The sequence below is a fragment of the Zingiber officinale genome, chromosome 8B (genome assembly GCF_018446385.1).
Source record: "Zingiber officinale cultivar Zhangliang chromosome 8B, Zo_v1.1, whole genome shotgun sequence".
Classification (NCBI taxonomy): Eukaryota; Viridiplantae; Streptophyta; class Magnoliopsida; order Zingiberales; family Zingiberaceae; genus Zingiber; species Zingiber officinale.
In genome coordinates, this window is record NC_056001.1 from 35,274,059 (window position 1) to 35,418,237 (window position 144,179).

Below are 144,179 nucleotides of genomic sequence, written 5' to 3' on the forward strand. Positions count from 1 at the left end.
CTGGTGAGAGACTTCCTTAGTCAGAATCTGTCTTTCACAACCATAACCTCGGCTACAATGATCATCCATGGATCTAAGGCTCTGATACCAATTAACGCAGGGGAAGAAACTCCGAGTGCGATGTTTGAATTAGAGGTTTGCAAAGAAAGACATAGGAAGATAATTCGTAAACAAAGAATAGCCACCTCTAGGTTTAAACGGAAATAATTTGCTTATTTAAATCAAACCAAACATCAACCACCATAACCATAAAATACCAATAATAATAATAATAATTTGTGGATTAGGGAGGTTGGAAAATCTCTAACTCAATTCAATTCAAGGTGGGTTGTAGGTTAGACGGATTAATCCACGGGTCCATCAAAATTTTTAAAAAATAATAAAAAAAGTTTCATATCTACAATATTTTAGTTCGGAAATGTTTCATCAATCAAATAAATCAAAAATAAATATTTTAAATATAAATGGACACAAACAAGTACTCATATTTGATAAAAACAAATACTATTTTTATTTCAAATTTATAAAAAAAATAAATCATAAATTGATATAAAATTTGGATTACATATGTTTCTCAACCCGCGGACCAACCCAAGCTGGTCGCGGGTCGACCCGCGCTGGTTGCGGGCCTAGGCGGGTCAGGCCATGACAAGTTTGGGTTGATAAAATTTCAACTTAATTTATTTAAATTGTTTAGCCGGGAGGATCAATCCGACAGATCTAACCTAAATAGACGATTATAAGTGCAATGATAAGATGCTTCGGGATCTATTTAGAACAGCTGGTCAATCTTCAATTGGGATATGCATGATTTGGAGTAAGGCTATGTCGAGGGATTCAGTCTGAAGTATCCTATTTAGAGTATAAGCAATTCAAAGGTCAATTGATGCAGTAGCACAAGTGCTTCCTGTACTCGGTGGATGGATTAGGAACAGGGCCACTCATGTCAAGAATAGTTTGATCAGTATTATATAAAAAATAATAATCATCTATATTATGGTAGGTAGATGATTATCCTTCTTAATTTACATATCCTTGATGATGATATAATGGTAAGATATTTGATAGATTAATTAATATTTATACTTCAATTCTTAACTAGGATATAGTACAGGGTATTTATTTCTACTGAGATAAAATTTAGGGCATTAGCTATTAGACAAAAAGCTGTATGTACTTCTGGTTTTATCAGATCGGTGAGAATTTTTATTTTCTAAATTTAATCGGTTTCAAACGTGAGATAGCTTACATTATAAAAAACCTCATAGGATATAATTTTTTTTTTATTAATGGACAGACTACTTACAACAATGCGTGTCACATTCATTGGCTTGGATCGCCTGTTTGCTGTTGCAGGCCCTCCGTCCGATCATGCCTTACCTCCCACGTCGCTAGCACCTCACGAGACGAGGCGCGCTGCTTTCACCACGCACCCTACGCTCACCTCAAGACGGTCATCCTTACCATCGTCCCCTGGCCGCGCAACATCGCAACATCCACAGGACAGCTGTGCCAAGTGTCACCACCGAGGTGACCTTACCCGCAGCTGCAGATCTACTTCTGATTTTTAGATGACATTAAAATCTAGTGAATTTTTTTTTCTTTAAAAAGGAAAATAAATAAATAGTTAAATAGACAAACATGGATCATCACCTTCCCATCATCCATCCTATTTTTTGCTTTCCTTTCCCTTTCCGTGTTGCTCACTCTGCTTTTCCCCCACACGCCCGCACCGAGAGTGGAGGAGGTGGAGTGTGAGGGTCGAGCTGAGAGAAATGGCTGGAGGCGAAGCCCCCTGGCCGCCGCTTCTTTGTCGGCATTTGCTTAGGCTTCGACTTTTGTCGCTCTTCCTCACGATTTCTTTGCCCTTCTCCACGGCGGTTAACATCACCGCCGTGCTCTCGGCCTACACCGACCTCGCCGACTTCAACCGCCTCCTTGTCTCTACGTCCATCCCCGTTGAGCTCTCCGGCCGATCCTCTCTCACCATCCTCGCCGTCCCTAACGCTTACCTCCTCCGCTCCGCTGCCGTCCGCTCCGCCGCCGCCGCCGACATAGCTGATGTGCTGCGCTACCACGTCCTCCTCGAGTACCTCTCTTGGTCTGACCTCGGCCGCATCTCCTCCGGCGGTAAGCTCGTCACTACCCTCTATCAGACCACGGGTCGCGCCGCGGGCAACCTCGGAGCCGTGAACCTCACGAGAAGCGACGGCGGCGGCGGCGCCGTCATTGCGCGCTCTCCCTCGCCTTTCTCCTCCTCCAACGCGACCGTCCTCGCCCTCGTCGGCACGCTGCCTTACAACGTGTCTGTCTTCGCCGTGGACGCGCTGCTGCTCCCGTCCGGCTTCGACCTCGCTGCCTCCGAGACGCGGCCTCCGGTCGGCGTGAACATCACGCGCGTCCTCGTCGACGGGCATGATTTCAATGTGGCGGCGTCGATGCTGGAGGCGTCGGGCGTCGCGGCGGAGTTCGAGGCCGACGAGCACGGTGCCGGGATCACCATCTTTGTCCCGACCGATGAAGCCTTCGCGGATCTGCCCGCCACGGAGCGGCTGCAGTCGTTGCCGGCGGACCGCAAGGCAGTGGTTCTCCGCTTCCACGTGCTCCATTCCTACTACCCCCTTGGCTCGCTGGAGTCCATCGTCAACCCGGTGCAGCCCACCCTGGCGACCGAGAATACCGGCGCCGGCCGATTCACCCTCAACATCACTCGCGTCAACGGATCGGTGGCGATCGACACCGGAATGGTCCAGGCGTCCATCACCCGCACGGTGTTCGACCAAAATCCCGTGGCCATCTTCGCAGTTTCCAAGGTGCTGCTCCCCAGGGAGATCTTCGCCGGAGAGGCGGCCGCTGGCGCGTCGCAGCTGCATTCCGCCGCCGCGCCTCCTCTGGATCCGATTGCGCTACCACCACAGGGAGCGGATGCGGTCGATTCACCGCCAGCGAGGCTGTCATCACCGCCGGGCGCCAAAGAGGAGGTAGCAGCGGCAGGGGCAGTGGCATTCGGCGGAAGGGTGTTACCCGTCCTGTGCTCTACGGCTTCGCTTTATCTAATGCTGCCACTGGTATGAGATCTGCCGCCTCTTCTTCTGTGTTTTCGATCTCTATCCTCCTCTCTGTGTTGGGGATTCATTCGGGATGGTAATTCATATACAAAGGTTGAAATTTTAGCTGCAAAGCAGCCATTTTTTCCCCCTCTTCTTGCTTCTTCTGGGCGATTCATCAATTCAGCTATGTCTAAATAATCTGATCAAAGTGCAAGAAGAACAAAAATTAGCAAAATCTGTTTCGATTAGATTGTTCTCGCTTAGCCGGAAAACAGTTAACTCGCTCTGTTCCGCTCCCTCGTTCCATTCAGCGAGGGAAAGGAAACAGAAAAAAACACATTATTATTATGTTGCGGCGCTTCGAAAGGGGGCGCTTCGAAAGGGGAAGCATTCTCTTTCGGCCGTCATTCACGGCGGAGGTGATCGGATGACGGGCCGCGGAAAGGTACAGATCTTGGCTAGCAGGCGGCGTAAGCTGACCGGGAGAGGTGACGGGACCGCGAGAATGGAGTGGAGAAGGAGCTGGCGGCGATGGGACAAGGCGCAGCTGTACGGGGTCCACTTTCGTGGAATTAGATTTATTCACATCCGTCTATGTCGCCGTGACGTCACGCTCCCTAGGCTTAGCTGGGTTCGACTAGACTGCTTCTTTTCTCTGGGTCGGGACCACAGTTTGGTTCCATTCCCCCTCTCCTATTTTCCGTAAGGAATTCAGTTAACAGTGTTAGTTGATTCGTGGGGTTTGTTTCCTACTTGTGCGTTACTTAACCAATATGATTGACGATGCTTTTGAGAGGGATGGAGTCCTCTGTTTCGAAATATTTTTGTTCCTGTATCTTTTTGTCGATTGATTGAGTTAAGAATGTTTTATATATTATGAGGATATCATATATGTTTTAAAAATATCATTATCATCAAATCGATAAAAAAAAAATATAAGGATAAAATTATTTCAGAACAGAAGATCCGAATTATGGAGTTGGTTAGTATGCCATAGCTATGGCGATGAATTAATTATTTGCTTTTTATATGACCGCATCCTAATGGGGATCTCAATGTGTGTATTTTTTGTATGCTTTTTTGTTTGTTTTTGATTTACTTGTTTATTTCTCTTTTTATTTTTAAATTTTTTTGATAGCTTAGACACCACGCCAGGCAAGTTGCATACCAATGCTTCGTCTTTTGTAATAATTCTATTAATATTTACAGTTGCATGTTGGTTATTATTGTGGTGATAGGGAGGGATTCCATGGTATTGTCATGGTGAGGTTAACGAAGGTCAGAGTTAAGGTGGTCAATATTTCACTATAATTCGTCAATTAGATAAATAGTTCCAACGATCGAGATACGAAGAGGTCCGATCCGACGATCTCATTAGCTTAGCTACTAGCTAAAGCACCTAACGCTTAATATAGGAATGAACGTTAAGTGTTTAAAGAAGCAGGCCGAGCAACTATCCCGCTCGACCTCACATCAATATTCAAAACAGCGAAATAGAGATATGGTCGAGCATCCATACAACGCTTAGGTCGAGCGGCTGTCTCGCTCGACCTAGCAACATGTGACGCTACAAAGGACTCCCAGCCAAGCGGCAGAAGCAGACCGAGTAGCTATCCCGTTTGACTTCACATCAATATTCAGAATAGTAGAATAGGGATATGGTCGAGCAACCATATAACGCTCAGGTCGAGCGGCTGTCTCACTCGACCCAGCAATGGGCGACGATACAAAGGGCTCTCAGTCGAGCGGTTATCCCGCTCGACCCAGTAAAGACATTGCTAGTTGGATATTATCTTTTTGGGAGCATGCGCCACTGACAGGTGACATGGTCGGCGGCTGATTCAGACAGAAGATCGTACGGCAGAAGTTTTCACTGTCACTTCAGAGATGCTCGGCTCGTTAAGGTATTGTGTCAGGGATATTTTATTGATATATCTTTTCAGCGAAAGCTTTGAGAAGTGTGCACACCTCAATAAGTGTGCACATGCGCTATAGAAGCCCTATATAAAGGGGGGTCAAGCTTCAACGGAGGTATGCGATAATCTACTGTTGCTACTACTGTTCGTTAATTACTTTGCTTTGCTTCCACACATCGTCGGTAACTGACTTGAGCGTCGGAGAGTCAACATCGGGGACCCTTTTCCTGGTTCGACACTGACGTAGTTGTGGTTGCAGGGTCGCATAGAGTCAACACACGATCAATCGGAGCGCCACATCTCAGCTTCTGTCACCTCGACTATCGGACATGATCATATTTGGCGCCTTCTGTGGGAACACAACCTGTATCCGAGCCGAGAAGATGAAAGACGCTGGACTACTTCACACAGTAACACTCATTCAAGAAGAGCTCGACCTGCTTGTGCAAGCTCGAGCGCAAAAAATAGTTGAGCAGTAACAACAGAAGGCGCTAGCCGATCGACAAACGTAGTAAGCAACGCCCGCAGCAGGAGGCTGAGCAGCACAGGAGGACTGCCCGGAGCAACTCTCCATCTGGGAGCAGAATAGGTTGCCAATCGGCACGCATGGAGAGGCGCCACCTGTGCCTATACCTTTTCATTGGACACTATTCCAAACACCCTCGGAGATAGTCCAATCCAACCAGAGAGGGGATCTTTTTCAGATGAAGCGCCCGTTCGGGACGCACGGAAAGACAATGCGCCTCGAGGCAACGCATCTCCTGAGCGGATCAATCGCCAGTTCTCCCAAGACATATTGTGAGATCCTCTCCCTAGGCACTACACCCTACTGGCGATCGGGTCCTACAACAGGTCGATCGATCCAGATGATCATCTGGATAGGTTCGATAATGAAGTAACACTCCACCAGTACACGGATGGAGTAAAATGCCGAGTCTTCCTCATCACATTCTTCGAATCGGCGCAGCGTTGGTTCAGAAGGCTGCCAGATGGATCAATACGAAGCTTTAAAGACTTCCAAACGGTCTTCTTACACCATTTCGCGAGCAGCAGACGTTATCAAAAGACAAGCGTAAGCCTATTTTCCTTAAAGCAAGGACCGAGAGAAACTCTACGAGCCTATATTCAACGCTTCAATCAGGTGACTATGGATATCCTTTGAGTTTCATCCGAAATTATGATGAATGCATTCACTCAAGGGTTCGTCGAGGGGGATTTCTTCCGATCGCTCATAAGGAAGCTGCCTAGGGATTATGATCACATGCTCAAAAAGGTCAATGAGTACATCAACATGGAAGAAGCCCAAGCGACCAGAAGGAAGGAGACGCTAGTCGAGCCCTTGACGCCGACCGAACGCTGACTGATGAACAACCACTAGCTTCCCAGGGGGCCAAGAGCCGAAGAAAGGCGGCCACATGAGACAAGGACGCATGCCATGCAGCATGTCGCTTCCGACCGGCCAAAAGCATCAAAGGGTAAGGTATGAACACTTATGTTTTGCTCTTTCCACCGGTCCGTGTCGCAAAGCACACGCGACTGTCGAGGATTGACGCTTTTCGTCAGTCGATCGGCTCAACGAAGCTACCGCCATCGATCCCCCTCTCCCGATCGGCGACGCAGGCATCAATCCGTTGGGCAACGAGATGCTGGAAGATCGCCCGAGCGACAACACCAATGAAGAGAGCACGCTGAGCTAGCCCGGGGCTTGGACGACTGAAGCAGGCCCTCCTCTCGGGAGGAAGATAATCGAAGCAATGCCGTCCGGGGACAAATAAACATTATCGCTGGTGGTTCGACTAGCGATGACTCCAATCGAGCTCGGAAGTCGTACGCGTGACGACTGGAGTTCCATGCAATACGATGCAGCCGGGAGAAGACGAACGAGCCCGAGAACAGCTTCGGACCCCAGGACTTGGAGGGAGTCAAGATCCCTCACGACGACGCCTTGATCATTCAAGCACTGATCACTAATTATACCATTCACTGTATCTTTGTTGACACAGGAAGCTCGGTGAACATAATTTTCAAGAAGGTGTTCGACCAGCTGCAGATCGACCGGGGCGAGCTGCTACCAATGACGACCCCATTGTATGAGTTCACTGGCAACGAGGTTTTGCCAATCGGGCAAACCAAGTTGGCCATATCGCTCGGAGAGGAGCCGCTTAGGAGGACCAGAACCACGAGCTTCATTGTGGTAGACGCCCCCTCAGCCTACAATATCATCCTGGGCTGATCGACCCTCAATGAGTTTCGAACAGTAGTCTCTACCTACTGCCAAAAGATCAAGTTCCCGGTAGATGACCCGGTAGGAGAGGTCAAGGGCGATTAACTAGCTGCTCGGCGTTGCTACGTCGAGGTGGTTAAAATCGAAGCTAGGTTCGTCCAGAAGACGCCACGGCTAGAAGTAAATACTGTTACTGAAAAACCTCCTGCTCTAGTCTATGATGTGAAAGAGGAAGTCCAAATCCATCCTCGCCGAGCGGAGGTGACTACTTTCATAGATGCGGATCTGGGAGCCGAGCAGAAGGTGGAGTTGATCGCTTGCCATCAACAAAATCATGATGTGTTTGCGTGGTCAATACACAAGCTTCCAGGGATCTCTCCAAGCATCGCGCAACACAATCTTCATGTTCGACCTTTACGCTCGGCCGGTGAAGCAAAGAAAAAGAGACTTCAGCGCTGAACAGAACCTGATCATCCGGGCAGAAATAGAAAAGCTGCTAGAGGTCGGCCATATACAGGAAGTTCAGTTCCCAAGCTGGCTTGCCAACGTTGTCCTCATCTCCAAATCGGACAACAAGTGGCGAGTCTGCATCGACTTCCGTGACCTGAACAAAACATGTCCGAAAGACTTTTACCCGTTACCTTGGATCGATCAGATGGTGGACTCTACTGTGGTATGTGAGCTGATCTGCATGTTAGATGCATACCAGGGTTATCATTAGGTGCCGCTCGCCCGCGAAGATCAAGAAAATGTCAGCTTCATTACGACCGACGATACGTACTGCTACAACGTCATACCGTTCGGACTCAAGAATGCTGGAGTCACTTATCAAAGATTGATGAATAAAGTGTTCCGACGGCAGATCGACCGTAACATGGAGGTATACGTAGATGATATCCTGATAAAATCCCTCCAAGCGGCTGACCTATGTGCGGATATTGAGAAGATCTGTTGGACACTTAGGACTTATAGGATAAAGTTGAACCCAAGCAAGTGTCTATTCGGCGCAAAGAGTGGGCACTTCCTCGGCTACATCGTAATCGAGTGGGGCATCGAGGCGAACCCAGTCAAAGTAAAAGCGTTGCAAGACATTTCCCTGCCCCGCAACCTGAAGGAAGCTCAGTGATTGACCAATCGGATCACAACGCTATCCAGATTCATCTCCAAGTCATCCGATCGGAGCTTGCCATTCTTTAAAATACTGCGCCGGGCAACAAAATTTCAATTGGACTAGGAGTGCGACAAGGCATTCGAAGAACTCAAAGAATACCTTAACTTCTTGTCTATCCTAGCCAAGCCATGTGTTGGCGAGCCGCTCCGGATCTACTTGTCATCTATGGAGCATGCGGTCGGTTCGACATTAGTTAGGCAGAGCGGCGAGGAACAACCAGTGTACTTTTTAAGCCACATATTAAAAGATGCTGAGTCTCGCTACACTGGTCTTGAGAAGCTGGCTTATGCTTTGGTGCTCGTCGCTCGGAGGCTCCGCCCGTACTTCCTCGCTCACTCCATAATTGTGATGACCAACAGTCCCTTGGGGAGAGTACTTCTTAATCCCGATGCGTCCGGACGGCTGATCAAATAGACAATGGAGTTTAGCGAGTTCAACATCTAGTATCAATCCCGATCTGCCATCAAAGCACAGTCCTTAGCGGATTTCGTCACCGAGGTACAAAGCCCAGAGCCAGAGGTCGTTTGGAGGATATATGTGGATGATTCGTCCACTCGACAGGGGAGCGACATCGACATACTACTCATCTCCCCGCAAGAAGATCGAATGCAGTTGGTCGTTCAGCTAGACTACAGGGCCACCAACAACGAGGCTAAGTACCAGACGATAATAGTCGACTTACAAGCCGCTTGGAACGTCGGAGCAGTCAAAGTCTTGATCCATTCGGATTCTCAGTTGGTCGCTCAGTAGCTGTCCGGAGCGTTCGCGATAAGTAATATCCGACTCAAGCTCTACGCAGAGGCCTTTGAGAAACTGAAGTCCAACTTTCAAGATGTCGTCTTACAGAAGATCCCCCGATCGAAAAATCAGGCTGCGGATGAATTGATCAAGTTAGCTAGCTCGTTTATGCCGATCGTCATAGACCAGCGGATCGAGCAAGTATCACTGGTGTCCCACATCGACCGTATGGAGGGAATTACCTTTCCAAATGACTGGAGGATGAGCTTAACAGAATTCTTACGTTCGGGAAGTATGCCCATTGATCTGGAGGATGCTCGCCTGATAAAGAAGAGAGTCAGTCGGTTCACCCTGATCAGTGACCAACTCTATAAGAAGACCTTCGCCCGACCCCTACTCATATGCGTCGGACCAGAAGACATCAATTACATCCTGAAGGAGGTGTAGGACCGTTGGGTCGGCTGGAAGGGGGGTTGTTGGATATTCCTATAAAAAACAAACGAAACAACTCTTCCTCGAACTCTTTAAGCTAACACTTGTATATATAAAGTAAGACGATAAATTAAAAGCATAAAGAAAAAGCGAGGCACAAGGATTTACTTGGTTACAACTGATGTGGTTGTTAATCCAAGGAAGATTAAACTCACTAAAAACTCTTTCAGGCGGAGAAGCCTTGTACAACGTTGAAGCGCAGAAAACAGAAGCTCAACTCTAGACTAAAGCTTACAAGCGTTGGAATTACAATTCAGAGTTCGTTGAAAAGCTTCTGGACCAAGGCTATATTTATAGCCTTGGTCGGGGTGCCTGGAAGGGGTTCCGGGCGCCCTGGGGGATAAAACTTTATCCCCAATGTTCAGATCGCGTTTGACGCGATCTGGTCAACAAGTCTGGTCCGGGCGCCCCGGAGCCTAAAGTCAACCGATGTTGACTTTTTCATCCGGGGACCATTGCTCCGGTTCAGTTCGCCTCGGTCCGTGTCTTCTACTCCGGATCCGTTCGCTTGGGTGATCTCTGCCATCCGGAAAAGGGCTCACCCGAACCCAACTTCCGGTCTTCTCGAGCGGGCTTCCCTCTGGCTTCTCGTCCCTCGGAATCGCCGCGTGTTTCCTTCTCGTCCGTCGGCGTACTCATCTGCAGTCTTCGTCCCTCGAACGCACTGTGTGCCGTCCTTCTCGCTAGCTGTGTCTCTTGCTCCCCGAGTAATCTTCCGCTCCGGCTTTCGTCCCTTGGAACCATCGCACGCTTCCTTCTCGTCCGCCGATATACTCTTCCGCAGCACCTCGTCCCTCGGACTGCCGTCCTTCTCGCTAGTTGCGTCTTCCGCTCGACTACCTGTGCTCCTAAGCTCCTGCACATAGAGCCGTCAATTTGGGTTGGGCCCGTCGGGTTGGCCTGTCCCGCCAAACAATTTAAGCGGGTTGGGTTGAAATTTTATCAACCCAAGTCCGCCGTGGGCCGACTCGTCTAGGCTCGCGACCCGCGCGGGTCGGCCCGCTCGGGCTTGGGTTGGCCCGCGGGTTGAAAAACACATATAAGATAAGTTTTAGGCTAATTTATTATCTTTCTTTGTTATAATTTCGAAATAAAAATAGTACTTTTCATCCAACATAAGTACTCATTTGTGTTCATTTATATTTAAAATACATGTTTATGTATACATTTAATTGTAGAAAACTTTTTCGAAATAAAATGTTGAAGATATGAAATATTTTTAAATTTTTTTAAAAATTTTTGATGGGCCCGCGGGTTGGCCCGCCAAACCCGCAACCCTCCTTAGAAGGGGTTGGGTTGGAAATTTTCCAACCTGCCAAGTTGGCGGGTTGGCCCACCCTGTCCCGTCAAATGTTAGCCCGCCATGGGCCGACCCGGCCCGCCACGGGTTGGCCCGTCTGACAGCTCTACCTGCACACTTAGACACAAGGTTAGAAATATACAGGACCTAACTTAACTTGTTGATCACACCAAAACAACTTTGGAGTTCCAACAATCTCCCCCTTTTTGATGTGATCAACCCAAGTTAAGGTAGGGTAAAAAATAGACATAGAATAAAACAATTTATTACAATAACATGCAATAGGAGGTACACCAAGTCGCTTGCGGGGGTCACCCGGGCGGCCGCGCGTTAGCCCGGAAAATACTTCTGGCTGGATACTTCTGACCGACCCTCTAGGAGGGCACCGCTTGGATGGTGGCCACCTGCTTATCTTGCCAGAAATACCACAACATGCCGTATCGACCGATTGAGAAAATGAAAACGTCCATGGTATCGTGCCTGTTCGACCAATAGGGCATGGATATCGTGAGACTTTTCCCTATGACAATCGGTCAGTGGAAGTTCTTGCTCATCACGGTGGACTACTTCTCCAAATGGGTCGAAGCCGAGCCCCTAGCCAAGATAATTGAGCAGATGATCATGAAGTTCGTATAACAGAACATCATCTGCCGGTTCGGCATCCCTCGCCGACTCATCTCAGATAATGAAAGACAATTCACCGGTCAGAGGTTCAGGGAGTGGTGCGAAAGATATGGTATCCAGCAGGCCTTCACTTCCGTGGCCTATCTGTAGAGCAACGGGCAAGCAGAAGTCACCAATTGGGAAATCCTCCGAGTCTTGCGCGCTCGACTCGACCATATGGTAGGCAACTGGATCGATGAGCTCTCGAGCGTGATGTGGGCCCTCCACACGACGCCAAAGGAGGGGACCGGTCTGACCCCATTCCACCTGGTGTATGACGATGAAGCGGTTGTCCCCGTCGAGGTCGGATTAGAGTCTGATCGGGTGTAGCATTATGATGAAGGCAACGTCAAGCGGAGGTTTTTGGAGCTAAACTTGGTGGATGAAGCGCGCGCCAGAGCAACCGTTCGGCTAATGACGTATCGACAGCGGATGAGGCAAACCTACAATGGAAGGGTGATCTCGAGGTCCTTCCAGGTCAACGACTTCATTTGGAAGAAAGTCAAGTCAGTCGGGGACGTCACCAACCTCGAAGCTCCATGGGCAGGCCTTTCAAGGTCGTGGAAAAGCTACGCTCAGGTGCTTATTATCTGGAGGACGAGACGGGGAGACGGCTCAAACGACCATGGAGCACAAACCATCTGTAACCCTATTGGGTCGGATGAGAGGTACGCAAGTGTAGAAGTGTATTTATACATTTTTGTACGCCCTCTCTAAATGTATGGTCAAAATAAAAGATTTCTAAGTTACATGTCGAACGACACATCAAATCGTCGAGCGGCGACGCTAAACGCGTGCCCCCACCAACGGTCGAGCAATGACCTTAAACTCGGGTCCACATCAAACCATTGAGCGGTGATGTTAAACACGTGTCTCCATCAACGGTCGAACGACGACTTTAAACCCCCTGCTATATCAAATCGTCAAGCGGCGACGTTAAATGTGTGTCCCCACCAACGGTCGAGCGCCAATCTTAAACTCGGGTCCACATCAAACCGTTAAGCGGCGACGTTAACGCGTGTCTCCATCAACGGTCGAACAGCGACCTTAAACCCCCGGCTACATCAAATTGTCGAGCGATGATGTTAAATGCGTGTCCCAACCAATGGTCGAGTGGCGACCTTAAACTCGGGTTCACATCAAATCGTCGAGTGGCGACGTTAAATGCGTGTCTCTACCAACGGTTGAGCGGCGGTAAGCTTTATAATTAAAGGTGTCCGAGCGGAGGTAAGCTTGCTTTAGCGCTTCAAACCGGCTCGGCTCGGCCTCTTGGTATGTCTTCAAAGCTGCTCAGGAAGCTGTCAGTTCATCCTCAACAACCATTAGCTTTCCCCAGAGAGAGGCTTCACCAGAAAATCCTCGGCCTCCTTCAACTTTTAAGAGAGAGATCGGGCCTCCTGATTCTTCAGTTCTAAGTCGGCGATGGCTCAGTTCTTCCTCGCAGTAGCCGACTCGATCTTCTTGTCGAAGGTGCTGACTTGCTTATTAAGTCGCTCCAGCATCGCCTCCTAGCCATCGGTTTTCTCCCGCTCGGCCTCAAGGAGCTTGGTGGCCTTCTCCAGGTCGGCCTTCAGCTTATTGACGTTGACGGTCGATGACCCTTGGGAAGAGGATGGGCCGCTTGAGACTTGGAGTTTCCTGAACTCATCCTCCCGAAATGTGAGCCTGTGGAACATGGCCAGGCTCTCCACCCAGTACTGCGGACAAGCGGAAAAAGGTTAGAGCCGAATGGGGGTAAACCTCGAATTTATGATTCGAATATTTACCCCGGTGGCCATTTGAGTGTGATTATTGGCAAGCGCGCTCGGAGGCATCACTGCTGCACGGGCTCTTGCTTCCTCCCACACCTCGACGAGCGGACCCTTGATGAGGATCTGATGTTCGGGGGTCCTGGACCGGGCGATCGACTCGCTGTAGTCCTCCGTTGGCAGATAGAGGATCACGATAATTGACCGCCTACCGCTCGGGGCAAAGTGAGCCGATGGCGCCAGACCGGAGGCACGGGATGCAGTCGTTGGACGAATGCCAGACCTTAGAATCCTCGGTGGTTGTGTGGGGGCGGCAAGAAAGCGACGGGTGATGCGGTGACAGTGCCCTGCGGCAGCTCAATGAGGGAGGGCGTTCGGTCGGATGACACTGCATCAATTTCTGGAATTGGTGCTAGGTCGAAGTCTCAACCCGCTCGGCGACCCCCATGGCAGAGGTAACAGAGCAGGATGGAGTGTCTGCTCGACACCTCTTGTGCTTAATGAGGGGTTCGCCGGATGAACCGGAGCCCTCAGTTTGAGTGGGGTGGTGTGGCTCAAGTGGAGCAAGCGGTCGACTAACCTCTTCCACGCTGGTCGTCTGGCTAGTTGCCCCCTGCTCGCCACGATGGGGGTTGCCCCATCCTCGCCTTACAGGTCTTCTTGTGAGTCGACCGGAGGGAGGTCACGGCTCGCTAGTTTCTCAACGATCGCCACGTTGATTTCGGCATCCTTGAGCTTGGTCGGGCCGGATAGACGAGCTCGCAACATGATTTCGGATGCAAAAAAGTAAGAAAAAATAGTTATAATCAAATAGAACAAGTAGAGTAGCTCTATTACCTAGGCTAGCTAGGAGTTTGACTCGGATCAGACTCAGGTCAAAAATATATAATACACCCTCTAGCAGCAACTTGTGAATATGATATTTCTGATCAACTAGCATGGAAGCGGCATAGAAGTAGTTCGAGCGGCTCTTGTATTTCTTCAGATCGGGTTGAGGTGGTAGGCCGACCTGCCAGCGGGTTTGGAAGCTCGGCCGTTCAGGGAGACGTATAAAAAAAAGTATTCCTTCCAATGTTTATTGGAAGTCAGCATTTTGTCAAAAAACACCAGCCTGATCCGAGATTGAAACAAATAGGTCCCTAGTTCGGACTGTTTGGGGTAATAGAAGTAGTGGAAAGCCCGAGGAGTCAGAGGGATGCCATGTAGCCGAAACAACACAATGATGTCGATCAGAAGGCGAAAGGAATTCGGCACAAATTGCGGAAGGGGAACACGGAAATAATTATAGACTTCAACGATGAAGGGTGGATAGGGAAGCGGAGACCGACCACAAATTAGTCCCTGAACAGACAGATGATGCTAGTCGGCAGTTCATTTGGCTGATCGGATGAGGAAGCCAAAATGATCTCGTGATCAGGGGGAATCTCAAAAATATTTTTGAGGCTCTCAGCGTCGCCCGCATCGAACCTGATCTCCATGGCAGTGTACCAGAGTCCAAGAGAGGAGTTTGACGGCTGAGAAGAGCTGGCCATTGCAAAAGAAAGCAGAAACGACGGAAGAAATGCGATTGAAAAGTATAAAAAGACAACGGGAGGGTCATCGGGAATGAAGAGAAAGGTTGAAAATCGATGATGAGCAAGATAGGGAGGAAAGCTTACGGGGAAGGAGAAGGAAGTTGTCGGAGAAGGAGCACCGGAGGTCACCGGAGGATCGCACAGACACAAGTCGACGACAGCTCTCGAGGAAGACCCAATCGTAGAGAGTAAGCCGGCGCTGCGGAGTTTATAAACTTCGATCTTGGCTGATGGGGACCGTCCAATCTAGGGTGCGGAAATCAAGATGCAGATCCGATCGTAGAATTTAAACCATCAGGCGTCACATCAATGCATGTTGCTTCGAGCGTGCGACGGCAGCGACGGCGACACGTGGCGTGCCCCCATAGGTTAGCATTTAATGGGTATCATTAACTAGCATGGGGGCAAGCTCGACCTTAATGGAGGGGATTTGCACGAATTTCAAGATATTTGGGTGACATAACCCGAGCCCTCGCTCGCCCAAGACAGCCATAGGAAAAAATTCTACAAGGATAAACCTTTATCCTTCGGATCGGATCAGGGGGGGCATGTCTAGTGACGAGCGACAAGCTTCAGAAGGTTGATCGACGAGGATCGGGTACATCCCGACCGGAGACCCAACAGCAACGGAGGTCGATCGAGAAGGAATTTGCTCACACTGGTCCAGTCAATCGAACTATATTCTCCTTTGATTAGACTTGAAGGGGAGGCTTGTGATGCGGTGATAAGGAGGGACCCCACCATACTGCCACGATAGAGGTCAACAAAGGTCAGAGTCAAGGCGGTCAACACCCCACTATAGCTTGCCGATCGGACAAGTGGTTCCAACGACTGAGATACGAAGAGGCCCGACCTGACGACCTCACTGGCTTAACTACTAGCTGAAGCACCTGACACTCAACATAGGAATGACCGCCAAGTGTCTGCACAAGCAGGCCGAGCGGTTACCCCGCTCGACCTCACATCAATATTCAGAACAACAGAATAGAGATATGGCCGAGCAACCATACAATGCTCAGGTCGAGCGACTGTCTCGCTCGACCCAGCAACAGGTGACGCTACAAAGGACTCCCAGTCGAGCGGCAGAAGCAGACCAAGTGGCTACCCCGCTTGGCCTCACATCAATATTTAGAGTAGCGGAATAAGGATATGGCCGAGCAGCCATACAACGCTCAGGTCAAGCGGCTTTCTCGCTCGACCTAGCAATGAGTGATGATACAAAGGACTCTCAGCCGAGTGGCTATCCTCTCGGTCCAGTAAAAGACACTGCTAGCTGGATATTATCTTTTTGGGAGCATGCACTACTGACAGGCGGCATGGTCGGCGGCTGGTTCAGACAGAAGATCATACGGCAGAAGCTTCCACTGTCACTTCAGATATATGCTCGGCTCATTAAGGTATTGTGTCAGGGACACTTTACTGATACATCTTTTCAGGGAAAGGTTCGAGAAGCATGCATGCCTCAGAAAGCGTGCACGCACACTACAGGAGCCCTATATAAAGGGGGTCAAGCTTCAGTGGAGCTATGCGATAATCTACTGTTGCTACTACTGTTCGTTACTTTGCTTTGCTTCCACACACCGCCGGTGACTGACTTGAGTGTCGGAGGGCCAACGCCGGGGACCCCTTCCCTAGCTCGACATTGACGTAGTTGTGGTTGCAGGGTTGCACGGAGTCAACACACGATTAATTGGAGTGTCACATCCTCAGCTTTTATCACCTCGATTATCGGGCAGGATCAGTTATGTTAATTTGATAAGTGGTCTTCCTTTTCTTATTACTTTGTGGATCTAATTGCATTTTCACTCAACAAGTTCATTTATCTTTACTTCAAATCCTTTGTTATACATAAACAAAACTCTGATTAATCTTTTGGTATTGTCGACATCAACAAAAATCATAATTTTGCATAGGTAAATGAATGTAATTGCTACATTTTGCTTAGAGAAGACAACATTTGAATTTAAATTATACAGAATAGTGATTAAATTAGTTGATTGCTCTTTACTAGCCGATTGGTCTTGGTCTTCAAATAGAAATGAATAGAATTATTTTGTTCATTATATTTTTTATCTAAGCTGACTGTACCATTGATTGTTCTATTAGTCGACAGCTAAACAATATCAGTTGACTATTGTATAACTTTGAATTCAATCAAATCACACTGTTTTCACTACTTTTCAAATGGATTGACACTGTGATCCTAACCTTATCAAAGCTGAATTAGTGTTGTGCTAAGAAATTTCACATCTTCATGGCTTCCCCATCTACCTTGTGCTCATTGACTTTGACTCATTGGGATTTCACTTACTTGGAGACTACTCTTGGACTTAATCCATATTTAGGATCTAGCCGACCTTAAGTACGACATGCCGGTACTTCTACTATTTAGAGAGTTGTTCTCTGAGTTTTTCCTTGCTTAGGGACACCTTGTATTTGAAATTTAACTTACCTAGAATTCACTTCTTTGGGACTTTAATCTTTTTAACTTCTAGTAAATCTTTTCCTACTGAAATTTTATCATTGTCAAATATTTATTTAGATTCTTAGATTTCCGTTGCCTACATAATAATCAGTTCTTCATGACTTAGGACTCTCGTTGCTAAGCTTCCAGTTATCATTGAATTGCCTAGACTTTCACTACCAAACATCTGGTCATTGTCAATATATTAAGATTTTTGTTGCCTAATATTTAGTTATTATCGACCTTTTAGGACTTTTACTGCCAAACATCTTGTGATTCTTGATCCACCTAGATTTCTACTGCTTCACATCTAGTCATTGTCAACTTGTTTGATTTTTCATCACTTGTTAGACATTCAACCCTTCTTAGTCTACTTAGACTTATGTTGTAAACACTTTTTGAACTTCGCATCATTACTGAAACATCTAATTTATCTACTTCTAGATTGTTAAGTGTCCAATCTACCTCAACCTATTTAGTTTTCTTCAATAATCAAATATCTAATCAACATTAACTTAACATAATCAATATATTTATTGCCCAAATATCTAAATACAAATCTTGATCAATAGGCTGCACCTAGCAAAAGCTTAAGAGAAAATACAAGGTTTCTAATAACTTTGACCGACACTTTCTTCAACCTTGAAGCCTTCCATAAACTCTTTTATAGCCTTCAAAATTTTATTGCAAGTTTGTGTACTACCCAATCGTCTATACCACAAGTCAACTGCTCCGTCATATTTGACCGTTATCAGGATCGTATGGTGTGCTAAAGAGAGGTGGGAGGTTGAATAGCGCTCACACTTTTCTCATTTTCATTTTTATATTGTTCTTATTTATCAAGTTAGTACGTAACAGAATAATAAAACAAACAAAAAAAAATACAAGATAAGAACACATTGATTTTTTACTTGGATCACAAAATCCGTCAGGGTTGCTAGTCCAAAGCCTAAGTGTTGAGCGTGAGTGACATCGAGCAGAATATAGCTTATTCTAGGGCGTGAAGTTACAGAGGGATTAAGAAGAAACAAGAGAGAAATAATGAAATAAGAAATAACTCAAGATAAGTTTTAAAAAAACCTTCTTGAGAAAATAAGAGCGGGAAATAAAGAACAAAAGAGATGTAGCCGTAACGTGGCTTAAGCGAAACCAATTGATTCAATATCAAAATAACTTGTCCCCAAACATCATTTAAGCATAGGTTTATATAGCATTCAAAACCCTCAAAAAAATTTTGAACAGAAAAATAACCAACTAGACTTATTTCCTAAGATTTATGATAAATTAACTATCAAGACTCGGTTCCTAAGATTTAGGACAAAATTAAATATAAAAAATAAACTAAACTTAATTAACGGATGACTACTTAAAAAAAATCCCAATTTTGGATTCTCTCTTGCATCAGTCGCCTGGAGTTGAAGAGAACTCGTCCTCGAGTTTAGGGTGAGTGTATCCAGTTCCAGAGCACAATGACTTAGGTGTTTTACATTAAAAATATTAGAAGTTTTTAAATGGTTAGGAAGTCGCAACCTGTAGCCATTGTCATTAATCTTTTCTAGTATCTTGCAAGGTCCAATCTTTCGATCTTTGAGCATGTTGTATTCACCAATAGGGAAACAGTCACGAGTTAATACATCCCAAACTATATCACCAATATCAAAAAGAACCTGACATCGATGGCGAACTGCCCTGATCTTGTATTCGGTGTTGCTTTCTTGAATAACTTACTTAACCTGCTCATGAATAACTCGAAGATGCTCAGCCATCTCCTTAGCCATCTAGTCAGCCTTGGGGCTGCTGAAGTTTAGCTTTGTCCTTAGCTTTTCCCATAAAGTCTTCCAAAATTGACTGACAAATTTAGTATCATGATCCGAAGTAATAGTTTGAGAAATACCGTGTAAACGCACAATCTTTTTGAAGAAAAGGGTGACAATCCGAACAACATCCATGATTTTTTTGCATGTCACAAAGTGAGCCATCTTGGAGAATCGGTCCACCACAACTAGAATAAAGTCTGCATTGGTGAGGTTTACCTTAGATTGCTGACAAACAAAGCAACGATCCACGAAATGAGCTACGTCACTAGTTAGCTTGGTCCAATAGAAGTCGGAAGAGATGAGGGCTAATGTTTTATCTCGGTCAAAGTGTCATTCGTTATGCAATTCACTGATAATGTGTTGTATATCTAAGAAAGATCCAAAGTCGACAACCTTAATGCTCATGGTAGTAAGCAGGGAAGAATGGCAGCTTAGAGCATCTACAACACAATTAAGACTCCTAGATTGAAGCTTCAACGCGAATGTGAACTCTGGAAGTGCTAGAACGGGTGCTTCAGTCATCTTTTCCTTCACTAGTTGAAAACTAATTGTAGCCGCTTTAGTCCACTTGAACCCGTGCCTCTTGAGATACTCAGTGATAAGAGTAATTAAGGTGCTGAAATTCTGGATGAATCGACGATAGAAAGAGGTCAATCCATGAAAATTTCGGATGGCGTGAATGGTTTTTGGCTGCGGTCACTCTAAAACTGCATCTATCTTTGATGGATCTTCACGAACACCATCGGTAGACACTATAAATCCAAGAAACAAAACTGAGGTTGTGAAGAAAGAACACTTCTTGTTGTTGATGAACAAGTGTTCTGCCTTTCGCTTCTCAAAAACAGTGCGAAGGTGATCAAGATGCAATGCTTGTGTCGGGCTATAAATGAGAATGTCATCCAAGTATACAACCACGAATCTTCCCATGAAAGGTTGTAAGACTTGATGCATGAATCTCATGAACGTGTTGGATGCATTGGATAGTCCGAAAGGCATGACCATCCACTCGTACAACCCATGTTGTGTCTTGAAGGCGGTCTTCCATTTATCTCCGGGCTTGATTCGAATATGGTGGTATCCACTCCTAAGATCAATCTTGGAGAAAATATTTAAACTGGAAAGTTGATCCAACATGTCATCTAAGCGAGGAATCGAAAATATATACTTCACCATGATTGTGGTAATGGCTCTACTATCAATACACATGCACCACGAATCGTCTTTCTTTGGCACGAGTAGGGAAGGGACTGCACAATGGCTCATACTCTCACGAGTATAACCTTGTCAATAGCTCCATAACTTGTCATTGTAGTTTTTTAACATCCTTAGGGCTAACACAGTATGCCGGCCGGTTAGGTAAGCTTGACCCCAGAACGAGGTCAATATGGTGTTGAATGTCTCTCCTAGAGGAAAGTTTCGGAGGAAGGTCTTCAGCCATCAAATTAGCAAAGTCGGATAGGAGTTGTTGCACCTCAGCTGGTAGATCCAAGTCTAGGTCTATTTTATCATGTTTGTAAGGAAGCAAAGTATAGACCATGTCTTCGTGCTTCACCTTGTTTAAAAACCTGGACATAGAAAGTAGTATAGAGTTATTAGTTATCAAATCTGAAGGGATTCCATCTCGTCCATACTCCGAATAGAGTGCAACCATGTTAGAAGACCACGAACTCATCATCTTTCTTGTAAGTAGCCTCGATCGTCCTTCTTCTAGATTCAAAATGAAAGTTGGTAGCTTTATTTTCTTCTCGTAACAACTCCAAGGGGAACATAGCCATGTTGGATGGTACGAGATGATTGTGTCACTGGATGCTCCTGCATCAGACGCCCCAGGTTGAAAAGAACTCATCCTCAAGTTCAAAATAATGTCTTTAACATCCATAGTCTCCCTTTTCTTCGCATTATCTTCCGATACGGCACAAACTGCATCCTCAAATAAGACCAAAATCTCATGGTCATCACCATAGAGTACCTCGTCAACTTCATCATCAAATATCGATTCACCTAGTTCTTCGATCTCGTCTTTATCGTAAATTGGATCACCGAATAATTCTATCTTGTCGTCGCCTTCGCTGCCTCCTGCAATTGGATGATCGAGAAAGTAGGACTGGTCGTACTCGATGTTGTCGAGGTCCGTATCCTCATGGTTGTCTCCGCTGTCGTGAGAGGAAGGGGGGATGTAGAGGCACTGGGAGTTGGTGTTCTCTCGAAGTTGTAGGTGGTGGGGTGGTTGAACCCGTATTTCTCTAAACCAAACTTGTGCTTGGACAACTCTTCTCGATTGGAAATTAGAGATTTTTCAAAACGGGAATAAAGGAACTTATGATATTTACGTTCTCGTGTCGCTAGACGTTGAGATAACTTTGTAACTTGTCTCTGTAGATACTGAATCTCGTCTTGGGTGCTACGACCACAATGTGAGGCTTCCTCAGCCGAAACTTGCCTAACGATCATGACCACGTCCACAATGACCCTCCATTGGATCTTAATGAGCTTTGATACCAACCGACACTGAGCAGAATATAGATTATTCTAGGGCATGAAGTTATAGAGGGATTAAGAAGAAACAAGAGAGAAATAATGAAATAAGAAGTAGCTTAAGATAGGTTAAAAAAAAAACCTTCTTGAGAAAATAAGAGCGGTAAATAAAGAACAAGAGAGATGTAGCCATAATGTGGCTTAAGCGAAATCAATTTATTCAATATCAAAATAACTTGTCTCAAGCATCATCTAAGCATAGGTTTATATAGCTCTCAAAACCCTCAAAAAAATCTAAATAGAAAAATAACCAATTAGACTTATTTCCTAAGATTTAGGATAAATTAACTATCAAGACTCGGTTCCTAAGATTTAGGACAAAATTAAATATAAAAAATAAACTAAATTTAATTAACGGATAACTACTTAAAAAAATCCCAATTATGGATTCTCTCCTGCATCAGTGAGTCACTATCGTTTTCCTTTCCAGAAATCTTCCAACGGTAGACAAACCTTCGACAATTTTGATTAGGCACAAACAATCAAAACATAATAATACAATTATGAAATTAAAGCAAAATACAAACAAACAAATTGTTTATTCGGTCTGGAAGTCCTGAATATCGCTGCACTCCTCGTGGTGAGAACCTTTTCGAACGTTGAATAGGAAGGATTGAATGTGAATGAGATATCTTTTCCTCAAGCTTTCGACTCCCTTCTATAGAGTTTGATTTGGACTTTTTTTTTCATTGATGGAAAGCTATCCAATTGATTGAAAACTTAGTCAAACTTCTGTTAAGATAAAAAGAATTTATATATCTCTATAATAATTCCTTATGAATTTATTTATAAGCTCTATCCAAAAGATTTTATTCCAATAGAGATATCTTTCATCTTATAAACTTAATCTATGATCTTTTTCATGTATTTACAATATGAGATATTGATTGTATTCCTAAAAATCCTCCCCTCAAACAAAAGATCATTGTTATTCTCATAATCCGGGTCCCCCCTCAAATATTCGGCCACCCTTGATCTACTATGGGCCTCCCATCAAAGCATCCGATCAATCTAGGCACTCCTCTTTAAGACTATTTCACCACCTAAGGTTTCCTCCCAGGATTTTCGCCAAGCATTTGGTCACCCTTAACCTACTTGGATTTTTCACCACCTAAGTTTCACTCTTTCAGGATTTTCGCCAAGCATCCGATCACCTTTAACCTGCTTGGACTTTTCGCTTTGAGTTCACTCCTCTGAGAGCCCCCATCTCCTTTGTTCAAGGTTAATATTCCATCCACATGGCTTGATCTATATTATGAATTTGATACCACTTGTTAGGACCAAAAGAATTCATATATCTCTATAATGGTACAATATATGATATTGTCTACTTTGGGTCTAAGTTTTTATACATTTATTTTGGGCTCTGATACCACTTATTAAGATAAAAAAATTCATATATTTCTACAATGATATAATATTATCCACTTTAGGTGTAAACCCTCATGGATTTATTTTTGGGCTCTACCCAATAAATCTCATTCCAATGGAAATATCTTTCATCGTATAAATCCATGATTTTTTTTATATATTCCCAATGTGAGATTTTGATTGTATTCCTAATAATCTCTCTCAAATGAAGGACCACTATTATTCTCATGGCCTGGACCTCTCCTCAAGTATCCGGTCACCCTTAACCTGATCTGAGTCTCCCCTTAAGTATTTCGTCACTATTGATTTGCTCCGGACTTCCTCTTAAACATCCGATTAATATAGGTTACTCATCTCCTCTAAGACTTTTTCACTATCTATGATTTACTCCCTTAGGATTTTTGCTAAGCATCTGATCACTCTTGACCTGCTTGAACTTTTTATCACTAGGGTTCACTCTCCCATGATTTATGTTAAGTATCCGGTCGTCCTTGACCTACTTAGACTTTTCGCTTAGAGTTCATACATATGGGAACCCCATCTCCTTCGTTCAAGGTCACTATTCCACCCATGGCTCGATCTGGACCATGTATTTGATACCAATTGTTGGATTGAAAGAGATTAGGAGAGGTGAATCTCGCGCGTTTAAAACTTCTATTTTCTTTTGTTATAATTGAATTAAAGTTGCATCGGAATTAAAAAATCTAAACAAGAACATAGTTCAGTTCTTTTACTTGGTTTGTGGTCCAACAATTACTATTCTAAGGTCTGTGATCCTTGATTACTTTCAAATGAGCAATCACTAAAGTTCTTCTCTCCAAAAATTTTCGGAGAAAAAGCAAACTAGTATAAGAATAAGAAGGATAGTAACAACACTACTATCTCCTTAAATGTAAATGCAAGTAGAAAGATTATACTGATGTGGATATACAAATTAATCGTAGGTTGTTGGAGAGCCTCACGATGTCATAGTTGCGGAACTTGCACAAATAGAAGCACAAGAGCAAGATAGAACATTGAGAGAATTGATTATAGAGCCTCAAACCTTAAAACTTCTTTTATAGGCTTCCATCAGTCGACTGAACAACTATCAGGCAACTGGTTCCCGCTCTCTTCGTTGTTTGCTCCGATACAATCTAAACCCCATTCAATCGATTGGTCCTAGAAGTTTCTTTTCCTACGATGATCTGATCATATTCGTATCATCTTTCCAAATGGGATTCAGTCGACTGATCCCCCTGATCAGTTGACTGAACCAAGATCAGTCGACTGAACCAAGCTCCCTATGCTTATCCACTTGGATTAATTAATTGAACCTCCATGATCAGTTGACTAAATCCCTCGATCAATGAGAACTTTATTTTTCTACAAAATAAAATTAGCACGGTAATAATACATATAATGATCTTGTAAAATAAAGTTAGAAACATATAGTAAGACATGAATAAGCTAGACAATAGGACTATCTTGATCGTGACTTAGAAATCCCCGTTAGTTTCTTGAGTCGAATTAACACCTAAGGTTTGTTCGGACACGACCTCACTGTTCTTATTCTCAAAGGAACCACTCTACTCCAAGAGTTTGCTTCAAATTACCCGCCAAATATTTGATCCTCTAGACGTGTTTGGACTTTAATTGCTTAGCATATGATCAGCCTGCTAGAGCTTTCTCTTGATTCAATATCTGATCCTCTCTGACCTATCAAATCCATCTTGCCAGATATCTGGTCTACTGACCCATTTGAACTTCCTGTTTGGTGTCCACAATCTATCGAGACTTCTATTGCTTAGTATCTGGTTCAGCTAATCTACTAGGACTTTCCAAGTCGAGCAATTTGCACACTTGATCAATCTACCTAACTTTGAACCTTTGACAACATCAAAACATAGATTTGATTCTGGTGGTTCATGCACCAACAACTTTATCTGGAGATTGAATCATACGAACTCGATGTTATTACGTTTTTTTGGTTAATTGAAATTTTTTTGGTCGACTGAACAATGTTTGATTGCCTGGAGCACCTTAGGCTTGATCACTCGAACTTGATTTGGCAGTCCGAACCACTTCGGGCGGCTCCAATTTTATTTGGTCTCTAGATGCCCTCTAATTTTTCGAGTATTCGTCCTGCTTCGATTTCCTGCAAGACAGGCATACAAGTATATGCAAACAAGTCTAGTTCTTAGTCTACTTGACCAATTAGGTTTACTAGCTTGAAGTTTCCTTTTTCAAGACCTCCTATACCACCTAGAGTTCACTCCCTTAAAGTTTTCCTTTTACTCAGAGTTCACTTCTTTGAGTCTTTTCACCACCTAAGGTTTACTCCGTTAGAGTTTTTTTTTTCCTTTGTCAAATATCCGATCAGACTTATTTGGACCTTTTTCTTGTTAGACATCCGATCATCCTTGACTTGGGAGGAGACATGCGCGCCCATTGGCGCATGGTGATTCTTGAGGGTCGCGATAGAGAGGTGTAAGCCTGCAAGCATGCAACGGAGAGATGTGCACTATAGCGCTTGGCGAGCTGCTCCGTAGGTCACGATAGGATGCCCATGATTGTTTTAATTAAAACTTAAGTAAAATAAAAAATTAAATTAATAATTTTAATCAACTTCTAACTTAAATAAAATAGTTTAAACACTTAATCAAACTCTAATAAATCTATCTCATTAATTTAATACATACGTATATATATTTTAAAATATTTTTTACATATTTTATTTTTAAAAATATTTATTTATTTTTAATTAATATATTTTATATTTCAAAATATTAAAACTATATCGACATGACACAATATAATATTTAAATTATATCATTCATTTAAAATTGACTCTTCCATACGGATCGAGATTTTAAATCACAATCATAGTTTAACTTTCATAATTCCTGTGTAGACAAAATGAGATAAGTGGAACCGACTAATCTTACCAGCAAAAGTTATGAACTAATCACAAAACAGAGTGAAACCCCACCTAAACTCCTGGTAACTTATGCTAATGAAATGTGTCGAAACATACACATTATCATTTTGTAATGCAAAGATGATAACGCCCATCTTAAGTGCCCTTCCACTGTCCATCCCAAGATATTGTGGAAAGGAAGTAAATCACCTCCTAGATAAAAAGAACTTAACGAACCCCAAGAGATTTGAGTCTTGCCCATATATAAATCTACCATCCGAGTACAATCTATGGGGGCATTTAAGTCATCATCCTCACACCTGTTGATAGAGCATCTAGTACCGGGCTATCATCTCCGTGTTGACCCTGGGACAAATTGACGGGGACGCTCGGGGCGAACGTATTAATCTTTTTACCACAATCTAGTACCGAACTATCATAAAAAAATAAATAGTCAAAGGCAAATTTAATATTTATAATTACTTAACCATAATGGAATAACGGTTAGAATTTTGAACCCATAATTATAATTATAAATATCTAATGTCATCAATTAAAGAAGTAATAATTTAATGTGATCAAATTTATAATTAAGAAATATAACTTAAGAGTTTAATTGTTATGAATAAATTAATGTAGATATCATGTGTAAAGGTCAAATTAGAAATAGACAAATTTATATTTCTATAAATAAGGGTTATGATTCCAGTTTGTAGATACTAAGAAAAATCTCTAAATTAAAAATCTTGCTCAGAATCGACTACATACTATGAATTCTCGTATACTTTCATAATTTTATTTATCTCATTTATAATTTCTTAATAATCGAATAAAATACATAAATAGAATACATAAAATTTGCATTGAGATTTCTCAATCCATTTTTCTATCAATAACCCCAACCACCGCGATTCTAATATATGTATGATGAAAAACAAGATTAGACAGAAAACTTACTTGTAGGCACGAGTAAAAATAACTTAAATAAATAAATCACATCAAACCCCAACCACAGTGATTCAAATATATGTATGATGAAAAACAAGATTAGACAGAAGACATGCTTGTAGGCACGAGTAAAAATAACTTAAATAAATAAATCACATCAAACCATAAGATGCCCCCACCGTAGCAAACTCTTTAGGGAAAAACTAAGAGAGAAATATACATGTTGGTGAGAACCATAACAGACACCTACGATGGGAGATTCATAAGAGTCCTAATATGATCTTGTGATGAAGTATGTTGAGACAGAAAGGGGATGAGATCCTCTGTCCGGAAAATGATGTCCCTGTGTCCCTTCGTCGATCGGACGAACTAAATCACATCTCCAGGATACAATGTACATCATGAAAATATCATAACCGTCCGATCGACGAAGGAACATGGAGACAAACCATTTTCGGGACAGAGAATCTCATCTCGACAGGAAGACACCTTTATCTATTTTGTTATTATGTTTCAACTTCGAAAAAACATTTGATCCGCACAAGTAAACAACCAAACACTTAGCATCCTTCTTAAGAAAAAAACATATCACCCCTAACAAATTTCGCTTGTTACCTAAAGGAAGTTTCACTTAGAATGCCCAACTTAATTCGGATAGCTATCAAATGGTAAACACACTTGTCGAGGTAAAAACATATTAATTACCTTTATTCTATTTCAAAAGATAAAAAAATTCACAAATTCAACCATGTCAAAACTTATGCAAGCAAATTGACTAGAAATGAATAAGCATAAAGAAAAAACTTAGAAACAAACTCAGTTAAAAAATCAGAGTCATATGCAAATAAATAAGCATCACATTAATACAGAATTATAGAAATTTATACTAATTTTCTCCACAAAATAAAATTGCTTCTTGAGTATTTATTTTGTACTAGGTAAGAGACATGTAATTTTATCTTTTTTTTTTACCACGCCTCAGCAAATAAGGTAGATCAGTCTAGATTTTGCAGGTAAAATGACAAATACAGAGACTAAATTCCAAGCAAAGATTATAAATGATCTCCTTTAGAATACATATATACTGTTCTGTTATGCTATGAGCATATAAGAAAAACAAATGTCTTCACACAAAAGTAACTATGTAAACACGATTTAACAAAACAAATCCATAATCATCTCCAATCTCCGAGTTTGTCTAGGACAAGCCATGTAACTTTGCAACATTTGGCAATGACGTCAGTGTCTATATATTCATCTGAGACCATAATTTGGATTAGGTAATCAGTCTTATGAATATTGGTTTATCTTGAATGATTCTTCGGCTGCTCTATTGATTATTTCATTCTACAAGAAGAAAATACAGCTCAGTGAAATGTTATTTACAGAGTGTAACAAAATATAAGGGAATTATTATCTAGAACATTAAGAAATGAAAACTAATAATCACACTTTTGAAGTGCGAATAGTAAATATCTAAATTTATGATAAATCAGGCGGACCCATCCAAGAAAAGCAACTACAAAGGATATGTATACCTTGTCATGCACCAGAATTGTAACGACCCAAATTTCCTCAATTAGAGTCCTAAAAGTAATTTAAAAATATTTAAAAATGCTATAGAAATATTCTAGGGATTTTTAGAAATTTTTAGAGTATTTTTATATAATTTTTGGAGGTCGTTTGGTATTTTTACTAAACGAAGGAAGTTTCGACAAAAAAATGTCCAAGCCGAGAATTGAACCCACGACCTTTGACTCGGTCAAAACCCAACTGACCAGGTGGGCAAACAAATTTTTCTGTTTAGAAAAGGTAGCGAATTTATTTAAGATAGTTAACAGAATATTATAAAAGGGAAAAGTTGATCTTGGATTTGTTTGTTTAGAAAAGGTAGCGAATTTATTTAAGATAGTTAACAGAATATTATAAAAGGGATGAGTTGATGTTGGATTTGTTTGTTTAGAAAAAGTAGCGAATTTATTTAAAATAATTAACAGAATACTGGATTATAAAAGGGATAAGTTGATGTTGGATTTGTCTGTTTAGAAAAGATAGCGAATTTATTTAAGGAGTTAACAGAAATATTAAGTTATAAAAAGGGATAAGTTGATGCTCTGTTTTCCCATGACTTAAACCATTCTCTCCTTCTCTTCTGCGTACGATGGCGGAGCTCGGGCAGAAAACGAAAGGGAGTTAGGGCATCATCTTCGCCGGACGGCTAAGGTCCTAGAAACCCTTTTTGTTCGGTTGTGAGTCCAAGAAGCAAGGTAAGTGCTTCTCACCTGCAGTAGGAGTAGTTTCGAACCTTTGTTCTTCTTGAGTTTGAAGCATGAGAAGCGTTTATAGTGCAGATTTTTATGTAGGCTTATAGTGCAGATTTTAATTAAGCTTGTAGTGCAGATTTTTAATTAAGCCTATAGTGCAGATTTTTATGTAGGCTTATAGTGCAGATTTTAATTAGGCTTATAATGCAGATTTTTATGAAAGCTTATAGTGCAGATTTTAATTAAGCTTATAGTGCAGATTTTAATTAAACATATAGTGCAGATTTTAATTAAGCTTATATTGCAGATTTTTAATTAAGCTTATAGTACAGATTTTTATTTGAGCTTATAGTACAGATTTTTATTTAAGCTTATAGTACAGATTTTTATTTGAGCTTATAGTACAGATTTTTATTTAAGCTTATAGTACAGATTTTTGTTAAGCATTAGTGTGCAGAATTTTATTAAGCTTACAAGTGCAGATTTTATTAAGATTATAATGCAGATTTTTAATAAGCTTGAATGCAAATTTTGATTAAGCTTATATGCAGATTTTTGTTTAAACATTTCAGTTTTTAAAGAAACATTCTTTTATTAGAAGTATTAACAAGTATAAGAAAAATAAAGAAAAGAAAGAAAAGGTCAAGGCCTTAAGTAGATCCTAAAGTCAAGACTTTAGGGATTTTGGCACACAAGGAGCCTATTAAAATGCCAAGACATTTAAAGAAGAAGTAATTAAGATTATAAGTATTTTACTTTTAAGAAGAGGCTAGTACCCGACTTCCAAGGTTGTCGTTAAACAAATCCAGGTGTCCAATTCCGAGGTCTTGGCCTTGGTAGACCGAGGTCTGCTCTTTTAGGATTGGTGGCTCGCTACCCCAACCTATTAGGGAACGCGCATAAGATGGTACTACGCCTGGGCCCAAGAAGAAAGTTGATTATTATTTTTAAGTATTAAAGTATAAGTTTTCAAACAAAAGAAATAAGCTTCACATAAGTTTAAAATACAGCAAGTTTAGCTTTCTTATATACTGACATGTTGTTTAGATTTGCTTACATGTTTAGTATTTCAGTATGATATGTTTCGTTTGCTATTAGATGAGCATTCAGTTTCTAGATTTCTTTCAGCTTACATGCATACTCGAGTTTTGTGAGTTAGATAGCGCTTACTAAGCAATTTTGCTTATAGATGCATTTCCTCTTACTGCAGATAAAGGAAAGGAAAAGTTATAGCAAAGGAAGGCGACAAGGAGGTGCGGATGGATGTGTGATGCCTGAACTATAGAAGCCTTGGGATCTAGCATAAGAATTTATTAACAAAGAGTTGAGTAGAATGTATTAGATAAGTCATTTAGTCTTCCGCTGCTAGTTAATTGTAAGTTTTGAGTTCTCCGAGAGTCTTAAGAATTACTATCAACATGTGTACAATGTTAGTTAAGATAAGTTAGTAGTCCAGTAGCGCTCCGCCCTCACAGTCCAGTAGTGAGGAGGGTGGGGTGTTACAAGAATAACTGAAATAAAAATAAGGACATAATCGGACAGACAAAAAATTATTAATTTTAACATATTTAAGATCAATATGTTATAGGTGAATCCAGACGAATAACGAAGCTTGCTCACATCAAAGGCAAATGGAGTTTTAGACATGGGATTTTAGCTGAAAGAGGTCAAAATCAGACATATTTGACTAAAGTAAATATGGTTCGGCCAATAGAGCATAACTCTAAGAGGTCGGTATTAGTGGGGTTGGCCTTATTGAGCAAACACTCTAAAAATTACGTTTAAAATGGTATGGATTTATATTTGGGTGACTAATAAATACCTCAATTAGATAATGTGAGAACATGATAAATACGCACATTAATTGAGGAAGAAGATGAAAGAAGAATTGATTAGCAACGATAAAATACAATAAAGTTCACTTAAATATATATGAGTATATAATAGGAGATCAAACCCAACAACATAGGAGGATTCATATACCCTACTCCGTTTAGTGGGATAAAGGCTTGATGGTGGTTGCTGTTATGAAATTTATAAAAAAATATTAATGTATTTTAGAAATTTGATACTTGAAACCTTCTCTTTTTTGTGTCCGAGTCAACTGTTTCAAAATTCTAGTCAACTAGACTTGGTTCAATCACCTTAAGTCGGTTAATACTTTAAAAAAGAAAAACAGTTTCATTTTGTTGATCTTGTTTCATTGTTAACATTCTTAAATTGTAAAGGATGCTTATGTTTTTGATAAATGGAAAAAGGGAAAATGGCAAAGGGGAAAAGTAATTTGAAATTTGGTTATTCTTCCTAGTATATCCTGCTTAAGGGGCAGTTTTAGTGCAGCAGGAGCCTATTTAGAGTGCTTACTTTCATTTATACCTCATTGATTCTTACCTAACATAAGCATATTGTCAGCCATCAAAAGAGGAAGATTAACGGAACATTTGGCCCTTTTAGGATTGAGATTTATCATGACTTTGATGGTTATGACAAAGATTATAAGATAGACTTATTATATTTGATGTGTAAAATCATGCAAGACTTCGGCAAAAAACATGGATACTTGGTGTTGATGGCTCAATGGCACGAGGTCCATTGGAGTTGGTAAAAGGATAGCGTGGACATTTGAGACACTATAGGACAAGGAGCATTGGAATGTTGTTGAGTGGAGGAGGTGAACTACATAAGCAAAAATGAAGTATGACATTTGGACTACATTTAAAGGATGAGTAGCTTGACAGAGAAAGACCTTAAGATGGTGAAACTCCATGAGAATTACAAGTTGAGTGACCCATATGAATGGGGCGAGAATAGTACTCACTCTAGGCAAATTTGGTCGTTAACATGCTAATCAACTGAAGGAGTTCCTCAATCAACTTGGTAGTCTACTAAAGGAGTTCCTCAGTCGGTTCAAACACAAGAATACTAGTGGACTAGCGAGTCAACTAGTGATAGTCCTATCAACTGGTGCCTATGATGTGAAGTTTAGATGAACAGTCGCCTAAGAAACAATCATGATCTAATGGAATCAAACAACCAGTCAACTGTTGGCGTTGAGTATCAAAAACAAACAAAAAAAGTACGTAACACTCCCACTGCCACTACCATACCCACCGACGTGCAACCATACCTCCTCTTTTTCTCCCTCTCTTTTCTTCTCTTCCCCACCGCAGATTGACCTTCTCCCCATTTCTTCTTCTTTTCCTCTCACACCTTTCTCATCCTCCAGCGAAGAGCAGAGCAGGCAGCCTTGCTGCCTTTTTCTCCAGCCACCAGCCCTTGCGGAGCTCCTTGGAGTGTGCCGGAGCTCGCCAGACCACCAAAAAAGAGGCGAAAACAAAGCCTTAGTTGCTGCCCTCTTTTCTAGCCAAGCACAGCAGCCGCCGGAGCTAGCTGTGGCCTTCGCTGGAGCTCGCCGAGACAACCGGTGAAAAAGGGCAAAGGTTTTTCCGTTCCCCTTCACTATCCCAGCAGCCTTCTTTGTTTTCATCCTTCCCTAACTGGCATTGTTACCTTTCGTTTTCTCCAACAGCAGCCCTAGTTGCTGTCCTTTTCTTGGCAGCACTGCCGGAGTTCACTGGAGCTCGGCGGAGCTAGCTGAGACGACCAACAACGAAGGGGAAAAATATCCTAGTTGCTGCCCTCTTTTCCAGCAACCACAGTAATCCATAGAAGGTATATTTTATACTTTATGTTAATCGAATTGTGGTTAGGATGGGTAAATAATTAGATAGTAATGGAGATATCTTTTAGGAATGTGAAGTTGTACGAAATAGCGAGATCAAAAATAATAATCTATCAGCTTCGAGTCGTAGATAACGTTTAGATCTTATGTTATGATTTTTATTATCATTTGAGTATTTGAGTTATTGTTGTATTATATATGTAGATACAAGTTTGGGGGGAGCACGGTGACTTGCCGACACTCGAAGTTTTTGCTGTACATAAAGTGGGTAACTTCGATCCTTTGACTCTTTAAACATTACCTCGTGCATGAATAAATAGAATAATTGATTATATGTATATGCTTGTATAATTATTTTCAAAAGAGGATTCAAATGATATTTAAAATAGTGAAATGAGGGTTTAAAATAATTAAATCATTAGGGGATAAATAATTGATATTATTTCATTTTCACATGTGGGTTCATATGGGGGTTAACATGGGAAGGGTTGCTTAAAAAAAATTAAATAAATATTCTAAATTACTCTTCCGTTGATACCTATCTATTTTATTTGCTTGACCTTCCATACTCCATGCTTTTGATATTCTACTTGTTGATACTTGTAGCTTTTTGATTGATAATTTTTTCCTATGAAGATACTTAAATGAATTAATATATTTATATGAAAAGTTGACTTGGATTAGTCATCTAGACTAACCAATAAGACATGAACTTAGAATGAAACAGTAAAAAGGATTAAAGTGAAATAATAAAAATGGTAAATGAAGAATACTAAAAAATGAAAACTATGAGCCTAGTTTTATACTAGAGCTTTATACCTGAGTACTGGACCACCCACATGTTATTGTGGTAGCGCGGTGGCCCGCGGTCCAAAGAACCTAACCATACACCCGATGCATGATGGCGTGATGTAGTCCTCGGTCAGTGTTTATTATGTCTTCCATCGGTGAGGGCTGGCAGCCCATACATCAGATGACGTATGCGATAGTTTTATATTCTGAGGAGGCTTTTAGCCTATACATATGACAATACACTCTGATGATATTGGTTCAGTGATTCATTTTTTAGTTGATTTATCAAATTTAGATCATTGATATACATGTTGATAGTACCATGGATGACTTGTATACCGGCTGATTAAATAATGAGATTGGAGAATTGATTTTAGTTGATAATAACAAATGATGATAAGGTGAAGATTCTAAATTCTACTATAAAAAATATTACATGGTTATAGATGATGATAATTGAAGATGATTATACATATATATATTTATGTATAAATGGAGAACTTTAAGAATAATTTAAAGTTGAAATAAAAGATTGTGATTTACTTTACTTCTTTGACTTCTTAAACAAGATTAAATTCATGCACATCTTTTTTGATTACCCACTTAAGTCATTTCGCTTACTTTCTGCATTCCTTAGCCTCCAGTTTTACAGGCACAGGGATCTTTTTGATATTATAGTTGGTCCCGACTTTATATAGTGTTGCTCAGAGATCTCGACGTGTTGGTTTGCTTTAATTTCGTTTCGTTGTATTTAAGTTTTGTTTCACGTGTAATGTTACTTGTATAGTTTTGTCATCTAAAAAAATATGATATATATATATAAGAATTGATAAATTTCTTGATTATTCTATTTAGATGATTTTTAGGGTTTCTTATATTATACTGTCACCAAGTGGGGTATCAAGAATTATACCCCGGGCGTGACAATTTGTACGTAGTAGTTGACTAATGGACACCAACTTAGCAAGATTGAATCAAAGTTTCATTTCATTGAAGAAACTATTTTAAGGGTTCAAAAGACCACGAATTAGAACAAGATTAAAACATTTTACATGTCAACAGTGTCATTTTGTGTGCTTTCTTGTTAACTCTATTGTAACCCTGTGTTATCTTTAATCAACTTGTAAGAGACTTCTTCACCTTTACTGTTTAGAATAGAAAGTATAAAGGATTACGGAAGTAATCTACTAAAGGGTTATAAGTCGTAGAGTAGGAATTTGGAAGTTGGCGAACCACGTTAAAATTCTAACTAAAACTCTTTATCCCAAACATCAAAACCTACGATCAATCACTTAGAGCCCAATTGCATTGACAATTTATAATTTATTGTATGCATTTTTTTTTATATATAATATTACTATGAACTTTCTAAACATTTTCATTCCAATATCATGAAGCATAAATAACTATATAAAAAATAAGATTCTATCTTTGCATTTAAATATATAGAATGGATTATAACGATAATACTTCAAATAGATTTCTTTAACTAGCAGTTATTTGTTATAGTAAATGTCTATCTTTAAAATATTTAATTGAATTTATATATATTCCATCAAGTCAAGTTTGTTGAGATTCGGATCCTATGTAGAATAGGCATAAGACCAAATCTTGTGTTTGTAAATTTCTAACCCTAGATCTCGCCTGGTATTTGAGCCATTTAGGCCAATTTAGATCACAACAGCATATGATCTGGATCACAATATGGACTTCATGGTGTGGTCCACTAATCAAGGCCAATGGGTTGTAAGGTAAGGCAAGACAAAAGTCATAAAATGTCATCAAGTTGAGCCAATGATGTAACATGGTCCAGGGCAAAGGGTAGGCAAGTTGCTAGGGTTGTTAGAGGGCTATTGGAGGTATATGTTCATTGATAGGTCGAGGGGTTGATAGATAAATCAGGAAGGCAAGTCACAGAAGGGTAGCAGCTGTTAGGACTTAAGTTTTTGAGAATTTTATGTCTTTTGATCATTTGATGTTGTAGCCAACCCCACCTTGTGGGAAAGATTTGATTGTTGTTGTTGATCATTTGATGTTGTGGGAGATAACTTAGTAAGATAAAGTTTAAAAGACTTATTTACCTAGTTCATATTACAGTAGACAAGTGGGCATGCTTGGTGTTCTCAAGAGAATTGCAAAACTATTCGGAATTTCTATTAAACTGATTGATTCTCTTGGTTTTCTGAAAATTGAATGTTCATCCACCTAAATTGCATATTTTACACTGTAATAGGACCAAATCAGATCAAGACTGTCTAGTTTTTCCAGTCATTTATCCTGATCCAGTTTATTTTTTATAATCACACATATAATTGTCATGACCACCAAGAACAAATGATTGAGAAGATTTGCAAATACTTTTCCTATTTAGTGCATAACAAAGCTGAGGTGTGGTGACATCACAAGTGCATCTAAGCAATAAGATATCCATAATTTGTTTAAAAGATAGCATTATCAGGACAATGACAAGGTCACCTGGTGAACCATTCCTGCAATTTAGGCTTGATTTTAGATCTTAAGCAATCAGTTTGCCAATAAAATGAAATTTATGCAATTTGCATTATTTGCATAAGGTTTTAGAGGAGGTAGAAGAAAATAAAGGTGATTTTTTTTATTATAGACATTATACTATGTTCAAGTACAAAATGCTTGTTTAGGACAAAACAATTCAGAAATCCAACCATGAGCTTAATAGATAAACTTGTTTCAGCAATGTTATATATTGTGCTAAAAAAATGATTTAGCAAAGAGAAACATTATTTAGTACGATAAACAAAAAATTGAATACCTGAATTTGTCTAGTGATATGTCCTATTCCCTGATTTCAGATACACAATTGAAGAAAACAAATCAGATGCTTCAGAAGACAAGAAGCAAATTATAATTACTGATGAAAATCTCCAAACAGAAAGCACACGTACTTGAAACTGCTTTGTTGCCCATGAAAATTCCTGAAAAGATCTCGTGTGCAATATCTTTGATGAAGTTGGAAACTGGATTGTCTCAACATGTTGTACAAGCCTCAAACTACCTTCAAGATACATTAGACCACATGCCAACCAGTTAAACATCTTTACCTACATAATGTCAATCTACACATTATCAAGTAATAAACTTAATTATCAAAGTTAAGTGATGCAATAATTAGACTTTCCAATTAAAACTAGACCTAAGTTGGTAAAATTTTATTTTTAGTTAGCATAACAAATTAGGAATTTCTTTATTTAATGAAAAGTTTGGTCAAGTTATTGAAGGAATCAATTAACTAATAATATGTTTTATTGAGAATTAATCATGGTTAGTGCTTTTAAAGAGGTGTCCATCCCTTTTGTTATTTCATCTTTTATCCTTATAAAATTTCATTTTTCCTTTGTGAGTTTTGTTTGTCTCGGTGTTGAATCAAATGTTATCAAAGTCAAAGTTAATATGACAATTGATACATGTAAACGAGAAGCAATTTTTCTGCTCATCCTAATTTATTCCTTGATAATGAAACTGCCTAAATGTGGTTCTCACAAACCAATTTGTCTTCGCTTCATGCCAGTGATGATCTGGCAGCCATTATGCATTGCCTACTGACGAGTCCCTCTTAAACACCGGCTGCAATCACGTGTTATCGTCCAGCCCACTAACACCATCCCCCCCTGTTGCTGTATAACAGGCACATTCTTAGCCTCCCACCCCACCCCACCCTACTACTACTACACAATCTCTTCCTCTCTCAAATCAATAGGACCCGCTTCCTATCATTTTAACTCCAAAACCCAATAAGCAACTAAGCAGTCCTTCCTTCTTAGGCCTACTTAACCCCAAATGCAACCTTCTATAGCAACAAATCTAACGGTCCGGAGAACAAACATGTAATTTGGAGGAGGTTGTCAATGAGTTTGTGGTATATTTTCAAGGGTTGTTGAGCGCTAGTGAACCTTGTATTCGGCTGGACAGTAGTAACATGGAAGGGAGGCATCTGTCCAAGGACCAAATGAAGGAGCTAATCATGCCCGTGGCTGATGAGGAGATTCACCTTGCACTATTTGATGTTGGGAAGGATAAAACCTCCGGTCCCAATGGGTTTAATGCCAAGTTCTTTACTTCAGCATGGGACATGGTAGGAGTAGAATTCTTGGCTACAGTTCGTGAGTTTAAGGCCAAGGATATCCACTTTCACCCTTGCTTTTCGCATTATGCTTGGAGGTTTTTTCTAGAGAACTAAAGAAAGCATCATGGCAACCCGATTTTCACTTTCATCCTATGTGTGGAGGTGTCCAAATTACACACCTAGCTTTGATCTATTGATGTTTGCAAGGGTCGATACCTCTACTATCTCTATCTTGGTGGAGTTGTTGAGGGGCATTGGCGACAAGGCGGAATTCCGAGCCAATCCATTGAAGTCCAATATTTAAAAGGTCGACGTGGATGATCACACTCGGAATCATATACTTCAAATCACCGGATTTCAACAGGGTACTTTCCCATTTAGATATTTTGGCATTCTCCTAGCCAAGGAGAGGCTTCACATTGCTAACTATAGTTCTTTACTTGATGAGATGACAAAGAAGGTTGCAGCATGGCCTAAACATACCTTATCTTATGCTAGCCGGTTGGAGTTGATATGTTCTATGCTTTAAGGTGTAAAATGCTATTGGCTTTCTATTCTTCCAATGCCTTGTGGAGTGATTGATAAACTCTATGATATGTGCCGATCTTTCATTTGGTCTACTAAGCACCTACTGATCTCTTGGGCAACAATATGTTTACCGAATAAAGAAGGGAGTCATGGTCTTCGGGATTTGCAAGCTTGGAACAACGCACTAGTATGTCGGATGCTCTGGAATGCTCAAAATAAGATGGATTCACTTTGGATCCGATGGGTGCATCACCACTATCTTAAAGGTGCAGGTTTTTGGCACTGACGAGGAAAACCATCATATTCTCCTTTGATCAATCAATCTATTGCAAAGAACGGGGAGCCAAGGAGCGGCGAACATGAAGATGATAGAATGGTTTGTGGGGGAAAAGAAGGGGCGGTGAACGCATATGAATTGTTTAGACATTGTGCCACCAAGGTTTATTAGGCACTGGTTGTTTGGAGGACTGTTCTGCTATCTAATGACTGGTTCACCCTTTGGTTAATGGTCCACAGACGTTTGAGGACAGCGGATAGAATGCTATATGTAACCGACAAGTTGTGTTCTTTATGCCGACAGCAAGAGGAGTCCAATTCCCACTTATGTTTCCGATGCCCGGTTGTGAGGGAGCTTTGGGACAAGGTGTGGGGTTGGTTGGGCTTTCCCTATCAGATTTTTTTGGTCCAGCGATTATTTAGGGTATTCTGAAGACTAGATTGAGGCAACGAACGACTTACAAAAGCCTGATATTTTGCGGTTTCTTGTATGGTTTTTTTGGTGTGGCAAACTCACAACAAATGTCGTTTTGAGGGTGATGTTCCTTGTGTTGAGAGGTTGTTCCGCAAGGTTCAGATTCATGTTTTTCGTTTCATTGATTCCTAGAGTAGTAGTAGCTGCTTGATGTTGCCTGTCAGTTTGCAGATGTCTAGAGTGTAGTAGCTTTGCGATGACGTCTTTAGTTTTCATAAACGTCTAGAGTTGTAATGATTTTATGATCCTTGAGATCTCTTTATATATATTTGCCTTCCCACAAAAAAAAAATCTAATCTCAGAAGAGCAAGCAGAGTCCTCTTTGCAAACAGCCTATGCCATGTGTTCCTCCTAGAAGTGTATCCCCACCAAATTTGTTATTTGTTGATCCTCTCTTTGATCAACCAGAAAGCCCTTTCCGCAACTCTTTCCACCACCATATTTTTTTTTCTTTTCTATGACTATATAAATAGTTTAATGATAGCTATATCTTAAATGATTTTTTTTTTCTTATGTGGCTTGATAAAAATAATTTCTAGGTCATAAGAGAGGAATTCAGCATAAAAGAGATTTGGTTCAAATTGAATTTAGATCAGACACAAACTAAATTATGCACCTTTTGAGTTAAATTGGAGTTGAACTAGACTAAATGAGAGATTTTTATATAAGAGAGGAAAACCTCCTCTCCTCTTACAACCTACCCACCCTCCTCCCTCCACATGCACTGTACTCTTCTATTAGCTTTTCCCACTTCATTGGGACGACATTAACCCCTTTCTCCCTTTGTTTGTGTCAGTGCAATCATTCCCTTAGACTTAGAACTAAGATTTAAATTAAGGGGTGATTGGTACAATCATGTCATAAGTATAAATGGTTTTGAAGAAGTTAGCAAAAGGTTCAAGTAGGATTAATTTATATTATTCTAATGGGTGTCAAGTATGTAGGTGTAGGAACTTAGCATAGGTTGGAAAAATCTATTTGGGTCAAGGTGACTAGATACTTAACAAATGAAAAACTCTAAATGAGTCTTAAGTAATTGGAGACTTGGTAAAGAAAAAGTTCAAGAGCTCTTTATCAAAAATTGAAGTTCCGGAGGAGTAAACACCCAGGAAATTGATTGTGGAGCAGGTAGCTCTTGATTTGACAAGTGTCAAGGAAGATACACGTCTATAAAGATGTTAGCTCGATAGCTCAAAGACCCGGATCAAGTAAGACTTGAAATTAAACTTGAAGAGCTTTAACGCTTCTAAGGGCTAGAGGCTTGTCAAGAAGAACTCGAGGGAGGAGCTGAAGAGAGTACAAGCTTATGTCTGTTAGGTTTTTAGGTAGTTTTTCTACTTGTGTATTTGACTAAAGAAAAGCCATTCTAGGTCCAAGTCGATGAATACATACGAGGTCGAGCAGATTCAATTGATTGAAGGTTTATTCAATCGATTAAATAGTCAAGTAGTCAACAATAGACTGGCTGCTCGTGAAAAGAAACATTTGTTTCTGTTTTAGCTTGAATGAATTGCACTATAATTTAGTTGACTGAAGTCGCTTGAGTCGGCTACTTAGTCAACTGTTTTGCGTCATTGTATTATGTCAAGCGATATGATCATCAATAAACTCAAGACTTGTTCTCGACTAGATAAGGTTCATGGCAACAAGATTTGAGTTGACTGGACAAAGTATAATGGAGTTGTTGCAACAACAAAAAGGTCACGAGGTTATCTAAGTGAGTTGGCTAATCAGAGATTGAGTTGATTGAAGACACAAACAGCAAGAGAAAAAGTCACAAGTTTATCTAGTTGAGTATTTGAATATTGATCGAGTCGACTAAAAACACAATCACCAAGAGAAGAAGTCGAAGCAATATCCGAACGCATTGGCTGATAAAATTCAAGTCAACTAATTAATTTACAATGAGTCAACTAAAGATACAATCGTTAAACAAAAAACTCAGTGGTTATGTCAATTGATATTGCTTTGAATCCATTGATAACAATTTGAGTTGACTGAATGGACTTTGAGTAGATTGGAGACGAAACAATCTTGCAGATAAGATTCCAAAATTGGTGTTTCAGTTGGCTGACATGCAAATTTGAGTTGACAGAAGTACTATAGATTGCGACCATAACTAGGGGAGCAAGGCAACTTCAAAACGCAACAATTTATGTAATTACAAATGCTCATTGTTCTTATTGTTCACAAGTATTCTTAATGACCTTGAAGAAGATTGTCTCTAAAGGGTTTCTTTTTCTTGTTTACAATTGTTATTCTCTTAGTGTTTTCCTTTCATATCAATAATAAAAGAAAAATATTTTTGTACAAGATTTCTACACCTCCTGGAATGAGAACTTATTTCATATTAGGGGATTTCAAGGGATAACTCAACTTAAGAGTCATACTTTGTCAAATAAGATCTGGAATCTAAACCATGTTAAATAGCTTTGTGTTGGCATTGTGATTGTCTTATTTTCCATTAAATATCTTTCATATTAGTTGCTAACATATTAATTAAGTTTTGCAGTAAAAGCAAATAAAAAGAATTTTAAATTCTAGGTTGTGTCTATTCATTCCCCATCTAGCCACATTGACCCTAACAGAGTGATGGCTTTCAACGACCTTCCCACCTGGCCTCCCTTTGCCGTCCCTATGCAGCAATGCTTAGGTGGTTGTTCTTTAAGAACGGTAAGCAACAAAGCTAATCAATGGCGTGAGAGCTAATTCTAGGCATTCTTGTAAGGGATGTGTTATTGATGCATATTGCAACAAAAAATGATGATTGCCCATCCCTACTGAGCCATGCTCTGATCAAATAAATTTTTATATATTTCTATCAAGAAATGGAAGGGGAGCCTTGGCGCAATGGTTATGTTGTTGCCATGTGACCAAAAGGTCACGGGTTCGAATCCTGGAAATAGCTTCTTGCAAAAAAGCAGGGTAAGGCTGCGTACAATGGATCCTTCCCCGGGACCCCGCATCCTTTTTTCTATCAAGAAATGACCATACTTTGTTGCTTACATGTTCATTGTGCATCTGTTGAATTTTGCCACAATTTTCAGCACCTAATATGTGTTTCACGTGAGGGAAGGATAAAAGAAGGAAATAAAGTGACCAAGAGCACCTTCCACAGTTGCTTAGTGGAAAAAGGTTAAAGAGAGGGAAAAGAATGAGGAATTCTTTCCTGCATTCTTCTTTTATATTGTTTCCATCCTCATCTTCGAGTGCAATGGAGCTCAAATCCGAACTAGTGAAATTCTAAAACCAAATTATTTTTATTATGTCTCTTTTTTTTTGAAAAATAGAGCCTTGAAATTTAAGTTTCCTTCACTCTTTCCTTCCCTCCCAAAAAAGGGTTAGAAAAAAAATATTTTACATCTTTTTCTCTACCTCTTTCTTTCCCTAGATATTTCTTTCCTTTGCAAGAAAGGAAATGTTACAGCACCACGAGAAGCTTTTTAAGTCCTCTGGCAACTAATGCAACACAAACAAATCATACCAACAAGAAAAAGAACTCATCGAAGGGAAATATTATTAAGTTGAAAATGACCTCATATAGATTGTAACTCTTTCTATAACTTCAAAATAAGATCTTGCTCTCTGTAAAAATATAATTTGGGTCTCTTGAAAGTTTTAACTTTTAACAACGTCCAAACAATTATAAACAAGAAATAAAGTAAAATTCTAAACTATATCATTCTCCCCTTTTAAGAAGAATTTGACTTTATTGAATAGGGAGATCAAGATGTGTGGGCATCTCATATACATTCAAAGTGAGGGCACCTGTGTAGCTTGGTTAATTATTGTTCTATTTCTTTAAGTAACTTGAGAGCAAGGTGTAAAAATTTATACTTAGTAATCCAAACTTCATCGATTTTCAAGAAGTCCTCTCCAATGAACTAGGTACCTCCAGCTACTATCATGAAGAAGTAGCATCATTTAAGCATCCATAATGCATTTGATTCAAGGAGTGAGCTGTGTCATGGATGATGTGCAAGAATCTAAACTATAGGGTGTAACCTTTAGGCAAATCAAGAAACAAAAAGGAGGTCTTGAATCTCCATTAGTACCGTAGTAAATCCTCTATATAAACTCATATTTAAATTAATAACTAACTCAATAACATGCATTTAAACAAGTTTCCTCACAATTTTTGAAGGGATTAAATGAACAAGCATGAAGTTTTTTTAAGGAGTTTTTAGGAATGCGTTCAAAGCGAATAAACAAAGAATTCAATGTTAGGGATCACTAAAATAATGCAATTAAATGTCCTTATTGACTTAGGATTCTTCCTACTGTAGTCTAGATCATCAGAAGACATTTTAAATGATTTAAACATGTCAAGATATAGTTTTTCTTTAAAAAAAAAGATAAAATGGTTTTACAGGCCTTCATGAAGTGTTTGTAGAAGGCTGTAACTAGCCACCTAAAGAATATGGGATTTGGACCTATCTATAATCACCTAATTTGAATTAGGTCTGTCGAAATACCTTCAGCAGATCCATGATAATTATAAACCCAATGAAGAGGACATAGGATTATAAAGAACACTTCTTTGGATCATGAGTTAAAATACCGTTCCGTGCTAGGCGAAACGGGCATGTCGCCGGGCACCACAAAAACAACCTCTGCATGTTGCGACTAAGGCGTGCATGATACAACCTTCCTGGGTCGCGGCGAAGACACGTGTGGGTCGCGTGCACGATGAAGGTAGGAAAACACATAGGAAAATTAAAATTATGTTAATAAAATTTATATTAATAATTCCAATTAACTCCTAACTAAATAGATAATTTAAATCAACTTAATCAATGATAAGATATCACATTAATTTAACACACACACACATATATATATATATATATATATATATATATATATATATTATTTATTTTAATTTTAAAAATATATAATAAATTATTTATTTATTTATTTACCATATAAAATACCTCGATCTCGTATTTTTTTCTTTTTTAAAAAATTATTTCCTTTTCATTTTTTTAGAATTTTTAATTTTTAATTAATATATTTTATATTTAAAAAAATATTGAAATTATATCAGCACGGCATGACACGGTACCGAAATCATATTGTTCTGATCCGGGATCGAAATCTCAAGATTTTAAACTATGCTTGGATTAACCAACAACTGTTTAGTAGTAGAGTGTCAAGGATAGAATGGATATGTTAGTGGGTATCGAGTGCCTTACTGTAAATTAGGATAAAAGCAACAAGGAATTTCCATTGAAATTTGATTCATAACTCTCACAAAAGTACTAAAAGTGTTCAAATGTTTAATGGGTATGGCCAACCACTTATACAACTCATCTTGTGCTAAAAGTTGTTTCCACTTGTCACTAATATTGATTTCAATTTGGTGATATTCACTATGCAAGTTAATTTTGGAGAAGCAATACACTCGGGTCGTCAAGTTTAGTTATAGAAAACTTATACTTGAGTGATTTTGTTTGACAACAAAATATGGATGCATATGCTCCAACAGTCATCTTTTTAGGGCTCAATAAGGCAAGGATGGATCCTCTTCCTAATGAAGCCTCTTTTAAAAAACCCTTCAACTTATTTATTTCAACACGTTACAGTGAGTTCAAACAATAGTGTGGTCAATTCAGAAATTATGATCCCAGAACCAAATTTATGGTATGTTGAATCATGTGCATAAGCAAAAGCTCATAGGTAACTTTTCAGAAATATATTCGAACCCATCTAAGAACATAACTTCTAGGGGTGGTTATTTAGTGATGTATTATGGCATACCCTGATGTTTTAGGCCACTAAAGCTATCATCACCCTTGATTCCTCACATTCTTTCTCAAATTGCAATTACTTGAGAAGGTAAAGAGGGAGCTTTTGAAGGATATAGTTTTTATTTCAAGTTTGGTATCGTTTGGGTTGGTCAAATACAACCAAAAACTTATTCACAAAAGTGACTAAAGAAATAGGTATTCTTTCTCTCATAATGAGTTACAGAGACATCATAAAGCAAACATCGAATAAGGATAACATGAGTTGCGCTCATAGTAAGGACATTACACCATATTTTAGCTGCATATGGGCCCATTTCAATAGGGACCAAATGCTACAATGTAATGTTTGGTACATATGCCATATTTTAGAAATTTGGTATACATGCCACCACCATGTAAGGACTTGGATTTACATATGCCACCATAAATTTGTAGATCTCCTAGGGCCTAATGTAGTTACTAGATGATAGTTCCTGAGCAAGTCGAGCTAGTTGATTTTCCTAATTCTGGTGACACTCCATTAGGAGGTGTGCCACCACTCAAGGGGCCTAATGGTCAAAAGATAAGATGTCTCATGTATTGCTCACTCTACGGTCTTACAGCAAGCTTCTTTAATTGAGATTGAGGCTATTTTGCAAATTAGTAAACTCTAGACTAGGACCTAAAAAATAGTAAAATAGGGTTGAATAAATTTTAGCTGGCTTGCTCAAGCAAAGGCATATCACAAGAAGAGGCAGGAGCCAAGTCTCATACAAATGAGGTTGCATCAGGAATCACATTGGAATAGGCTTAAGGACTTTCGGTTGTGATCTAATTGGGCGTGTTATGGAAGTGAATGATGTGTCTCCTAGGAACACTATCGCAAGGACATGACGGCACGCAACATTAGGGGAGGGGGTGGATGTTGTGGATGTCGGCATGGAGTCTTTAAAGAAGTGTAGGAGCATATGCAAGGTCACGGGATGCCCCTTTCTATTTCATCTCTCAATTTATTAAATTTAGCAAACTATTATACTAATGTTAAGTTGTTCTCCGAAAAGAATGTGGTGTAGAGTCCGATTGCAACGTCTCGATAAGAACCGCTACATCTCTATAAGACTTAGGTGTAGTGTTAAATATATAAGAATTCTCAGGTTGAATAAGAACAAACATTATAAAATATTGATTGTCTTATATTTGAAATATAGAACATAGAAATCTTCACTAGTAAAGTAATGGAGGCAGTAGATACAATAATTAGAAGAAGAATTAATATTTTATCTTTACAAGAGATAAAATGAGTAGGTAAGGCAAAGATGATAGAGAACATAAGTTTTAAGTTATGGTACATAGGAAGAAGTAAAATAAGAAATTGAATAGTTATTGTTATCGATAGCTCGTTAAAAGTAATAGTTAGAAAGGAGATAGGATTATAACTCTTAAAATAGTAGTGACCAAATAAACTATTAATATAATTAGAATAAATGCATCCAAGTAGGATTAGACGAAGTCATCAAATATAAATTTTGAAAAAAAACCCTAAATGAGGTATCCAAAAAAATTTATACTAAATGAGATGATTTTAATAAAAAAATATCTAAATTGACATGTATGGTAAGAAATGAAGAATATGATATGGTATGTGGGGTTATGATTTTGGAATAAGAAATGAAAAAAACTATATCAAATCTTGCGATAGAATATGAACTAATAATAGCCAATACGTATTTCAAGAAAAGAGAAGAACATTTGGTTACATTCAAAAGTGGGAACAATAAGTTGTAAATTGATTTTCATATGGTCAAGAAGAATAATAGAAAGATTTATAGAGTTTGCATGGTTATCTATAGATTGCATAGTACCAAAAAAATGAAAACGTAGATGACTCCTAGAATCAGGCGATGGAAGTTAAAGGACGAGAAGTAAAATATCTTTAAGGAGAGGGTAAGAACACAAGTATTAGGAGAAATACCTAACAACTGGAATACAACATGAAATAAAATGACATTAAATTTGAAAATGATGGCTAAGAGCATACTTGATGAGTCTAAAAGGACGTGAACTTCCAAGTAAAGAATCTTAGTGGGGTAATGAAAAAGTATGTAACTGAAAGTGACAAAAAATGAACAACTTAAACACACTTGTAAGAACGAAGAAAATTTTAAAAAGTATGTGACAACTAAGAAAGAGGCAATGAAAGCGTTGAGTAAAATAAAAAATAAAACTTTCGAACACTTATATCGGCAGTTCGATACAAAAGAAAAGAAAAAAGACATCTATAGAATAGTTAGAGCAAGGGAGGAAAAAAAAGAAATCGTATCCAAATAAGATGCATTAAAGATGAATACAGTAGAGTACTAGTGAATGATAAGAAAATAAAAGAGTGATTGAAGAGAATTTTCATCAACTTTTTAATGAAGGTTTAGATGACCAACTTAAGTAATTTAAGTAGGTAAAGAAGTATAAAAATTTAAATTTTTATGAAAGAATTCAAACTTCAAAAATATAACAAGCTTTAAATAGAATTTAAAATGAAAAAGTGATTGGACTAAATGATATTTCGATAGAGGTATGGAAATGTTTAGGAAGTAGAGAAACAGGGTATTGAATGCTTACGAAATTATTCAAACTGATATTGGAAACAGAAAAAAATGATGATTAGTGAAGAATAAGTACTTAGATCCTCTATATAAAAAATAAAGAAAATGTACAAAATTATATGAATTATAGGAGCATTAAACTAATGAATCATACCATAAAATTTTGAAAAAGAATGATAAAAAAAAGACTAAGGAAATATGATGATTGAAAACCAATTTGGATACATGCTTACAAGGTCAACAATAAAAGTTATGCATCATCTCAAATAATTAATTGAGAAATATCGAGAAAAAAGAAAGAGTTACACATTATATTTGTCGACCTAGAAAAAGCTTATGACAAAGTTCTGAGAAAAGTTATATGAAGAATTCTAAAAAAGCAATGTGCTAAAGTAGAATATATTGAAATGATTAAGAATATGTCTAGGATATAATTGCAAAATGGAAGACTTTAGATGGATTGACCAAAGAATTTCCTATAAAGATAGGATTATATCAAATATTGACTTTAAGTCTCTATCTTTTTATATTAATCATGAATGAACTAATTGGACATATTCAAGACACGTTATCATAGTGCATGTTATTTGTAAATGATATTGTTTTGCTAAATGAGACACGTGAAAGTCTGAAAGAGTAAATGATAATCTTGAATCTTAGTAGGAACAATGAAACTGAAAGGTTTCCAGCTTAGTAGAGTAAAAATGAAATATATAGAATTTATGTTTATAAATATTAAATGTAGCAAGACAATTATTAAATAAAAGATGACGAATTACTTGACTAAGAGCTTTAAGTATTTAGGATTATTTTTTTAAAAGGATAGATGGCTTGAGAGATATGTATTATATAAAATACAAATAGGATTATTGAAATGGAGGAGAGTGTTAGACGTTCTTTATGATCATAAGGTACCTTAAAGAGCAGTTCTACAAAATACAATTAGACATGTTATGTCATATAGAGTTGAATGCTTGTCTATAACTCGAGCATACGAGCAAAAGATGATAATCACAGAGATGAGGATGTTAAGGTGGATGTGCGGACATACAAGAATTGATAGGATAAAAAATGAAAACATTTGGGAGAAAGTCAGCGTTGCAACTATTGAGGGAAAATTCCAAGAGACACGTTTAAGATAATATGAATATGTACTTAGACAATCAATAAATGTTCTAGTAAGACAATATAAAACTATGACAAATACACACATTAAACGAGAAAGACTAAAGAAAACTTGATTAACAATGATAAAACAAGATAAAAATGTATTTAAATATTGATGATAATATAATAAGGGATAAAGCTGACATAGGAGGATTCATATAGCCGACCTCACTTAGTAAGATAAGGCTTATTGTCATTGTTGTTGCTATACAAAAACATGAATTATGTTATTTTAGTGTTAGAAAGTTGGGTTGGTTGTTTTGTTAAGCCTTCAATCATCATTTACATAAGTAACATTAAAGTAAATATATGAAGGAGAAGCTTAAAAGAGAGAAACAGTAAAAAAATCATGAGAAGAAATGAAAGTATTAAAACAAAATAGAGATGAGATAAAGAAGAGGAAAAAAATAAGAAGGAAGGTAAAAAAGGTGACAAGGAGTAAAGAGAATAGAAGATAAATAAATACCAACATGTGAAATCAAATTATTAAGAGATACTGTCTTTGACTCAACTTGTAATGAAGGCCTCTTGCCAAAGCGCATGGTCTGACCATGATGGTGCAACCTCCTCAATTGGTATGTTCATGCTAGAGCAAATTCTGCACAATGGGAAGAAACAAACCATAAAAAATCACCAGCATAGCAACTTAAGTAGTTTCTACTGTTACAGAAATTTTAAGATTGAAATGTGCTATATAAGAAATTGGAAGACGCTGGCCAATCATGGGATCAAATCTAAGATGAAAATCAGTTCAAACCCTCATAAGATTTTGATGAGTATGAAAAATATATGCATTCTTCAAAAATCAAGAAAAAGCAAGGAGAAATTAACCTTACATTTTAAACCAGTATTTCATTAAACAAGATAACGTGACGAATATAATGGCTCCTGCTACTTAAATTCTGTCAATAAATCCTGTAATAACTCTAGACAACCCATAAAAGTTTACCAGATTGGTTATTGTTTATTAAAGTAAATGAGAAATTCATGTATGGCGTGTTAAGTAAAGGCACCAACAATATTATATAATGTAATTAATAAACTTGAAAAATATAAATGAATGACAAAATCGAGCACCAGCTAGATTATTACTTCATTACAAAGCATGTTTTTGGAAAGTCACCAAATAGTTGGTTGATACTAAGTTCAAAGGCTATCAAGATGAAGATGGGTAAGAGTAAAAGATGGCAAGGAGAAAATATCATGTTTGCTGCATGATAACTGTGCTTTAAATGAACATCCAATAGCCCAGCCTCATGGTTCATATAGGACTTCAATCTGAATGTGTTTTAATATAATAAAATTTGTTCATCCAAAACAAACTTATATAATGTTTACATCAAATCAATGTAAAAAGGTAGATGAGGGAGCAAGAATTTACTCAATCACTAACTGGCGTATAACTCCTGGAAGTATCCCATCACTAATTGGAGCTGTTTGCACTACAAATGAACATAATTCTTGTTCAGTTGGAGGTGGTTCTGTGAAATCATGAATGACCTAGTTGAAGAATAAAAAAGGTGTTATCAAGATAAGAATAAAAGAATGATATTAAAAAAGAAAAAAGGGAAAAAAAAAAGAACAAGTATAAAAATCCATGGTAGGGCTATGGAAGTTGTTTGCCAAGGTCTTGGGGATTAAATCCTGCCCTCACCTAGCGTGTTTATCATGATCATAAAGCAATATTATATAGAATTTATCAACTGGTGTCGTTCCTTCCCAAAGAAAAGTGTGTGTGTGTGTGTCCACACATTTGCTTTCTTAATTGAATAAACACATTCATAAGTTATTTCGAGCAACTTGTGACAATTGGTATCAAAGCGGACCTAATCTTAGAGATGCAAAACTGTTGAAAAGCATTGTCTACATGATGGAGCAACCACCATGAATGATTCTGTCTGAGTTAAAATTTTGAATCTTGATGGGATGTTAAACCTTAAGTGAAAAAGATTGTGTTGCTAAAAATTACATCAAACTTGCTCTAATATTAATAAAAAAAATGCTATGACGTCAAGTCAAAGCAGCTTTGATGCAGTCAAAATTGCTCTGACTTTGGTCAAAATTATTCCAACACTGGTCAAAATTGCTCCAACATTATCAAAATTGCTCCAGTCTTGTCGATTAGAGATGATTTTGTCTGGAAGTCAAGGCTTTGGATCTTGACAGGATGTCAAGCCTTAAGTTGAAAAGGTTGTATTGGTCAAAACTGCTTCAACACTAGTCAAAATGTTCAGATGACAGTCAAAACTGTTTTGATGCAATCAAATCTACTCTGACGCCTCCAACATTGGTTAAAACCATTCCAACTTAGTCAAAATTGCTACAATTTGGTTAAGTGCTCTAATATTATGTTAGCAGTTTTGGCAAAACTATTACAACATGAAGCAATTTTGATTAGAAGTGCTCCAATGCTAGTCAAAACTGCTCCAACGGTATAGCAGATCAAAACTAAACTGTTTTAACACTAGTAACTCCAACTTGATCAAAAGTGCTACAAAGTAGAGCAGTTAAAGTAATTTCGACCAACGTTGCTACAATGTGGAACAGTAGAAGCAATTTGGCCAAATCTATTACACATTGTAGCAATTTTGGCTAAAATTGCTACAATGATGCTTGATAGATTAAATAAAAAAGGTAATTTGAGGAGAAAATTTAACATGAGGCACAATTTTGAGTTTTTTTTGAAACATAGAATGTCCTATTAATGATAAAAAAAAACAAGGGGTGCTCTTTTGATGTTTACCCATAATTAATCAAAATTAATTGAATTACTCTAATTATTTGGCCAATATTACTCTCAATAAATTTAATTAAAATAACTAAGTAAAATTTCATTATTTTAATTAGAATCAAATTAATTAAAATAAAATCTGATAAACTTAATCAAATTCAATTTGATTAAAATATCAGCTCTAAAATTTTGATTTAAATTAATTCAGTTTAAGTACTTTAAGTTAAATTAATTTAATTGTAATTAAGTTAATAAATTGTTTAATTAACTAATTTTCTGAGTTAATGTAATTAATAAATTAAATTTAACTAGAATCAAATTAACTTAATAAAAATATGATTTAAATTAATTCATCTTGATTTGTATGATTTAAATATGATATAATTAATTAAATTAAATTTTTTAAACTACGATTATAAAAATCCAACTATCATGAACATTAATGAAAATAAATAATATAAAACTAATTTTAAAAATTTTAAAATACTACAATTAATTTCTTACTAAACTATTAATAACAATATATTTAGTATTTATTATTAATTAACTTATTAAGTGTTATAGTTTATTATTTACCTACTAACCTCCCACACACAAGGCATCTCCTTCCTAGAGCCACAACGGAAGGCAAACACGAGCTAACATAAGCGCCACAACAAGTCGAGCTAACATAAGCGCCACAGCAAGTCTCCTCCGTGCCTCTTCCTTCAAAGATTTTTGGCTTTTAATCACCTACTCCTCAGCAATCCAACCCTTCAGTAATCAACTCCAATGCCCACTAGGGTCCTAGCAAACAATGGTGCATCATTTGGGCCTCGGGTCGGTAGAATTGGGTGATTCCTTTCAATATTCCTTCGATTCTATCAATTTCTTCTAAATTCTCATTTACTTTCTATTATTTCAATTAACATTTGAAAGGATCTCAAAAAACTCACCAAGAAATAGGCTGGAATTGGATCAGCTACTGTTGATCCTGATCCAACTCGGTCCATCCATATTAGGATCGGTGAAGTTTACCAACCATGTTTCTGGCATTCCAATGCACTCTTTTCCTTTTTTTTTGGGGATAAATAAAAATTTAGTATAGCTTAAACCAAGATTACAATAGCCGGCCGTCTAAGAGTTACTTATGTCTGACAGACTAGAGTAAACACCCAATGACCGGTCCAGCATCTAGAATGTGACTACATGACTTGGTTGCAAGTAGTTCTTCCACACTATCCGGGCCCATGACTTCTTAGGACTAGGATGCCTAAAAAAATCATATGCCTTAGCCACCCTGCCATTGTCTTGAGCAAACCACTCTACTAGTTTCTGTCCAGCAACCTCCGATGACCCAGCAGCTGATAATATAAGATCCCTTATCTGAAGCAGGTGCTTGATCGGGGGGAATCTGTGTGGGTCACCTCCAGGTCCATAGTAGGAAGTTATTGGCCAAGTGACTCGCCAATGCACTCTTTAGTACTGGCCAAGTGACTTATTGAGGATCTTTATGCTTTGTAGAAAGCTTCTTTTTTGAAGGAATGGTGATATAGACAAGTCTTTTAGCTTGATAAGTAGGAAGCTATTGTCACTCGGAAAGTTATGGGAGGTCATGAAGTGAAGGATGTTAGGATGTTGAAGTACACCATGAATGATAAGAGAATTCTTCCTGTTCTCAATATGAAGAGTGTTTGTTATATAACATTCAGAGAGGAAAGCATAGCCTCATCCTTGGAATTTGAATATTTTAGCTAAGTCTCCTTTCTAAGCTTGTAGGAGTATTCAGAACACAATTCTAGAACCCTGGGTCGATTGGATTGATGTTATTCCTTCAGAGGCAATTTACATAGTGCAAAAAGTGCCAACTACTATAATTGATGTGTTAAACCATCTTGTTTCAACTGTGGAAGGTGTATGGAGGGTAATTGCCCATTTGTTGTGGATCTGTGAGACCGACTCTCTTGAGAGGTTAAAGGGGTGGATATTCTAATTTAGGTGGATGGTGGAATGATAAGAATACTTGAAGAGGGAGTTGGTCTTGGTAAATAAGTTGCCGCATTTATGAAGTTTCTTATTAGAGTTGGTCTAGAGCATATTTTGAAGGATAGGAATAGCAGAAAACATAATGAGGTCAGGTGCTATTCTACAAATAAGCTTATTCAGTAAGAATAAGGTGCAAGAGTTTTGCAAGCTTTCTGGTGCTTGCAATTATGTGTAAGGGAAGTTTAGGGAACTGATTTATCAGATGTTGGTAGATTGCCTGTAAGTATTCTGTGATGTAGCATGGGTGTCAGATTAATGGATGTACCTATTGTCTATTGAGGTGAGGTGGTGGTGGTCCCTTTAGTTGTTGTGGCTGTAATGAGGAGAGCCTCTTCGGTGGTGCATGGGGAGCTGATTTCAATCAAAGCTGGGTTACAATATTGTTTGGACAATTTTATTGGGGTTTGGGTTGTAGTTTTGATTCTCAAGTTCTTGCCAAATGTTTAAGAAGGACCTGCTTCATGGCAGACCATGTATCTAATGAAGGGCATTAAAGCATTGGGGTGGTAGCGTTATTTATTGAGTGACATTATGCATGTAGAGCTAAAAATGAGCAGGCACATAGCTTGCTGAGGTTTCTTTGAAAAAGGGATATTGGCGCAAAGGGTGTCAATATTGTGGTAGCTTTTTAAGGAATATAATGAAAGAGTTGGTAGTGTTGTTAAAAAGGGAAAGGTATATTATATTGAATAGAATGTTTTTAATTTATTCATCATGGATGTGCTTTTGAAATATTTGAATTTATAATATTCTATACAATCAAATAACATTTTGTAATTTTCAATTTTTAAGATTAATTTTTATTTTCATCTACCAAAAGTATATGTACACCTTTTAAGGTTTGAAAATTGAAATCTACTTTTATTTTTCAATTTTTTCTTTTCATTGAAAGTGAAAAGATTGGGTTTGGATCCAATAATAGCACTAGAACCGTTGAGAGCCAAAGATATCCCCAAGCAAGGCCTAAAGTTTTCTCCACAATTAAAATGAGTGTAACCTTTTTAAACCCCTATCAGTTAGGTAAATAACATTTCCAGATAACATACACTAAGTATTTGGCTTTTATTTGTCCAAGATATATGTGTGCACACATGTACATAACTATTTATGGAATTCATGAATTTATGTAGAGATGTATAATGAAAAAAATCAGCTTTCAGTTAGGTTATCAGAGAAGGAAAAAATTGATGAATTAACAAATCAATTGATATCAAGCTTCTTATTAGAAAAGAAAGTATTTGACTCAGAAAAATTGTAATGCAAATATAATTGAACCCTTTTAACAACCATCAGTAAGGCTATAATCTAATTTTGGCTTCAGTGCTTGCAACATCTACTTGTACCAACCAAAAAGAAAAAAAAAAATCAAGTCAACAAATAATTGAAAACCTTTTATCAAAATAAGGCATCGAGAGTACAGCACTTATCAAATCAAAGCCAATATCTAAGAAGATATGGTCTAGAGAATTAGCACTCACCTTTCTACGAACAACAAAGAAGTTGGTCACAGTTCCTTCTAGGATGCTATCACCATCATTCGTCAACAAGAGCTCCGTCACTGATGGAGGCCTCATCTTCTCCAGCCCCTGTCTTACCCTGGCATCAGACATAAGCATGTAGCATCGTGAACAAAAAATAAGCGGAAAGAAAGCCGAAACACTAGTTGATATATCGAAAATGGATATATCGAACTGGCTCCTCACCGCACCCAATCTGAGTATTTGGCCTCTGCCAAATCCCTCCCTGGACCAGCGACCGCCAGTCGCGCTCCAAAAGCACCAAATGGGGACGGAATGAAGAAACCTACATGGAGTAGCACATCCAGGCCGTCAGAGTCGCAACGGCCCCGGACCAAGGCCGTGATGGCCAGCTCGTCCGTGCTCCCAGAGCGGTCTCGGTCCCGTAGAGCGAGGCGGAGGCCAACTTCAAGCGAGTCGTGGACCCGATGCGGAACGGAGTCGATGAGTGGGAACACGGCGGGGACTGATCCAGCGGAGAAGAGGCTGGGTTGGGACTGGGAAAGGAGGCGGGCGGAGTGGACGAGGCGGCGGATATGGCGTTCCAAGAAGAGGACGAGGGAGGCACCGCCATAAGTCCGGGTGGTGGTATAAGCGCCTGCGAGAGTGAGGAAGAGGGCGAGCAAAGGGAAACATCAATACTCATACAATTGGTATATAACGAGGGAGGCAAGTGAAGTACCGGGAGTGGACTGCAGGAACGTGGCGACGGGGGGAGCGTCGCCGGCGAACGGGACGCCATTCACCAATAAGAGCTTGGAGCTGCACGGTGCCATTTTTAAGTTAATTGAATGTTACACCAGAAAACTCGATCGAGCGTCGGAGTTGGATGGATCCGACTAATCGATCTTTGGAGGTGATCCGGCCGGCCCACGGAAGTTTCAACCGGGCAGTCGACCCAATATCATTGTGGTGTTAGTTTTGATTGATCAGAATAAAAATTTTGACAAATCAAAAAATAATGGTGCTACTTTCCAATAATCAACATCAGTGTGGTCGGTGCTGATTTTGAATGATCAGAATCAATGTATAGAAGAAATTTGATAAAAATTTGCATTATTTTCAAAATATCTACAACATGGTTGGTACTGGGTTGTATAAAAAATGGTGTGATTTGAAAATGCAGCACCATACAAATAATTAAAGCTACGTTTAGTTGGGTGTAATGTAATCTTACTTGTAATATAATTAAATTTGTAATGTAAGCTGTATTTGGTTGGATGTAATGTAATCTAGCTTGTAATGTAATTAAATTTGTAATGTAATGTAATGTAATGTAATCAGGATTACATTACTATGTTTGGTGAAATACTTATATACTATGCATGCAATCTTTGATTACATGGGAGATTATATTTTTTTATTTGGTGTACATTATTTTTGATAAGGAATGTAATTTATATTTTTATAAAATAACAAAAAAATCCTTATAGCAGAATTTAAATAATTATATTATTCTTCTCAATTAAATCAAATTAAATTAGACTAAATTAAATAAAATTAAATTTAATTTAATCGAATAGAATAAAATTAGACTAAACTAAATCAAATCAAATTACAAACGCTATACTTACAAACGCTTAAAAAAAACATCACTATACTCTAACAGTGAACTCTCGAGAGTATAACTCCAAACTCATAAACGTAGGTCTATCAGCAACTTCTAATAATTCTATAGCTTCCTGCATGTTTGAATCCAACTCTTGCAAAAAAATATAGCAATCAGTAAAGCAACTGCACTGCTTTCATGTACCAAAATATAATACATAATAGTCCACAGCAACACACCCTTCTACCCAACATCCCATGACCAGAAATCAACGGCCAAGCATTAAGATAAACCATATACCCAAATCAAGCCACACAAAAGATGCTTGGCTGTAGATACAACGATGCTTGGACCATACAAGAATTTCAAACTGATCAGAAAATCAAACTCAAGAAAAAACAGAAACTTCCCTTATCTTCTAAACATCCAAAACTATCAAAATCCATGAGCATTATAAAACTCCAACATGTGAATTATAATCATAGCACAAAGAAAACCCAACACATATCTCCAAATCCAACTGAGCCACGTAACAACAAACATTCCACCCAGCAAATAGACAAAATGTGCCATTACATGGAAAGGTCAGACAAAACCACAACAGCATCAACATCCAACAAATAGACAAAATGTGCCAGTACATGGAGAGGTCACTAAATTCACCAAAGTCAATAAAATAATCTTCTATAATGAATTCATAATCACACAAAAGGAAAAGAATGTACATATCCAGCGGCAACCTCCAAATATAGCAGCAACACAGGATCCCTGCAGGAATGAAAACACTAGCCAATAGGACTTTAACTAAACTATCATATGCCTCAATGTTAACCAAACTAAACTAAATCAAATCAAATTTTACTAAACCGAACAAAATTAACCACCAAGTTTGTATAAAAACAAAGTTTAACCACCAAGTTTAGCCTATCTAGGAAATTATAAGTTTAACTTGTCCAAAGAAATGACAATAAAACCTAAGGTCTACGCCTCAAATATCTCCACTCAATAATGCTTTCACAAAAGCTTCTTTCTCATCATCTGGTATGGTGACGAAAATATCTGTAGTTTCACGATCACAACCAATTTTTCTTGTCGCTTTGTGACGCTCCAACATGCTAAGCCCAGGTAACTTTGTTAAAACCTCATTGACTTTCATTCTTTTTTCAACGCCTTCATCATATTCCAATGCTTTACTTAATCGATTACTTGCATTGTTAAGTTCTTCCCCAAGAATAGCTATCGCCTCTCTAATAACTAGAGATAAATCTTTAGTGCTCTCAGTCTTTCTCCTTTTTGGCTTAGAATTCTCTTCGTTTGATCCAAATATGAAATCTTTGGCATATGAAGCATAATCCCCATCAACGCCTATACTTTCATCATTTTCAATTGCAACTTTGTCTAATTCTTCCACAATATCAGCAGGACCTTGATCATCTTTACCAGATGCACGGTTTCCACCAAAGATGACAGAAAGTTCTTCATAGTAAACCAATGACTTGTATCTAAATTGTTCTGCATCTCCATGAGTCTATAAAATAAAATTTATATTACTAACTAAACAAAAGAAAATAAAAATAAAACATTTTAACAATAAAATAAATTACCTTAATATATCCATCCCACACAGAATTCTCAGCCGTAACAAGTTTTTTTCTGAGTCCCAACCAAAACCGCTGGTCCCAACTCCATACAACATATCATGGATAACATTGTGGAGCTTCTGGAAAGTTCTTAACCTTGATTCAATGTGTGGTTTTGCCTTAATTCCATGTCCAGACAAGCTAACCTCAAGCATTTGTTGTAGCTTTAATCCATGTCCTGGCCTAAAACCTTTCTCATTCTTGTTTCTAAGATCTCCAGCATTATTTAATTGCATCAATGCTTCAATAAGTGCAGCATCTTCTATAGTAGACCATTGATGTTGTTTTTTACAAGTCTTTTTGGATTGTAAGATTCTCCTGAAGGATTAGAAGTCATGTTCACCTATAGCACAAAAAATTAATAGCTAAAATAAAGAGAAATAGCAACCAACCTTCTATTGAGAAAAGATTACAGAAATCATTGATGATCTGCTTTCTACTACTGAATGAAAAATAGAGATAGTATTGGTACATACATATGAGAAAAGATTACAAGAATAGTGTACAGTTTGTCATTCGTCAAAGCTTTACATGACATAACCTTGCATGGACCATTAAAGATTACAGAAAATGCAAGCTTGAAACATTGTAATTCAACATACTCAAAATAAGCTAAACACAAAATTAAAAATCATAAGACATGTAATGTAAATTACAAAGAAACTTAATAAGGATAACGGTCCTTGTCCATTTACAAAAATCTAATAATTTATAAGAATTACACAAATGATCTCATCTAGATCTTTTCCATTCATTAAACATGTCATTGGCCAAATTATCACGCCAATTGCTAAATTCACTCGAAGTCTCAATGGTTAACACCATATTTTCACCAATGTCATCAACTTCAACTAGTTGACTATCCAGCCTTCTCTCCAACCTTCTTTCTGCAAGATCCCCAGCAATTTCTCTCCTTATAAAATTGTGAAGAAGACAACATGCCATAATAATTCGATTTTGAGTTTGGATCGGATAATAAGCTGGACTTCTAAGTATTGCCCAACGTATTTTAAGTATCCCAAAGCATCTCTCTATCACATTTCTAGCAGCCGAATGCTTCATATTGAAAAACTCTTGAGGACTTCTAGGTACTCGACCTTCTTTCCAGTCATTTAAATGATATCTTTGGGCCCTATATGGTGCTAAAAAGCCTTCACAGTTTGTGTAACCGGTATCGACAAGGTAATAATATCCTATAAATTGAATAAAGTATTAAAATAATTCACAAACTCAAAACACAGTAAAGTATTTAAGATATTTTGAAAAATTAATTAGCAAACCATGTGGAACTTTTAATCCATTTTTCCTTGTGATTGCATCTCTTAGTACTCTACTATCTGCCGCTGAACCTTCCCATCCAAATAACACATATGTAAATTGCATATCTTGGAAACAAGCAGCAAGCACATTAATAGTAATTTCACCCTTTCTTGTCCGATATCTAGGTTTATCCTCTACTGGTACTCTAACTTTAATGTGTGTCCCATCTAAAGCTCCCAAACAATTCTAGAAGGAACAACAAGAAGAAAATAAGAAAAAAAAAATCATAAATCATAACTTTAAAAACAAATATAATAATTACCTTAAACCATTTCTATCTCCAATCTATTGAGTCGGCTGCAATTGGTTCTGGATTTTTGAAAAACACATTTTGTAGACGAATAACAACATTCAAAAATCGGAGAAAATGCCTACTTATTGTTTCACCAGATCTTCTAAATCGAAATTGTATAGTTCTATTCTTGACATGATGAGCTAGCAAATGTAATGACATTGCTACTTGCTCATCTACCTCCATATATCTTGTTCCTTTCAAGCCCCCTTCAATTTCGAGCATACAACACAATTTTGTAAAACTTCTCCTATTCATTCTTAGTTGTGCTATGCAAGTAGTGTCACTCTCATATGCTAAATTATATATCATTCCTCTCCTAGCAAAAATGTCATTCACATATTGCCTTTTCAAACAATACGATCTATTACGCCATTCCACTAAAATACAGCACATTTGAAAAAACCAATTCACTATATTCAAGATCTCCAACCAATGCATTAACACAACAATTAGTTTCCTTTTTCTTATTATATTCCTGGTCTTTAAACTAAGACGAGTCATGACTGCAAAATAAATAAGACCAGTAAATGAAAAGGTTGAGCTCAACAAGATGCTGATTTTGATGAAAACATATAACAAGTTTTGAAAGTAACAGAAAATTATGAGAAAAGAATACGACATTCTATTGGTGACTATGAACTTACATATGCTGATGGAGGCAGGGGTGAGGAAACAAAGGTGAGGGAGGTGGTGTCGGCGTCAATGCTGATGGAGGCAGTGCTGGATCGAAGCCTTGGCGACTTTAATGGGAAGCAAAGATGAGGGTGGCCGCCGATGCTGATGGAGGGGCTGGATGGAGGTTGTGTCGGCTAATGTTAGTGTCAGCGCTGGATGGAGGTGGTGTCAGATGCTGATGGAGGTGTTGGGATGAGTGTGCGAGGCGAGGGAGAGGTGCTGCCAGCGAGGCTAGGGAGAAGAGGGAGAGGTGTTGTCAGCGAGGCGAGGGAGAGGAGGGAGAGGTGGTGCCGACAAGGTGAGGGAGAGGAGGGAGAAGTGCTGCCGGCGAGGCGAGGGAGAGGTGGTGTTGGCAGTATTTCTGATGGAGGCGATGCGTGATGGGAGGAAGAGGTGTGTCGCGAATGTGTTAGGGTTAAATTTGGTATAAAAATTTTTAGGATTGTAATGTAATCGGATTACATGTCATTTGGTTTGTAATCTGGATTACAAAAGGTTATTAACCTTTTGTAATCCAGATTACATTGCATTACAATTCTAAAGTGGTACCAAACAAAATAATCAACCCTGTAATATAATCTGGATTACATTATAAGGTAGATTACATCCAATCAAACACAGCCGTAATATAATGTAATCTTGATTACATAACTACGTTTGATAATGTAATGTATGTAATCTTTGATTACAAGGATAATTACATTCTTTTATTTGGTATCCATTATTTTTTATAAAAAATGTAATTCGTATTATTATAAAATGACAAATATCCTGCGACCTCTACCGATGGCCGTCGGACCTCTGCCGGAGCTTGCAGCAACCAACGGTCGTCGCCGTTGGCCTCCTTTGCCGACAGCTGCCACCGACAACCGGCGACGGCGACGATCGCCGGCGGTGGCCGATGGTGGTCGTCGGTGACGATCGCCGACGGTGGTCGCCGGCGGCAGCGGCGGTCGGCAGGCGACGACCGGCGGTGGTCACTGGTGGCGGCGGCGGGCGGTGGTCGCCGGTGGTAGCGGCGGTCGACGGGCGACGACCGGCGGTGGTCACTGTTGGCGGCACGTGGGCGGTGGTCGCCGGTGGTGGTCGACGGGCGGTAGTGGTGGTCGGCGGCGCCGTGCGGCGACGGTCGCCGGAGGCGGCCGCCGAGCGGCGACCGGCGGCGGCCGCGCGGCGGTGGTTGCCGGCGACGACCAACGGTGGTCGCCGGCGACCGGTAGGCGTGGTCGACGACGGTGGGTAGCGACAGTGCATGGCGGCCACGATGGACTAGGAATATATTCGACATTCAAATTTTGGTTAAACGGTGACCTCGTAATGTAATCCGATTACATAATGTTTACTTTGTAATCCAGATTACAAAACTTCACTACCTTTTGTAATCCAAATTACATTACATTACAAGTTTAAAATTAAACTAAACAAAATAATCAACTTTGTAATGTAATCCTGAGCAAATTACACCCTACCAACCTTTTACTGGAAAAGTTTTATACCAATATGGTGCTGATTTTAAATCATCAGCTGTGATGCTGGATTTTGAAAATCAAAAACTTGTAACAAATACTTTCTATCTGAAAATTTAGCACACTATCCCAATTCGAAAATTAAATTTGTTTTATATTTAAAAAAAAAATTGTATTCATGTTGGGTAGAAACTTCAATGGATTAGTATTTTAGAGCCCTTTAATATTTTGTTGGCTAACCAACAAGTATAGAAAAGCAACATGGTTCTGTTCGTTTACACATGGGACACAAGGAGAATCTTAATCAGATCCCTTTTACTATTTTTGTTACATTCAATATATTCAACAATATATTTTGAAATTAGAATTTAATGTCACAAATCGTTAGATTTTCAAGGTTTTCCATTAATTTCACCAAAAGAAATGTGTCATTATTACTTGATGTTACAGATAAAGGTATTTTCATTTATATCAATTCGACTAATTAGACTAATGCCTCATATATGACTTCTTTTCTTGCTCATTTATCTAACAAATTAGAACCTACTAGATGGATGAAAAATTGAAGAGTTACTTAAAATATACTTACATTGAGTAGAAGTAGATGATGCTATTTTAATATTTTATAAATTATATATTATACAAGACCTCATGTGATAACACCCCATATCACAACCATCGCACCGCCCCGAGGGGACCAATTGTTTTTTAATCCAGCAGTATCAAATACGAGTGACCAAATAAGATCTAGCAGTGGCAAAGCCACAATCAAATGAGGACACAATCTGAATAACAAATTTCAGAAGATCCATCTTTTTTAGTACAGCAGTACCAAATATAAGTGAAGAAACAGGATCTAGTAAAGGCAGAGCCTGAAGTCAATGTCAAGAACACAGACTAAACAAGTTTCAGAAAATTTTGTTTTTAATCCAACAGTATCAAATATGAGTGATGAAGCCGGATCTAGCAAAGGGAAGACTGACAATCTATGCAACAGAAGATCAATACTGCATCAGTTCACTTGAACTAACAAACACAGACACTGACATGATATGGAAAACCTTCATAACTTTTCTTAAATGGGGGGAAAAGGATAATATAATACAAAAGAGAAGAAAATACATCCTGGATCCAGCGCTACCATCTGAGAGGACAATTCTTTTGTTCATGGGTATTCTGGAAATTGAAGTATATCATCCACAACACAAGCTTGAAGTCACATGAAAAAAAAATGGATCAGAAGACTCAATGAAGAAAAACCAAATTATTCAGCCAACAAAACAGAGAAAATCAGTGAACTACACTTGTTCTAGCATATGATACAAACACTAGAGCTGCAGACTTCCTTTTCACATAATCTGCATAACCCTTATCTGATTTAGCCTAACTCATATATGTAAAAAATGACTACATGTACACTGGTGAGAAAAAGAATAAAACTATATAGATAAAGGGTGAAATCCTGCTATTTAATCACTGGACTAGCGTTAGTCGGCACAGAGGTGGATGAAAGGGCAGTAAAGAAGCTTATCCAACTTGTTATTCAAAGGAAAAATTCTGGAAAGGACCACATGATGAATTTTGTAAATATGTCAGTCTCAAGAAATTCAATGTGGGCTGCTCGTCCAATGAATGTATTTAAGTTTCTCCCTTGAGAAGATGTGTCAAAATTCACATCACACCGCAACAATACTCGCCTTTCAGATGAAGGGGCACAGATCTGATCCAAGCAATTATTCAGCATTTCCATGAAGATATTTGCCTTCTTTGATAGATCCAATGAGTATGCTTGGCATAATTCAATTCTGGCAGAATGGTAAGGAACATAACCGTCCTGACAAATTGACACAAATTAAAACAAATAAATAAAGCAATCATTTGTCTGCTATATAAAAAACATGGAATCTCAACAGATACAAATGGAGAAATTTTGAATGAGCAAAATGGGATAAACATGGACTGATGATTATGACAATGATGATGATTTTAATTTGAGCAAGCAATCCAACAAGGTTCCTAAGTTTATTGTGTCACACAAATTTAGTACCACGTATGACCTTATCCTTTCATGAAAACCAACTATTATTGCTAACTCATATCATGAGATTAATTAATAGTGTTTTATCATCATGATCGTGTCAAACAAAAGAAAATAAAAAAATGGATTGCAGAAAGTGAATCAGAAAATAGACATACGTAGACAATCCAGCCTTCTCCTTTCAAGTCCTATCTGGACAAAAGTCTGGTACCTCATGGTCAGGAATATTTAAATAGGTTTGAACCAACCTCTGTGTTTGCTTTGAAACAAACAATTAGAATTATAAATATATATAATGACAACGATAAAGCATTCAAATGTGCCAACATGGAAGATAATGTAGAAATGTTTCACCTTTAGAGTTTACAAGTTTTGTAGTTAAAATGATTATTAAGTGATTGCAGTTTACATAAACTAAGGCTTAAACCCTTAATCAACAACTTCAAAACCCTTAGAGATATCCTATGGGCATAATTTAAATTATCAATATATTGATATATGCCAAATCAAGGTTTTTTGCCCCTATGGGTTAGCGCAATTAGTACTCGTGCATACTCCAATAAATCTAGGGATCAATTCTGGTGCAAAATGTCTCATTGATTGAGTGTCTGACCTCCCTCATGCAAAGGATCATTTGCTAAGACAAAATGCTCTCTGTGATTTACCTGCATCTTATCATAGGGCCAACAATACTAGGCACTTGATATAAACTTTTGCTCTAAAATCTTAAGCAGTTTGGATCTCTAACTTGAATGGTGCAATGACTATACAGTATGATATCGTGTTGTTACAGTTTTGACATAATTAATTTTACTTAATATAAGTTATAATGTTTAAATATTTTTTATTAGAATTAATTGTTCATATATTAATTAGAGTGTTAATAATACATAATGTATAATAGATGTTTGTTATTCTAGTTATATTTGTCGATTAATTTTATTATCTCAGTGTTTAGAGTTAAAAATGTTTGCAACCAATTCAATTTTAATTTTTAGCTTCAGTTACTTGAAGATTATAATTTTTTAAATTTTATAATGATTTTGCATGTAAAATGCTAGAATGTGCAATAAGAAAATGAAACTTTCTCTAGTCCTCTATAAATTGAAACGTGTTTTTTTTTAAATTTCTACAACATCAGAGCAATCTTAGATTTAAAGGCTTGAGATGAGAATGCAATTTTGTTTAAAATGAATGTATATATTTTACAAGTTTATATATATTCATTAGCATTCGATAAAAGTTTGAGTATTAAATACTAAATAAAATAAATAATTTAAAATTCTAACATTAAGTTTTAATTTGGTTTTATTTTTTTCCCACATAACAACAATTATTAGAGTAAAAATAAAAAGGAAGATACACAAATTTAAATAACATATTAAAATTAAAATTTGAATTTTGTAATTGAATTTATTTAATTTTATAAGTAAAGAAATATTAATAATTCAGTTCAATTTGAATTTCTTATCTAAATTGAACTTAATGTTTTTTTAAAAAAATGAGTGTGATATGATCGGTACATAGTGCACACTTATGTACTCACCTATTGCAATCATCTGTATTTACAATTATGTTGCCCCCACAACCCCCACGAGCTGACGTAGTTGATTCATGCAACAGTGTTGCTACCAATAGGCTTGAGGTCGATTCCCAACGGTGTGGAATGCCTCGTTGGTTACCTCAACCCCTCCTTGCATGCGCTGTTGTTACTAGGAGAAGCCTTCTGTGAGTTACCTCCCTTCTAGACAGTGAGAGGTCACCCTGGAGGAGCTGCCGAGATAATGGTTTCACCTTTTACTACAAATTATATCGCCCCCACGGACTAGCATATGCATGTGGTGTTACTACAATAGGTCATGAGATCGATTTTCAACGTGTGCGAAATGCATCGTGGGTATCCCATGCAAAGGGTCACTTTGTTGGACAAAGTCCTCCATGATTTAACAATTATATGCCAATAAGATAAATATAAATAGTGAAAAAATAAATAAATATTGCTTTAACTTAATTAAATAAGCTTTTATTTAATCAAAGTGTTACCAAAACCTAGGTGTTTCTTGATATTCAAATCAAAGTGAATCTTGACATAGTCTCACCGTCCTCTCATGACATTATAAAAGTTAGACCATGCAAAAAAAAATTAACTTATGTTAGACACTAAATTTTATAGGCAAAAATAAAAAAGGCACCCCTTTTATTTCCAAATCGTCAAAGGGGCACCCCACTTTGAAATTTTATCAAAAGGGTGCCCCACCCCCTGTTGTAGCAACTACAGTTTCGTAGCTGCTACAATATGAAAAATAATCTTAATAAAAAGGACTAAAATTCTTCGAAACCTCCGAAAAGACTTTAAACGATGTTACGGATTACACCTGATAACAAATGTAGAGTTTCGATTTGATATCTTGTGTGTTCCGTGGTTCAACCCGAGTCACCTTGTAGCAGCTACAGTCGTAGTGTAGCTGCTACGAAACTGTAGCTGCTACAAAACTGTAACTCCTACAACACGCCCCCGATTCAAGATTTAGGCGGGAAATATAGGCGAGAGATAATAATGGGAATAGTGTAGTAGATGGTAGACACCCTTTTGATGAAAATCAAAGTGGGGCATTATCATGATGATTCCAAAAATAAAGGGCGCCCTTTTGATGTTTGCCCAAATTTTATCCTATTTAAATTTTTACATTTTTTTATAATTATTAGGTTAAATGAAACAATATTTTAAGTTTTGAGGTTGAGTGAAATTTAATTTAGGATCAGGTGAAGTTCATCAAGTAGATATGGTGATATGATCAAGTTAATTCAAATTAGACACAATTCTAGTTTTAGATTAAACCAAGTTTATATATAGGATAATTAATTCAACCATATTTAATTACAATAGTTGTATTTAAAAAAAATGGAATTACATTTAGTTTTTTTATTTCTCTACCTACTTATCTCTAATCTGCACCTCCCTTGAGACCTATCAAGTCTACTATTGTCGCTATCACGCCCACCACCTGTCGTTGCATCCATCGCTAGTCCCATGTCAATTGTTGTGCCTATCATAGTTGTCGCTCATTCTCCCCAAGTACTCTTCTCTCCTCTTAGTTTCAGCCTTGAACCTCTCTTCCTCTCTATTTCCACCACGAGTTGTCACTCTAGTTGCACTGACAAAGCGTCTCAATGTCAGTTAGCGAGAGAAACAATAAATTATGCTTGTGGTGACCGACATGACTCAACACCTCAATTAATGTCTCAAATAACCATTAGACGTAACTTAAATTAGCACAGATCTATACAAGTTGTAGTCAAAACATGTCGATCTATCAGTTCCTTTTATGAATATCTGTTAAAGTGTACGTTCTCCTTTGTATTAAAGATATATTTTGTTGATTACTTGAGGCACTTTGAAGTAATAGAGCTGTTATATAAACTTCCGCAACATTGTAATTCCTGCTTTTGACCAAAACGAGCACACCTAGGAGGAGCTTACTTGAGATATATCAAACTAGAGAACTCTTGCATTCCTATATAAATAATTGGACAACAATTTATGAATTTAAGTAGTCTACGGATTTAAGACATATATCTTGTATTCCTGTAAATCATTTAGTGTGGTAATTTCATGTAAAAGATAATTCCTAACTTGGTGAAAAACTTTATTGGCAAAGATTGAATTTGGATCATAAGGAGCTGATATTTTTTATTTGATTTTATTATTACTGTGACATTGCCTTTGGAGTGAATTTAACTTCTTTATTTGGTAGATATCCCAGTTAACAGAGAATGCATGAGAATTAATGGTGGATAGAGTGGTTATAAAATCATATTTTAAGAAAATTCTAATAAATCAAATGATTGAACAGATCTGTTTGAAACTGGGAATGAATTTTTGTAATTGACACCTTGAAGCAATAGGAATAAATACTTAGGAGTGAGATAGGGAAAGGAAATACTTTTTTTTTTCATTTCCCTCAATATTTTTTTTGTCAAAATCAGAATTAGGGTATTTTTATTTCTTGGGAGGGATGATGATCCTGTGACAAAGGAGGGAACCAGTTGCCCATTTCTGTCAATTAGTCTGACAGATTGTGGATGAATGGGAGCCATGCACAATTCCATAGAAAAGATTTAGGCCATTTTAACTTTCAGCCAAATATGGGTGAAAATGAATGTGAACCATGAGGCATCAATCTGTAAGTTGAGTAGCATTTGTTGTCTCTTGGAAGTGAGAGGTCAGGGCAACATGGAGTCCGCAGCCACAAGTGGTGGCGTGGAGGGTAAATAAGATGTTAGCAATAATGTCAGTGTTCTAAATGGCAGCTGCCTAGGCGCCACCTAAGCGGGAGGTAGGAATCAACCGCACCACCTTTGCCTGAGGCAGTGTTTTAGGAGGTAACTCACCTTCTTCCGCCACTGTCGAGCTTGGAACCGCCGCTGTTTTGTCACTGTGACGCGTCCCTTGCGCCTGATGATGAGTCCAGACTTGTTGTGCAAGCTTGAAAGCGTCCCCTGAGTCCTTCGACATATCGAGACACATTGCCCGAGCTTGGCGACACGTCCAGATGTCGCAAAAGCCCAAACGGGTCACTTGACCTCGGTGACGAGCCCAAAGGCATCGCTCGAGCCCAGAGGTGTAGGTCGAGCCCAACGACGAGCCCGAAGGCGTAGGACGAGCCCGGAGGCGTAGGCCAAGCGACCCAAGCCCGACAACAGGCCCCAAGGCGTAGGCCGAGCCCGGCGACGGGCCCTGGGGTGTAGGCCGAGCCCGGCGACGGGCCCTGAGGCATCGGCTGACAATGGGCCCGACTACGCATCCGAACTTGTCATGCGGTCTCGGCAATGTGTCGGATTAATCACTCGGCTTAAACAAGGTACGCGAGTAAGTTATAAGTTACGGTTTAATTAAATAACTTTAGGTTAATAATTTTAATCAACTCCTAACTATGATTGGGATAATTTAAATAAACTTAATTAAAACCTAATAAAATTATTTCATTAATTTAATATATCTATTTTTTAAAATATATATATTTATTATTTTTAAATATTTAAATTAAGATATTTTTATTAAAAATACATATTATAAAGAATAATGATTATTTATAATATTATGTATAAAAAATAGCAAAAGAATTCAACCGCCAAGGCACCTGAGGCGGTAGGCGATCACTGACCGCACCGCCTACCGCCATTTACAACACTGGATAATGTTAAGTACGGTGCTTGCTAAAGGTTGTAAGTAGCAGTCATGCGGTTTTTAAAAAGCAACAGAAGATGGGTATGGCAAAGTATGCAATGAATTAATAGCAAGGGTATTTAATTCTTTTACTCCTCATCTTTTTTCCTTTTTTTCCTCTCATTAATTAATCAACATTATAACTTCCCTCCAGCCCTTCCTTCCACTGCCTTAAACATCATTGCACGAACCCCAACTTTATTATAAAAATATGAAAGAACATTTAATTTTTTTACTATTTCATCCTTTAAGGAAACACAATCAGTCAATATTATTTTCTTTTCTTTTCTTTTCTTTTTTTTTTTAGATGTTTCTCTCGCTCCAGGGAACCAACACCTTAGTTATTAATGAGATACTGTCATTGTTCATCAGACAAATGTAGGAATTACTAAAATACAACAAACAAACAAGTATATCAGCAATAGTAGCACCAACATAGCAACATACTTTCTTAAATCTTACAGTATATCAACTAAAGCTAAAAATAATTATTCATTTAAATAGCAATTTTTAACCCAGACAAGTGCTACAACTTGATATTACACAAGAAAAGTTAAACACAAACTACTAATACACCTGACATGAAACAGAGTTTTAGATACTAAAGTCCGATTCAAGAATTTTATGGACAGTTGAGTTGGTGCATTCAAGTTGTCAGTTTTATGTATGGTTTAAAAGTCTCATTCTGTGTTGAGGCTTCAATAATAAGTCAAAACAAGATGTGTGGCAGTGCATCAAGAGGTGCTGATTGGCACTGATCAGTAGGAGAATAACTGAGGGAAAAACAAGAAATGGGGGAAAATCTCATAGAAACTCTCGCAAATAACCTCCAGCTCACAGGAGCCTTGGGGGTGGGTCCTTATGGAGGAAGCTTCCAATGGAACCCTAGCTCGAACAAAACCTCAAGGAAGGTCTTGCCAACTTTCAGCTTGTGGAAGCCTCATGGCTAGAGCTCATGGAAACCTCAAAGTCGAGGCACTCAGGGAAGCCTCATGAACAGACAACCTCTGCTATTGTCTGTATCACATGCCAATAGGGGCAATTGCAAATTTCACCCATGCCAATTGTCTCATCTCAAAATTTTAAATTGTTTCATGTACCATTTTAGATACCATCTTTATTTGGCTCTATAAACTTGAACCAAGGTATATATACTATGTGTTTTCATTAAATACGATCCTAATTCACTAGTTACTGTCACAAGTCATGTTATAAGAAAACTAATAATATTTGACAATAAGATTTTGTTTTATATCAGATGTTGACCCTTGGTTTATGGCCATGGTGGTTGCATCATCTTATGCGCTTTGATAGATAATAAGCCATATTATTCATGTGATTTAAGTTTATTCATAGATATCCACGTCATACAGTCATGTGAGCTATCGAGTTTAAAACTATGACAATAAAAAAGGACAATCCGATGTACGAAGCTCCCACCAATGTGGGCATTGGGGAAGGGTCTTTTGTACGCAGTCTTACCCTGTTTTGCAAAAGGCTATTTCCGAAAGGCACGTGATTGAATTCATGTAACATGATGCAAATCCTAGGAGGATCAGGCATTAGATAGATAGTGCATATATAGTGCTGATTGCCTAGTAATCTTGTTTCATCAAGAAATTGAACAATGAATCTTCCACTAGATGCGGTATATACCATTAAAAACTCATACAATGTCTCAAAAATTCAACTTAATTAACAATAAAATAGCCAAAACAGATTCAAATAGAATAACCTGTGCCTACAGTTAGGCATATGACTGGAAAATGTAATGCCAAACTGATAGGCCAATATCCTAACACATTTTGAAAATGATCCAAGAAACCAACTATTAGAGACTGGCTATCCATGCTTGTTGGTCTCAAGTACAAACAACTATTTTCAACTACCAAAAACCGTGAAACTATATACACCACAGAATAACCTTTAGATCATTTCTTCGAGGAACACCGCATATTACGGCTACTTCATTAGAGAAAGGACTCGTCACCACCCATCCTAGAGTAGATACTAGTTCTGACATCATTATGCAAAACAAAAGAACACAAGAAATGCTATCTAACTCTCAAGTAATAGACAATACTATCTGGTGAGTCAATGGCTGCAACAAGAGTAATATTGAATCAAAGTATCCACAAAAAGTTTCAGCAATAATTGAATATGTGAAAGACAATAGTTATATGAAAATAAAGAAGATAACTCCTAGATAAACCATCAGATGATATATGAAAGAGCAATAATATCTTTCATATATTTTTGGAATGTTAATACAAGACTAGTAAAGTTGTTATAGATAGCAACACTACACTAGGATATAATACACACCAAAATATCACCTTCATCATTATAAATTGCTTATGTGGATTTTACCTCTATCAATGACAAAGAGATGCTTAATTCTCAACAAAATGAAAGACAGTGAAAAAATCTAAGTGATGATTACACAGAAATATTGTCAACATCATTCAACCTTCAACTTTATAATCTCTATATGTGTGTTTTAAGAACCTAAGGAAAGAATCATTAAGCTCAATCTTGCTAAACAAAAGGAATAAAGGTTTAAACAAGCCCCAATTTCCTCACGCAAACCAAATATTTGAGAATGAAAAAGTAAAGAACTAGAAGCAATGTCAAACTTAGTATCCTAGGAGATAGCAATTGTATCCTCGCACTCCACTTAGTCCCCGCTCATTTGAGATTAAAAGAACTTATATACGAGTCCTTTGATGACTTATCCAACAAGAAACATTTGGCAAAACATAGACTCTCCATTATTAAATCTTTGAAACTTAAAGAGCCCCAAACAACAAATTTACTTTAAATTGTGCCAAGGTGATTTTGAATGGGTTTTAAATAACTTATATACTTCATTATAAGAGTTTTATTAATAGACCATAAAGTATATAGTATTGTTCAGCAAATATTATCAATCAATTATGTATTAATTAATTATAAAGCATATAAACTAAGCAAACTTAGATAAATAATAACCTACATTAAGTATAATGTTATCTTTAATCAAAATATTTAAATATGTAACACAAGTCTTTACAAAAATTTTATAACAAACTAATAATTTATGCTAAATTTAATACTTTGATCATTATTATAGTTATACTAAATTTATAGTACAATAATTAAGTCATCAGTGATATTAACGCAATCATATAATTTATCAAATTTGTTAAGTTATGCAAAGTGTTAAATTTAGGAATTATATGCAACTTAATAAGGATCAATAGAAAATACCACTAAATAAATAATAGAATTATTAACAGATTAGATAATAGAATTATTTCACAATAAATTACATATACAAATTTTCTAGTACATCATGTTATTCAAGATTATTGTTATTTAATTGCATATGATAAAATATTCATTGACATCTATCCCCACCCCAATCCCCTCATGATCAGAATTGTATTTTGCTCCTTGTAAATATACACAAATCCTTCCGTACATATAAAGAAAAATTGTCAGCTCCCCTTTATCAAAGATCTAAGACTTCCTCCCCTTGGGCCATCCACCTCCAGGATTAGCCGGATCACGATAACAGGGTTAACAATAAAAAAAAGACTTCCTCACATTGCTCTGTTCATTAAGTATGCCTTCTCCCCTGCTTTAAGATTGCCTCTTTTTTACCTATATCAGCCAAGACAAAATGATATTTGTTTGATACCACATGGTGCAACCGTTTCAAGTGACAATCAATATCGGTGGACACACAACCAAGATATTTTTTTTGTTATTGTGTTGCAGAGGCGAACATAGTTTTGACAGTATTGGTCAAGATAGAAAAATTTTATTCCCATAACATCCATAAATTTTGTCATTTTGTCATGAGGAAATGAAACACAATTAAAAAAAAGGAAGAAAAACACCAAATAGAGCACCAATAATAGAAGAGGAGTGATGTTGGAGTTGAACTCGAAGAGATTAAGATTGTTATATCATTGATCCAGTTTTTTAAACTTAGGGATCTAGTTGTAATTTCTAAAAATTAATGGACTTATTTCCAAAATTGTCAATTTAATTAACCTAATCGTCCTTCCCAACCCGTGTTTCTATCCCTCACAATGTAGTGGTAGCAACCACAGTAGTCTCACCCCATGTCCTCTCCTCCCCCTCTCGCTTCCTCCATTTGCACACAATGTCACATTCTTTGCGCACTTACTCCTATTTGCCGCCATTGCTATAGCAACAACATCAAAGGTGGACACCCATGACTATCATTGCTACGTGTTGGGTTGCCACATGTGGTTGTTGTCTTTAACCAACGGCAACATTCAGCCTTGCTTCCTCCTTTCCTCGCAATAAGAAGATCCCATGTCCTTAAAGCCTTTCTCCTCTATTTGTAAGCAATGTTGGCAAGCATCAGTGCATCACTCCCCCTATTGTTGTTGTAGCCAGAGCAACAACAATGTAGTCACACACAATACCCTCTTTGTCTCTCTAGCCCGTGGTAGTACATTCCAAGTCATGAAATGAGACCCTATGGCACCGTTCCTTCTCTTACGATAATTCATCCATGTTGATGCACCAATTAGAGTTTAGCCTTTTTTTAGAGGCAAGCCGATGCATTATGTTTCATGCTTAATCCTGCTTGGTATTTACTAAATTGATGAAACATAATTATAAGATTAATTGAATATATTATTTTCAAAAGGGGGAAATTTTAAAAGAAATCTTGCATGATGAAACAAGGGTTAAAGGTAAATTAATTTAATGTACGTGCTTCCTACTGTGCATTTTGATGGATATCTACATGTGGATGATACTCTTGCCTTTGATACTTATCAATTTAATAGTTTGTCCTTATATAATGCTATTAGTTTCTTATAGTTTTATACTTGTGTACCTTTGTTATATGTGGTATCACAACCTTACTTGATAGGTAATAAAAACTTAGGATAACGGAATGAACAAATTTAAACCACCTTAAGAGCACTAAAGAAATGAAATACAAACCTATTTCTAATAAAGTAATACAACATTGAATGGATACATATTACAAAGTTTTCACTCTGCACTCCGAAAGAGTTCTATAACTACATAGAGTTTTAGCACCATCCTCTAAAATAGGAGTGATTACTCTACCAAATTTAATAAAATAATTGGTTTGATGCACAAAAAAGGGTCATTGGGTCTTTCTCGTGTTTAGTAGGCTTTGTTAGTTCCATATGAGATGAATTCATCATCGAGTAGATTGCACATTCACCCTTTCTTTCAAGAGATTCATTTTCATTATTATGTAAATTACAGGTCGTATGATGTGTTTCAAATTTGGTGGATTGTAGGTCATTCCCACACACACGATATATCTTTACCGGTTGGATTATAGGTCGTTCATCCTTTACATACATATAGAAGATGTATATTTCACAAGGTGCATAGTGGGTCGTTCATCCTCTCCATGTGTGATGCATTTTCATTTTTGAGTGCATTGCAAATTGTTCACCCTTTGTAAACAAAGATGAGATGAATTCCTCAGAGTGGATTACAACTCGTTCACCCACTCTATATGAGATCTATTTTTTATGTTTGAGTAAATTGTTGGTTGTTCACTCTTTATATGCATACATATGGTGCACTTTATAATGTGGATTGTGGATCGTTCACTCATATATGATGTATTTTTTATTGGCTATATTTGTATATATAATGCATCACTTATCAAGTGTATTGTAGGTCATTTACTCTCTAAATAATATATATCTTAATTTCTATTAAAAAAATGCCTAAGAGTTTAAGAGAGGAAACATGAGAAAATGATGAAACTAAAGAGGAATAACAATAATACATTAATGATGCTATGATGCCAAAAGAATATCAAATATTATATCATGCACATTCTCCCTCACTCCATTTTGCACTTGTGTGCTCATTCATTGTTCCTTTAACCTCTAGATTCACAGACTTGAGGTAATTTTTTTCTGTCCATTTATTTTATTTTTCTATTACACTTTTTTTATGCATTTTACTTTTTGTATTTTTCATTTGTAAGAGTCTAGCTATATTGAAGAGGAGCCAATGATAAAGCTGTCGCATGACCTAGAGGTCACGAGTTTGAGTCTCAGAAATAGCCTCTTGCGAAGTAGATAAGACTGCGTTCAATAAATCCTTTCCCGAACCCTACATTAGCATGAGCTTTGTGCACCGGACTGCCACTTTAAGATTCCAGCCATATTGGTTAACAAGAGTAGCATGAATCTAGTTATGTTCATCATCATGAGTTAGATACTATGTTGGCATATTTTCAGCTACTTAGTAAACGTTTAGCACTAATTGTTGTTACCAACTTATGCATCCTTGAATGATGTTATTCTACTGTTATGATGTCAATGTTCTAAATGGAGGCCGAAGCGGCAGCCTATGCTGGAGGCGAACATCAAACACACTGCCTTTGCCTTAAACAGTGTTTTAGGCGATTAAAGATGAGGCGAGGCTGGTGAAGCGGGCAAGGTGGCACGCGCAGCGGTGGTTGAGGTGGTTAAGGCAGTGGGTGAGGTGGTTAAAGTCAACAAAATTTTAAAAACTAGATATATTAATACACTTTCTCTCCCTTCCAAAACATAAATAACTCCATCAACACACCAAGTCACTCACAACCCACCTCCTTTTGCCTAAAACCGCCCCCGCCACCATCGCACCGCCACGCTGCCACACCTCCATCGCTTACTGCCGCCACGAGCACACTAGGTTAGCTTTTATATATTTCTAGTAAGATTTTGTTTAAGTTTTTGATCTTTTATTTAATTATTAAAGATTAATGATGGAAAATGAGAAACAATCAGAGGTGGAATTGAAGCGAAATTTTAGTAATATTGTTTGGGATTATCGGGTGTTATATTGCAAAGAAAAAAGAGATTGGATCACATGCAAATTGTGTAAGAGGCTTATTAAGGGAGGAGTTTATCAAATGAAGCATTATATTGCGAGTATTGTAGGATAAGTTAAAGCATGTCCTATGAAGAAAAAAATGTAAGAACTTATCTTGAAAATAACAAGAATAAATGAAAAAGGGTGGAAGAACTAAAGAAGAGAGGGCAGAAGTAAATATAGGTGTTGATGTAGAGGATGATGATTGTCAAGTGAAGGAAAGGGAGATTCTTTTAAAAAGAAGTCAAAGCACCTCGGGCCTATTGAAAAGTGGACATCCGCAATCAATCTAACAAATAACAAAACATAAATGATGCATTGAAGTTAAAGTTTACAAATGATGTGCATGAATACCTTGCAAGATGTATTCATGAGGCAGGGATTCCTTTTCATACAATTGACAATCAAAGCTTTAAACAATTTGTAGAGACTGTTGGCCAATTCAGCCCGAGCTACAAACCTCCAAGTCAATATCTGAGAGTCACTTTTGAAGGAAGAAGTTAAGGACCAAATTATCTCTCAAAGAACATGAAGAGCAATGGATAACAAATGGATGTTCAATTACGACCAATGCATGGACGGATCGCAAGAAAAGAAGCATTATGAATTTGTGTTAATTGCAAACTAGACACTTCGTTATTTGGTTCTATTGAATAATCCATGAAGGCACACACCGGGGCTTACATCTTCGAGTTTGTGGAAAAATACATAATGAAATTGACCCTCAACATGTTATTTAAGTAATGACGGATAATGCAATAAACAATATGGTGGTGGCAGAGTTATTCAAGGTTACACTGCCTCAATTTTTTTTGGACCTCTTGTGCGACTCATACAATCAACATCATGCTTGAAGTAATTGGAAAGCTACCCAAGTTAGTGGAATGTTTAAGAAAGCAAAGGCCTTTACAATATTCATCTATGCACATCATAGAACTTTGGTAATTATGAGAAAATATACCAAGAAGAGGGATATTGTGAGGCCTAGGGTGACTAGATTTGCTATTTCATTTTTAACCTTAGAAAGTTTCAATAACAAAAAAGATCATTTGAGACTTATGTTTACATTCGAGGAGCGGAGCAAAACAAAATTAAGGAGTAGTGTGAAGGGGAAAGCGGCGGAGGTGACGATAATAAGTATCTCTTTTTGGAATGGTGTTTCTTTGGTTTTGAATAGTTTCACCCCTTTAGTGAAAGTTTTACGCCTTGTTAAGCCCTTAATGACCTTTTTCGGTGCACTTGAAGAAGCCAAGGAAGAGATTAGAAAGGCTTTAAAAAAAGAAGGAAATATCACCCTTATTTCGAAGATTATTGATGAGAAGTCTAAAGGTAGACTTGATAGTCCTTTGCATTATGTCACTTGTTGAATCTGGATTTTTACTTCAAAGATCCAAACATAAAAGATGACACCAACGTCATGAATAAGTTCTTGAATTGTGTTCAGAGAATTTTATGTAATCCACCATTTCTAATGATAAATCGTTGAAGTATAAGAGTAAAACAGGAAACTTTAGAAGAAAAATGACAATTGTAGCATATGAGAAGTTGAATATGTACCATGACTTTGATTTATATCTTTTTCCTTTATTTCTATTCACTAACATATATATCTCTTTTACCTATTTGTTTTATTTATTATTTTTTTGCCTCTTTATATTTTAAGTTGGATAGTGGTCCAATTATGGTAGACACTCCAAACTTATAACAAATGGCAATGAGATTTCTCTCTTTGACAAGTAGTTCATCAGGGTGTAAAAGAAATTGGAGCCAATTTGAAGGGATAAGTAGTAATTCATAAATTATGTTATCTATCTTTTTTTATTAGTTTTTAATAATTTTCTAATTATTTAGATACATAGTAAGAAGAGGAATAGGCTCGCGAGATCAAGATTGAGTGATTGTATATGTCAATCTTATGAAAAAGAAGAGTAAAGGAGAAATGAGCGGAGATTTACTTCTATCCTCTCAAACTAGTGAAGCTCAAGGTTAGCTTGTTGATACTAGTGATGAAGATGAGGGGTGAGTCGGGTTCGAGACCTACTTGAAGAATAGTGGCAGAGGGCTCAGGAGCGAATGAAGTGTTACAACCAAGAAGTGCAAGGAACACTCCAATTAGAGAACTTAATGAGGATTTAGATACATAGATAGAGGAGAATGAAGATGTTGATTTTGAGTCCCATGATAAGAGGATTATGGATATAGTTGATGGTGTATGTGTAGATGATTTAGAAGATTAGATATGTTTAGTCTAATCCCATTGGCTTATTGTCATGTTGGATTGAAACTTTGAATTTTAAACTGAGGCTTTCGGTAAAAGTAATGATATCAGTTTTTTAGTATTAAAATGCAATGTTCTAAATGACGGCTACCTAAGCGAAGCCTAATGTTCCTAAGCCCGACGACGCGTCCGGACACGTAGCCCGAGCTTGGCGATGCGTCCGGATGTCACACAAGCCCGAACGCGTCGTCCGACTGAGGAGACGGCCCTAGAGGTGTCGCTTGGGTCAACGACATGCCTGGAGGCATCGCTCGAGCTAGCGATGGGCCCGGAGGCATCGCTGGAGCTCGGCGACAGGCCCGGAGGTGTCGCCCAAGCCTGACGACTAGCCCGGGCTAGCGACAAGCCCGGATGTGTCGCTCGAGCCCGACGACAGGCCCGAAGGTGTCACTAGGGCTGACTACGCATCTGAACTCGTCATGCGATCCCGACGACGCGTCGGACTCGTCGCCCAGCTGAAATAGGATACGCAGGTAAGTTATAAGTTGGAGTTTAATTAACTTTGGGTTAATAATGTTAATCAACTCCTAGCTATGATTTGAATAATTTAAATAAACTTAATTAAAGTCTAATAAAATTATCTCATTATATATATATATATATATATATATATATATATATATAATATATTTTATTAAAAATAAATATTATAAAGAATAATGATTATATATAATATTATATATAAAAAATAGTAAAAAATTCAACCATCTAAGCACCGCCTAGGCACCTGAGGCGGTAGGCAATCACTAACCGCTCTGTCGCTGTCTACCGCCATTTATAACACTGTTAATATGGTAATGAATCTTTATTAATTATCTTGTTAGTTACATTTATATATTTATTTATACCTTCTATAAATTGTATTGTATGACGTTTATTTATGCATAAATATTATTTAATTACATATATTATATAAAGAATGGTGACTATTTATAGTATTATGTCTAAAAAATAGCAAAAAAATTCAAACACTTAAGCACCGCCTAAGCGGCTGAGGTGGTCACTAATTGCTCCGCCCACCGCCTACTGCCATTTACAACATTATATGATGCAATAATGGATATTGTTATAAATGAGTATTCCTTATATACGAGTGGCATCCTTCAAGTTGTCATAAAGATGTATCCATATCACATACACCTAAACAAGTGTCGCTTCAAATTGTTAATCGAGATATATTTATGAGCATTAAGAGAAACTAATTCCAATATCAAATTAACTAAGAGCATTAGATAATCTAGGTCTTAAAAACTGTAGAGTTAAAAATTATATTGTTGATCTTATTAGGATGCTAGAAATATCAATACTCTTGATTTATAGTCATTTTGGTAGTATTAATGTATAATTATTGGAGTAATGTTTCTATATTTTCTAACTTGTTGCTTTAAAATTTTAACTCAATTGTATTTCATACTACTATGGGCTTATATTTGAAGCTAAATAAGCTAAGAGAAAAAGAATTAAACATTAAACTCATATAAGTTGAGTTGATTCCATTACAAGACAAATATCAAAACCTACCATTTTGACAAAAGACCAAAACTACTACACTTGAAATCTTGCCTTTACAACTTTTGAAACAAAAGCAATCATTTAGGGATATCAAAAATGAACTCCACCTGCCAACCCAACCCGAAAAATATCGGGTTAGGATTGGGAGTTTTCGAATTAGGGTTGGCTTCGGGTGGGAATTTTTGGATTGTATTACGATCGGGTTGGGTTCGGGTTGACGTGAATTTAGGGTTTAGGGGTTTTTCTTGGAGTTAAATCAAATTTTATTTTAAAAATTAAGATGTTTTAGGTACATAATAGCATAAGGTTAATATGATAATGATGAAGTAATAAGATAAAAGTAAAAATTTATAGGAAAAATAGCAAAACAAAAAGTCTTTTTTAATCGGGTCGATCGGGTTATCAGGGTTCGGGTCAGATTCGGATTGAGATTTTTTTGTAATATCCTTGCTTAGACCCAATCCAAACCCACAACCCACCCGAATTGACACCCCTAAATTATTCAAACGATTTGTTACTAATTTTGTTCCTATTCATTTAGACATTTTCTTACTTTTGATTAAGGGTAACCCGGTGCATGAAGCTCCCGCCATGCGGGGTCCCGGGGAAGGATCCATTGTACGCAGCCTTACCCTTCTTTTTACAAGAGGTTGTTTCCAGGATTCAAACCCGTGACCTTTTGGTCACATGGCAACAACTTTGCCGTTGCGCCAAGGCTCCCCTTCCCATTTTCTTACTTTTGATTGAGGAATCAAAAATATAAAGCAATCTTGAATACCCAAGGTAACAAATGTAATCAAAACAAATGTAATCAAAACACCATTTAATTTTGATGTGAATACAATATAAAAATCTTTTAATTGTGCATAGATCATACTAACAAAAATTATATGAATAAGAATTGTCCAGAATATAGTACCTGTGGGGACGATAACAATATAATGTTTTTGAAATGTTCCAGGGTCTTCATCTGAAAAAAAAATGAAACATGAGAAATTTGAAACAGACTGATGCAATAAGTGGGAAGGCTTCCTTAAGTGGCAATTGCATGAATGAAAAATTTTGGAGAGACAATTCAATGGAGCAATTCTAAGAAATCTTAACCTAAGCATCTAAATTGTATGCAGAACACACGGCAAGTAGGAAAATTCACTATCCAACCAATACTAATGTGATCACCATGAAGAAGTAGACCTTAAGATTGAACTAAGGAACCCTATCTTAGTGACAATAGACAAACCAAGTTGATAGCATTGATAATTCAACTAGGTTTTTTAACAGAGATTAATTTTTCATATCACGGTAAAGTTGTTGCCGTGTGACCAAAATGTCACGGGTTCAAATCCTGGAAACAGTCTCTTGCAAAAAGCAAGGCAAGGCTGCGTACAATGGATCCTTCCTCGGGACCCCGCATGGCGGGAGCTTCGTGCACCGGGCTACCCTCTTTATCTAACTACTAGTGTAAAAAGCCATCATATAGAGTTTAAGACGTCCTATGTTTCTCATCATGCATGTCTAATGAAGAATAGTGAATTGAACATAGCAAAATTTTGATACACTTGAGCATCATTATTGTTAACTCATTTCAAATATTAGAAATAAATATGTTATCTACTCATCCTTTGGGAAACAATTTTAACTTTCCAGTGCTTCATTATTACCTTACAGAGCTTGTAAAAGAATGTATTATGAGGATCTGGATCATCAGTGAAGGTAAGCTGATGAATGCATTGCGCTCCCTTGAGTTTCTTCATCAACCACAATCCTGAATTGAATAAAGAATTTGTACTGTACCAGTAACCTAGATGTGGCCCTGATATTGACATATATGTGTGCAAGTGCTTCATGAAAGGTGCCATTATGCTCTCTGCAAAATTATGCCATACAACTATTATGAAAGGCTTGATTGGGTATTAAAAAAGAGCACCTAGAGCATGAACAATACCTGTCAACGCACTCCTTATGATAATATTTCCAATAGAATGCCCAACAAAGCTAAGTTTTATATCTTTACAGCCTCCATATCTCAAAAGCTTATCCATCTTCTTCCTAAGGAAGAGAATGACCTCCTCAGCCAACCGACACCCCATTTCTCTGAAATCCCCTGTTGTCTTCTCTTCATTAGCTTCTGACATAAGACATTCAGCTCCAGGATCAATCAAAAGCCATTGATTCCGAACTAGCCGTAGATCCAGATGGTTCCCCTGTCATGAATAAATCAAAGTTACCAATGTAGAAAGGTTAAACAAGGTTAAGTTCTACTAGATTTTTTATGCAGCGATGTGCCTTTCCCACCTGAGTGTCAATTTTAAAAATACAGCAGAATTTAAATTGGTCTAGAGTTATTAGGTACCAAGAGGAGCAAGCAACCCAACAAGAATTTTGTGATTCGACTGCATTCTTGCTAGCCATTTTGTTATGATGCACATGAACAATGATTTTTTAGCATAAATGGCACTTTGCACCATGATCTTCTAATTTCTACATGTTTAATTCGCATATTTAAACATGTACCAGAATAAATTTAATAGAAGATCTCCATGACTTGAGTCCACCATGGTAACACTACTTTGAGCAACTTGTCAATTCCATCAGAGGTGTCTTATTTAATTGTTTCTACTATGGCGATGTTGAAAAAAAAAACAATTGTAGTTCATATAGTTATTATGCATGTTTGTGTGAATCTATTGGGTAGATTCACCCTAGGCTAGGGTGTGCAAGGTACTTGTGCTTTAAACAAATCCTATGACTTTGTTCATCTTGTGTGAAGTAGTTACAAATCTATTTAATAAACAAGTGGATTTCTGTTGAAACATTGGATCTTCTCTTATGGTTACCATGGTGTTTCGATAGTTTAGCAATGCGATATAATTTAGGCACTTGTATTACATTATAAGCAAGAACGTATGCAGCATCAGAGCCGTAGATGAACCAAGAATTCGTGAACAAGCTTCGGCTTAGTAAGAGCTTGTTTATGTTCGTTCAATATACATAAGATTAATTAAACAAACAAGCTTGAACAGCTCGTTAAACTAAACAAACAAGCTTGAACACATATGTGTTCAGCTCGTTAATGTTCATAAACAATGTTCGTGAACAACGTTCGTGAATTCACGAACCATATTCATTAATAAAACTCTTTTCAATTTGCTAAATAAATAATAAAATAAAATAAAATAAAATAAATAAATAAGTTTAAATTATCAAGTTCAATAACCAATCAAATAACTAAAAGTTTCAAACAATCAAACAAACTTAAATTGAGAGCTCGATAACATCTAAATGAACTAAGCTCGAACCAAACTTGAATTGAGAACTCGATAACATCTAAACGGACCAAGCTCAAGCCAAGCTTCAAACAAACTCAAGCTCATAAAAAATAAACCAAGTCAAGCTTGAACAATCATTTCAAAAGCTTGGTTCATTTTAAGCTCGGCTCGGCTCGATAACCTTATCAAACAAGCTTGAACACCGTAAAGCTCGATTCGGCTCGTTTACAGTCCTATGCAGCATTATTCATATGGTTTGGAGATTAAAGTGGTTAAGCTTGTATAATGTATTCCATTGAGTGTGGATCCATGTGAAGCTTTGAACTCGTGGTTGTTCTTCAAGCGTGAAGCTAGATCCAAAAGTTTAGATTGATGTAATGCTGCATTTATTTTAAGCACATTGATTATTATGATAGGATTTCACAAAGTAATGATGCAGGAGCTTTATCCTAGTTCCTAGTTGTTTGACTAGTTGTTTCATGGTTCAGAGCCCTAAGCTTTTAGATAATTAACCAAAAATCTAAAATTGATCAACCAACTTCCTAATTGGCCGATCAATTTTAAATATTGGTAACCAGCATCCTTGATTTTGAATGTGTCGCCAATAGATATAATTAATAATCAATCAAAGTAAATTTTTAGTTGATCAACATGTGAACATCTAAATGCCTGCTCAGTACAAAATTTTTAGCACTATTGCTTGCAAGAGATTTCTAAACATCCTCCATCTCGCTTGCTCGAGTGTCAAAAGGAAGACCAAGAGCTTGAGAAGCAAAAGACTAGATTTCATCCAACATTTAAAATCTCAAATTGTGCCCAATTTCTGGTTATGACCGGAATATAACAGATTCAATACCATATCACAGGGGCCGCGAAGGCCCCGGTGACCTCACAGTGAGTCGTGGAGTCATTCCTCTTTCATTGTTTACCCCTATTATGATTTACTTTTAGCTTTCGTAGATATTTCATTTTTGTCTCTTAATTTTTTTCCCATCCCTCTCTTAATTTTGTTTGACAATTTATTGAACCACATACTTGACTTTTACTAATATCTAAATCACACACTACACTTTCATATTTATCAAATCATGCACCTCTTTCCTAAAGTACCCCTCCCTCTATACATGGGCTTATCTGATCCACTCGAGCCACCGAAGCACATTTAAAATTTTGAAAAAAAAAATCATGTTTTATATAGGATTTTGAAAGCACTGTTTCTCTCTCTTGAAAAAAGTTTAAAAATTCTAAAACCTCACATCGGGCTAAATATAAGGTGGAATCAAGATTAGAGGATATGGTTACACTCGGGAGAATCCCAAGAATACAATAGCCTTGATGATAGAATCTAATAAATTTAAGGTCATTAGTGACTCCAAAACTCACTGATGAGTTATTAGTGAGTTTTGGTCAAATGATTAATGACAGTAGCCACATCTGAATAAAACCATACCAAATCAAGCGCAATGCACTCCTAGGAGTCTCCTAAATCTCGCCATACCCTCCAACTTAGTTTCACACCCTAGGCATATCATATTATGAGTTTTAAAAATTTATACAACTTTTAGTAAATTGGGTACAAACTCATGAACTTAGGCATATCATATTCACTCAACAATGTGTTCATGACACTCTCACCGTGCCAAAATTTTAAAATCTAGACACTATACGGTCATCAATTAGTTTTGGCGACAACTCACTAATAACCTTAGGAATATCATAATCAACCCAAACCAAGACCAATGCACTCCTAGGAACTTCGTGAGTCTCATGATGCCCTCAAACCTTAATTCCACAACATATATAGCATGATGTAGGTTAATGAAATTTAGACAACTTTATATAATTTAGCACAAACTCACTATTAGACTTAAATCTATCATATTCACTCAATAATAGTACAAATGTGTTCTTGGAACTCCCCTGACTCTATACGATCATTTGGTTAAAATTCACTAATAACATCAAGAACATCAAAATCAACCCAAACTACAACCAATGTACTCCTAGGAGACTTGAATCTCACCGTGTCCTCAAACATTAATTCCACATCCTAGATAACATGTTGTGGATTTCTAAAATTTAAACAACATAATATCATTTTGGCACAAACTCACTATTACTTAGGTTAAATCATATTCATTCGACAAGAGCATCAATGTGTTCCTAGAACTCCCTAACTTTGACCATGATCAAAATTTCAAATTCTAGTGTACAACCATTTGCAAGTTTTGACCAAAATTCACTGATGGTTGTACATACTCTAGAATTTGAAATTTTAGCCATAGTGAGACTCAAGAGGCTCCTAAGAGTGAATTGATCATAGTTTAGGTTGATTCTTATGTTCCTAAGGTCATTAGTTAATTTTGGCTAAAGCTCACTAAATTTTGAAATTTTAGACATGGTCAAGTCAAGGGAGTCCAAGAACACATTCGTATTATTGTTGAGTGAATATAATAGGTTTAAGTTCAATAGTGAATTTGTTCCAAATTATATAAAGGTGTCAAATTTTATAAACTCATAGCATGCTATCTAGGTTGTGGACTTAATGTTTAAGGGCATGACTCAATAAGCTCCTAGGAGTGCATTAATCCTAGTTTGGGTTAATTCTGATGCTCCTAAGGTTATTATTGGGTTTTTGTCTCATACAATGTTCAAATTTTAAAACTTTGGGCATGGTTAGAGTCAAGAGAGTACGAGGAACACATTGGTGTTGTTGTTGAGTGAATATGATATGCCTTAGTCCAACGGTGAGTTTGTGTCAAATTTACTTAAAATTATATAATTTTTAAAAAACTCATAGCCTGTCAAGGTGTGAAAACAGGGTTAGAGGGCATGATGAGACTCAGGAAGCCCCTAGGAGTGCATTGCTCTTGGTATGGTTTGATTCGGATTTGGCTAATGTAATTAGTTACTCATCAGTGAGTTTTGGCATCAAATCAAGACTATTGTATTTTTGGAACTCTTGTGAGTATAACCATGTCCTCCAATCTTGATTCCACCCCATATTTAGCCCGTTGTGAGATTTTAAAAAAAAATCCAATATTACAAAATTTTATACAAAGTCATTAATATACTTAGACTTATTATCATATTCGCTCAATAACACCTATGTATTCCTAAGACTCTTACAAATCTGATCATGTTTAAAATTTTTGAATTTGGACGGCGAATTTTAGCCAAAACTCATTGATGGACTTAGGTTTGTAAGAATCAACACAAAGCAAGACCAATGTATTCTTGGGACTCTCCTGAGTGTAACTATGTCTTCTAATCTTTATTCTAACCCATATTTAACCCGCTGTGAGATTTTAAAAAATTTTAACTTCTTTTTCAAGAGAAAGGTGACTCATTTTTCAAGATTTTAAATGTGCTTCGGTGACTCGGGTGGGTTAAATAAACACGTGTACAGAAGGAGGAGTATTTTAGGAAAGAGGTGCATGATTTCGTAAATATGAAAGTGTAGTGTATGATTTAGGTATTATTCAAGATTTTAAATGTGCTTCGGTGACTCGGGTGGGTTAATAAACACGTGTACAGAAGGAGGAGTATTTTAGGAAAGAGGTGCATGATTTCGTAAATATGAAAGTGTAGTGTATGATTTAGGTATTATTCAAGATTTTAAATGTGCTTCGGTGACTCGGGTGGGTTAAATAAACACGTGTACAGAAGGAGGAGTATTTTAGGAAAGAGGTGCATGATTTCGTAAATATGAAAGTGTAGTGTATGATTTAGGTATTATTAAAAATTAGATACACACTTTAGAAAATTTTTTATTTTTTTCTTCTATCCATACATGAATGAAAAAATATAATTTATTTTCCTCCATCCGTGTAGGTTAGTTCATCCATTCACGAGAGGTAAATAAGGAGAAAAAAGCTTCTTTAAGGATGAAAGATTCATATTATAAGAATAAATAAATAAGTAAATAAAATTTCTAACCTTATAAAATATATGGCTACCAATAAATTAAATTATTATATATATAAATTTAGTTTAATTTTAAATTGATCAAAATAAATTCAAATTAAATATATTTTAAACCTACTTAATCATGCAATGTTTACTTGGTGATTTTCAGTTAACCTTAAATTGATTTTTACTCAATAAATATTAAACATTTTATGACATGATATCAAATTTAGCTCAATAGTAAGTAATCAAATGTTAATAAAAGTATTTTTTTAATTAGTATATTTTATATTTTAAAAGTAGCAAAACTGTATCAGCTCAATATGATACCAAAACCATATTGTTCTAAACTCACACACGGCTCAAAATTTTAAACCTTGCTTATAGGATGAAATAAGATGATTAGAATTCAAAAGATTAAGAAAATTGACAATCCACAGGAAGAAAATACAAGTTGGGATGAAGTTAGACTCCAATACAACAAGGCAAGGGTTGTGTCCCTCAACTAGCAATCTCACGGTCTGAACTCGAATTGTAACCTTGCGAGAAGAGAAAATCAAATGGTTTATCAATGCTTGGATGGATGAAACAATAGGAAAGGGGTACCTCTTATAGATCCCACACTGGTCTAATTTCCTAGGCTAAAAAAACAATAAAAGAAGATGTTGCCCTTTGAAACAATTGATAAGCTACATTGATCAAGAACAACCTAAGATATTGCCCTTTGATTCAAGATAAAGAAGATGGAATATAGCAGAGCTATAACATACAAGTAGCTAGAAAAATATATGAATAGGCACAAACTTTACAAGCAATCAGAGTGAAGAAAGACAGATAAATGCATAATGCACAAGGGCATTGCTATAGTTGAACAGAAGGAGATTCTCTCAAATTATCTTGTATGTTCTATAAACATTATGAGTCATGTGCAAAGAAATCTAATACTACTAAGTTAACATGCAAAACAAGAAAGAAAATAATAAAGATGGAGCACATGCCTGAAATCCATGCACAAAGACAACCACTCGTAGTACACGGCCAGTCTTCTTAGGTTCCAGGAATCTAGGTACAACATCTTTTGCAGGAACAGTCAAGTTGGTAGCACCATTCTGATCCAAATGATAATCCGTGTAATTTGGAAGATTTATGGCCTGTTGTTCCACAAAAACAACAGGAGCATGTGAAGGATCACCAAAAATATACATGTCCTGAATGGAACAGCTGTTGATCTGCATAAACCATCCCAAGTTTAGTCCGTAGAGTAGCATATTATAACAATCTTAACCATTATGATATCTCACTTTCATTTGAGCAATTGTTTTCCTGTGAAGTTCCGCACGAGATGTTGCTTTTTGAGCAGGCTGCATATAATATTAAAAAACATCATTTAAAATGTCCACCTTGCATTCTGTTAGTTTATTAAAGGGCATGTGAACATTGGATGAAGTTAGTGTTGGATCGTAGACTGCACCAACAGTTAGAACAAATACCTCATCATTGGCCTTCCTCACAGCAACTTTTCCAGTTATGTTATGGTGAGAGGATTCATTGGATCCATTTCTCAAGTAGTGATTGGGGACTTCCATTTTTGAATGAACCACCCAAACGGACCAATCTACTTTCCGATCCATGGACCACACACCAAGAAGATGTTCAAGTATTTTAACTCTATTTATCCTAGAGACAACAGACAAGCTTAAATATCCATTAAAAACTAACTTTTCTTGCAAAACATCTTATTTCATCTTGACACAAAATCATGAAAGAACTGAAAAAAAGGTCTTATTTTGATAAAATTAAATCCAAACAAATTAAAATGCCACATCTTAGAAACAGTATTAAATATTGAACATACAGAATATGATCAAAACCACCTCATATACATCAGGAGAAACTAACTTGGAAAAGTCTCAAAATTCTCGCTTCTAAATGATGAAAAATCTAAAAGCTAATTGCCACAGTTATTCATGTCTTATGAATTTTTGTTATTCACAATCGCTCGACAACAAAAGGATTTGGAAGTCCAATTATCAAAGACCAAGGTTCAAAATCCTGAGATGTGTTGGAGTTTCAATATTTAATTGGCATGATTCTAGTTAGGTATCATGATAATGTTCTGATATATGGTGTCGGTGACGAATTAGAAGTGAAAAGAGGGGAAAAATGAAGAAAAAGAAAACAATTATATAAAGTTAAGACTTTATGTTCCATCTGAAATGGTACAATTTTGACATTATCTTGTATAGACACAAACTACAAAAAAACAACACATATTAATTCATCTTAACCTATATTTTAGCATGCCAAATCACGATACTCATCGATATTATTAACACAATAACACTGGAGACATTGTGTCAAGTAATATCAACTATCGAATTTCAATAATTTTTTAGAACAATATATTTGAACTATGTTGCTTGACACAGTCGTAGTATGAGATTTTAAAACCATGCCATTGACACCTGACTACAAAAATGTTGGTGTTTAAAGTTCTAAAAGGACAACTTTTGCAGGAGCTGAAAACCTGACAATTCCATCCAAAAATCACCAGCATAGTAGATGTACAATGATGAAACCAAATTTTGATGAAAAAAATTAGTTACATATAAAATTAGAGATGTTATTAATTGCAATTGAAGAACTCCATTTCATAGTTCCATATGTCTCAATTCTATTTGTTACAACAAAGAAAGCAAATCAGCAAATCTTGAACATACCTGTGGAACTTCAAAAATGTATTCCATAGAAAAGAAAGATGGTTGCCAAGAGTAAAAAGGGCGCCTAACAACTCTTCCATTGACAAAGAGTTGAGAATCAAATCATTTCCAAAGTCTACAGTACCATTTGGTTTCTGTGTATATAAAAATGAAGATGATGTGAGAAGAAAACTTTTAGACAGTAATATACAAATGAAAATGTCTGACGGCAGTAAATATTAAAATGAAGAAAAAAGAGACCTTGAGATTGTTATCTAGCATGTTAGGTGAAAGACCAACCCCCATCTTGGACGCACTTGAAGTAGATAAGTCATTCCTCAAGGAAGAACCACTTAACTCAAGTTTATCAAGATCTTGTAGATCATCAACAGCTTGACCAATTGCTCTACTCAAATTTTTAATTTGTTTAAGAAGTAACTCACATGAAATAGATAGTGATTTCACAATTTCAATTGCTTTTGACCACTGTACTTGACCTAGCATCTGCCATGTAGTATCTTAATTAGCAAAATGCAGGAGGAGAAAACATAACAGATGTGATCATGTAGCCATCAAAAATTTATGATAAGTGAATGCATTGGCAGACTAAAAAATTAGTAATCTTTCATACAGTTTAATGTGATAAAATAAAATCAAGGAAGACAATTCCAAATAATTGTGACTCTTTGCTTTGTTGTATGGCAGTGTGGAGGATTCACTTCGTATCAATTAATGGAATAATTAGGTTAAGTTATTAACACTATAAGGAGAAATGAGCATTCCAAATTGTGAAGTCAAAATTAGACCCTACTCCTCTGAAGCTGCCAATTTAAGATTCACAAATTATTATATTTGAACAACATCAAATTCTCCCCTTAAGGATTTATTATTCTAGTGGATACTAGAATTTCAAACAGACACAGAAACTTCCATTTAATGGCATATTGCTATCTAATATTGCATGAAGAGCAGAAAAGATAGTGTCAATAAGAACATTGAGTTCCATAGTTTGTCAAATGACTCAGAGATTTGGACAAACCAAACAAGTTTGAAAATTTCTTATTCTAAATGGATGATGAAGAAAGGATCCTTCTATGGACTCAAAATATGTTTGAATACCTTAGGATTTGAGATTTATCTAAATGGATTTGGATCATTTAGGGATTTGACTTTCGTTTAAATGAACAAGTGATAGGGATCCATTTAGTAATATGATTTGAGTAATTTGATTTAGGTATTTGAGGTGTTATGTATTTGAGAACTGTATAAATAGGCAATTCAAATAGACATGTTTGAAGATGTAATTTTGATGATTTGAAATTATTTACCATAGTTAAAATTGGTATCGGAATTAGGATCAAGCATTCAAAGAATCTAAGTATCTGTTTTTTTTTTTTTGGATAACCTAGCTATCCAACTCTTAGAACCAATCTCGCAACCTTACTTGAACAAGAACTGTTCTATAGAATCATACAACTGTATCCTTGAGAATCTAAGTATCTGTAGTACTACATATTGGTAGATCAATAGGATCAATGAAATTGAAATCGATGGAAAAAAAATTAAATACAAAAAAGATATAATAAAATCATTTCATATGTGAGATGAGAAGTTTCAAAATCTTAAGAATGCCTATTATATGGCATTATATATCTAAGTATCAATACAAATATTGTCATATTTATTACTATAATGTTACTGAATAAAAAAAATAGATATAACCAATAATAAAATAATATTTTTAGTATATATGAGTCAATGAGACTAGATTGTTAATATATTTTTTGTAAAAGTGTTATTAATTAATATTCAATGTTATAAAATTTAATTGCAGCTCAAAGTGCATTCAAACTGATTTTTAATTGAAGAGAGTTTTAGAATCATTATTATTCTCTCTTGATATAACAAAAAAAAAGGGCAACCCGGTGCACCAAGCTCCCGCCATGCGGGATCCCGGGAAGGATCCAGTACGCAGTCTTACCTTGCTTTTTGTAAGAGGTTGTTTTCAGGATTCGAACTCATGACCTTTTGGTCACATGATAACAACTTTACCGTTGCGCCAAGGCTCCCCTTCTCTCTCTTGATATAACCAAAAATAAAATAATATTTTTAGTATATGTTAGTCAATGAGACTAGATTGTTAATATATTTTTAAATAAGAGTGTTATTATTTAATATTCAATGTTATAAAATTTAATTGAAGCTCAAAGTGCATTCGAATTGATTTTTAATTGAAGAGTAGTTTTAGAATCATTATTATGTTCTCTCTCCATCCATAGTAATCTTTCTCGATAGGAAGTAAGAAAAAGACAAAAATTTAACAAAATTTCTATTTGATTTGGTCCATATTCAGTCCCAACTCCCAACTTGACTACATTTCAACAGATTTAAAACAATTTTTGAATGAGAACTAAATAATTTTGCTAAATTTTCTAGATCGCTAGCTTTTTTATAAAACTTTCTAAATTTTTTTGAGATACAAATTTCTCTGATAAAATTAGTATCTACAATAAAATTGGATCATCCATTGCTGGCTGATACCAATCAAACTCTGGTGATCCATATCAGTATAGGCTGATATTGCCAATTTATGCCATTTGTTGAGTTATTGATCAGCAATTCTAGCTGATACCAATCAGACTCTAGCGGTCTGTACCAATATAGGCTGGTTTTGCAATTATGCTATTTGAGTTATTTCCACTATTTGCAGATTCTTAAGGGGTTGAATTAGCAAAGTAATTTATCAGGCAGCTCAAAAATATATTGTGTTTACCAAGGTTTAAAATTTCCACAGTTTCTGTCTGATTGGAATAATATCTAGTACAGTTTTGATGCTTATTTAATTAACCATTAATAATACCAATTAATTTTTATTTTAATTAATCAATTAACAATTAATTAGATTGATAATGCGTGTTTATTCTTTATATCGTTAATTAATTTAATGACCTTGGTCTTTAGAATTGACTACACTTGCAATGAGTTAAATTCTAATGTTTAGCTTTACTCATTTGTAAATTGTATATTTCTATCGTTTTACAATGACTTGCACTTAGAATGTTGGGATGAGCAACAATAAAATGAGACCTTCCCTAATCCTCTAAATCAAATAGTGAGACATGTTTTGCTTATGAATTCTCTAACATTCGATCAATTTAGATTTGAAAGAGAGGCTTCCATTGTCAAAGATGCATATGCTTTTATGTCTTTATATAATTATGTTTGGAATTTGTCCATATACATTTGATAAGAAATTTGATCATTAAATATAACTTTGTGTCTTTTATTTTATTTGATAAAATCCAAATAATACTTTTGGATAAATGAAATAATCTAAAATTCTATCATTTAGTTTTAATTTTGGTTTTTTTTCTTTCAAGTGATTAAACTATTAGAGTGAACCAAGATTAAAATATTATATTCTACACATAACTTAGATTTTAAATTTTGTAATTAAATTTATTTAATGTACAAGTATATAGTTTTAAAAACATATATGAATTATATTCAATCAAATTTATAAATTTTGGATCCAAGTTGGATCTATCAAATTCAAATTTAACATTGTTTATATCTTCGTATTGAACTCTTAATTTCATGAAAATTTTATAAAGTTTGTATGATACATTCAAATCTATTATGATCTGCATATATCCTCAATCATATTGCAACGAATTAAACTAAAAATAATAAATGAAAAATGAATGACTTATTTTTAATTTAACCAAATAAATGTTTGTTTAATCAAAGTGTCGCGTCTAACTTTTTAGACATCCAAATCAATGATGAGAGAAGACACAAACGGGGATGAAAAGAAACTCAATACAATCTCACCAAACCTAGTTTTCTCCTTACTTATCCTGCAATCTTCCATTGTCATAAAAGTCAAACGCAAAAGAATCATCTTTGTTGATAATAAATAGTAAATTTAATCTAAAACATTATTTGTGGAGTCCATCAAGTAGAAGCGATAATTAGGATCAAATGGTTCAAACTAAGCTCAATTTGGATTTATTTTGACCAATTTAAAACCAAACTAAGTTTGTGTGTGTACACATACATACATATACATATAATAGTTTGGTTCAATTGTATTTAATTAGCTCAATGATATTGTTAAAAGGTTTAAAATTAATTTTCCTTCAATGACCAAAAAGTCACGGGTTTGAATCCTGGAAATAACCTCTTGCAAAAAAAACAAGGTAAGGCTGCGTACAATGGATCCTTCCCGGGGACCCCGCATGACGGGAGCTTCGTACATCGGGTTGCCCCATTTGTCTATGGTTATCTCCTCCCTCTGGTAGGGGTGTCAAAATTTGACACACCAACCTGACCTAAAAAATATCGGGTTGAGGTCAGGTTGGTAGGTTTTTGGTTTGTGTTAGGATCAAGTCGAATTTGGTTTGATCTAAACTTAGGATTTAGTGGAATTTTTTTAAGTTAGATCAAATTTTATTTTTAAAATTAAGCTGTTTTTATGTATATTAATATCAAGGTTAATATGATAATGATGAAGTACTAAGATAAAAGTGAAGCATTATAGAGAAAATAACAAAAAATTTAATCGGGTTGGTTGGGTGCAACTCATAGGATCCGAGTAAAAATTGACAATGTTGATTGGTGATCAAACATATTGATATCAAATTTAGTCGAATTCACTACTATGTTGAAGGAAAATTTGATATTTATGGCTCACTCCATGCATGAACTTTCATGTGCGTATTTAGAGGCTCAATGATGTTTTGACCTAAACGTTCATGAACAAGCAGCTCGGTAAGAGCTTGTCTATATCCGTTTAATACACACAAAGTCAATTAATGAATGAACTTGAAAACCACATTAAACTAATAGAACAAATTTGAAGACATATATGTTCAACTAGTCAATGTTCATGAATAGAAATTATGATATGTCGGTGAACAATCAATGAATAATATGTATAAACAATGTCCAATAACAAAGTTTGTGAACCATATTCATTAACAAAGCTCTTATCAAACATGCAAATAAATAAAAAGCTCTCAAAACCAACAACCAATCTTGTAATATAAAGCTCACTAACCAATCGACAAGCTTAAAAATGTAAAAATTTCGAATAATCTAACAAGCTCGAATTGAGAGTTTGATATCATCCAAACAAACCAAAATCAAGCTTAAATTGAGCTCAAGCTAATAAAAAGAAACCAAGTCAAGCTTGAGCAACCATTTTAACAACTTGATTTACTTTAAGCTCAGCTTGGCTTGTCTCGATTAAAGTTATTTACCGTATTGATATTGGAGTATCAATAAAGGCACCTTTAAAATGAGAAATTGGAAATTTAAGGACCATAAAGGTGTTTCAAGCTTAAAGAGAAATAAATAGGACTTTTTTACAGGCTCAAAGTTGTCACAAGGTTTAAGGTTATTTGTCTCGTTGATATCAATAAATGTTGATGTTGGGCCACAACCAAATTATATTGTAGCAAACAAAAACCAATAAGTCAAAGTTTATCTAGTTTAACTTTTGAGGGATCATCTCGGGAGCATTTTGATATTTTTGAGAAATTTATGGGATCTTGTTAGATATGATAAGAAGTTGATTTTATTTTATGCTTATTTGGATATTGAAAGAGGGGGGTTTTTTTATGAGAAGATACCTTAAGGCGAGGGATAATGCTTTAATCAAGATTTGAAATCTCGAGTCATGTTGATATTTGGGTCTTTAATTAGAACTGTACAATTTCGATATCCTACCGGTGTTTCGATGTATCGTACCGGTACTAAATTGGAGACAAAAGGAGGAAACAGATAAAGAAAGAAAAAGATAAATAACTACATAGTTAACTTTAATATTTGCATTCTATATTGAATGCTACAATTTTGATATTATCTTGTATTAGAGGCAAACTACAAAATAAAAAAATAATAAAATTATCTCAATTTTAGTATGCCAAGGGGGTGTTGAGGGTTGACATTATCGACATGATTAACACAATGACACAAGAGAGCATTGTCGGGGTGTTAAGTAATATCGAATTTCGATAATCTATCGAAATGATATGTTTTAACCATTGAGACTTTAAACCATGGTTCCAATTACATTCAAAAGATAATGAAATCAATATTCTTAAATATCAAAGTAATTAAATACAACAAAAACCAAGCCTTATCCACTAGGTGGAGTCGGCTATATGAATCATTTTACATCATTGGACTTTATTCCCTACTATATCATCATCTATACTTAAATAAATTTTATCTTGTTTTATTATTGCTAACCAAGTCTTTTTAGGTCTTCCTATTTTGATGTACGTGTTTGTCATAGTTTCACATCACCTAAAGCATTTATTAATCGTCTGAGTACATATCTGTACCATCTTAAACGTGTCTATCAGAGTTTCCCTCAATAGATGCAACTCCGACTTTCTCTTTAATACTCTCATTTCTTATTTTATCCATCCTCGTATGTGCACACATCCACCTTAACATCCTCATCTTTGCAACTCTCATCTTCTGCTGATGTGCTAAAGTCATAACCCAACATTCAGCTCCATATAACATAACAGATCTAACTGCGATTTTATAAAACTTTCCTTTAAGTTTTAGAAGTACTTTACAATCATATAAAACACTCAACGCTTTCCTCCATTTCAACCATGTTGCTTATATTCTATCTAAGACATCTCTCTAAATCACTCCATCGTTTTGTAAAATGATCCTAAATATTTAAAATTCTCAGTTCCAGCTCGTCATCTCCTATCTTAATAATTGTCTTATTACGTCTAATATTATTAAACTTAAATTATATATATTCTGTCTTTATTCTACTAAATCTAAAACTTTTCGCTTCTAATATTTCCCGCCAAGATTCTAGTTTAGCATTTACTCCTTCACGTGTTCATCTATCAAAACAATATCATCTGCAAACAAGATACACCACGGTATTTTATCTTGAATGTGTGTAGTAAGTTCGTCTATAATTAGTATAAAAAGATAGGAAGAGTTGATCTTTGATCTTTGATGTAACCCTATCTTTATTAAAAATACTTTAGTTACTCAATTTGAAGTTTTTACTCTGGTCGTTACATCTTCATATATATCCTTAATTAGTTCAATATATGTTATGCTAATATATCTCTTCTCTATAATTCTCTATATAATTTTTCTTGGGACTCTATCAATAGTTTTTTCTAAGTAAATGAATATCATGTGTACATCTTATTTTTGTTTCGATATTTTTTGATTAGTTGTCTAAAAAGATATATAACTTCCATTGTCAACCTTTCAAGCATGAACCCAAATTGATTTTCGATCACCGTCATCTCCTTAATCTTTTTCTATTACTCTTTCTCAAAGTTTCATGGTATGACTCCTTAGTTTAATACCCCTAGAGCTTGAACAATTTAATATGTCACCCTTGTTTTTATATAAGGGAATTAGAGTATTTATCCTCCATTGATCAAGTATTATTTTTATTTCAATATCATGTTAAATAATGTTGTAAGTTATTCAATACTTTATTTCGCTAGACACTTTCATATCTCTATCAGAATATTATCTGGTCCAATGATTTTTCCATTGTGTATCTCATTTAATGCTTATTCTACTTCTGAAGTTTAAATTCTATGATAAAAATTTAAATTTCTATATTCATTTGACTTACTTAAATTACCCAAAATTAAGCTCACCTAGACCTTAATTAAAAAGTTGATAAAAATATCTCTTCCACCGCTCTTTTATTTCTCTATCATTTACTAATACCCTATTATATTCATCTTTAATACATTTTATTTGGCTAAGATCTCTTCCTTTCTCTCACTTTAACTATTTTATAAATGTATTTCCCCTTCTTTTGTATCCAATTTTTGATATAATCGTTCAAAAGTTTCATTTTTTTACTTCATTCACTCTTTCTTAGCTTCTCTCTTGGCTATTGTATATTTTCTTAAGTTTTCTTCGTTCTTACAACGTATAATTTCTTATAAGCTAATCGTTTTTCCATCATTTTTTTTTTACTTGCTCATTCCACTACTAAGATTTCTTACTTAGTGGTGCATGCCCCTTTAACTCACCGAATACACCTTTAACCACTATTTTTAACTTTAATATCTTATCCCATGTCATATTAAAGTCACTATATTTCACCTAATGCTTGTACTCTCACCTTCTCCTTAAATATATTTTGTTTCTCATCCTTTAACTTCCACCACTTAATTAGAAATCTTATATATTTTCTTTTTATTGATACTATGTTTGAGGCATATATCCAACACTACTAGTAATTAAGCTTTTTCCGAGGATCTTTACAAATTTTTCTATCCCTCTTTCTAAACATAAGAAAGTCAATTTACAATTTATTATTCACACTTTTAACGTGAAAGTATTCTCTTTTCTTAAAAAATGTATGAGCCAAGATTTAAAATCTTAGCCCGTGCCGAAGTTTCGGTCTGAATCTGGAACGATACAATTTCGGTATCATATCGTACCATGTATTTTTTTATTTATATATAGTAATTATTAGATAAATATGTTTATGGTATATAATTTTGAAATAAGTTGTATATTGATTTTATATAAGTTCCCCATTATTGAATAACTTAATATTGTTAAAAAATAATTAAACATAATTTTCTTTAAAGAAAATTGATCTATCAATAACTCAAATTAATATTGATTTATTATGTTACCCGATAGAAGCATTGATTCTCCAAATTAAATAATTATAATTATATAAATTAATACAAAGAAACCATTTTATATATAATAATTATATAAATTAACTATTTATTTATTAATTTAAATAATATATTTAAAATAGTAAAAAAATATAATATCAATTAAATATTAAAATAGTAAAAAATAAATAAATAAAAAAATAAAAATTATCAAAATATAAATTTGATTCATTAGAATTTTTAAAAAAAATTAAAACAATAACAAAAATAGAATATCAATTAATAAAATTTATTATTTATTTAAAAAATTAAATATGTTTTTATATATTTTATTGGAATACTTTAATCAGAATCATGAAAACCTCTTTGAAATATCACACTTAAGTTGGGAATTGTTTTAATTAATTAAATCTATTTTTAATTTTCAACAAATAATGTTGTTCGCATGGGACGCACGATGACACCGCTAGCAGAAGCATCGCGGGACGCTTCCGGTGCCGCCACACGCATTTCGCGACGCTTTCAGCGCTGCAGGACGCTTCCGACACTGCCAAAAGCATTTCGCGATGATTCCAGCGTTGCCATAAGTGTCCCGCGATTCTTTCGGCGGCGCTGCAAGCGTCCTGCGACTAGCGTCGACTTTCTGGTGCGCAACACGCTCGCATGACGCATGTGACTACGTGCGATGAAATCGTCATGCGTACTGTGCCGGTTTCGCTCCACCGTTAAAATAGTAAAAATCGTCTGTGTCGCCTGGCACCGAACGACATTCCAATCACTGGTATTAGCTAATATAAAGTCATATGCTATTGTAAAATCCAATATAGTTTCCCTTCTTCATTTCTTGTTTCAAACCCATAATCTCATTTACCCTCTAATATTCCTTATTTTTCGCTCCGACAAGCCCATTTAGACCACCTCCTATTAAAATTATTTCATTTGACGAAATATTTTGTAATACTTCATTTAGGTCATCCCAAAATCTTGTTTTGGTAGTTTCATCTAATTCTACTTGTGATGCATATATACTAAGTACGTTCCTAGTTTCTTTCGTCACTACTATCTTAAGGACTATAATTTTATCTCTTTTTCTAACTACTCTTACAACTTCATCTTTTAACGAACTATCTACAATAATACCTATTGTTTTACTGTACCATAACTTAAAACTCGAGTTCTCTATCATCTTCGCCTTCTAGCCTACCCATTTTGTCTTTTGCAAACAAAATACTAAATTTTCTCCTAATTATCGCATCTACTACCTCTATTAATTTACAGTGAGGGTTCCTATGTTACATGTTCCAAATCTTATACTATTAGTTTTCATATAATATTTGTTTTTATCTAACCTATGGTGTGAGAACTCTTGCCTATTTAACACTATACCCAAGTTCTCATGGAGATGTAGCGGTTCTTGCCGATATGTTACAGTTGGACCCTGCAACATGAACTATTACATATTTAGCACTACCCCCGAGTTCTGGAGATGTAACGATCCTTGCCAAAATGTTACAATCGAACCCTGCAACGTGTTCATTCTGGAAAACGACTTAGCATTAGCATAATGGTTTAATGGATCCATTTATTGAACATTTACCATAATTCAACCATCTTCCTTTATCTAGGCTTAGGACGACCATGACTAGTTCGTCATGGGCGGAGTTTTAAAATTGTCATTTTAAAATTGAGAAATCCTAGAAAGAGTTTAATTTTTGACATATTAATTTTTGAAATACTTAATAATTTACTTCTCAGAACTACTTTCAAATAGTTAATTTAAAGGGATATTTTTTTTCCAAAATTTCTGAGTATCATTTCAAAGTTTTCAAAATTTTGTGAGAATTTCTATCTTTAACTAGAATTTCCCATAATTTCCAAAATTGTTAGATGTTTTTCAGAATTTTTAGCAATTTTATAGCTTGAGTTCAAATTTCCCAAATATTATTAATATTCTTCAAGATGTCCAAATTTTCTGTTATCATTTGGAATTTCCCAAAAAAAACAATTTTATTTGAAACTTCCCAAAAAACTTTCAGCTTCATTTATAATTTCAAAATTTTCCAAGTTTCAGATTCTCCATTTATTTCTGAAACTTTTTGAATTTTTAATTTCACAAATTTTTGTAGACAGAAGATTGATGAAACAAAAGGAGAAAAATATCTTAAGCATCATAGTCTCAAAATTTTCCATCTTCTCTCTTGGATGGATTTCGAACCATCGAGTTGATTCAACTTCCAAGCCAGCTAGGATGGCCACTATGTTGATTCATTGTCTATATTAAAGAAAAATCAAGTTCTCTCTCTTTTGCTTTAAGGGAGGGCGGTAGGGTAGTATTTATAACTTTTCACGCATGGTTTCAAGGCGCAAAGGGAAGATTGCATGCCAGGAGTTTTTCTCACTTTATTTTAAATTCTTCAATCTCCAAGTTTTTTAAAAAATAGTCACTTTAACTAACATACTCATTCTCTTTTTTTATTTCTTTGACCACTTGCATTGGGGAAATAAGACACCTTGTTTGTGCGAAAAGGGCAGAAACTTTAAACTTTAAGAGAGAGGATCAGACTGAAATTCATTCAACTTGGGTAGCAATGGAGCATATTTTTTCAACTACCCATGACTAGCTAACCTTTAATTGTGTTTCGTATTTATTAAACAGGGAGAATGAGACAGGTTTGTGTGAAATGGTAAATAGCCATCAGGTATAGAATATACATTTGAAAGATTCATTATATATGTTCAACCTTAATTAGATGGATATTAAGATTTTATTAGTAGGATTATCATTAGGGCTTGACTTATTTTGTTGGCTTACTTTATCAAGGAAAGATTGAATTAGTTATTTTTATAGGTTCAATTTGAATTTGTCACTGCTTTCGATATTAGGGGTATCAAGATATATTAAATTATGGTTAGTTCATATATCCAAAAATAGTGGTCGGGTACTCACAGAGCGGTTGGGTATGCACAATTATAGAGTAGTTATGGGTTTGGATATACCAAATGGTTATGGATAATATAAAACTTCTTAGGACCCCACCTGTTCCTACTCCTATGTGCATTATTTTTGTTGGTAAAATCATGCCTCGAGTGGTCTAGTGCAACTATGCATTTTAATATTTAGGCAAAGCCTTGAATGTGTAGGGGCTTGGTGGATACACGCGTTGAAATGACTTAGCACAGTCAAGATTGTGGTTACCCAATGGCTCGAGTTTGTATAACCACAGAAGAGTAGTGTGGGACACTCGAGGTGCCGCGGGACAAGGAGCATCGTAATTTAGTTGTGCCTCAGTAGTAAACTATATAAGTAGAGTATAAAGGATGGCACGAAAGTGAGTAAAAGACTTGGTACATTCAAGGGACGAGAAATTTGAGGAAAGATGACTAAGATAGACCAAGTACATGAAGCATGAAGGATGGCATGAGATTGCATTCAAGAGACGAAAAGCTTGACGAGACATGGACTGGAGGAAGAAATAGTTGCATGGTAAGCTAAGAGTTGAGAGCAAATGTACTAAGACAAGAGTACTCGATCGAGGGTATTCCTAACCCTAGACAGACTCAATCATTAGATTGACTATAGTCAACACACCATTCGACCTTCAGTGGACTAATTGTTAAGTTAATGAGGTAGTTGACTCATAAACTAACAAAATATTTTCTTTTTTAAATAGACAACAAACTAGTGGACTTTAATGGTTCAATCGATTGGTGCCTATAAGTAGTCCACTAATGCAAGTTGGATGAATAATTCCCTAGCAAAAAACCAGTTGTAATCCAACGGAATCAGTCAAAGTTCAGAAGAGCACTTGACCAATGTCTAAAATATCATATCGTGGCATGCAACATTTCGCCCATCGCTCAACAATAGTATTGGCACCATGGGTTGCTGAGGATCGCGGCGACCTCCACGTCGCCATCCCGTAATTTTTTATAAAAAATACTTTTTTACTTTTTAATATTTAAGTTAAAATTTTAGTTTTTAAAAATATTTTTAATTAATATATTTTATATTTAAAAAATATCAAAATCATATCAGCATAGCACGATACGATACTGAAACTGTATTATTCTAATCATAAACTGAAACTCCAATATTGCTCGAAATTTTAAACCATGCACTTGACTAATGTTCATGATTAGTCGACTCATGGGTTCGAATCTCGACAAAGCCGAGGTAAATGTCTTCCTTATGTGCTAGTCCCTATTCCAAAGGCTAGTAGCCACCCGTGATTTACCTTCTCCGTGTTGGCCCTGGGATGGGTTGACGGGGACGCTGGGGGGAGCGTATTCGCCTTTTGCCATCATAATTAGTCGACTCATGCTACAGGTGACAACTTCAATGACGTATTAATGGAATGAACGGATAAAGGTTTTGTTGAATGGTGCCAACAAGTCGAATGATGACTACCATGTGATTATGACTTTGAAAAGAATTCAAAGGGATAAACACTATATACTACAAATTGATTGATAAATACTTATTGAGCTTTTCTTGCAAGACCCTAACCTCTGTTGTAAGCTTCTTGTACTCGTCATGAATACCCTGTAAAAGGTTAGTCCACCTCCGATGTTGCTATAAATAGGAAGATATAGAAGATTCTGAGAGTGATCCACCAAAAAGTCATAGGTCACAAAATAAAAGTCTGGGAGTTGCAGAACCACGTTGGCAATGTGGTATGTTTGTGTTTGCTTTATGATTTATTTTGGTTGCTAAAATTGTTTGTGATCTTGTTGAAATCACGCAAAAGTATTACATTTGCAGCCACGAACGGTATCCACCCCCTCTGTTGGTCGTCCTTTTGCCCCATACATTCCAACAAATTCAACAACATTCATTCCACTCAATTATATTAGGCGAGAGAATTTAGCCACATTTAAGACCCTCAAGTTCTATCTCCCTTTTAACTATTTTTTTCTTTATTGTTTATCTGCAACAACAGTTTGATAGCTGCTTAACCATATCTAGTCTTATGGTTCATTAAGACCAGGACACGACGATTGCGCTTAAGCATACTATGGTTGAAGGCCAAACCTAAACCTTCAACTTGTATGGGAGTTATTTCTTCTACTCTGTGTTTCCATTTCATATTGCCTTTAGTTTAACAATTTTTGTATTTTAAGAAATCTATTTGTTTTCCATTAACCCCTTTTTATTTCTTGCATTAGATCTAAAACATCTACTAATCTCGATTTGCCCTTTAAATGTAATACAATAGATGTTAAATAGAATGTGGGAGAGATGGCCTATTTTAGAAAGAGACGTCGGTCAGAGGGTGCTAAGGTTGCTAGTGAGGCAAGGCGAGCAAGGGAGATAACAGGTAGGTATAGGTATGGGTATGACTACCAAATGGAGCACAACAACAAAAATTTTACTTAGTAACATATTTTTTTAATCTCACTTGCTTTTATTTTTTACAACATCTTAACCTAATTTAGAAATTTCAAAAAATTTAGGGCTAAATTATAAAGTCACAGTTCTAATTAAATTGGATCTTAAGTTGGGATCCAATTCATCTTCCCATAAATTGGTGTTCGCTTCGATGAGAAGTTGTCGTTGTCTGTTGTTAAAGTCTTCGAAGCAAGGAAGAAGTTTTGAGTACATTGCATGACTCTAACTACCCCAAGTTATCACTCATCCAATGTCAACTGCTTACAAAGGAGAAGACCCAATCGATCTCTCCATAGCCTGAGGCCAATTATCATCCACGAATGAAGACCAAGGCACTGCCCTCCTTTCATAAATGTTCGATCTCTACTCGAGCCACCATAATTTGGATCTTGAACCACCATCACTTGGATCTCAAACTACTACTCCGTGCTTGCCTCCCATGCCTATTCGCTGACTTAACGATGATCGTAACCTTGTGCTCACCAACTCACGTGCACTTCAATTGTGTTGAGTGGTGTTGAATTGTTCTACGTACTAGTCAACAAATGGAACAAAATGGTTTGCCCATGTCAACTGACATGGAACAAAAGTTTACACCATGGGTAGGCCATCATAGTAGATCCCAGCAAGAATGGTCATTGACCATAAAGACATGAAAAAGGGGGCTTTCTGCCCCTGCGATTTACCTCCCTTCACATAACCTAGTGACGGGTTGTGAAGAGCATCTGATGTAAGCGTAATCACCTTTTGCTATAATGAAAAAGGTGACTTTTATTATTCTTATTTAAGATCGAGTACAACACTTTTATTTAGCCCACCAGAGAATTCAAGATTTTTCTTTACCTTGTTTTTAGCTTCTTTGGTGCTTCCCTGAAGTTTGATCTCTTCTTTTTTATGGCCTTTAATCTTGTTGACCATTTTTCGTTTGATCTCTTCTTTTTTATGGCCTTTAATCTTGTTGACCAGTTTACAATCCTTCTTTCTATTTTTTTGGGCTTTCTGTCTTATCTTTCCTTCTTCTTACAGCATAAGCCTCATGCAGCTTCATGGTGGAGACTGCATAGTGTGGAAGTGGTCAGCTACCATTTTATCCAATTCAGGGCCCATCTGCTATTTCATTAATCTTGCCTTGCTTGGTCTCGTGTTTTGGATTTGGTATAGGTAATAAGCTTGATTATTTCCAAATCAATAATGGTTTCAACTTTCAAGTTAAAAATTCAAATTCACGTTTGGAATCAATCTGGGGGTTAAACTGTTTATCTTGACTATGGTTTACATAAAGCTCGGTCAACTTAGCCTGTGGTTCAATTTTGCCTTAGATGGTCCATCAATTTGATTTGGTCCAGCTCTAGACTACTTTTGGATGATTTTACCCTTAACTTCTAATCATAAGTTAAGGCCTATTAGACTTGCATAATCATAAACATTCTTGGCATTTGATATATGTATAATTTGGTTGATGTTTATGGTTAATAGTATGTATGGTTTGTGACCAAGAGAACTTGGTCATGGACTGTCAAGCATTATGTTTTTTTATCACATAAAGCCTTGTATTTAATTTGATTTGTTCATCTTCTACTTTGTAATTTGATATCACTTAGATTCAAGACTATCAAAGATTGAACATGGGGACAATTAAACCAACAATTAAACCAAAACATAAATACACATAATGAAACAAAATATGAATAGATTGACTTAAAAAAACATTTATAAATTTGAGACCAACTTAAATGTGAATGCAAGTACAGTGATGAAATGAATGTGGGTAAGCAACTTACATATTTGATTAAGCATATCAAGTGATTGATTAAAAAAACAAAAAACTTTGCCGCCAACACAAGCAATAGATGCAACAATGTATGTAGCCAAACACGAACTTGAACCAAGTTCTTTTCACATACTTAAACATAAAACAAGGCCAAAAAATTAGGCATGAATACAAGTGATTGTCATATTGTACATGCACAATGTACAAAAAACTAACTTAACATGAGCACCTGTCACACAATGTGTATCAGGGATGAATTGGTCTATATTAACTTATTACAATCAAGACTCATATTTAATAACTTATCCACTGAGTAAACTTTAGCCAGGTTATGAAAAACTATAATATCAACCCATATGACAGAGAAAATCAGATTTTATAAGACCATATAATGATGCTAGATTTCAAATTTTGTTCAAATTCTCTTCCTTCTGAATTTGAATTCAAGATAATGGCAAACTAATTTCTCAACCTAATACAATTTCAAAAGAAAGTTAAACCTCATGTGTTGAAAACAACAATAATTTAGATTCACGAGGTCCTAGTTACATCTTCCCACTTACTGGTAAATAAGTAAATGTTGTCAAAATGAGATACTTTTGAGGAAGGGAAAATGGTAAAATCATTGAGGAAACACCACTGAAGGATGTAATGACAATGCAGTTTTAAGTACCGACCCGTGCTAGTTGGCATAAGCAAAATTTCTGCTTGCTGACTGAGCAATGACACCGGACCGGCACGACGACCTTGTAGCAACCTCCATGAGGTCATGATGATTGCTGCAATGTCGCATGTTTTTTTAAAACAAATTATTTTTTTCTCCTCCCAAATAGAAAAAACTACAATTGATGAGTTAGAAAACTAATGAGTAAGATGACCCTAATGGTCGCCATATTATTTGTCTGCATGTCCCTTCCAATCAGATGATATTGCATATACTCATATGTAGTATATGGGAGCAAATAAAACATCCACACATATGTGAATCATATGTCAGAGTGCTAAGAGGTTCATTAGTGCATATGCTTATCTTACCACAGATATGCACTTTTAGAAATAATGTGCTATTAAAGAAAGTTGTAAGCAAATTCCACCATTGAACTATTTCATTACAATTGTATTACTTTTTACAGAAACCTAGAGGAAAAACATCACTGAGATTTGGCTGTGTAAAACTATACTTACTTGATGTGGCCCTTCCTGGTATTCATCAGCAATATTTTCTGTCATTAGAGAAGTTCTGGCATGAACAATTCAAGTCAATTGATACATAGAATATAACAATATGTTTTAGAAAATAGAAATATAAAAATGTGAGGACTGACCGTGCTACATACTTCAACAATTTCTCAGGTGTGCTTGTACCAGATTTCAAGTAAACAACATGGACACTTAGATCAATAAGTGATGCATGGAAAGTGTCAAAGTGAACAGGGCAATATGAGTGCAGACCCAGAAGTGCTTCAGGAGGTATCCTGAACTCATGAATAGATGCTGGAATCAAATTGTAAGTTGCCTGAATTTCATTTCTGTGAGGGGAAGGGAAAAAATCAAGTTAAGCATATCAAAGTATAATAACAATATGGATTAAAAAACTATGGATTCATAGTGACTTTTGGTTTACCCATTTTCCAAGGTTGGAGCATACAAAAGTTCAAACTTTAGTATTACTGAACGTATTGATGGTCTCTGAAAAATAAATGCTTAGGTTTTGTAAGCTGGAAAGCTTAGTTTAAGCAACACTAAAAATGGTGCTAACCTCATCTTTTCCGTTATGTAAGTTGAAAGACACCATAATAGATAGAGGAACATCCTGTCTAGCATATTTGATTTTGAATGGTTGAGTTGAGAAACTATGATCAGCATCATCAATCCTCCAAACTCCCAAAACATCATCCGCAAGTACGTTGGGAACTGTATAAAAAACTAAGAAGGTCAATAGACATGATGCCTAAAACATCCCCATGAAGATAGGAAGAAACAAGATTGAATGGACTTCATCTTCGCTTGAAATAAATGTATGGTTTATTGTAAAAATCAAACAAGATAGCAGACGAACAAAACCTTAAATGTGACAACAGACGGAGATAAGTAACAAGATTACTCCTTTAATTGGGTGAGCATTATTCCATAATCCATAAACAGTAAGGCTGCAACTAACCAAGTAATCATGAATAAGCTCGCTACTCCACTCAATTAGAGCTACTTTATATTCATTTAGTATGAAAATAAATATTGAAAACAAATAAGCATGAACTTATTTTTAAGCCCAACAAAATAAATAAACAAGCATGAGCACTTGAACACTGTGAGATCAGTAAAAAGAAAAATGAATAAATCAGAAAAAAATTATTTATTGGATCTAGTTGGCTAGCTTATGAGGACAATCTTATCTGTCGTTGAGCTCAAGCTGCTAAGTAAAAGCTCAAATTTGGTAAGCTTTTTGATACACAAGCGAGAACACAGTTTGAAGCTCAGTTGATATTGAGCTTGGCACAAACCCATTTGTTCTCATTATAAACAAGGTTGAATGTAGTCAAGCACAAGTCAGCTCATTCATAAATCCTAGTAATCAGATGGTTGCCAATCCACCAAATTCCCACCGACATAGTGAGGGGGAAGTTTGCCAAACAACTATATTACACTAAGGTAATAGAGACAGGATATCTGTATTGTTGTGAATTCTTAAAATTATTAGTCAATTCAGATCTCCATATAGTAAGAACCTACAATTCATTTGGAAGAAATTTAAAGTATGAAGAGGATTAAATGCCAGTTAATGGACCATTGTGCTACTCAGATATTGAGCACTATACTAACATGTATCTCAAAGTATTACTAAGAAAAGAATAATGAAATAGAATGAACTTTGAGAGAGATTTTATGATATTGACAGTTTCAAACACATTCAGAACAGAAAATGCAGTTTAATTAATTCCTAGATTGACCAGTATGCTAACCCTTTGGAAGCACTTATGACAAAAATATAGATCTCAAATCATGAGAGGTTTCTGCTTTATTAGGATCAAACAGTACAGAACATATTGAAAAGCAAATAATTTACTTCAAAAACTGGAGGAAAATAATCCTTTTCCTAGTAAATAAAGTAAATATGGGAAAATGAGGGCAAAAGTGCACACCAAAAATCTTCTTAGTAAAACTTAAACTGCAAAGAAAGACAGGTAAGACCAGTTTGTATCAGGGCAAGTGCAGTGCAGATCTTTGAAGCACAAGAGTGATAGCACAGAGGTAGCACAGCAACATGAACGTTTGAAACATGGCAACAATATCAACAGTGACAATGGTGAGAGATAATTTCTGTTCATCTTTACTAATCAATGCTAACTGATGTCACCTTGTGCAGTGTGTTGGTACTTTCGGCACTATCTCATTACTACTGGGTGCTGAAAACCTAGCATGGAGCATGACTTTAAACCTTGATTCAAACTACAGTGGACAGAGAGTAGGCATTATGCTCGCTAAGATCAAAGAAATTGTGTTGAATAAGATTTTATCACTTTAACAAATAAAATTCTCTGCATGCACTAATGGTGAATTGAAATATGATAATAAGTTTGTAAGTGCATCTTGAATTTAGTGTGATCACCAACTTATGATGAATTGGCAGTATATCTTAGGAACATATCTCATTCACTTTGACCAAGATTGATCTACTTTTCATTACAATTTTTTCTATGAAGCAAACAATAAGAGGCTGGGATGAAATGCAAGAACTCTATGAATTTCAATAGGCCATGTTCTTGAGACTACTTTGGCACAAAATAATAATAATATAGATCATGCTCGAACGTCATATGAAGTACCATTTCAGATGCATGCTACACAGGAGTAAATTTTCAAAACTTAAAAAGGAAAATATTTTGAAAAAATCAACAAGTATTCATGTCTATAGGCCACATTTGTCATGAAAAAAGCATACTTTGTAAATCTAACAGTGACAAAGCCATGGACTACTTCAAGAGACCACCCAAGCAGCTTCTTAAGAATCAAAATAAGCTACCATCAAAAGTTTTGTTAACATTGCATCTACAACAAGTACCTTCGTACTGAATAACCCTGGAAGGAGTACCGCAAGAATCCAAGTTGCTGTCTTCCCACCTCGTGCTTATCTTTATCTGGTACCATCTTTTAACCAAGTATGAGAAGGTTTGAGAAAATACTCTCCAAGTGAAGATTTAAAACGTCACACTTCTGAAAGCGATGAATTGCGAGAAAAAGGAGGGTAAAAAACAGCAGCGTTTAGAGCATCAATACCCTTGCTGGAACAGATCGAGATTATGGAATCGATGAATATATATGGCGATTTCGTGCACAGTCTCCAACATGTCGGGCGGTGCGAAACGAATTTGCCGTGGCCTTGCATCAAGCAATTTCTTCGACGGTGGATTCTTGGTAGGGAGGCCGATCAAGTATCTCATACGCCGAAACATATGCGATCAGAGACCGTATTCGGCCTCAGGTCTCGCATCCCAGCCTCGACGACGACGAAGTATGAGTGGAAGGAAATCTAATCGTCGTGTGAATCTACGATATCCGATGCGAACCGGAGATACTCCGTACCTGTTCGAAGAAGACTAGGGTTCGGAACGGCAAAGGTAGTGAGGGAAAACGTAGACTGTCGGAACGGGAGGATGAGCATGATTTCATGTGTAAACTCATACACGCACAGCAAGCGACGACAAATAGAAGTAGCACAACGAAACACTTTTACTGTAGAGTACAATTGAATGTGTATGAAAAATGGATTGAAGTCATTAGGAGGATTTTAAATGAAGGAGCACCTTAAAATAAAATATTTTTTTGTTTTAATGTGAAATATATATCTCATTTACAAAATATATTTTAAAATACTCGCACACTAATATACCTATTTATGAATAATGTAAAATTTGAGTAAAGAAGTGAACTTAAAAATTATTTAATTGCGAGCATTCATAATTGGTAAAAATCATATTCATATATATATATATATATATATATGAAAATTGTTACCCTGCAGGACTTAGAAAACGCGCCTGTCGACTGCATTGTAACACGCGATTTCTCTTCGGCAAACCTCCGGAGCGAAGCTAGGGCACGTCGTCCTCGCCGCGAACCTTCCTCCTCGCATTTTCTTTGGCTTTACCTCGGCGTGTCCTCCTCGCTCTTAGCTCCTCGCGCCCCTCACCTCCCTCGGCCGCGAAGCGTCCAACTCCTCGTGATTTAGAAACGGGCGATCTCTCTCGGCAAACCTCCGGAGCGAAGCTAGGGCACGCCGCCCTCGCCCCTCCAGTGTTTCTCGTTCTCACATCCTCGCCCGGCCACGAAGCTTCCAGATCGTGCCCCTCACCGCCCCATTGTTCTCGCAGCCGCCTCTAGCCGCCGCAACCCCTCTCTGTAAGACTCCTTGTCTTTGCTGGGTCTCTCTTCTACTTTCCACTGTTCATAATTTTTCTCTTGTTTCTATAAGGCTAAATGATCTTTATTCATCTCTGATTTCTCGAATGCTTGATTTGTTTAAAATTTTATATATATATATATATATATATATATATATATATATATATATATAATTTTATCAAAATTTGTGTTTTTCCTATTTATTCAAGAAAACCTTACCACTAACTATTGAAGCATTTCTGAAAAGTTGATTATCTTTCTTAATTCTAACCATGCAAAGCATAAGGATATTTGGTAGCTTAATCCCTAATCTCATCGTTGATAATTTTAACCCTAGGGGGGCAAGCTCATTGTTTATTTATTTATTTATTTTTATATCAAATATTTAGATTTTATCATCAGATTAATCGATCTCCACCAATTAAATGTAAGAAGTGTGACATTAATTCTAATTATTTAAGAAATACATTTTGCTTTTACCACCGTATCAAGTCCAAGGACAACGTTAAAAAGTTTCTACAGGCACAGTTAATTAAAGGAACAGATTTATTATAATAGGAAAGGATGAATTTCAACTATAAATTAATTTATGATTTATCACGGTAAAAAACACGTGTGATCAATGTAATCACATGACAGCGATTTAAGCATAATAATTATTATGCCAACGCTCCAATTTATTCCTATATATTATATAATTAAAAAACTTATAAACAGTAGAAGTGGTGCTTCCTTGATGCTGGAGAAGATCTCCTGGTAAAAAAAAAATGAATCGGGGATGATCCATTTCCAATTGTAATCGGATCATAATTGTAATTCGGTCGTAATTGGTTGTGATTCCTTCATAGGTTTATCGTCTCCATCAAATTATAGTTTGAGTCAGAGCGGGCAGTCGGAAGCCGCTCGGAGGCCGCTGGAAGTGGACAAGTGTCCAGGTAGCTGGACACTGAGCAAGAGGCGGCCTTCGGCCGCCCACTCCGACCCAAACTATAACCTGATAAGGACGATGAATCCATAAAAGGATCGCAACTAATTACGATCGGATCGCAATTACGATCCCATCGCAATTAGATCATCCTCTGATTCACTTTTTTATGGACCAGGAGATCTGGTCTCGGTGCAAACCTTTTCGCTTACCAGAGCGTCTTTTTAAATTTTATTTAAACAACAAAATTTAGTGAGCTAATTTCATGCCTGAGTTGATTTTGATTCGATTCACTTGGATTGTGGAACCGGTGTTAAACTAAACCGAACCGAACAGAACAGGTTTGTTCTGAACCGGGCAACTACAATTGCTGAGTCGGTTCAGTTCCGTCCGTGACACCCTACTTCCGAGCAGGGCCTTGCTGAGTCGGTTTGTTCGTACCCTCTACTTCGATGGCCGGATCAGCTATCGAGGCCTGTTCTTGGGCTTTCTCATCGACACCCTACTACAATTGCTGAGTCGGTTCAGTTCCGTCCGTGACACCCTACCTCCGAGCAGGGCCTTGCTGAGTCGGTTTGTTCGTACCCTCTACTTCGATGGCCGGATCAGCTATCGAGGCCTGCTCTTGGGCTTTCTCATCGACATCGACAGTAGCTGTCTTCCACCCTCTTCCCTAGCAGTCTCCACGAATCCTCGTCTCGTGGAAGCACGTTGGGTTCTCGTAAGGTTTTGGCAGCGGGCAGCATCACTGATAGCTACCTTCTCGGAAAAGGTAGGATCCTTTATCATCCATTCCTTTGAGATACTGTTCTTTCATTTAGGCTGCAGCCTTGTCAGATTCTGAGATTTGGTGGGATTGAGGTAGTTGTCGACCTCATATCTAATCATTTTCCTGGGTTGCTATGGTTTAGGAGTGGGAAGTTGTGGCTGATCCCTTGTAGTGTTTCCTGATTCTAACTGATTTCCCATCATATGGTGATCAATCTATCATACTAGGTGTTTTCGGGGGAATGCTTGGATCATGGATGTGAGTTTGGATTGATGGGCTGAGGTGATACTGTTGTATAGGTCGATGGTGATGTGTAAGTCTGGATATTGTACTATGTTATGTGGTTTGTGAGTAATCGCGATGTGTCCCAAAGACCCATTTTTGATGTTTTTGAGTTAGGGTTTAATCTTAGTTTAGGTGTGTCAGTCAAGCCGTGACTGAAACTTGAACTCAGAATCTTCTTTTCTACCTTTTTGTCTCTTTTATCTGTTTTGCTCTATGTTTATCTTTTGGCTTCACTATTATCGCTTGGTTATTTATTTACCAAATTCATGCTTTATATCCTGTTGATAATTTGTAGATGATGTGTATCTCTTTTACTAGTGATCTTAACATGTTATTTACTTGACCGTTGCGCCAAGGCTCCCCTTCTGATCTTAATATGTTATGATGCATCTAAATTCTATATGAATATATGATCGTTTTTTTGTATTGCATTAAATGCTACTATAATATACTCATCAATAGAATTAATGATATTAGGCCAATCAACATGATTAAGTGACTACTATGTCTATGCCAAATAGGCCTTTAGCCAAAGTTATATGAGAGACTAAGCTTGTAAGTCCTCATGCGTTGTGATTTCAGTATGAACTATAAGTTTAGCTCGTTAACACAGTCAAGAGCAGTATCTTGGCAACACATTTGGTCATAGGCTATGGTTTGTGTTGGATGCAACACTTGTGGACTACTGGTACAATACTCATCCTTGAGCAGGCGCAACGTACTTCTTTGTATTTCAGTGTGTAATGACAATTCACAGGTCATATACTTTGATCTAGTCATGAGAAGATAAGTGACATGCTAGCACAACTTTTCATTTTGCCTAATTTTTTGTATTTGAGTGTGATGCTATTAAATTTGTGCAATTGTGCACTTAGTTATAACCAGTTATAACAGTAGTATATAATGCATTGGTTCAGTATGCATTGCTATAATTCTGTATTGCTTTGTTAAGCTGTTGAGTCGGGATTAGCCTGTGGGCTCAAAGATTGGTTGAGTCTGAGAAAAGTTGAACAGAGAATTTCTACAATAGACAACAAACAAACAAAAAATGAATAGAGGAGGATGTTGTGAAGAAAATGAGAGAGATTTAATGGTAATGCTACTCAAGACTAGTAATAATGAAGGAAGATCAAGAGGTATTTTTAGTAATAATTATGAGATATTGAGAAAGATTATCAAATTCTATAAACATGCCTCTTTAAGCTTGATATGAGGGATTGTACTTAACGCAAGCTGTAGTAATTTAAAGAGTCGTTAAATAGGTGACACATGTATGCTGTGGAGATCGTGTGAAAGGAATCCATCATAATACTTTAAATTTAGTCAATGGGAACAGACACATCCTTTAATAGAGAGGCTTACTGTATTGACCCATAGTGCTCTGGATCAAGACATAATCGTCATGAATGGATTCTTTAAATGCTTACACTTCAGTGCAATGAACTCAAACCGCTCCACCACAATCCACTGCCTAGTTCCAACCCAACCTTAGATCCTCTGTGGTTCCATTTTGACCCACAACGAATGAGTTGCTTCTTACCTGGCTAAGTCTAACTCTAACTGAGTTCCTAGTATTTCAACTGAATTAGGGCCAACTCATTACTTAATTTGACCAAGTTCTTCCACACTCGATTTTCTCTAGCCAACTTACCCAAGTGAGAATGGGGCTAGATGCATATGCCGTATGGGATCATTTTCTGTGTTTATGATCCCTTCCAAATCTGCCTAGGCAGCTACATCTGCTTCCCGAGCAGCCACTTCCAAAACCATAGCTGCAATCCATGATATCCTACTAACAGTACAATCAGATACATGGATGTTACTAGTAACCTGTGGTACTATTACCCATATCTCCACCTAAATCTCATCAACAAAACCCTGCATTTGTATATCACTTTGCTGAATCAAAGGGATACATCTGTAGTACTTCTTAAGTAGAAAAATCTACTTTCCAACTTCTGAATATATGCTCCCCTAGTTTTTTTTCATTATTTCCTTGCATCTCTCCTTTCATATGTTGTATCTGGTCTACTACAAATCATAATCATCACATATGTCAAGTTGGCAACTAATGCAGCATAGTGAACTGTTTCTAAATCTTCTTGAAACCTTTTTATTATGTGATTGCTCATTACAACTTTGTTTTTCTACATCACCACCATCACAAGCAATCTTATTCTTAGATTTGCATTCCTCCCCAAAGTCCATAACTGAAAATTCATTTGATAATCATTTCTTAAACTTCTTAGCTTCTTGGATATCAACTTTTGCAATCAACATGTTTTTTCCCACCAAACTTTATTCATTGGGCACAACAATTATTTTTAATTTCATATTTTTTACTCAGATTCTATATAAAGCTTCTGTTGGCAATTGTGGAAATTTCAATTTCACTGCAATTAGTATCTTCTATTGGAACAACAATGACCAACTTAGCATCTAGCCAATCTACATTTGTTCATGAATCCATCAACTTCTTTTACCACTACAGTAGGTTTTGTTTCAAACCAATTAAATTCTTATTCAACTCCATACCAGGTCTTTAGCAGCATTTTGAGTCTTTTGGGTTGCACCATGTCACTGTATCTGAATCATAAAGAGAAATGCAATTTTAACATCCAATTAATCTACTTATATGCAACCATAATACTCTGCACTAATCTACTAGTAGTTAGGTTAATGATTATAGCAAATATTTTCTTGAAATTGATACAATTTATTATTATTATTTTATTGTAAGCCTTTGAAACTTAGTTTTGTTTGGCATCTTTTTCTGTCATTATGCTCATGTAAATTTACCTCTGTAATATATATATAGAAGGTAACTCATTTCCATATTTTGTTCCTCTCTGAAGATTCCATCTCTTTCATTTTAACAAGGTCTCACTTCAGTCTGCATTGTCTTAAACATAGTTTTATCATCACCTCCAATAGGTGATAGAGGGAAGGAGACTATCATTGTGGACATATGATACTCTTTTATCTCTTGCACATCCTGTTAGAAGATCTCCATGTCAATCTATTCACTTTCTCGAGCTGTTTTCCTTGTTTGTCAAAATTTGTCAGAAATCTATATTTATACATTATGTTTTTATTGGATACCATTCATAGAATTGTAAATGAGCCGAGTCTTTGTGTCGTTTAGAATTGTTTGGTAAGGAGATCAAGCCGAGCTGGTCCAAGTCTAAAATTAACCAAGTTGTTGGATGTTTTTTTTTAAGATTGAGCTTCGATATGAGCTCGAGTCGAGTTTGATTCATTTTGATGTATCAAACTCTTAATTCAACTTGTTTGTTTGAAATTTTTATGTTTTAAAAATTGTTTGATTGCTTAGGGAGCTTGTTTGTTCATTTTGAGAGCTTGTTTATTTACTTGCAGGAATATTTATAAGGTTGATACGAGCTTGTTTATAAATTTAGTAAGGCTTGTAACAAGTATTTAGTCGAAATTGATGATTAGGGTTTTCAGTGTTGACTCATGCTGTCTGATATGCATTGAAACACATTGGCAAGCTCGTGCCGCCTATGTTGACAATGAAACATGTGATTTTCGTGGTCAAGGGTTTTCCTGTGTGTTGGCATTTTGCATGAAACAAAACCAAAAGAGAGGAGAAGAGGCTTGACTTATAAAAGGTCTGAGATCATTTTACCTGAAGCAACAATGTCTACAGAAGCTACCAACAACAAACAGTGATGAACGGCGGCGAGTGGCAACTACTTCTTTGGAGCAACAAGTGATAGAAGAGGCAATCGTTGATGGTTGTTGACGATCGCCGGCTGGATCACTACAAGATGACAATCGCCGACAATTGCTGCACAATAGAGAATTGGAGCTGGGATGAGTGAGGGTCAGTTAGCATTGAGAGAAAAAGAAAACCTAAACTATATATCATTTTGTTTATATATATGTATATACTGTTATTATATTTAGAACAACTTATATATATTAAATTGTTTGTTATCAATAATATAGCTATGCTATATTTGCTATAACAGTATATTTAATAAAAAGTTTATAATTATTTAATATAACTGTTATATATAATCTATATCATTATTTTAAATTGCGTACCATGCAGAGTGGCACATTTGAAATTTATTGTTTGATAAATTACTAAAACTTAATATTTCTTGGCACAAGCAATGTCTCCTCTGTCACTGTGTCACTTTTGTCAACACCTCTTACTATGTTTTAATACAGGTTAAGATGTATTAAGATAATGCTGCTATTTTTTTATTGTTCGTGCCATACAAGATAATGATAAAACTGTATCATTCCATTCCACATGGAACATAAAGTCTGAATATATAATCATTCATGTCTTAAACATCTCAAATGTTATATGATGGCACCACTTTTAGTAGGGAGTCTTGGACATTCACCAGATTCATAGATTGGATCACTCAACCAGATTGTCAGAAATCCAGGTGTGTTCAATTTTAGTGAATTTAGTGAAACAAACAATCTATAGTCGAAATGATTTGATTTTAATACCTAGGAGTTCCCCTGTGAAACTCTTTGTCATTCATTATACAGGTGAAGATGCAGATACGGGTAAAGTGTGGTTGTGGTGATGGAAAATGCCTTGACTGGGCTATCATTGAGCTCCAAGGAGTTGTTGAATCTCAGTCTACATGTGCTGGTCAGATCAATGGTCTAGAAATTGGACGTCTCTGTTGCTCATCATCTTCCTCTCAGGTCGAGCCTATGTTTCAGCACCTCTTATTAACATACTTTTCATTTGGGATTCCTGTTTAGCATTAGATATTTACTATGAGTTTCTTATTCTGCAGACAAACTATACCTTCACTGTGGGTTACCATGAACTCTCTGGCACAAGGGTAGAGTTGAAAAAACCTCTATTAGTTTTACAGAAAAAGGTGGCAACAAGTTCGACAATGCTGCCTCAGTTTTCTGATTCCCCACCAGTAGAATTAGAAGTCATTGGAATTATACGCCAGAAGATCCTATTCAAGAATAGGCCAAAAGCTTTGACGTCAAGTACAGATCTTTCTTCCTCAAGCAAATTTAAGATATTGCCATGGGTTGAGCTCATAATCGGTTCTTATTTTATAGGGACACAGTCAAAGGAAAAGAGAACTTAGTAATAACCTCTTCTATCACAGTGGCACAACGTTCAGGTATTTCACCATCGCAGAAGATGATAATGGCTTGAACAGTGGAGTTTTCTATTGCAAGATTAATCCAGACCTTTTTGATAGAAACAAAAGAAATTGAGTGATTTCGATGGCTTTATTTCTTCTTTTATTTGTTTGGTGGTCGGTGGTCGTAAAAAGATACGTGCCTACCATATTGCTGTAATCTGAGCACCTGCTAGCGATCAGGTTTGTGATTGTAAGTTCCCTTCGACTTACCTACTCCAGTTAATTCATAGTGATCCAACCTTTGTATTTATTTTTTATTTTATTTTTGATAAAATCAAACTATGCTCCATTCTTTTTAATTTTAAATTTATTTCATTTATTTTTTAAATTACTTTTGGTTTTCAACTTTCATCCCTATATTAAATTGCAAGCTAATGTAAACATCAGTTGCAGCATGATTTGATCAAAATTGGGATTTTTCGTATTTTAGTTTGCAATAGTTTGTAGATTTAGGCAAGGTGAAGAAGCAGAAATAGCCCTCAATGGATTTGCAGTCGAGTTATGAAGAAATGCAGACCCATTCACTTCGGTGGATATAACAAATAAAGTATTTGATAATTTTAGTATAAATGCACTTTTATTATTTGAAGGTATTTATTTGGATGATGATAACAGTTGGGTGATCTGTGTTTATATATAGAATAATTTTTTATGGTTTAAAAATTTGAAGTTTAATTCGAATGAGAATTATGCTAAGAGCTTAGTTTTTTTCCTCAAGGAAGTTTGTTTGGGGTTTAAATTCTAAATTTACCTTAAATTAAGTGTCGATCTCCACCTTGCAAAGGTTTTGCTGGGCTAGGATAAATTATTTCACATGATTTATATGTCCGTATATTGTTATGGATCTAGTGATATTAGACTATTTAGAATTAGTAATATAAATTGATTCATTAGTTATTATAGGTCAGTTTTTATCATTTTTCTTTTATACTAGTTAATTTACTAACTTCTCCTTGCTTAAATGAATGATAGATCTAGTTAATTTTATTGACTAGTCTTGGGATGATCATCTCGATTTCATGGAATTTTTTCATCGGGTATTAGGGTAAATCAGGAAATGCAAATGGTAAGGGACCAAGAAACCCTGCTTAAAGCATTATAGATTTGTAATGGTGATTTTAAGCGGAAGAAATTTAAATATTTAGTCTTTATTCAATAGTTATACTAGTTGATTCTAGATAATAGGATAGTGGTAGATTGTTTTTTCAATTTTTCAGATTAAAATCGAGTCTTAATTTTGATGATTAATTGATAATTTTTTTTTAATAGACGGTTGATTTAAGAATATTGAGTTAATAGATAATAATTATATTAATAGTTAATTTGTAAATCAATTTGTATTCTGTATCATGCGATTCTTAAATATTCAAGCTGTTTTAACTTGCAAAGTTGATTAAAATTGATATGAAAATAATGAGAAATATTATGCTGCGGTGTCTTATGTGCGATTTTGCTGCGGTACTTGTCACGTGGCTCTAACCTGATCGGTCTGGGAGTCTCCTGATCGGTCTGTGGACCGATCAGGCCCTAGGCTGATCGGTCGGCCTGGACCGATCAGGTTCCAACTTGATCGGTCTGGGAGTCTCTTGATCGGTCCCCAGACCGATCAACCAACTCTCTGTGAGAGTTGGCTTCGAAGCCTGATCGGTCTGTGGACCGATCAGGCTATAGGTGGATCGGTCCACAGACCGATCCTCCTATCTTTTTCTGCCTCCTGACAGGCTATAGGTTGATTTTTTTTTGTGGCCTAGGGCCTGATCGGTCCATAGACCGATCAGGAGACTCCCAGACGATCAGGTTGGAGTCTGATCGATCCAGGCCGCTGACGTGGCAAGTACCGCAGTAAAATCGTACATAAGGCACCGCAGCATAAGATTTATATATATATTGCGAGGGAACAATTTAAAAACAAAGTCTGCTTAAAAATTTATTTTTATTATTCTGATTGATTTTTTACATGTGGTAAAAAAATAATTCACCCATCTTAGTGTCCGGTTAATACGGAGAAGGGAGAAGGCAAATTATGGATAATTAATAGCCATTGTATGGTGGTACTTGAGTTGGTTTGATAAAAGCCAAAAGATATTTAAGGGGAAAATTAAATATGCTTGAAGTATTGGCAATAGATTAAAGTGTACATTTAAAGTGGTGGATTTTCTAAAAGGTCACACCTGATTCCCATTAGGACAGTAGAATGGTTAGAATTTGAACAACTAGAATAGATTTTTTTTAATTATTATTATTATTTTATTTTTAAGATCACTATTAAATATTTAATTAATATCATATTTTATAAATGAATTATATTCTTGTTCATGTATTTTCGTATCTAATTTTTAAAAATTATCTTTCTATATATTAATGATTAATTATATTTAATGATTAATTATTTTTTTAAATGATATATTTATTAAATCTTTAGATTCATCTTCTAACGGCTAGATTCTAGTCATCTAGATTTATCGTTCTCATTATACTCTTTCCGTCAATAATGGATCTCATTCCCATTTATTAAAGCATCCAAGTCACTAAGGCTATGGTTGGTTGGGTGTAATATAATTGACCTTGTAATGTAATGTAATGTAATCTTGATTATATTATTACGTTTGATAAATCTTTGATTACAAAGGTGATTATACTCTTTTGTTTGGTGTCCATTATTTTTTATAAAGAATATAATTTATATTATTATAAAATGATAAAAATATCCTGCGATTTCTACCGGTGGTAGTGGTCGTTGCACCTCTACCGAAGCTTGCTGCAGCCACCGGCAACCAGCGGCCGTGGCCGCCGGCAACCGTTGGTCGTTGTCGTCGACAACCACCAGCGGGCGAAGACGGCTGTCGACGGCGACTGCGGGGGCGTCGACGGTTGGCAGGCGATGGTGACGACGGGCGGCGTGTTGCCCGCCGGCAACAGCGACGGCTACGGGGGTGCCGACGATCGGTGGTCGACGGGCGACGGGCGACGATAGTGGACTAGGGATATATTCAGCATTCAAATTTTGGTTAAACGATGAACTCATAATGCAATCGAATTACATAGTATTTACTTTGTAATTCATATTACAAAATTTCACTATCTTTTGTAATCAAGTTTACGTTTGTTACAAATTTAAAAATAAATTAAATAAAATAATCAACCTTATAATATAATCCTGATTATATTAGGAGACACATTGAGCTTTACTAAACGCCACTTAAAAGTCATATGGAGTCTCACTTATCTGATCTCTTTCTGTTTTACATCAAACTGTTCTATCATCCAACACACATTTCGACAGAATTTTAACAAAGTAAAAGTATGCCACCTAAAAGTCATATTGAGTCTCCCTTATCTTATGCCTTTCTGTTTTACATCAAATAGTTCTATCATCAAACACACATTTCGACAGAATTTTAACAAAGTATTGGGAAGACTAAATCCTAAAAATTGAAGAAAAACTTTGAAGACTTGTTGTTTTTCAAAAGAAGACTAATCAATAATTCAGCATAACAAATCATTCAGCATTTTTTCATCGATTATCTTTAAGATTTTCTTATGTATTATGTTGATACAATTCTTATTTATTTGTTTATTTATATCGAGTATAAAATATATTTGTTTAGAAAATATTATTTTGGGTTTGTTTTTATCTTCTATTGTTGTGTAATTGAGGTTTTTAGAAAGATCAGTTGACACGGTAAATACAATCATTCGAATGTAAATGATTAGTTTTCTTATATGAGATATTATGCGTATATATATATAAAATGTAAATGATTAGTTTTCTTATATGAGATATTATGCGTATATATATATATATATATATTCTCGAAGTTCAGGTTTTCTCTAACGTATTAACAGTGGTTTTAGTTTTAAATTTTCTACAGACTACTTGGTGTTGAACTTTCAAACCTAAAAAATGTATTAAATATGAATAATAGTTCCAACCCATAACATGGTGGTATTGAACATTATATTTCAGCACCATGATGTTGAACTTTCTATACTGGTGCTGGAATATCAGTACCGTTATGGTGTTGAACTAGAAAATGGTGCTGGAATATCAGTACCGTTATGGTGCTGAACTTTCTAGTGTAGTGTTGGAATATATATTCCACCTGTAGTGCTGAATTTTCTATCGTAGGAATATAAATTTCGGCACTATATTGTTACTTTTTAAAAATCAACAATAGGACGGTACTGGTGATTTAAATTCAGCACTAAATAAGTATTTAGTTCTGTGTCAATTGTCACGTACTCATAACTTCATAAAGGGGATCAAAATTAAGCTTGCACACATGGACAAGGCTGAAGATTTAAAGCAATGTGCTAAGCAGTGGAAGTCCTATTAGGTAGTGAAAACCTAATTAGAACTTAAGTAATAAAGTCTGGATGGATCAATTGGGAGCTCACACTTGGTAAGGTGAAATTCTGGAGATGGCAATTTTAAGTATATAAAAAAATAATAATAATTTCAGTTAATTTCATTGATTATTTTTGAGATGATCGATTTAATCTCACGGAAATTTTCTATCAATCATCAGAGTAAACCGAGAAGCGCATGCGACGGTCAGTTCAGAAGCCCAGCATCCTTTGATTACGTTCCCTATTTAGAGAAAAAATTATTACAAATACGTTATAGTTAAGATTCAAACTATAAATATCTAAATAACAATCTAAATATCCTATCGTGGCGCCGTATAACATGATCAAGTACTAGATTTTGCATAGTATTTGCGTGTGTCGTCTTACAGGTTGGATTTGGATGAGGATCGGTGTGCATATATAAGATAAGAAAAGAAAGGAAGATATTCTATTCATCGCTCTAGCATATTACATAGTCGTACGTAAAATATTTCTATTTGGACTTCAGACAATTGAAACTGAAATCAAATGGATGCTTAAGTAGTCAATTGGATAGGAATTCTAGTAAATTGTTGTTGGTTACTTAATGACAATTTTCACATTATCAATAAGCTGAGTAAAATAAATCCATTGGAGCCTATTTTATAAAAGCCTTGGAGAGTTGTTTGGCTTGCATTGCAAAAATTGTGATTTGATGCTCAAGTTGAGAAAAAAAAAAACTCTAAGGGCTTGTGATTTGAAGCAAAAATTTCGCGTGTTCAGGCAGTTAAGGTTTTAACGATATTGGGAAAGGGAAGTCAAATTTGTGATTTGTCTAACTTGTACAATAAGTGGTATAGGATTTACCATGCATACAAGTTGACTTGGTATGACTAAGGTCGTGATAGTTTGATGGCTCAAAGTCTGTGAGATTGAAGAAGGATCGTGCATTTGAGGGATTGTAGGATTAGGAACATCGAAGCTTGGTTGACAAGAAGATGAACTACATAAGCAAAGGAGAAAGGAGACTTGAGAACTCGAAGCATCCAAACAAAAGAAATATTCCATCTCTAATTTAGAAATAGATTAAAAAATAATTTTTAAATCTATTTTTAAATCGACTAAATGAAATTAATTTTAAATATAAAATCGGTATCTAAATTTTATTTTAAATCTATCATTATCCGTCTTAAATAACATATCAAAAATAATTTTAATATGTTTATAATTTTATTTATAAATTCATATATAATTTTATTTTTAAATTTATTACAATTTTTATATTATATTATATTTCTATATTCTTATCTACATATTGCTTTGCAAGAAAACTTACACATTTCAAATAAATTAAAAATATTTAAAATAACTAATTTCTAATCCAAAAATATCATAGAATTAACATTAGGATAAATAAATATTTACATCATCTAAACAAATGTATAAATTTTTAAATCTCGCCTTAAGGAATCTAATCTCTACATTGTTCATATATTTTCTTTGCTTTGCCTATCTTACTCAATAATCTATTTCTATGATAACCAGTTCTAATATTTTTTTGCTTTCAATAATTTCTTCATTTATTCTCTTACTAGTAGCATGAATGTCTACGATTTCTTCCCTTTGCCCTCTCTTTTCTCGAACTCCGTAGGATGAATTACTTCTCTTGTAAGGATTAACGAACCAACTAAGTTTCTTGAGACAATCTAATAAATCAAAATATGAAACAAGTAAATTTAATAAATATAAAAACAAGCATGCAATGAGATAACTTATATAAGGAAAAAAATTGACTATTTACCAACAGTATAAATTTATATTATCTCCATTGAGATTTGGATCACAACCTAGAGGAGAAATGAGATAATCAAACTTAGGACAATTAACATGCAATGACATTAATTTTTTAGAAATCTATACCTGAGTCTGGGACATAATTCTAATATTCTCGTAAATATGTCATCAACAATATTCCGATCAATGAATTATATTTTTAATTGATTCCAAGTTCATTATCCTAATTGATTTTCCAAGTCTTGACTTATATTCCATCCTTGCAATCTTCAAAGCCCCTCAACAAACCCTCAGGGCGTAGCACAGATGGTAGGTGCATGACATCATCTTTAGCGTAATGACCAGGGGTTGATTCTCAGGAATTGATGACCTAGAGTTTACTCCACCATACACCTGACACTTGTATACCTGCATGTATCTCCTTCCATATCCGTAGGACCGACATTAGAGGGCCATTAATGTAACAGATCTACATTTTTTTTCAAAGCCCCTCAACAAAAGGGAAACACTTTTCATTTCGAGAGTCCAAAATAACTCATGAACCACACATACACTTACTCTCAATAGAAAGCTACACATTTTCCACCAACCAAACCTTGGTCATCTTCTAATAGATGCACAACCAAACTTTCTTTACCATTATTTTCTGGTCCACTTGAAATGCTGCACTCATAGAAATAAGATCATGTCAAACCAAATAGTAAATTTCTTTTATCAATTATATTTACACTAGAAAAGAAACTCTTGAAGTTTGAATTTTGAACCAAGAATATATAAATTTCTTTGATAGATATTTCACAATAATAGTGAGTCTCGGATTCTTAAAAACTAATTTTAGAAAACTACATCTTCTTTACTAAAATTTTCTAATCAAAATATATAAATTTACATATGGAACAGCAACCAACTCATTGACCTTGATATTTGACATTATATTCTAATACAATCTACAAAATTTAGAATCATGGATATATTGTATCTCAGTAAAGCAATCTAACAAGTTTAAATGACATCATTTAGTATTTACCTTGCATTGTAGTTCTCTAGCGTTGATAGGAGAGGAACCACTAAACTAATTTAATGATGTAACATGGAATGTTTGCCGCCTTTTATCTAATAAAAAATAATTTCTTGATTAAGAACGACATTGTTCTATCCAATTGTTTCAACAATAGAACTGCAATGATTGATTCAAGCAATATGAAATTGAACTAAACATTAGCCATAAGTTATAGTCGTTGACAGTTCTAAAGCATGAAAAACAGTAACCACTTATAGCGATCTCTCGCAGATCTACGGCGTCGGCAAGACTTGCTGACGGAAAAACGATCACAGAATCAGAAAGCCCTTCATGATTCACAAACCAAATCCCTCTTGCAAGATTGGACAAACCAATCTTGAATATTTTCTTTACTCATTTACAATCTTGTTCACATGGACGAACCATGCACAGAGACCTTTTCGATATGGGACGAACACTTTCTCAAACCTCGCACACAGCAAGCCCCCTCTTCCTTTTTCTCTTGTGCTCCTTATCCCCTTAGATTGCTTGGACGACCTTATATAAGTGTAGAGGGTCTCTTCCCCTTCCTTCATTTATGGAGGAAGGTGATTGGATTGGAAGAGGAAGGGGAAGGGGCACATTCTCACCTTTCTAATTCCAACATCTCCCACTCCTCCAAGTCAATCCATAAAAGTCATCTAGTCACAAAGAACATATAAGTCACATAGACTATTTTGTAATTAAGTCACAAAGACTAGAGCAAAACACTAATTAGTCACAAAGACCAAATTAGAACATCCAATTCATACTTTAAGGAAAATAGTTCGTGTGACAGCAAGCACACTGAGCAATTATTGCTAAGAAAATTGTTACACCTTACATAGCTGCTCTCTGAGCGATCAATGCTAATAAAGTTATTACACTTAGCTGCTCTTCAAAATGAATTAGAGACACTCTCATAATGTCACATAGTCTCTCTGTCCTGGTGGCACATAGCTTTTATTCAGAAAACATCCAATCTTCCAGTGGCACACAACCATTATCTTGGAGATTTTCATGTCTTGGTATTTACCCAGATTAAATAATCTTCATTTATATCAATATGAACATTTCTAATCCCTTATAATGACCATTATGTCAAGAGCATGTTCCATATTCAATATTCACATTCATTTTTATACATAACAGAAATGGGTCGACCAGTGAATAATATCAAAAGATGTAAATTTATTTAATCTTCCTTTTTAGCTACAATCTATTCATTTCAATCAGTCGCTTTCCTAGTTCTGTTTCATAAATCGAATCATCCATAGTCATAGGATATATGCTAAAGTAGCAGACACTGATTAAAACTTCAAGTAAACTGCTAAATAGTCACTAAGGGCACAAACTGAGATTAACTTATAATCTCAAAGGTCTCACATAGTAGAGAAACAGGGATCCATTCTTCTACTACCCTTATTGTGGTTATTGCACATATGGTATAAATCACATGCTACGATGTTATTTTCTTTACTAAAAAGATCGCATATTTTTCTCAAATTTTAACATCGTACAGATTTCGATCTAGACATTCCTAATGTCTAATCCTGAATTCAACATATGAATTCCAATCTGGCTTTCAACAGGTTTAGTAAATGGTGGGTTCATTTACTTCGATCATTACATAAATGATCTCATCTTGACACAATTATCAAGGTGACCTTAACTTATATGTATGTCTCTATTTACAGTTACATAAGCTGTCTCATAAGTAACAGTCTTACCTCTATTTATACTTAACAAATAGATATGATTTTCCATGTGAGTGGACCAATCTCAACCTACCAATATGCTCATCAAGACTTTAATCCAAAATATAACAACTTATACACTGAATAAATCATAATATTTTACAACATGTTATATTTTACGAAGTTATAAAGACTTCCCATTCTTTGAAATGACTCTTTAGTCAATGGCTTAGTAAAAGGATCTGCAAGCATAGTACGTATAGGGATATTCTCAAGAATTATCATTTTCTTGACCATAATATCCCTTACAAAATTATACTTAATTCTATATACGTGTCTTTGCTGTGATATTTGGGATCCTCCGCTTGACCGTTACAGTACACTGTAACATGACTCCCACTGTCTTTAGCAATCTTTAAATGCTTTAGGAATCTTTTTAACCAGACAGATTGTTGCACAACTGATGCGTAAGCCACACAGCTTTCATTGTCAATAAGGTTACACAAGCCTAACTATATAACTTCTATTGTCGACAAGGTTACACAAGCCAAGCCACACAACTTCCATAGTCAACACGGCTACATAAACCTGCTTATTGCTATTCCATGAGATGGCGCCACCATTTAGTAAGAAGGTATAGCCAGATGTGGATTTTCTGTCATCAAAGTCTCCTGTCTAATTTATATTTGTGTAGTCACTCAGACTCATCTTAGATCCTTAAAAACATATACATAATTTGTTGTCCTTTTGAGGTATTTTAATATTCTCTTCTCCACTTTCCAGTGTCTCGATCTTGGGTTTAATTGAAAACGACTAACTAAGCCAACATCATAACTTATACAGGATAAGTATACAACATAGTATATATCAAACTACCAATAGCACTGACATATGTTTTTTTTCATTTCGATATTTTTTCAGGAGTCTTGGGATACAATATTTCAATTAAGTGTTGTAGCATCTTAGTGATATAAGCCTCTTGAGATAAACTCAAAAACCTTTTTGATCGATCTTACATGATCTTCACTCCGAAGATGTACTTAGTTTCTCTTTAAAAATAATACCCTCCATTTGGGTATATCATTTTGCAACTAGTCAAACTTTGTATCAATTAATCGATCCATTTGCTTTCCTCTTGATTTTGAGAATCAACTTATTCTCAATAGCCCTTCGACCCAGAGGAAGATCGACTAAATCCCAAACTTGATTCTTTCTCATTGAATCCATTTCCTCATCCATTGCAACTTACCCTTTTTTTTCTCTAACGCAACATCTTAATGCTTCCTCTACTGTTTGAGGTTCTTTACGTCAACTAAGAGTGTTATTAATGTCTTATTCTCAATATTAAACCATCTCTTCGTAAGTTGGGTTGTTGAGAAGTCAACTTATGACTAGAGCTGTCAGACGGGCCAACCCGTGGCGGGGCAGGTCGGCCCGTGGCGGGCTAACCATTTGGCGGGACGGGACGGGGCGGGGCGGGCCAACCCGCCAACTTGGTGGGTTGGGAAATTTCCAACCCAACCCATTCTAAGGCGGGTTGCGGGTTTGGCGGGCCAACCCGCGGGCCCATCAAAAAATTTTTTAAAAAATTTAAAAATATTTCATATCTTCAACATTTTACTTCGAAAAATTTTCTACAATTAAATGTATATATAAACATGTATTTTAAATATAAATGAACACAAACGAGTACTTATGTTGGATGAAAAGTACTATTTTTATTTCAAAATTATAACAAAAAAAGATAATAAATTGGTCTAAAACTTAACTTACATATGTTTTTCAACCCGCGGGCCAACCCAAGCCCGAGCGGGCCGACCCGCGCGGGTCGCGGGCCTAGGCGGGTCGGCCCACGGCGGACTTGGGTTGATAAAATTCCAACCCAACCCGCTAAAATTGTTTGGCGGGGCGGGCCAACCCGACGGGCACAACCCAAATTGACGGCTCTACTTATGACTTGGTAAATCACTCCCACTAGGTTGACTAGACTTATGTATCTCTTTTGACACCTCTCTTGTTGATAATATCTCATTCCCTCAAAGAGGAATACTTTTATCAACATTACCTCTAGTTGAGAACTCTGTTTTGAGAAAAATTACATCTTTCGAATCTATTTCGGAGATGATTCTATTTAGTTGCTCACCTATGAAAGCATAACCTTTGGAGGTCTCATAATTTCTAATAAAGATACATTTCTTACCCTTATGTCCCAGTTTCTATACTTGTGAGAACTATCATGAACATAAGCAGCTGACTCTCAAGGTTTCAGATTACTTAAATCCGATTATCTGTCTGTCCAACATTCATATGGGGTAAATGGAACTAACTTTAAAGACACTATGTTAAGTATATAGGTCGCAACTAATAATGCATCTAAGTAAATTACTTTGCACTATCATAGACCTTGATCCGGCGGTAAGAATGGGGGACCCACAGATGGGGTCCCGTCCGAGCGGAACCAGAGATTACCCAGCCAAAGGTTTGGGTTTCCGACGCCAAAGCAGGAGAACCGAAGCCGAGTGGCCGAGCGAAGGTGTCCGCCCGGCCGAGGACAGAATGGCCGAGCGGAGGTGTCCGCTCGGCCGGAATCGTGACGAGGGAACAGTGGTTAGCCGAGCGGCCTATTCGCTCAGCTCGGGATATGGTATGTCAGCAAAGGCATGATGATTAGACTGTACGCAAGATGGCACTATTAAAGGCCCCACCATCACGTCATGGAAAGGTTGATACAGTAGCAGTATGGTCTTATGGATGCCCTTCTGATAGGCCCACACCTAGGCATGGTCGAAAGCAGGTGATTGTATCAACAGTATGGTCTTATGGATGCCCTTCTGACAGGCCCACACCTAGGCATGGTCGAAAGCATGTGATTGCTTCGATTGGTGTGCCTAGGCTCCTTCGAGAGGTCTATATAAGGCCTCCAATTCTTCAACCGGAGGTACGCAAGTCTACATTTTCTAAGCCACTTTCTTATTCCTTCGCCTAACTTGAGCGTCGGAGGGCCGTCGCCGGGACACCCCCCCCGGCTCGGTTTTGTTGCAAGATCGCCGGAGCATCGTGCAGTTAGTCGGAGACCCACATCAGCAGCAGGGGAGCGCCACGTGCCCAGCGTCCGTTGGTTCAGCATTCGGACAGGATCAATTTGGCGCCGTCTGTGGGAACGCTCCTGCATCCAAACGGGAACAATGGACGAGGCTGGACGACAACACACGGTGACGCTTTCCACGGAGGAACTCGACGCTCTGGTCAAAATTAGGGCCGCCAAGCTTGTGGAGCAAAAACAGAAAGCAACAGCCGAGCGGCCGGAGCAGCAAGCAACGTCTGCGTCTGGTGGCCGAGCGGAAGCACCGCAGGCCACCGTTGCATTTCATCGGGCTCTATTCCGCACCCCTGAAGCCGTACCAGCTCATAGAGATAGGGGATCTTCTTCGGATGAAATGCCTAGACGAGATGATAGAAAGGGGAAAGCCCCCCGAGCGGACGCATCACCCGAGAGGATTAATCGCCAGTTTTCAAAGGCTATTCTGCGAGATCCTCTGCCGAAGCACTACGTGCCCTCATCTGGGTAAGTTTGATAACACAGCTACACTCCATCAATACACAGATGGAGTAAAATGCTGAGTTTTTCTTACCACTCTCTCGGGATCGGCTCAACGGTGGTTTCGGAGGCTGCCGGACGGATCTATCACCAGCTTCAAAGACTTCCGAACGGCCTTCCTCCACCACTTTGCAAGCAGTCGGCGATATCAAAAGACCAGCGTTAGTCTATTCGCCATCAAGCAAGAAGCCCGTGAATCGCTCCGAGCTTACATCCAGCGATTCAACAAAGTGGCGATGGATATTCCAATGGCCACATCGGAGACCATGATGAATGCCTTCACACAAGGCCTAGTGGATGGGGACTTCTTCCGGTCGCTCATCCGAAAGTCGCCCCGAGATTATGATCACATGCTACACCGGGCCAACGAATACATCAACGTGGAAGAAGCGCAAGCCGCCCGGAAAAAGGAAACTCCAACCGAGCGGGCACCTACTCATGCCGAGCGGAAACAGCACGCCGCTCATCAGCCGCCCAGAGGACCGAGGGCCGAAGCAATCCGATCCCCTCACGCCAGATCACACGTACAAGAGGTAGCTGTCGCTCGGCCCAAGCCAAAGAAGAGATGGACCCCGATGTTTTGCTCCTTCCACCGGACGGATACGCACAACACAAGGGATTGTCGAAGTCTTCCCTTCGTGGCTCATCCTGTGCCTCGGAATGCCGGACGACGGTCGCCCTCAGTCGACAGGCGACAGAGAACACATGAAGCCAATCAGACGCGAGCTGATAGGCCACCGCAGCAACAGACTCCCGATCGGCGTCGTTCTCCAAGGCAGGAGAATCGCCGAGCGTCTAGAGAACGGTCCCGACCGTCCGCTCGGGAAGAGGAAAATAGAAGCAATACTTCCCGAGGCGAGATCAACGTTATTGCTGGTGGGCCGACCGGAGGAGACTCCAACCGAGCTAGAAAGGCGAGCGTCCGGCAACTCCAGATTCATGCAGTCGGCTGCAGCCAAGAGCGGGCGAACGGGCCGGAAATCAGTTTCGGACCAGGGGACTTGGAAGGAGTCGAAGTACCCCACGACGATGCCTTACTCATCAAAGCGGTAATAGCCAATTACACTATTCACCGCGTATTTGTTGACACAGGGAGCTCGGTCAACATCATATTCAAGAAGGCGTTTGATCAGCTGCAAATTGATCGAGCCGAGCTGCTGCCCATGACGACCCGCTCTACGGGTTTACGGGCAACGAAGTTCAACCGGTCGGACAGATTCGGCTGGCTACCTCGCTGGGAGAAGAGTCGCTCAGGAGGACAAGGACAATAAACTTCGTGGTGGTCGACTCTCCCTCGTCCTACAACGTAATTTTGGGACGACCGGCGCTCAGCGAATTCCGAGCGGTTGTCTCAACTTTCCATCAGAAGATCAAGCTCCCCGTCGAAGGCAAAGTGGGAGAAGTACGGGGAGATCAGCTAGCAGCTCGGCGGTGCTATATAGAGATGATCCGATCAGAATCCTGTTCCGCTCGGAAGGCGCCCCGGATCGAGGTAAACGCCATCACTGAAAAGCCACCCTCTTTAATTTATGAAGAAAAAGAGGAAGTGCAGATTCACCCCACCCGATCGGAGGCCACCACCTTTATTGCGTCCGACCTGGAGGAGAAGCAGAAAGAGGGGCTGATCCAATGCCTCAGGAGGAATCATGATGTCTTCGTCTGGTCGACACATGAACTGCCTGGAATTTCGCCGAGCATAGCGCAGCACGAGTTACATGTCCGACCGGACGTTCGGCCAGTGAAGCAGAGAAAAAGGGATTTCAGTGCCGAGCAGAATGCCATCATCCGAGCGGAAGTAGAGAAACTTCTGGAGGCCGGCCATATACGCGAGGTGCATTTCCCGAGCTGGCTGGCTAACGTAGTATTAGTCTCCAAGCCGGGCGGCAAGTGGAGAGTCTGCATCGACTTTCGGGACTTAAACAAAGCATGCCCCAAAGATTTTTATCCCCTGCCCCGGATAGATCAGCTGGTGGACTCTACGGCCGACTGCGAATTAATATGTATGCTCGACGCTCATCAGGGATATCATCAAGTGCCGCTCGCCCGGGAAGATCAAGAAAAAGTAAGCTTCGTAACGGCCGACGGCACATATTGCTATAAAGTGATGTCGTTCGGATTGAAGAATGCAGGGGCCACCTATCAACGCTTGATGAACAAAGTGTTCAGGGAGCAGATCGGGTGGAATCTGGAAGTCTATGTGGACGACATTCTTATCAAATCCGTCCGAGCGGCCGATCTCTTCAAGGACATGGAAGAAACCTTCTGAACGCTACGCAAATATGGAGTCAAGCTAAATCCCCAGAAGTGTCTGTTCGGAGCAAAAGGAGGGCGTTTCTTGGGGTACATAGTGACCGACCGGGGAATCGAAGCAAATCCCAGCAAGGTGAAAGCTCTACAAGACATGCCGCCTCCAAGAAATACAAGGGAAGTGCAGCGGTTGACCGGTCGGATAACTGCTTTGTCCAGATTCATCTCCAAAACCACCGACCGGAGCCTACCATTCTTTAAGATCCTGCGCAAGGCTACTAAGTTCTAGTGGGATGAAGAATGCGACCGAGCGTTCAGAGAATTGAAGACATATCTTAATTCTCTGCCTGTACTTGCCAAGCCGATCGGGGGTGAGTCACTTTATATTTATCTGTCTTCAACTGAGCATGCTGTAGGCTCAGCACTTGTGAGGGCGAGCGGCGAAGAGCAGCCGGTGTATTTTCTGAGCCACATTTTAAAAGATGCTGGGCTCGAGAAGTTGGCCTTTGCTCTGATTCTAGCCGCTCGGCGCCTTCGACCATATTTCTTGGCTCATACCATCATTGTCCGGACGAACAGTCCACTGGGAAGAGTACTGTTAAATCCAGAAGCGTTCGGACGGCTCATCAAATGGACTACAGAGTTGAGCGAATTCGATATTCAATACCAACCCCGTTCGGCAATCAAGGCACAATCCTTGGCAGATTTTATCACCGAAGTGCAAAGGCCAGAACCAGAAGCCATGTGGAAGATATTTGTGGACGGATCGTCCACTCGGCTCGGAAGCGGGATTGGAATATTATTGCTCTCCCCTGAAGAAGAGAAGATGCACTTATCCGTCCGGCTGGATTATAGGGCTACAAACAATGAAGCAGAGTATGAAGCCCTCATAGCCGGCTTGCAGGCAGCACGGCATGTGGCAGCCGGTCGGGTGACACCAACTTTCTGGCACCTTTGAAATCAACAGCGCTCGGCTCAAACTCTACGCTGAGGCCTTTGAAAAACTCAAAGCTAATTTCCGAGAGGTTCTTATTCAGAAGATTCCCCGAATGGAGAACCAGGCAGCCGATGAGTTGGCCAAACTAGCAAGTTCTATAACGTCGGTCATTATCCCGAAGCCAATTGAACAAGTATCTTTGGTGGCACACGTTAACCGGATGGAAGGCCTCATGTTTCTGGACGACTGGAGGACACCCATCACGGAGTTTTTGCGCTCGGGCGCCACACAACCCATCGAGGATGAAGCCCGACTGATCAGGAGGAGGGTCGGTCGGTTCACACTCATCGGCGATCAGCTCTACAAGAAGGCTTTCTCTCGCCCGCTGTTGAAATGCGTGAGCTCGGAAGACTCGGCTTACATCCTCCAAGAGGTACATCAAGGATCGTGCGGAGGACATCCTGGCGGACGATCACTAGCTAAGAAGATCCTGCTAGCTGGATACTTTTGGCCGACCTTACAAATAGACGCCGCTCGGACAGTATTTCGTGCCAGAAGTATCACAACTTCTCCCACCGACCGGCAGAGGAGATGAAGGCATCAACCGTTTCATGTCCGTTCGATCAATGGGGAATGGATATTGTGAGTCCATTTCCGATGGCGACCGGATAGAGGAAATTTTTGCTGGTGGCGGCCGATTATTTTTCCAAGTGGGTGGAGGCCGAGCCGCTAGCCAGGATCACCGAACAGATGGTCAAAAAATTCATCTGGCAACACATCATCTGTAGGTTCGGTATCCCTCGCCGATTGGTTTCCGACAATGGGCGGCAATTCACAGGGAAGATGCTAGAAGATTGGTGCAAAAGCTATGGCATCGAGCAACACTTCACGTCCGTGGCTAACCCCCAAAGCAACGGTCAAGCCGAAGTAGCCAATCGGGAAATTCTCCGTATTCTACGCGCTCGGCTCGACCACTTGGGAGGAAGTTGGCCAGATGAAGTGCCGGGCGTTTTATGGGCCATCCGAACGACTCCTAAGGAAGGAACGGGCGTCACACCTTTTCATCTGGTGTACGGCGGTGAAGCGGTCATTCCGGTTGAAGTCGGCATCGAGTCCGTCCGGGTCCAATGTTACGATGAAGGCAACGCCGAGCGGAGGAACATGGAGCTGGATTTGGTTGACGAGGAGCGAGCCAAGGCATCCGTTCGGCTGATGGCGTACCGGCAACGGATGAAGCAAAACTACAATCGGCGCGTCATTCCCAGATCATTCCAGGTCGGCGATCTTGTCTGGAAGAAAGTCAAGCCGGTCGGCGACGTCGGCAAGCTTGAAGCTCCGTGGGCAGGTCCCTTCAAAATCATCGAAAAGCTCCGCTCGGGCGCGTATTATTTGGAGGATGAGGACGGTCGGCAGCTAGATAGGCCGTGGAGCGCGAACCACCTCCAGCCTTACCGGGCGGGGTGAAAGGTGTGCAAATATAAATCATCATGTGTACTTTTTTCGACTGAATACTTGAAATGCAGAAATGAAAAATCAAGAGAACAAATATAAGGCATCGTCAACGAGGAACGAAGGCCCCGAGCCGTTCGGCCGGAGGTAAATTGGTCGAGCCAAGCGCTCGAGGACCGAAGGCCCCGATCCGTTCGGCCGGTGGTAAATTAGTCGAGCCAAACGCTCGAAGACCGAAGGCCACGTGCAAGAAGCAAAGTGGTGTAATATGGCGCTAATTCTTTGTATATTTTCTGTTAGCCTATATCCTCATAATGCAGGAAGCAAAAGTGATAAAAAGGATGGCAAAAACCTTCGCCGAGCGGAAGACCGACGAGCCCCGTCGTTAAAGATCGAGAGCCGCGCCGACCGGCTATAAATATCCGCGCCGTCGAGCTCCGACGTTAAAAATCGAGAGACGAGCCGGCGTCTATAAACCCTCCGAGCGGAAGACCGACGAGCCCCGTCGTTAAAGATCGAGAGCCGCGCCGACCGGCTATAAATATCCGCGCCGTCGAGCTCCGACGTTAAAAATCGAGAGACGAGCCGGCGTCTATAAACCCGCCGAGCGGAAGACCGACGAGCCCCGTCGTTAAAGATCGAGAGCCGCGCCGACCGGCTATAAATATCAGCGCCGTCGAAAAATCGAGAGACGAGCCGGCGTCTATAAACCCTCCGAGCGGAAGACCGACGAGCCCCATCATTAAAGATCGAGAGCCGCGCCGACCGGCTATAAATATCCGCGCCGTCGAGCTCCGACGTTAAAAATCGAGAGACGAGCCGGCGTCTATAAACCCTCCGAGCGGAAGACCGACGAGCCCCGTCGTTAAAGATCGAGAGCCGCGCCGACCGGTTATAAATATCCGCGCCGTTGAGCTCCGACGTTAAAAATCGAGAGACGAGCCGGCGTCTATAAACGTCCGAGCGGAAGACCGACGAGCCCCGTCGTTAAAGATCGAGAGCCGCGCCAACCGGCTATAAATATCCGTGCCGTCGAGCTCCGACGTTAAAAATCGAGAGACGAGCCGGCGTCTATAAACGTCCGAGCGGAAGACCGACGAGCCCCATCGTTAAAGATCGAGAGCCGTGCCGACCGGCTATAAATATCCGCGCCGTCGAGCCCCGACGTTAAAAATCGAGAGACGAGCCGGCGTCTATAAACCCTCCGAGCGGAAGACCGACGAGCCCCGTCGTTAAAGATCGAGAGCCGCGCCGACCGGCTATAAATATCCTCGTCGTCGAGCTCCGACGTTAAAAATCGAGAGACGAGCCGGCGTCTATAGACGTCCGAGCGGAAGACCGACGAGCCCCGTCATTAAAGATCGAGAGTCGCGCCGACCGGCTATAAATATCCGCGCCGTCGAGCTCCGACGTTAAAAATCGAGAGACGAGCCGGCGTCTATAAACCCTCCGAGCGGAAGACCGTCTAGCCCAGACGTTAAACCGTAGAGACGAGCCGGCGTCTATAAATCCCCGAGCAGAAGACCGACGAGCTCCGTCGTTAAAAATCGAGAGACGATCCGGCGTCTATAAACCCTCCGGCCGGGAAACCGAGAGACGAGCCGACGTCTATAAAAACTGAGCGGAAAACCGACGAGCACCATCGTTAAAAATCGAGAGTCGGTCCGGCGACTATAAATACCCCGGGCGAACGAACGAATATCAGAGAATAAGAAACCGCGGAAACCACAAGTATTAAAACATTTAGGCCCGCTCGGGCGTTGGTCCTTCGATACTTGGCGTTTGTTGACTTCACACAGGCTAGATACGTGCAGAGCGAGTAGGCCCTCCCGCGATGACTTTGTTTAATGGGTTAAGCTGATCGGCCGCATGACGAAGAACACTTAGAGCATGACTGACTCTAAGCATAAACGTTAAGCAAACAGAAGAATATTATGGATAATGATCAGGAAGACGCAAGCAAAGACATAATTGCATTAAAGGGAAAGCATGTCGAACGGCAAGTACAAAAAGTTGCGCCGGGCGTAAGAAACGCAAAAACAAGATAGAGACGAGGAACACTCTTCACTCGGGGTCTTCGAAGTTGAAGAAACCGTCCGGAATGTCGTCTGTCATGGCCGCCAGATCGGAGGCGGGAATGTGCATTCCCGCAGGAAGGTGGCCACCCTTCTTCAAGTAGGCCATAGTGACCTTAACAGCCTCGGCAAAGGTTGAAGAGACGCTGCCGCCAAATTTCGTGCCAAACCTCTCCGAGCGGAGGTAATCTTGACGTGCAGCAGCCAGACGACTCGGCTCCTCTTCCTTGTACTTTCTGAGCGCCGCCCGGGAGGCAATTAGTGAATCTTGGAGAACTTTCTGGTCCACCTCCGCTTTAGTGCGTTCAGCTGAGCGCCCATCCCGTTCGGCAGTTAGTTGGGCTTCCAGCTCCTTAGATCGCTGATCTAGGGCTCGGACTTCAACTTTCATCTTGTCCAGATCAGCGATCGCCCGCTTCTTCCGGCTACTGGCGCGCTTCACGTCTTCGTCGCGCTTCTTCACCAAGCCTTCAAGTCGAGCCACCTCTGTAGCCAGGTCGGCGACGTTCTTCTGTTCGGCCTCGCGGGCTTGTTTCTCCCGCTCGGCCGATGGACCCCCCGAGACTTGGAGTTTTTCCATGAGACCCTCCAGCTCGGCCAGCCGATGGCTAGTGGCGATTTGCTCAGCCCAATGCTGTAAGGGAAATAATAAAATCAGGAACCGAACAGTAGCATGGCACAGGAAGAAAAATGAACCTACCTGAGTGGCCTGTTGCATGTGGTTATCGCCGAGCTGCTTGGGCGTCATGAGGGCCACCCGAATCTGGGCGTCCTCGAAAAGTTTGGCTAGCGGACCCGTCAAGGTTATTTCATGAACGGGGCTTGATGGCCGATCGGCAGACAATAAATATTCCTCCGATGGGAATCGAAGGATAGTCTTGATGGTCGGGTGGCCGGCCGGCACTTCCTCAGCCGCAGTCGCCTGGCCCGAGGACTCCCGTATGGTTGAAGTTTCGCCCAACCGTCGTAAGTGACGACGAGTCCGTGGAGGAGAGCCAGAGGGCTGTGCAGTGGGCGAGGCCACGGGGGTCCTGATTTGCGACGGCGTGCGATCTGGAGAAGCGATCTCGATCGGCGCCTGTGGTTCGCCCTCTGGGGTCGGCGGAAGGCGGGAGTCTCTTCGACGTTTCCGCCGAACTTCCAATATGATCCGCCTCAACCTCCGTTGAAGCGGATTGGGTAACTTCTGTTTCAGGGGCGGACTGCGTCCCCCCCTCTCCTGCATCTGCCGGGCGGCTGGGGATAAGACCCCGCTCGGCGAGTTCTTTTTTGGTAGCCGCCTCAATTTCCACGGCCTTCAATTTCAGATGATCGGTAGCCTTGGAGCGCCACATGACTTCAGCTGCAGTGGAAGAAATTAAAATCAGTTAGACAAAAAAGGCGAAGGGAGTAAAGAGTCCTTACCCATGCGGTAGGGGAGATTGGCCCGAACGGGAGATAATACAACACCCCCTTGAGAAGCAACTGGTCGATTTTGTACCGCTGACCGGACAAGCAATTTGCCGCATGAAGGTAGGCCGGATTGCTTCTGAATTTGCCGAGCTCCGGCTGGGTCGGCACAGCGGTCTGCCATTTGGTTCGGAATGCTGGCCGCTCGGGAAGTCGTATATAGAAGAAGAACTCCTTCCAGTGCTTGTTGGAGGTCGGCATGTTCTCAAAAAATTTGAAGCCTATTCTACTTTGGAAAATAAAAGTACCCAACTCGGATTGTTTGGGGTAGAAGAAGTAGTGGAATATTTTGGGGTCAAGTGGGATACTGTGCAGCCTAAAGAGGACGACCACCCCGCTCAGTAGCCTAAAGGAATTCGGCACAAGTTGGCCGAGCGGGATGCGGAAATAATTACAAACTTCCAAAATAAATGGATGGGTAGGAAATCTAAGGCCACCCTGGAATTGGTCCAGAAAAAAACAAATAGTACCGATCGGCGGGTTATGGGGCCGGTCGGTCGGGCCGGCTACAACTATTTCATGGTCGTTCGGGATCCCGTAGGTCCTAACAACGCGCCGGGCGCGCTCCTCATCGAACCTACTCTCCATACTCATATACCACGGACCGTGAACCTCGGTAGCGGGTGCAGAAGTGCTCGCCATGACTAAAGAAGGGAAGGAAGCCTAGCAATACTCGGAAACAAGGGGACGAGAGAAGAGAAGAAGCTTACTGAGGGAAGATCAAAGGAAAGAATCCCCAGGAACTTGAAAACCGCCGGAAAGCAAGCACTGGTAGTCGCCGGAGTAAGCTAGCAGCAGGCAGCTTCGACAGAGGACGCGCGATGAAACAAAGGCTTTATACAAACGAGATCGCTCAGCCTCATCCGTCGAATGCAGGGCACAAGAGACGAGGTCATCATCTAGCCGTTCATTTCAAAACAAAGGGCGTCCCATCGAACGGAGCGTCACCGCCACTAGAGACGAGCCACGTGGCGCTCTGTCACCAAGCGCAATTAATGCGCCCATACCGCGCGTGCTTCGGCTTAATGAAAAAGACTTGCGCGATTTTCAAGAGGATTTAGACAAGCAAACATCCACGTTGGGCGCCAAGGCATACAAAGCGAAGAGCCGAGCGGCTAAATTTGGTATGAGGGCCGAACGGCTCAAGGGATATCAACAGCAGCGATAAGGCGACGACCGCCCGCTCGGACACACAGTCCTTCTACTAGACTTGAAGGGGAGGCAAGTGATCCGGCGGTAAGAATGGGGGACCCACAGATGGGGTACCGTCCGAGCGGAACCAGAGATTACCCAGCCAAAGGTTTGGGTTTCCGACGCCAAAGCAGGAGAACCGAAGTCGAGTGGCCGAGCGAAGGTGTCCGCTCGGCCGAGGACAGAATGGCCGAGCGGAGGTGTCCGCTCGGCCGGAATCGTGGCGAAGGAACAGTGGTTAGCCGAGCGGCCTATTCGCTCGGCTCGGGATATGGTATGTCAGCAAAGGCATGATGATTAGACTGTACGCAAGATGGCACTATTAAAGGTCCCACCATCACGTCATGGAAAGGTTGATACAGTAGCAGTATGGTCTTATGGATGCCCTTCTGACATGCCCACACCTAGGCATGGTCGAAAGCAGGTGATTGTATCAACAGTATGGTCTTATGGATGCCCTTCTGACAGGCTCACACCTAGGCATGGTCGAAAGCAGGTGATTGCTTCGATTGGTGTGCCCAGGCTCCTTCGAGAGGTCTATATAAGGCCTCCACTTCTTCAACCGGAGGTACGCAAGTCTACATTTTCTAAGCCACTTTCTTATTCCTTCGTCTAACTTGAGCGTCGGAGGGCCGTCGCCGGGACACCCCCCCCCCCGGCTCGGTTTTGTTGCAGGATCGCCGGAGCATCGTGCAGTTAGTCGGAGACCCACATCAGCAGCAGGGGAGCGCCACGTGCCCAGCGTCCGTTGGTTCAGCATTCGGACAGGATCAGACCTAATCATATCTAGAAGAGTTTTATTTCTTCTTTTAGCAACCTCATTTCACTGTGGAGTTCCTGGGATTGTTAGCTGTCTAATAATCCCTCTATCATTACATATTGTCTTGAACATATCAGACAAATATTTCCCTCCACGATCTGTGCATAAAGTCTTAACTTTACATTCCGTTTGATTCTCAACTTCGTTCATTTAATAAATAAAGCAATCTAATGCTTCAGACTTATGAGAAATCAAATACACATGACCAAAATGAGAGAAATCATCAATAAATGCAATAAAATAGGAAGTTCCATGTCTAGCCTTCACATTCATTGGACCATAGATATCCGAATGAATTAATTGTAATGATGATTCAGTGCTTATAGTCTTACCAAATGGTTTCCAAGTTACTTTTCCATCAAGACAATGCTTACATATAGACAAGTGAATTTTAGCCCGAGTGCCCAATAGACCCTCTCTAGCTAACCGATTCATACGTTCATGTTCTATGTGTCATAATCTAGCATGTCAAACCTCATTAGTTATATCTGTATCACTAGTTAAAGTAATGTTTGAAAAACAATCCTCAATAACACAATCGATATCTGGTTATACATCAAGAATCATAAAACCATTTGATAAAAAATCATATCCGATTGACACTGAGTCAATTTTAAGTTCAACACCCCGATTATAAAAATTAATACAATACCTGAAATCAAGAATACCTATAACAGAAACAAGATTCTATCAAATTTTAGGAGCATACAGGACATCGTGTAAAAACAAAACACTACCACCATGGAGGTTGAGTTTGCAAGTGTCGACTCCTTTGATTTCAACTCTTGCATTATTTCCTGCATAGATTCATTTGTTGCCAGCTAGTACCCGTTGGTACTCTACAAATGTAACTCACTCCTGAGCTACATGGTTGGTTGCTCCCGAATCTATAATCCACAAAGGATAAGAATCAGCTAGCAACATTGAACTAGTAATAAAATGCTCAAGAAAAGAAGACACACTTGCATTGTTTCAATCTGATCTTCTTTCCTTTCTTCTTGATTGAGTCTTGTCCTATAGTAGCAACTTTTTTCTTATTTCCCTTCCCCTTCTTAAACCATTTCTTTTTCTTGGATCCAGATGATCCAACAGAACCAATAGCCACATAAGCTAGTCCAGAAATCCTTGCGGATTCAACTCTCTCCGCCTCCAATTCTACATGGCGTGAGATGTCAATAAAAGTCTTAATACTCTCACTGTGAGTTGGGATCTGCTTCATGGTCTCCCAAGAATCTGGAAGTGAATGAATAACTACTTGAATTTATTGTTCATCGGTCAACTCATGACTAGCAGTTTTAAGCTCCCGAATCATGTTCGACATCTCCCTGAGGTGTTGAACCATTGAAATATTCGGACGCTTCTTGTAGCTGTCAAACCTGATTGTCAGCTGTCGAAGCTTGCTCAGACTTACTCCACTATTTTTCTACTTAAGGGCTACCCAGACTGCATAAACGTAAAATACGACTCATACTCAAAAACTAGGTCATCAACCATTGAACTAATCAATATGCTCTTTGCAATGAAGTCCTTTTCATTCCATGCCTTATAGGCATTAGGATCTCATCTGTTCTATGTAGTGGGACCATCTACAGGTTCTTCCATAACTTGTTTTATAACCTCAAGAACTTCTTTCTCAAGAACATATTGTATCTTGAGTTGCCAGATTTTGTAGTTATCCTCATATAATTTCTCTCTATTATTGAGTTTAACTTATAATGTTCTTATTTTTCATGATCCAATATAAATAAATATATTATTTAGTATTCAGTGTAATTCATATGCATGCAATTTATGATTGACTCAATATTAATTTGAGTTGGTTTACAAAATCAAGTGATAACTATGTTTCCATTGATCATTTGTATGATCCAATCAAATCAACATTGATCAATACTATTACATACATCTTAACAAATGAACTAATCATCGTTCTATCATGATTTATTTAATTAAATGAACTAATCATTTAATAAAATGAATTAATCATTTTTCATGTATCATATAGAGTAATCAACATATGAATGAGCATATCATTCATATAAACATGCCGCATATTATTAACATATAACAAACGGACATGAACTAAATGGACTAATACTGTTCATAATAATGACAGTAACAATAACAGAACTCTTACAAACTAGATAGGCTAACACCACTCCCACTAAGACAAACACTAGTGCAGTGGCCAACATAATCCCCTTCAACCTGGACTCATTTGAGGCAATCTCAGATAGACCAACTTCAAGATTTTTAATTTGATCTATCATCGAAACTTATTCAAAATCCTCTTTAGATTCTTCAAGATCCTCCTCTGGATTCTTCTCAAATTCTTCAGGATCTTCCTCTAAGAACTCATGGTGAAGTAGCTCCACATACAACTATGCATATATAAGATTCTCCCTTCGGAGAGCATTCATATCTAGTGTGCTACCACCTTAGGATTCTTCGGTAGTGAACGAATCAATGCCCAGATCCTGTAATTATCCATGATTAGGAACTCTTCTTATTCGAGTTTTTAGGACTGGTAATCATCCATGTCATCTTTAAATTGAAATTAAATAAGTTAGTACAAAACCAACTAACCAGTACAAAACTGGCTTAATTTAATTTATATAGGCATGAGACCAACATTATTAATCAAGAAAAATAAATCTTCTTAATTTTTAGGAGTCTAAATCGACAGATCCATTTGATAGGTTGATTGGGAATCCAGATCCTGTGCTCTGTTCAATGTCCTCATTAGAACTAATCTAACTGGACTGAGATTTCTTACCTATGTTCTATTAATCTAAGCTCATTTAAGTCAATCTCAGACTTATTGATCAAACTCAGGTCCATTTGATCAATCCAATGATCATTGAATTAAGTCTGACCTATTAGAACAAATCTAATCATTTTGGTTAAACCAACTTATGTAATCAAAATTATCTCAATTAATTCAATAATAAACCAAACTGATTAAACCAACGAATGATTTGAACCCGATCTAGGTATTATTGAATTAAATTGGTCTGGTTAAACCAACCAATGATTTAAACTAGATCTGAGATTAAGCTGGTATAGTTTAATTTCAATTAATCAAACTTTGATTAATCAATTTCAATTGATTAAATAGTGAGCAATCGGTTCACGTATGATAAGCATAATATATTATTTATGCATGAAATCTTAATTGATTAAAACAATCATTTTCAAACAGTGCTAACGGATAAACAGTAATTAATATTGTTCATCTTCGTTTAATCGATTATCTCAATTGATTAAAAAACTATTTGAATCCATTACTCCAATCGATTACATAGATTCACTGTGCTTCGTTAGTTTAATCGATTACATGGACTTTAAATCGATTAAGATATGTTTTAATCGATTAGTTTAATCGATTACATTGCTTCTTCTCTTCTTTGTCGTGATCGCGACACTCTCTTCTTCTACTGTGACGAACGCGATTGTCGTTACCTTCGATAGTCGGCCTCCCAACATGGTTGCCGACACTCTCCGGCCACGAAAGTCGATAGCCAGCAACCTCTCGGGGCTCGACAACCACGCCAGATTGTAACCCAGTTGCGATCTTGCCTAGTGACGGCGACAGAGAGATTTTCATTTTGACGAAGAGACTGTTTCATGCTTAGGCATCAC

General features: G+C 37.7%; 4 protein-coding genes and 1 long non-coding RNA gene across 13 annotated transcripts; 3 read left to right on the forward strand and 2 right to left on the reverse strand.

Moving 5' to 3' along the window:
• Positions 1 to 1,662: 1,662 nt before the first annotated feature.
• LOC122017023 (fasciclin-like arabinogalactan protein 4) lies at positions 1,663 to 3,200 on the forward strand. The gene has a single exon (XM_042574485.1). It carries the CDS (start codon positions 1,776 to 1,778, stop codon positions 3,072 to 3,074), a length of 1,299 nt encoding a protein of 432 aa, XP_042430419.1. The 5' UTR covers positions 1,663 to 1,775; the 3' UTR covers positions 3,075 to 3,200.
• A 24,745-nt stretch (positions 3,201 to 27,945) lies between these two features.
• LOC122014726 lies at positions 27,946 to 55,627 on the reverse strand. Of its 3 annotated transcripts, XM_042571112.1 has the most exons (8): positions 55,478 to 55,627; positions 54,982 to 55,393; positions 54,757 to 54,874; positions 49,904 to 50,022; positions 49,035 to 49,120; positions 36,570 to 36,679; positions 36,437 to 36,466; positions 27,946 to 28,257 (listed from the first exon to the last, which is right to left on the reverse strand). In XM_042571112.1, the coding sequence occupies exons 1-8, from the start codon at positions 55,569 to 55,571 to the stop codon at positions 28,201 to 28,203; spliced, it is 1,026 nt and encodes a 341-aa protein (XP_042427046.1). In that variant the 5' UTR covers positions 55,572 to 55,627; the 3' UTR covers positions 27,946 to 28,200. The 3 variants fall into 3 exon arrangements, 1 of the variants encoding a protein (XP_042427046.1); XR_006120748.1 differs by lacking the exon at positions 27,946 to 28,257 and having other exon boundaries at positions 36,570 to 36,675; positions 55,478 to 55,610; XR_006120747.1 differs by lacking the exon at positions 27,946 to 28,257 and having other exon boundaries at positions 36,570 to 36,725; positions 55,478 to 55,610.
• LOC122014727 lies at positions 32,259 to 37,341 on the forward strand. Its single transcript, XR_006120749.1, has 4 exons — positions 32,259 to 32,614; positions 32,704 to 32,846; positions 33,061 to 33,120; positions 36,477 to 37,341. It is a non-coding gene; the product is annotated as an uncharacterized LOC122014727 (long non-coding RNA).
• A 6,993-nt stretch (positions 55,628 to 62,620) lies between the features above and the next one.
• On the reverse strand, positions 62,621 to 110,025 carry LOC122014994 (protein FAM135B-like). 6 transcript variants are annotated; one of them, XR_006120802.1, is made up of 17 exons: positions 109,644 to 110,025; positions 109,429 to 109,514; positions 107,128 to 107,282; positions 106,993 to 107,057; positions 106,694 to 106,897; positions 106,554 to 106,608; positions 89,816 to 90,058; positions 89,576 to 89,709; positions 88,346 to 88,532; positions 88,157 to 88,216; positions 87,854 to 88,084; positions 81,623 to 81,881; positions 81,339 to 81,544; positions 80,597 to 80,647; positions 63,438 to 63,574; positions 62,863 to 62,949; positions 62,621 to 62,726 (listed from the first exon to the last, which is right to left on the reverse strand). XR_006120802.1 is itself a non-coding variant. In XM_042571583.1 (16 exons), exons 1-16 carry the CDS (start codon positions 109,817 to 109,819, stop codon positions 62,934 to 62,936), a joined length of 2,265 nt encoding a protein of 754 aa, XP_042427517.1. In that variant the 5' UTR covers positions 109,820 to 110,025; the 3' UTR covers positions 62,621 to 62,933. The 6 variants fall into 6 exon arrangements, 5 of the variants coding, with proteins under 5 accessions (XP_042427517.1, XP_042427515.1, XP_042427519.1 ...); XM_042571583.1 differs by having other exon boundaries at positions 62,621 to 62,949; XM_042571581.1 differs by having other exon boundaries at positions 62,621 to 63,574; positions 109,644 to 110,024.
• Positions 110,026 to 110,390: 365 nt separating this feature from the next.
• Positions 110,391 to 118,169, forward strand: LOC122016258 (putative uncharacterized protein DDB_G0287975). 2 transcript variants are annotated; one of them, XM_042573493.1, is made up of 5 exons: positions 110,391 to 110,765; positions 117,109 to 117,174; positions 117,284 to 117,445; positions 117,541 to 117,748; positions 117,824 to 118,169. In XM_042573493.1, the coding sequence occupies exons 3-5, from the start codon at positions 117,290 to 117,292 to the stop codon at positions 117,850 to 117,852; spliced, it is 393 nt and encodes a 130-aa protein (XP_042429427.1). In that variant the 5' UTR covers positions 110,391 to 110,765; positions 117,109 to 117,174; positions 117,284 to 117,289; the 3' UTR covers positions 117,853 to 118,169. The 2 variants fall into 2 exon arrangements, with proteins under 2 accessions (XP_042429427.1, XP_042429426.1); XM_042573492.1 differs by having other exon boundaries at positions 117,112 to 117,174.
• Positions 118,170 to 144,179: the final 26,010 nt, after the last annotated feature.

Bases quoted from the DNA above. Each gene is read 5' to 3' on its own strand.
- LOC122017023 (XM_042574485.1), top strand. From the start codon at position 1,776: ATGGCTGGAGGCGAAGCCCCCTGGCCGCCGCTTCTTTGTCGGCATTTG.
- LOC122014726 (XM_042571112.1), bottom strand. From the start codon at position 55,571: ATGGCACCGTGCAGCTCCAAGCTCTTATTGGTGAATGGCGTCCCGTTC. The intron at 50,023-54,756 runs GTGAGTGCTAAT...TTCTTCAACTAG, and splicing joins TCTTTGTTGTTCGTAGAAAG to GTCATTCATGATTTCACAGA. The intron at 36,467-36,569 runs GTACGTGTGCTT...ATCTGAAATCAG, and splicing joins GGGCAACAAAGCAGTTTCAA to GGAATAGGACATATCACTAG.
- LOC122014994 (XM_042571581.1), bottom strand. From the start codon at position 109,819: ATGTTTCGGCGTATGAGATACTTGATCGGCCTCCCTACCAAGAATCCA. The intron at 106,898-106,992 runs GTAAACCAAAAG...TTCCCCTCACAG, and splicing joins GCTCCAACCTTGGAAAATGG to AAATGAAATTCAGGCAACTT. The intron at 88,085-88,156 runs GTGAGATATCAT...TGGTTTATGCAG, and splicing joins AAACAATTGCTCAAATGAAA to ATCAACAGCTGTTCCATTCA.
- LOC122016258 (XM_042573493.1), top strand. From the start codon at position 117,290: ATGCAGATACGGGTAAAGTGTGGTTGTGGTGATGGAAAATGCCTTGAC. The intron at 117,446-117,540 runs GTCGAGCCTATG...CTTATTCTGCAG, and splicing joins GCTCATCATCTTCCTCTCAG to ACAAACTATACCTTCACTGT. The intron at 117,749-117,823 runs GTACAGATCTTT...CTTATTTTATAG, and splicing joins GCCAAAAGCTTTGACGTCAA to GGACACAGTCAAAGGAAAAG.